The sequence below is a fragment of the Gossypium raimondii genome, chromosome 10 (genome assembly GCF_025698545.1).
Source record: "Gossypium raimondii isolate GPD5lz chromosome 10, ASM2569854v1, whole genome shotgun sequence".
Lineage (NCBI taxonomy): Eukaryota > Viridiplantae > Streptophyta > Magnoliopsida > Malvales > Malvaceae > Gossypium > Gossypium raimondii.
The window spans coordinates 49058701-49202879 of NC_068574.1; the positions used below are offsets into that span (position 1 = coordinate 49058701).

The window sequence follows — 144179 nt, forward strand, 5'->3', positions numbered from 1 at the left end:
AAATACCAAATTTTCATGCCATATATTAGTTGACCAATTCATACCAATATATATAACATATATGAACACATTAATTACATGATCTAAATTCAACCATTCAAGTCACAAGGATCAAGTTTATGCACTAATCTATTTACCAAATATATATAACATATATGAGCACATTAATTACATGATCTAAATTCAACCATTCAAGTCACAAGGATCAAGTTTATGCACTAATCTATTTACCAAACTGTATACACATATCAAGTCACGAATTATAATCACCTATCACATTCATTTCCATTTCATTTCATACTACTTGTTCATTTTAATCTCTCATTCTTTCTCGAATCTATTTATTCGCTTCATTACCATATCAGCCCTCAGGTATCGTATAAACCAATTCGCATGATCTTTTACATGCTATCTTTAATCACATTTCACATATGTGTACGTAGAGTATCGCTTCGTATCATCATTTCTATTCAATATTATTTACCAAGTTCACATTTTATAGTCTCTATTAACCGAACACGGACTCAAGATAGATTCACGGATCATCCGATCATCACACCAATTTGACACCTAGTGCCTCATCGAAACATATGAAGTATGACTTGTGCCCAACGCTTATCGGTATAACCAAAGTAAAATGTGTCTCTAGCACTCATCATAATGTTCAAATTAATATGTGCTGGATTTGATGCCTTAAGTGTGGTATATTCGTTTATACACTTGTAATTTTTTTCAAACAGATTGGTTAATAAAATTATTCATGAATTCCATTAATACCCTTTTTATGTTGTCCTCGCGTGCTTTTTGCATGTAAATCAAAATTGAAGCAAATATTAGCTCACTAGTTGTCTAATGTTAAACTAATACTAAGCGGTATTATGTGGTCGGATTGTAATACGAAAAGACAACTTATATTAGTAGATGAACCTAAACATATCCTTAGTCTAATCAGAAATGAGCAAACCGATTGAAAGACTAATATGTCATTTTGGGCATTGGAGCGGATGACTCCCAAAAGATAGAGACATCTGATTGAACCGACTGTACATTGAACTGGACCGAAGTAGAATAGATCCTAAATACGTTTATAGATTTATTCACTTATGATGTTCATAGTGTGACATACCTTAATCACTCATGGACTATGTATGCGTGAATCATATCCTTTGATGTAAGTAAAAGCCTGAGTTCGAATAGATAAGGAATTGAAAGCTGGTGCGTTGAGTATACGACTCCTACAGTATGCATCATTCACAATAGTGGAATTCATAGCCTAAGACATGGGTAAATGACATCCTCTCATTGGCATTACATGATAGATGAAAAGTAAACGTAGCCACGAGTCGTTTGTCTTTGTGATGAATGATTTAATTACTATTTGATAGAAATTGACTTTTTATTAAGGAAGATATAATGATTACCATGAGATAAAATAAGATCATATTAGGAGAAGGAATTTATCCCAAAGATATTAAAGATATCCTCTGAGGGTAACACACTTATGACAAGGTCATTGGACAAGTATTGATCGAGTAGCTTTCGTAATGGTATGTCATTAGGGAGAGCTCAGTCACGATACTATAGTGGAATGGCTTTCTGACTAAATGAGTTTATAATTAATAAGCGAAACGTTGAAACTTAATTATAAATCATTTGAACCTTAATCACATTTGTTCAATCGGTCCCTCCACTAGCTCATTGAAACCAAAAATGAATTGGATGTTAAATCAATTGAGCATAAATGGATAGAAATGATAAAGTTAGAGAAACTGGTAACATTTGAAAATAAATTTGGTTTTCTCACTAAGTATGGAAATAACTTTAGAATTAATTTATGATTCTTTGAATTCTTAATTAATTAATTAATTAGTTGAAGTTTGAAAATGAAATTAAATTAATTGGTCATTGTGAATCCATTGAATGTAGAAAAATTAAATATATTTTCGCATAAATTCTTTTACGGTAAAGTTTCATTCTAACGGAATCAAAATCGGGTTAAAAAATTATTTAATTAAAAATTAATTAATAATGTTTATTTTGGAAAATAGAAAAACATGTATTGGGTTTAATTCAATTATAAAGTGTTAGGTTAAAACTTTAGGAATCACATATAATTAGACCCAATATAGGAGTGACCCGAATCCCTATCATAATACATATTAGGGGAAGCACACCTTATTAGCCCCTATGTTTCCTAGTTCAACTAGGGGATTATTTTTCTATTAAATAGGCATTAAATGCATTCTACTAATTCAATTAGGGTTTCACTTCCTCTCCCTATAAATAGATGACATCGGTAGAAGTAAAGATACAATAAGTTACACAAAACTTGGAGATATTGTTATTCTAGCCGAAAATAGTGAGAATTTATTTCTAAGTATAAATTTTAATTTTCGGGAATAACAATTCTACCGGTTTCTATTAGAGAGAGTTTTACTTTCCCACTAAAAGTAAAGTACATAATTTTTTGTTTTGTGTTTGATTCGAATTTGTTCGAGCCCACACTCGAAGCATTTCGTGGTATGAGAATAGCGAAGAAGGTCGTTTGGTTGAAAGCTAGGAACGTCTAGGATCCATCTAGCCTAAAACACATATACTATTTTAGGAAAAAGCTTATTCTTATAACTATCACAAACAGACTCGATTTTCAAAATTTTATTTTTTGTTATGCAAGAAAATTATTTTCGAACTGAATTTTTCCAACAATATGCGCCTAATGCTCATAGACATATAACTCTACCAATCTAATCATATGGCATGTTGACTATATATGACTCTACCCGAGATAGTTAATAGGGTATACGCTGTCCAATTACATATCATTTAATATTCAATATCATAGTTTCATACCATTTCTATCATCAATCTATATTACGAATCATTTGACAAGTTATAACATGCTTGTTTTTTACTATATTCAATTCATATGTTTTGTTGAAACCTTAAGTTAGTGTTTCCAAATTAATTTTATTGTTTAAGGAAGTCTAAAAGAAAATATTGACTTAATCGAAACCTCAATTATTTTTCATGAACCTTCGGTTAAGGGATAAAATGAGTTCTTACAAGCTTCAAGACAAGTTCACGTGAGTTCATGATAGCACAATCTATATCTAAGGAAGTTCAAGATACAAAGCTAGCTTGTAAAACTTTGTAACCGAATTTCAAATTTTCTTTTCCTAGGGTGGAACCATGGAAAACTCTTCTAATTATTTCATTTATTAGTAATGATTAATGGATGGTAATTGAATAAGCATGCCATATATGTTTGATAACATGTCATGTAGACTAAGGAATATGCCATTCAAATTTATTTGCATTTGATTATACATGTAAACCTTTAATTAAAAATCTTGCATATTTTTGAAAGATTGAGTGGGAAAGAGTTACCAAACAAAACTCATAACCTTTATTGATGGTCTTTATATGAAAGCATGGTAACGAGCTAGTTTTGTTAGCCTTGGTTTTCAAATGTTTTGATATAACAAAATTAACTTAAAAATCTCCTTTAATCAAATTTGCAAAACTCATGGAAAAATATTAGAAAATTACATTAAAGTATTTCAAACTCATAAAATGATACAATTTGTCTTACAATATTTCTTATGAGTTAAAACTTTCAAAACACTTTGAAAAATATCCTCATAAAATATTTCTTATGTATCGACATAAGGAAGACAATAAACAACCTTATGATCTTAAGGGAGTTGTATCGCAACAAAGGGTTGGTTGTATCGGTATATTGGAGTTGTATAGATACCTAAGGAGAGTTAGAGGAGTTGTATTGCAACAAGTTCGATAGTAAGCTCTCTCAACTTTTCCTAGAACTTGTTGCGATACAAACCTAGTTGTGGCAATACTATAGGCTCCAACGGCTATACTTTTCAAGCATTTGTACCAATAGTAAAATAGTTGGATCAACACAAGTCCTTTGTAGTCTGTAATTAATGCACATATTCAATGTTTCAATGACTCCAATTTGTGTCTAACGACTCCAAACGTCCCCAAGCTTGTTATAGGGTATAAATATGGTTCAAGGACTCCCAAATGAACACAAGAAACTCTTGTACTTTTCTTATACACACTCGAGATTCTACTGTCTTTTAATTTTGAAGTATTGCAAATTTAATTGAGTGAGCTCGACTGTTGTAAATCAACCTTTTAAAAACAATTTTTCTTTGATTACTCAATTCTCAAAATTATGAGGGTTTACTTAAGGTTTTGTGTAGATAACCTTAAGGAAAGTGGTTTTAGGTTGCCTATTGAAAAGATAGTGTTGTAAAAGTTAAACCTTGTTCTTTAAAGGTTTCAAATTAGTGAATTTAAGAAATCCTTAGTTGTGGTAAGTTAAGGTAGTTGAGGTAGGGAATTAAGATTGAATCCCTATAAATCATTATGTCAATTTTAATTGTTATATTTTTTCCCCAAATTTTTAAACATCAATTAACCCCCTTTTAGAGTATATTGAACTTTACGTTGCACCCCACAATAGATGTTTACCAAAGCCAATTCACTAGGTGGGATTTTTTGGATAGGACAATAGATTTATGTATGTTTCAATTAGAAACTAAAAATTAAAATTAAACCACCATTGCTTTTAGAGAAAATAGAGTAGATAAAACAAAAATCACGATAATGTAGACTGAATTGAAAAACCAAAGAGAAAAAAAGAGAGAATACTATTAGAGAAGCCGTGACTAGTAACTAATCTGAAACTTGACTCCATCACTAACAAAGTTAAGATTTAGTTTGAGAAAATTTAGCGCCTAGGAAGTTTTTTAAAGAGAAAAAATTACAAAATTATTCTCGAGCCAAATACATCTCAAAGTCCCAACACATGATTTTTATACAAAAATTATTATATTTAGAATATATAAATATTTACATATTATATGCAAGACAATTAGAGAATAATAATGAAAATATAATTATTAAATATTGATGTTAATGATAAAGATTAATGAAAAATATTAAAATAAAACTAAGTTGATTAGTGATCTTGATATGATTAAAAAAGTGTTTAGTTAACCAAATAAATGAATATAATTTTCATCATATAATAATATTGTCATGAATCAAATTTTTCTTGGAAGAATCACGTTTGATTGAAAAACTAGACGGTGGCTTTCATGGGTTTTTGGACGTAGTGGGTGTCGACGTTGTACGATAACACCAGTACCTGTAGTAATCATTTTAATTTTAATTTTAATTTTTATTTAATGAAGTATTTGGTTTTAACTTTCCCACTCCACAGCCCAAAGAATCAAAAGATTTGCTTCCTTTCTTTCTTTCTCACTTTGTGTTTAATTCAGTTTCTCCACTTTTCTTTCCACCCAAACACCAAAAGTCTCTCTTTATTTTTAGTTATTACCTTCCCCATCCCTTATTTGAATTCCACACTGAGAACATTTTTAGGGCAACTCTTCATTGATCCAATCAAGGAAAAACCTTTGGAAGGGTATTGACTGGTTACCTGATTTAGGTTTTCTAGTGAAGGCGGTTAGGTTCGAGAATGTTCTTCACCGGTGATCCTTCCAGTCGGAAGCGAGTTGATTTGGGTGGTCGGAGCTCCAAGGAGAGAGATAGGCAGAAACTTCTAGAACAAACGCGATTGGAGCGGAATCGCCGCCTCTGGTTGCGTCGCCAGAATTCTGCAGCTCTCACGATTCAGGTTTGCTTTTATTCTCATTTTGAGTTAATCCGCTGCTTTGGCTTTTACAATTGAACAACTTTGTTTGCATTGAGTTATTTAATTTCTTGAAAACTTTTCCATGCGTGTTTAATTTTAACACAAGTAGCAATGAACAACTTCGAGTAACAATACTTCAAGTTTTTTATATAGATTTTGTAGTTTTGTTGGGTGTGGGAAAGAACTGGTTACATTGGATATGTTGCACTGCTTTACTATTATGCACAGGTTCTTCTGTCATGCTGTAGATAATGTAACTTTGGGGCTTAATTGTTGGTGGATCTAGCTCTAGAATGTAATGAGAAGGAAAGGCAAATAATAGAATTAACTCATATGATTCCACGGAAACGGATTCAATACCAAGGCATTGGATGTATGTTTGGAATTTGAATGGAAATAGGAACCTTAATTGATGTTGTTGGTTGTTGAAAGAAGGAATACGGTAATCATCAAGTTTTACTTGGGAAAATATGCGCTTTAACATGTACTAAAAATATTCTATAATATGTTGAAGAAAAATGGTTTTGTTATTTTGATTGACTAGAAGATGAATATCTAAAATTTGCTTTTGTTCCTTAATAGGTGGATGGTTTTCCTTCATTTTTGAACACCTCAAAGAACTTATACTCCAATATGATTTTATTTTTCTAAATTCAAACTTATTATACTCAAACATAAGTTTGAATTGTTTTAAGTCATCATGTTTAAATAGTCCAACTAAACCAAATGGTCTTTACATTATTAACTTGTTGAACTATCCTCCAATCTAGCAAGGTGATGCAATAAATAAGTTTTGTTTAAATCACAGCGGTACACTGTTTATTTTAAGCTTTTACTTTGCTGTGACCTTGTGTTTGGCATGTTGTTGGGTTTTCTTGCTAAGGTGGTATATGAGAATCTTTTAGCTATATCTTTCTATTAAGCAATTTCTGCGGAAAAATTGGTTACCTGGATTTATCTTTAAGAACTTGTTGGCCTTCATTTGCAAAGTGTTGACTAATTACTAGCTACAGAAATACTTCAGAGGGAGAAAGGTTGTGGAAGCTGAACATGCCAAGGTCCGAGAGCACTTCTACCAAACCTACAGAAAGCACTGCCAAAATGTAGATAGGTAAATCTGGACTCTTTAGGATTTGCTTGGTATGATGGAAAGAAGCGATGATGGAAAATTTGTTAATCTAATGGTTAAACTACATAGTAAACTGTTTATGAATATTAACCCTTTGATTAACAATTTTCCATCTTCACTCTTTTCCATCCTTAGTGCCTTTAAGCTCTTTCCAGGTTAATGAGAATTCTGTTTAACATATACGGTGAATTGATATACTATATTTTTAGCCTGTTTCAGTGCTTTCTAATTTACTTGGTCTATCATGTGATTTTCTGATTTAGTTCAGATTTTCTCTGTTAAACAGGCATTGTTTTGGTCCAGACTCAGAGTTTCTCCGCCAGCTAATTTTCTTCTTTGATGCCCACAATTTAAATGATTTTTCAGTTCTTGTTGAGACTTGCCGATTAATTCAGAATTTTGTTCGAGATAGCGGTATTCTTATCAGGATCCCTTCTTCCATATTGTATCATGTATAATTTTCAGTGTGTGAGTGTGTGTGTGTCTTTTTTGTGTTCTGTATATTATTGGTATTGTTATCCTTCTTTCTTTCCCTAACTTTTCAATATATATGCAAACAGGGGATACCGTTGGACTCTTTGCAGGTATGGACTATTCACCCAATCATTCTTTAGTTGCCTACAGACTGAAGCGGCTCTCATTTGCTTGTATTCAGGCTATACATCAGAACAGGTTAGTGCCTCAAATCTTTCTTTGTCTGCTGGTTTTGTTTTATATTTCATTTTTATTTTTGCATCACATTATGTAGCTTGTGCTCTTTATTTATGTAATTAGCTTTATATGTTCTGTAGAATCTCAGGTTTATAAAATAGAAACAGAAACAAGAAGAAAAAGTGAACACCTGATCTTGATGTTATGTATAGTCATACCTATCTCTTCTCCCCTTTCTCGTTGTTGGTGTCTTGTGCTCTTGTCTGGAATTTAATATACTCATATGTTCTCTGTATATCTCTTTGTTGTTTCTAAAGGTTATTTTACTTTAATTTTTATTGTACAGAAATCAATTGAAAGATCAACTGTTGATGGCTCCTGAGGAGGCCACTGCATCAACAACCATCTTGCTTCAAACATTGCTTTTGTTTTTAGATCCTAAACTGCCATGGGCATGTAAGGCAGTTGGTTATCTCATGCAAAGAAATGTATTCTCTCTGTTTAGAGAAGTTATTCTAATGGTAAAGGTACATTTTTCTGCCTCCCTGTTTTTAGGTTTTGTTTTCTTCCTTTTGGATGTATTATTTTTGTAGCCATTTTGATATACCTATCTCCATAGTTGCGCATCTTAAAATCTGTAATTAGTAATTGCCTTCTTCTTTCCTGATACCAGCTTAATTTTGTGGTGAAGGAAAATATAAGTGCTGGAGGTTCTTTTGGGAAAATATCTACATTGGAGCGTGTGCTTGCTCTTATGATTTCTCATGTTGGTCAGAGTACATGTGTTTGCTCAAATGTGGATTCACAATGGAGTTTCTCATCCCAAATTCTTACAATCCCTTTCATATGGCAACTTTTTCCATACTTAAAAGTGGTAAATTTCTTCTTACTTGTTTGGGGCTTTAGAAGTAGGTTTTTTGAGCCTAATTGAATCTTGGTATTGGTAGTATGTTGCATTGAAAACTTCGAAGCATATTCTCTGTATTCTACTTGGTTGTTTCTACTTTATCTTTTCAGAAACTACCTTTTTCTCCCTTTCCTTTTTAGTGTTGCAAAGCACCCAAATCTTTTTTCATAGCAATTTTTTTGTTGCAACATAATTTTTTGTTTTCATTTTATATTTGTTGCAGATTATAATTTTATGATGTTTCTCTATGTAGGTTTTTGCTTCTTGGAGATTGACTCTGCACTACACTAATAAGATGGTCTTGTGTGTGCAAAACCACGCTAATTTACTTCCCACTGATATATCAAATAAGTTTCCTGGTTATGCCTGCCTCCTTGGTAATATTTTAGAAACAGCAGGTGCTGCTTTATCTCAGCCTGACTGCTCATTTGAAATGGTAGGAAGATGACTTTTGTTAATGGTACTGTATGATTTTCTGCTACGAGCTTTTCTGTATATCATTAGCTAAATGTGGTCCTACATGCATTTCTCTAGAAAAATATTTTCCTTTTAATGTGATAGAAAGCAATGAATATGTGCAGCTGTAAATGCAAGTACATAGTTGAGATATTGTAGCCAAGTAGCTTCCATTCTAATAATTCTTTTAAATCTTTGTTTTAGTATTTCCACTAAAGCTGTGCTTATGCTTGCATTGAGTGTTGTTGTCTACTCTTATGCTTGCATCGAAACTGCTTCTTGTGTTAAAAAATTTCAGTTTTTAATGTAATTAGGTTTTGAAGGTAGTTTTTTTTTTTCATTATTTTTATATTTTTAATATTTCGAGCAGGCCATGGACCTTGCAGCTGTTACAACTTTCTTGTTGGATGCTCTTCCTCCTATAAAATCATCAAGCAGAGAAAGTATGCCTTGCCTCTTGATATGCTACCTTTCTCTCTCTTTCCTCCTCTTTGCCAATGTAGGCTTTTTGCAAGCATTCTTAGCATGGAAACTATAAATTTGGTTATAGTACAGAAACAATGACTGATTTTTTTGCGCATCAATTCTTCTTTTAATTGGTTCATCAAAATTCTCATGCATAAGTATTGGCTTCAGGTCCTACAGTTGCAGAGGATGGTATGATCATAGGTGATGAAATAGAGGAAATAGTTTTGGATAGTAATTTGGAGCAGCAGATAACTAATGCTATTGATTCACGCTTTCTGCTGCAATTGGTAAGCAGTCTTGACTCTTAGTATGAAAATGACTTTGGCTATCCTCATGAATTTAGTTTTTTATTTTCAATATCAAAGAAAGGGTTCAAAGTTTGATTCATCTGAGCAGACTAATGTGTTGTTTGGAGGGATTTCCGCTGCTTGTGATCCACATAATGAAGGACCAGATGATAAGGAGGTGGCAGCCGTTACTGCTGCTTGTGCTTTTCTGCATGTTACTTTCAATACTTTACCTCTAGAGAGAATCATGACTGTACTGGCCTATAGAACTGAACTTGTTCCAGTGCTTTGGAATTTTATTAAGCGATGTCATCATAATCAAAAGTGGTCACCCTTGCCTGAGCGTTTTTCATATCTCTTGGGAGATGCACCTGGTTGGCTGCTACCTCTGGCCGTTTTCTGTCCAGTGTATAAGTAAGATGATTGGTTGATTTCTGGCAGAAAGATGTTATGCACTTCCTGTTTCTTTTTCTTTTCAACCTTAACTCGTTTTTGTTTTTAAAATTTTGAATGGTGTTTTCAAATTGATGATTGAATAGTCTTGCTTCTTGGTGGTTGATGATTAGGCACATGCTTATGATAGTTGATAATGAGGAGTTTTATGAGCAGGAGAAGCCATTGTCTTTGAAGGATGTCAGATGCCTAATTGTCATTCTGAGACAGGTGTTTCATTTTGTAAAACTGTAGTTGATGAGACTGTTACTTAGACTGTGAAGCAGTTTTTACTTTTCATGCTGAAAAACATTTTGTATTTGCTGGACTTTCATTAGATTAAGGACATGACCTATTGATATGCTTCAATTCTTCTGTTTTATTATGTAAAGGCGTTATGGCAGCTCCTATGGGTGATTCCTTCTGTTCACCCTACCTGTGGGAAATCTATCTCCAATACTTCTTCTCATAAGAGGCAACTTGTTGAAACTATTCAAAATAGGGTTGGTACTGTGGTCTCAGAGCTCCTATCCCAGGTAGATGCCTGTGTGTGATATTACACACATATGTTGGCTATTTGTCTTGTGTGTGATATTACACTCTCTGGCTTGTGCTCTATAAATATAAAAACAATGTTTCTTGAGGATAATGGCATGCAGGAAAACATTATTCTCTTTTCGCCTTTCTGATTTTTTTCTTAAATGGGTCTTACAGTTGCAAGATTGGAATAACCGGCGGCAATTTACTCCGCCCAGTGACTTTCATGCTGATGGTGTAAATGACTTTTTTATTTCTCAGGTAATAGGAACTCCATTGCAGTTTTCCAAGTATTGATATTTTTCTATGCAGCATGTTTGTTCTGATCTCAATTATTCCTAGCAGGCTGCGGTGGAAGGCAGCAAAGCACATGACATATTGAAGCAAGCACCTTTTTTGATTCCATTCACCAGCAGAGCTAAAATATTCACTGTGAGTAACTAGCAAATTTTGCTTCTGATCCTTTAGTTGGAAACTGTTGGATCTTGAAGAACAAGCAGTTGACATGACTATCTTTATCTGAATTCATTGGATTGGGAGGTTGGGAGTTACCTGGAAAATTAGTCTAACATTTGGATTCTTTTTCACTGATATTTAATTTACCATTTGCCTTGCTTTATATCTTGATTCTATAACTCCACCTACCAGTCTCAACTAGCATCAGTTAGGCAGAGACATGGGGCTCATGGAGTTTTTACCAGGAACCGATTCAGAATACGAAGGGATCATATTTTAGAAGATGCTTATAATCAGATGAGTCAATTGTCCGAGGAGGATCTTAGAGGACTGGTATACGTTACGCAAGTCTTGTCTTCCCTCTTGACACTGTGAAGAATGATATAATCATTTTTATTTGCTTCCCTACAGATTCGAGTAACTTTTGTCAATGAGTTTGGGGTGGAGGAGGCTGGCATTGATGGTGGTGGAATTTTCAAAGATTTTATGGAGAATATTACTCGGGCTGCATTTGATGTGCAATATGGGTTATTTAAGGTTGTTAATCTCTGCTAATGCTTAATTGGTATCTTCTTTCCGTATGCGTGAGTGGTTTCTTAATAAGCTGGTTGGGAGTTAGGACGTTATCCATGTATTTTTTATTTTTAATTTCAATCATGGTAAAGATGCCAGCAGTGTCATCCTTACCTTTCTTCTATGATGGTATTGGTAGGATTTAAGATGGTATGCTTCTTTGGGGTTGAGCAGGTTGAGAGAGAACATCAGTATGCAATTCTTTCTGAACAAGGGAAAGATGAAGAATACTCAGATTTTCGTAATCGTTGTTTTTATTTATTTTCGAATAATAATGTGTTTGGTTTGATTTGTAGACCAAGAGAGTGATGCTCTCTCAATGGGATATTTCAATGATAAAGATGGATTTAACACTTACTGAAATCTGAAGTTGGTATAAAATGTAGGAGGAATCGTGGAATCCAAACAGACTAGTATGGCTGTTATGGAAAGTTCATAATCTTCTCTTTTTATTCATTTAAAGTCAAATTTGGTTCTCACTAGTAGAGATCCATTTTGTTGTATATGTTAATTTGTCTCGCTTGTTATGTATAATAACACATGTTTCTTGACATACTTGGCATTCTTACCTAGGAAACAGCTGATCACCTCCTATATCCAAATCCTGGATCTGGGATGATACATGAACAGCATCTCCAATTTTTCCATTTCTTGGGAACACTACTTGCAAAGGTATGTCATCATATTACACAGCCTAATCTGCATCTATAGGGTTTATTGATGAGGCTTAATGTCACCTTCCTTGTAGGCCATGTTTGAAGGGATTCTTGTGGATATACCATTTGCGACATTCTTATTGAGCAAATTGAAGCAAAAGTAATGCTTTGAATGGTTTCCTCCTCTCTGGATGGCATTTATTTCGATTGTATTCTAGAGATACTAATAAATGCATATTCTCCTATCGCTGATTAGGTACAATTATTTAAATGACTTGCCTTCTTTGGATCCAGAATTATATCGCCACCTTATTTTCTTAAAGGTGATTCTTTCTTCTCCATTTCCCTTTTTCTTTCTTTCATATTTAATGGAAAAATATTTGACTTTATTTCTCATAGTCATACTTTCACGTGGCCTACATGTAGCCTTCTTATTTATCCCACCTTCTTTGCTGTGACTTTCAGCATTATAAAGGGGACATATCAGAGTTGGAGCTCTACTTTGTAATTGTGAATAATGAATACGGCGAACAAACAGAAGAAGAGCTGCTTCCAGGAGGCAAAAACATACATGTTACAAATGAGAATGTCATCACATTTATTCACCTTGTATCTAACCACCGTTTGAATTTTCAGGTAGTGTGAACCTTCATTTCAAAATAGTTCAATGCATCTGTATTTTAATTTTCATGATGGTGACGCAATGAGATGGCATCGTTGCAGATACGTCAGCAAAGTTCTCATTTCCTTAGGGGATTTCAGCAGCTTATGCAGAAAGATTGGATTGATATGTTCAATGAACATGAATTGCAGGTATTATCTTCTACTTCAAATCTCACAGCTTGTGCTTACTTTGTGGTCAATATAGTATCCTAATCTTACTTGAGGTCTTTAATGCCTATCCTCTGGAATTCCTTCTCTTAAAAAAATTAAAGGTTATAAAGGGCAATTTTATCATTTTATAAGGTTGGGTTTTGCCAATGTACTCTTTATTCGTAATTTTTGGGCCAATTATATTTCATAGAATATTTTGTTAATATATATAAAATAAGTTTTGAATAGAAAAATACTATAATGTGGATATTCCACCTGTAACAGAAGTTTGTTCATGTGGATTGCCATGTTGGAATAAATTAATTTTTTTATGTAAGTTTATAATAAAATAAATAGTTTCCAAACATTAAATTTTAATTATTTATAGGAAAAAACTAATCTGAAGTTAGTTAGTCTTATGTCACTAATTCTCTTACTAAGCAAATGTACTATAATGAGTAAATAGTGCAAAAAAGAACAAAGAAAAAGAAAAAAGAAAAAAAGAGACTAAATTTCAAGTCACTTGAGCTTGTCTGACCTATTAGCTTAAAGTTTTTGTAAAAAATGAAATTCCATAAACCGTTTTTAGCAGGAAAAATGTTTTTGGGCTTAATAGAATAAATTAAAAATAAAAAAGCTAGAACGAGTTAATTAAACACAAAAATCATTAATCTCTCAAATGTCAAAAGGCTGATAGGCAATTACTTCTGTCTATTCTTTTCTTTGCTTAGGGAAAAAAAGCAGTGTGTTTTTGCTTATGTCTTCCTGATGATGAGCCTTCAAATTGTTATGCCTTGTGAACTGCAGTCTCTGGTTGAGATTTGTAATTATTTTGTGCCAAAATGCCTTTAAGCATTGTTCTAATTTCTTATGATTTAACATCTTTCGTGATGATTTAAGGTCTTGAAAGTATTTATCACTCGAGTGCGCAATCTTCATGTTGAGCTTTACATAAATCATTGAAATATGTTTTTGGTTTCAGCTTCTGATTTCAGGTTCACTTGATAGCTTGGATGTTGATGACCTTCGATGCCACACCAATTACGCTGGTGGCTATCATGGCGTAAGTTATTTACCCTCTCCTGATCTCTTTTTTGTTGGTTTAGAATGATTTATTATCCCACGAGCGTTCTTTGATTCCTAATTTTATTTCAGTTGAAAGGAGAGTGCAAATTGTTACTAAATTGACTTGTTCCCCTATCTGATATTATTATCAAGGGTTATTTGCTTTCAAAAGCTTATTTTTACTTCTTTATTTGACAGGAGCATTATGTCATTGATATGTTTTGGGAAGTCCTCAAAAGCTTTTCACTGGAAAATCAAAAGAAATTTTTGAAGTGAGTTGCATCATCCGTGATCTGTGCTTGTTCTCATGTTGGCTACTTCAATTGTTAGCTTCAAGAATAATGAACTTGAGAGAGGATTAAACTATACGAGGTTTTTTTTAGGTTTGTGACTGGTTGTTCTCGAGGACCTTTGCTGGGATTCAAATATCTCGAACCTCTATTTTGCATACAAAGGTAACAATCATACTAAATGTACTCTCCAAATATGATAAACTTATCAGTCAGGTGGTTAACAGGAACATGAGCGTCATAAGAGACTGCTTATTTCTCTTTTGTACACTATCTTTTTTTTTCTTTAAAACCTTTTCCAATCAGAAATTAATGATTTTGCTGTGGACTTATTTACAGAGCTGCTGGAAGTGCCTCTGAAGAAGCATTGGACCGATTACCAACATCAGCTACTTGTATGAACCTTCTAAAGCTTCCACCATATAGAAGGTTTGTCTCTTTGAATAGCTTACAATAGAGTAAGACTTTGAGATAAAAAGTTTAAGTCGATATCTTGGCATGAAAATAGCATTGCTATTTATGGTGATGGATAAATTAGCCTGCAAAAGAATGGGATTAGCCATTCTCTTGTGCACCATTTGTCATTTTGCCTGTACTAGCTTCATCTTGGCTGCTTACTACCTCCAGAAATCTGATTATAAAGCTGCTCATCATTATCATGTTAATATATATAGATAGATAGATAGATAGATAGATAGATAGATATTAATTATGGTTAACTTCCATATGATGTGTGCTTATGGTGCAGCAAAGAGCAACTGGAAGCCAAATTGGTGTATGCAATAAATGCAGATGCGGGTTTTGATTTGAGTTGATGTATCCTGTGGATTCCAGTCCGACACAATGCCAGGCTCTGCTGTTGCCTGGTTGGGAACACTCATTTTGCAGTTATATTAAAGGTTGGGAGGACATGCTATGATAATCTCCTAGTGGTTTCAGAGATGCAAGCAAGGAGCCTTAAGGAGAATCAATGAGTGCTGGGCCAAAGGGTGATGGCTAAGCATAACAGTGTATAGATAAATAGCTTGCTCCTTTAGTTGAAATGTACAAACGTGGAGACATCTGCATTTAGTATTCTCTCATCTCCTCTTTTGTGAAGGTTTAAGCAAACATATGAAAGAGGGAAGCGAACAGATATGGAATCTGCAATATTTATTAACTTCTGAAGATCACTCGTGCAGTGCAGCAGCAAGGCTCATCAAAACTACCAGGTTTGGTCTTTTGTCATTGTCAAGGTGTTCTTGATGCAAGTCAAATATATACATAAAAATAAATAAATAGATAAATTTCTTGTATAATCATTTGTATATGAATAAACATTTAACATAATTGTCTGTTCAAACTTATGAGTAATACCCCCCCTCTCTACGCCCCTGCCCCGCCCCTTATAGTTGAGCTTTATGCTATTTAAAATATTAAGCATTGCTTGGTTTGGGTACATTTTGTGATGGTTGCTAATGTTCTATCCTCCCTTGGCTTTTACGTAGTATGATTAGGTTTAGAGTAGGCGAGATAAGCCAAGTTTGAACAGAGAAGCTTGAGCTCCAGCTGGATTTGAAATTAGCTGTTCAAAACTTGGCTGGAGCTTAATCAAATATTGTTATAGAAGCTTGTGGATTTAGGATTATAAGTCTCAAATTTTAGGGTTTAGGGTTGTAAGTTTATATAAGTTAAGGGTAATAATTTAATATTAAAATCTCATAAATAAATAGTTTGATTAGAAACTGAGTTTTCTTTTTCAGTCGAAATCAATTAGACTGCAAGCCAAAGTGGTTGGCCACAAATCTTGTTTGTTGTAATGACTTTTTAGGCGTAAATATTTTACTCAATGAGCTTAAATGTTGAGTTATGCACAGGTGGTGATTCTTTTATGTTACTAATTTGCTTTATAAATATTTAATATTAAAAGATGAATAAATTTATTAAGATAAAGGTATTGTGAGAATAGTTTGTAGATTAAAAAATATTTTTATGTAATAAATGAAATAAACATGTTTGTTCGTGCGTGCTCTGTTATTAATAAAATTAAGTTTGCCTTGATCATTGCTTGTATATCTAAGAACTTTATTTGATATTATAATAAATTGCGCTGATATTTGTTTTGAAACAAAAAACTATTGAATAAATTGAAATATTTTGTTGTTAAAGAATTATTATCTTAGTAGATTCCTTTTGAGAAATCAAGAATATTTTATTAATTAACATATAGATTAAAACAACTGTTTTTGTGGTTTTGATTAAAAATAAATATGCATTTACATAGACACTGGGAAAAAGTGATCGTGTCTTGTATGTTTATAATTTAGTTTTTTAACTATTCAAGTTTAAAAGTGCAAGTTTTCTATTATGATGTTTTATTTTGTTATTACGAATCAAGTATTTCTTTAATTTTAAATGTCACTGTAGCAAACTTGAGAGATTAATTGTAAGGTACTTGAAATATAAATTTTAAAAATAAAATTTACGACGAGGAGAAGAATTTGTAGTTATTTTAATTATACTATAAAAAGTTGCCTAATCAATGAGACCATATATATATATATATATTTATTATCTTTATAAGGAATAAGCAACATTTTTGTGGTTGGGTTTTAAACTTTTATGGTTTACATTAATCTTAAAATTTAGTAATTTTTTCAAGTTGATCCATAAATATGGATTCGGTTAAGGTGATATTATATCCAAGGATTTTAAATTGGATGGATGGTTATGACTAGTTTAATTGTAAAGATTATATAAAAAATTAAAAATAAGAAAAAAAGAAGGTTCAATCATCTTTTCAACTGGTTTGATTGGTTAGTATAATTCTTTACTTTTGATTGGTATTTAAATCCGTTATTAATCTAACCGGGTAGTCCAATAGTGATTAAATCATCATCTAAAATTTAAAAAAATTATATATTGATTAACGGAAAGAAAAAAGAAAAAGGAAAGTATAAGTCCAAAGCGCTATAAATGTCATTCAATCTAGTCTTTGAAAAGAAAAAAGAAATATTTTCCAATTAACAGAACCCATTCGCATCACTGAGATGAGTATCGGTGTCCATTCAGAAGACGTCCCACAAAAAAACACAGATCAAATCTACTTTCATGCCATTGTTGTATTAAGCATCTGTCTACATTACTGGTAGAGTAATAAAAGGCTTGTATTCCCATTTTCAATTCCAAATTCTATCTTTTACCTCTTATCAAGATATATATGATGAATGGGTTGGGTATTTAAGTTTGATTCCAACTCTTTACAGTATGGAACACGTTCTTGCTTTGAATATTCTCCTTCCTCCCTTTACTTTCCATCTTTGCTTTGGTTTCTCTACCAAATTATAAATGGTATTATCCCCGCTTTTGGTAACGAATTTTGTCCCCTACTTGCATAATTATTGTCCTGGGGAAGTTGAGGCTGGTTAGATAGGCTCTTCCACTTGGTTTGGTTATTGAAATCAACGTGGATGGCGCCTATTTTGAGAGTGATTGTAACGGTAGATTAAGTGTTATGATAAAAGATTCCGAAAATTTTGTACTTGGAGGACTTGCACAATCTCTTCAAATTTGTTAGGGACAGAAACTATGTTAGTTGTTTGGATATTTTATTTTTGATTTTCATTATGATTCAAATGTACATGTTTAAAAATAAATAATTAAATACATTACTTTATTTTTATATTAGTTAAATTAAATTATTTATATGTGCAATATGTAAACACAAAATGACGCAATGTCGATAATCATGTTAGTGATTTGTGAAAATCATATCAAAATATATTTTCATGTATACAATTACATAAGTCATAATTGATATATATCATTACATATTTGACCAAAATTAATGTATAGTTTAAAGATTTATTCCATATAAAATTTCATAAAATAAATATAAGAATACCCTTAACTTGGATCTAAATATATGAACAAAAATTAGTATAAAAAGAGAAAATATATCATTTTGGCTAAATGCGTAACAATTTCAGTACTAAAAATAATGGTAAATTTGCACTTTGACCTTTTAAAATATAAAATTTGATTTAATTCTTTAAAAATTATAAAGATGTAAGCTATTAAAGTAATGAAACTACATTTTTGCTATCGCAAAAATTATAATTTAATTTTGATTTCCCCTAAAAAAGTTTTATGATTTCGCCCTTTGTTGTAGGGTTATATGCGCAATCATATCAACGACCACCCTCACTGCACAGACAAAAACCAAGATACTAGATGAACGAGACTCATCAAACAGATCATTAAAAACTAAACTGTCAACAATTAGTTGCAAATACTAGGATTTAAATTGAAACAGAAATTAACAAATCATTTATTCATAACATTGATTGAAAAAACAAAAAAAAAGAAACTTTGTAATAAGTCAAGTCTCGAGATAAGAAATAAAGTTATAAATATTAAAATTGAAATTTTTACATTTAATATAACTTTATATCTATACATATTGAGTCGAGTGATAAAGAATTCGATAATGATTGAATATATTAAGTTACATGGAATAATGAATGAGTATGAATGGATATCGTTTGAGCTTAAAAAGAAGAAGAAGAAGAAGGTGAAGTGATAATAAATGCAGTATGTAGTAGATGTGGTAGCTTTAAATCATAAGATTAGATATTTGAAAGATGAGTTAATTAATATATCTATAATTTATACATTACGTATTAAACAAATACAAATATACTACAATAGCAGCTAACCTTTTGATTCATTTTCAGACTTTTAAAATCATATTAATTTATTTAAATTTTTTTTAAAATTCTTGAACTTATGTTGATATGGAATTTTGATTTGATTTATTAGACTAAATGACTTGAAAAATAATGGATAAAAATATTTCAGACAATACTTTAAATTATATTTCAGTCTCTCTACTTAATAAACAAGTATATAAAAAGGAGCAAAAAGCTAACTAATTAAAACTTTGGTCTAATTATTTCATTAACTGCTGATGTGGAATTTAATTTTCTTTATTGGATTAAATGAGTTGGATTTATTTTTCCTTAGCCCATTTACCCAAATACTTCGATTCTTTCCTTAAAGTTTCTATTTTGAATCAACTTTAATTTTTAAATATGTTTCACAATTTAAATTTTAAAGAATATATATTTATATAAAAATTCATTTATCTATCAACTCTTTATTTACTAGCAAATAAATTATCTAAAAATTAAATTGTGAAACAAATTTAAAAAATTAAAATTGATTCCAAAATAGAAACGATCATAAAGTTAACTTCATTGAAAAGAAAATTATAGGTTTTTTAAAAAAATTATATAATAAACATGTATGCGTGTTCGTATTAGCACTCGTTAAAGCATTTTTAATTATATTGAAGTAAAAAAATTACAAAAAAATTCAAGTAAAGGCTAATTATTTTAATTTCTTAACATTATCTTAAAACTTTTAAATTGTTAAATATATATTTAACAACATTTTATTTTAAATTATTATTTAAAGAATTATAACTAACTATTTAGGTTTTATTTTAATTTTAAAACAATTATTTGAAAGAATAGCAATAACTTGTTTAATAATAATCATATTTTAAAATATGTTTTTCTTTGTTTTATAAAATATATATTTTTGGTATTTGAAATTTGAAATAAAAGGTTGGTTATATTTTAAGTTATAACCTAAATTTTAAATTCAAAATATAATTTTTAAATTTAAATTTAAATATATTAAAATATTTAAAGGTTAAATAAGAAGATGTGGATGTAAAACGTAAAATTTACTTTAAAAAAAAAACAAAAATCTCTACTTACCTGTTGTTTTAGAAAACACACAAAACAAAACAACAAATTTTTTATGGGGAAATTAAAGGAGGGCAGATAGGGGATTTGGCGGCTCCAAAAATAGAAAATTGTTAGCTTAATCCACTTTAAAATACGGTAAAACATATATTTTAATCCTTCATAAATAAATAAAATTCTTTCTAATCTCTTAAAATGATAGAATTTATAAATTATGTTTTGACCTATCAAAATTTTATAATTAAATTTCAACTCCTCTAAAATAATTTCTAGATTCACCTCAGAGCAACATCCATCATCATCCCGTTAGTTAAAAATCAAATTATGGGTTAACAAGTGTAAAACTCAACCAGCTCTTCCATGGAACCCAATTGAGCCCCATTGCTTTCAAGTACCCAGTGTTCGAACAAAACCACCTCGCAATACACCACAATTTTACCTTCGTTACTGGACCTATCGATCAACTCTTGAAATGGAAGATGGCAAATGATCTCCGACCGTACCAGGTATCTCTGTCGCGACTCCTCGATGTAAACCGCGTGAAGACCATATTTTACTGGTATCTCTTCTGGTCTTCAGAATCTAGAGCGGTCGCTATGACGCTGCTTTTATTGGTGAGTTTCATTAAAGACGACCATATTTTTATTGTAAAATTGAGCTTCGTTACCTTTCCAACTTATGCCATATATATAATGCTTGTTCTCTTAATTGCTAGGTAAAATAATTTTCTTAAAATTATCTTTTTCTTAAATGTGACAATTAAATTTTTTATGTTAAGATTAAAATTAAAAATAGATAATATCAAATATTTATCTAAAATTTAAAAATTCTAATTATTTAATTAAAATTATAACTTAATATTTATTGTCACCATAACTTAATATTTAAAATTATTATCATTATCTATTAAAAATAATATAATATAATATTATAGGATTGAGTATATTCATATTGTCTATACATAATGCACTAATTTTGTTCTGAAAGACAAAATGCATTAATATTAACACACCATTAAATATTTTATTTGATATATTTAATATAGGATTGAATGCACCCGCACATAATGTATTTAATTGAGTTAATGCATAATCAAATATTATTTAATTAATACTCCCATGTCAAAATCTTATTATTAATAATCACAATCATACCAAAGTTGTTTTAAACATATTATTAATTTAAATTTAACTCGATTGAGTCCTAATTTGATTGGTATCGACATTGTTGTTTATGTAGGAAGACATTAGCACATTTGTCCTTTTATTTAAGGGTTCTAGGCATTTTATTAAAAAAATAAATTAATTTGACATAATGACTTATTTGGCCTCCAACTTTACAAAAAGTCATTTTGGTCCTTCATTTTATTTTTCACATTTTAACCCTTAAACTTGCTTTTTTTGTCAAATCACCTTTAAATGGATGAAAAAATTAACATTTTTAATTATGTTGATGTCACATACACGTGGATTACCATGTGGATGACACTTTAACATTTTAAAAATTCACAGAAATTTATAATAACTATTTTTAATTAAAACTCATTAAAATTATTCAAAAGTATAAAAATTATAAAAAATATTTTTTAAAATTTAAAAATTAATTAAATGCTAACATGTCATTCACGTGGTAATCCACGTGTATGCCATGTCAGTGAAGTTTAACAAACGTCAACTTTTTCATCCATTTTGGGATGATTTGATAAAAAAAATGTAAGTTTAAGGGTTAAAAGAGGCAAAAGAAAATGGGCTAAAATGATTATTTTTTAAAGATGAAGGACCAAAAAAATTATTATGCCTTTAAATTTTAAGATATTTATTTACAACAAAAACATTACTCATTATTTATTAATACTTCAGATTATAAAACGCAATTATGTATTTAAATTGTTTAAAATATCTATTTTAATTAATTAAATAAAACTTTAATTAATTATAAAAATTTAACGCATAATTTATTATAAAACTTTAATTAATTATCAAAATTAAATTAAAAGATATTTTAATAATTATCAATAATAATATATTTTTATTTTATATAATTATTATAACAATAATAATTAACTTATCAATTTAATAGACACTTATCATGCTTTAAAATATCTTCATTATCTATTTAAAATATCTTATTTTATTTAATTATCATGGTTATTATTATTAAATAATTTTAAATTGTTTAAAATTGCGTTATTATTATTAATTTTAAGATTATTATTGCATTATATAAATAAGTTTTATTTATTTAATTAATGAATAATTGAAAATTAAAATAAATAGAAAAATTCGAGAAAACACCAGTTAACACAAATATAAGCTATGTAACTTGTTATATGATATATATATTAATCCTAAACAATTTTTTAAGGCATTTAATTCAACAAAGTAAATTAAGATTCCACATTAGTAGTTAATAAACGAAAATTTTTATAAATGATTTCTTTATAATATAGAGGAATTATTTTACTTATTTTCTAAATAGAGTGACTGATAGTAGACCTGTCCATGGCCAGGTCACCTGGTCCGGCTTGAAGGCTCGTCTGAAAAATGAGATGATTTGGGTAAAAACATATGCTCGAAAAATGAGTTTGGACAAAAAAAATAAACCCGTTTAGAAAATTGGTCGAGTCTCAGGTAAGACTTTTTTGCCCGACCCCGGCCTGAATATGCAAAAAGAAAGAAAGTTTTTTTTACTATTTTCTTGTTTTATTATTATTTATTATTATTATTTTCACTATTTTGCTACTATTTAACAATTATGTTGTTATTATTTGGAAATTATATAACTCTTGTTTTATTGTTAAATTTGTTACTATTTTAGAGGTATTTGCTTCTTAAGTTACACCTATCTTAGTATTATTTAAGTATGCATATTTTTTAATTTATTGGGAAATATTTATTTAAATATTTTTAGTATTTTTTATGTATTATATTATTAAAAAATTATATAAAAATAATAATATAAAAAAATAAAATGGACGGGCTAGGCCGAGCTTGGGTAAAATTTTAGGCCTATTTTTCGAGCCGAACCAAGCTTAAGCCTAACAAACGGGCCTAAAATTTTTGTTGGACCCAATCCAGCCATGAACACCTCTACCTGATACTAACTTGGACAATACTTTTATCCATTATTTTCAAGCTATTTAATCTAACAGAGCAAATTATGGACCATTTTATTCATTTTTCAAATCGAGAAACCGAGAATTCTATATTTTTACTGAAGGAAATTATATCTACCAAAATAGTATCTCGAAAAGTTATTACTGAAACATAATTAAGGGAATTCAAAATTTAATCACAGTTGAATTGCATAACCATAAATACAATTAAGAATAAATTTATTATATAACTACTTAATTATCCATTCCCTTCTAACTACTTATATTTAATTATATATATACACACTAAACTATGGTTTAATAGCAAAATTAGTAATAAGTTTTGCTGGCCTAGTTTTACTAAATCCTAACTATTATGTAGTATTCATGTTAGGGGTGAGTAAAACTCGATTCGACTCGAAAAAATCGAAAAAAATTCGAATTTCGAGTTAAACGAATCGAGTTATTCGAATCAACTCGAATTTTTTTTCGAATTTCAAGTTCGAATCGAGTTGAGTTTTCGAATTCGAATAACTCGAATAATTCGAATAATTCGAATATCAAACTATAATATTTTATATTTTTACCCCAAACTCCCAAACATTTTTACTTTTCCCTCAAAACTTTTACTCCTTCCCACTTTCCCCCAAAAACTTTTACTCCCCTCCCCTCCCCTCCCAACCCCCCAATTTACCCAAAATCCATTTCCCACCAAAATTTTATTCTCCCATTTATTTTTTCTCAAAATTTTACTCCCAAAAACCCTCAAAACCTTTTATTTTCCCTAAAAACTTTTATTCCCTTCCCATCCCACCTCTCATCTATTCCAAACCCTCCCCTCTCCAATTTTTTTTAAATATTTTCCCTCCAAAATTTTACTCTCCCTATTTACTTTCCTCAAACTTTTATTCCCAAAACTTTTATTTTTCCCTAAACTTTTACTTCTCACCCTTTACTCTCAAATAAAAATCAAAATTATCCAAAAAATCACTAAACATAAATAGTAATAATTTTATTTATATCTACTATTTATATTATTAAATTAAATTTCACATTTTATATTATTTATATTATTGAATTGTTTAGTCATATTGAATATTTATATTAAATTGAATTATTAATTATGCCATAAAATATTCGTGTTAAAATTTTATATTGGTATCAATTTCACATTTTATTTTTAAATTAATTTTATTAAAAATCATATTTTTACATTTAATATATTTTTAATTCTAAAATATATAGTGACAAGAATCAAGATAATTGAAATAACTAAGCAAGCAAAGAAGCTAACCAAGATATAAAAAATTAATAAATAAATTATGAAGTGATGAAAGTTAATAAAAAATTTGATTAAGGTGGACAAATTTTATTACGATGGGTGGCAACGGTTACAAGGACCCAAAATTATTTTTTAAAATTTAACTCGAACAAATATATTCGATTCGATTCGAATTCCATCTCACTCGACTCGATTTGAGAAAACTTCAAATAAAGTTAGGATGATAAAATGATATTCAAAAACTCGATTAACTCGAAAATTTTCGATTCGATTCGATTCGATTCGACCGAATGCTCACCCCTAATTCATGTTATGATTTCAATGAAATGTGATTATCAGGAAAGTTATTTTATATCGTTTGGTATATGTTGGATGGTATTAATTAAAATCTTGAGAAAGTTACGTTATCACGTTTGGTTCACTAAGTACCTTCCTAGGAATATAATGATAATTTACGAATTTGCTCTTATTAAATAAAATAAAATATTCATGTATTTAATTTTTTTTATAATAAGTTTCATTCTTAACAAATATGTGGATTAAATATTTAATATTGAAATTTAATTGATAGTTTTACAATTCTTTTAAAGCCCCAATGTAACATAATTTGCTTTGGATATTGAAAACAAACATAAGTTACATGAATATAATACATAACGCTTTGAAATTTGATTGGCCACTTGTCTTATCTATTCTATTTCTAAATGGGTTGCTAATCATTTGCCTATTCTCGAAAACCATTCCAATAAAGTTCTCAATTACATACTATAAACCATAATTCAAAGGTAAATCGTGCAAAAAGGTTATGATCAAATTAGTTTTAGAGCTAAACCTAAACCTTAATTTTTTTTCCTTTTGCTTGTAAATATTCATAAATTCTATAATAAAATTAAAATTTCAATTCATATAACGAAAAGAAAAGAGAAAAATAGAAAAAATATTACATGCAAACGATTTAATATATATGATTAAATATGCACATTATGGGGGCGTGCCTCACATTTATTGGACACGTTGCAGGCACCTTATAAGAGAATCGACAAGCAACCGAAGAAGGGCCAAAACAGGCCCGACATCGAGACAACACAATAGTTTTTAGCAATGGACGTGGCGGTGATGTCGTGATGAGGAAAGCTAGCACGTCACGATGATTCCTGATGTTATACAACCATATTTTGGACAACTCAACAAGACTTCTTCTCCCAGTTGGGTTCTGACTACTTCAAGGATATTTTAGTATGATTAAAAATTTAACCTTAGGCTATTTAAAGGGCCTTAGTAACCCTGATTTAGACATGCCAACCAACAAGGGCTTTTATTTGAGGGCGACAAGATGTAGTCGCATATGGAGTTTTTGTGAGAGTTTGAGAGAATTTTGTGAAACCCCTTTTGTGAGAGTTTCAGATGTAAGCTTTGTATTAGGGGTTTAAGTTTATTATATTCTCGTTGTACTCTTGTTTTGTTTGTTCCATTAATGTTAAGTCGATGCCTCCTTTTCCTGTGATTTTTATCCTCTTCGGAGGAGTTTTTCATGTAAAATATTTGTGTTTATTCTTCTACATTTTCTATTTCATTGTTTATACGGGTCGATCCCCAACACATATAAAAATAAAATAAATTAAAGAAAAAAATTACTTTTAAAAAATTCATTGAAGTAGTAGAGACAATCAAGTAGTAGGAAGGAGGAATGAGGTAATAACTGTAACACCCTATACCCGACCCGATCGTCAGGTCCAGGTATCGAATGTCACAATTAACTTCAAATTGGTAGTGTCTGACTTGTTCCCTTCACTCGATCCCCGAGTCTTCATCTATCTTGCATACAACCAGTAAATCTTATAAGCTCGAAATAACTTAGTGAGATCCTGTATAGGAGACTTCTTAAAATTTAGGGAAAATGAGACTTTATGCACAAATGTAAAACTCCCTGAAGTTCGTAGGAGAATTTGTAAATTCTGTCAGCGTAACAAATGCTTTGTGTACTTTAAGCTAACGGACAGTGGGCATAATCACCAACCATCACTATGTAGTATTAAGATTACTTCTCTATTTTATTTTGTTATGGGCCTTGACCCTGAATATCATTATTCTAGAATTTTTATACCTTTTGTGTTGTATCTCATCTCAGATACTCGTTTTTGCCATCATGAAACGGTAACAACTATTGGCACTGTAACTGATATTTTGCTATAACTGTGGATCCCTTTCTTGATCCTTTTAATCCACACTGAAATCCATATGCATTTGGTGTAGTATTTAGTCAGTAATCTGGTTTCTGTCTTAACCTATGTTAAAACCCTTTTCTTGAATAAGGTCTCATTCTATTATCCCAATTGGCGGACTCAAATTTGATACTTGGTTGACTGAATCAACACTCTCTTTTTTCCTGGCAGACTCACACCCGCAATGCAACCCTCAAGCACTTATTCACCTTAGTCCAATCTTTAAGGTGCTCTAATTAATGGATAGTTCCAGCTGATTATCTCCTACTTAGGCATCCCTTGGCAGTCTCCACCTTAGGTAGTCTTACATGGTCTATCTGTGTTATTAGCACTAATGGATTTCCTTTTTCTTCGTTATTTTCTGGTTTACTTTTCACCCAAGATAACAGACTTCTTCATTGGACAGTCCTTGTGGATTTTCTCGCACTCCGTAGCCCTATCCCGATGTCCCTTTTTCTCTATAGATCACCTTAACCATCATGTCGTTTGGATCAGAAGTTACTTCATTGACTTACTTTATTTCGCCCAATGCTAGTTTACCCACCAACCACTGGCGAACTTAAAATGGCAGATACTTCATAACCTGAAGAAGGTGTCCCTTCTATTTCCTCTACCCTATTAAGATCGTTTATACCAACTTCTTTCTTCATAGAAATTTGGTGGATTCCCTCATTAACAGACTTACCCGTAATCTCAAACACTTATACCAACTTTTCTTATATTCGTAGGTTGGTGGTTTCTTTTAATTTCTTGGTTTACACACGTTCTCATACGCACCAAGATCATTCTGTCTTATCAGTTGCTGCACAAGTCATTCCGGGGCTTCTCCTTTTTATGTCCTGGCTGGCTTCCAAGTTCTCCATCCTGGCGAACTTCTTATGTTGCCATAGCCTAGCTATGGTCTTACATAGTATTAACCGATGTTTACTGTCCTACTAGACTCCATATGTTATCATAGCCTAGTTATGGTATTACACAATATTAACCTATGTTTACTATCTTAGTGGACTCCATATGTTGCCATAGCCTAGTTATGGTCTTACATATTAGACCTCTTTCAAGATGTCACCCCGTAGGACCTATAAATAGTCGTCACGACATTGCTCCATAGAGTTGATAGACCGTCGCCACGGTGTCTCTTTAGCGAGCCAGTCGATACATTCCATAAGGCCTCCCAAACTCCCTTGAATACCCATTTCAAGCCACCCATTCATTCATTTCGCCAATTATTCCTATCTTCATCTACCCTGTCAAGGTAAATCCCTCCTTACTCCGCATCATATATGTCGAAACCTTTTTTGACACCGACTTTTTATTTAAAAAACATCCTTTTTTGTGAGGTGTGATCGGATCACCTTGTAATTTGATTGTTTTAATAAAAGGTTTGATTTACTAAAATGACGATTTTTGGTCTACAAAATTTAGAAAATGAGTTCGGGAGTCGGTTACGTACGAGGAAGGATTAGCACCCTCGTGACGCTCAAAATTGGTACCTAGTTGATTACTTGATATCTTTAGCGTTGAAAATTAAAAATTTCAAGAGAACTTAAAATACGATCCCTTATTAAAACATTACTTAACTAAATTAATTTTCACAAAAATGGTTTATTTCAAGTTAACCGAGAAGGGAGGATCATATCTCAGAAGTTAGGACACAATGCCTTAAATCCTCGAGAACGAGAATAAACGCCGATTGATCATTACTTAAATCTCATTTTTTTATTTTAAAATAAATATTCGGCTATCTCGGTTTTAGAAGGAAGCCATATTCCGTGAGTTAGGAATACGACTTTTCTAATTCCAAAATAATGAACATTTGCTTCGGTTTAAAAATTTCCCTTTTTTATGCATCGTGCAAAAATTAATGTAACACTTAAAATGGTATATATATAATTTATTTGGGCATCGATAAAAAACGAACAAATATTTTTAAACGTAATGTATAGTACGATGATAATGTAAAATAGCTATCTGGTAGAATATTAAAATGATAAAAATAAATAATAAATAATAGAATACTATAATAATGATGTAATTATAATAATGATAACAATATTAATAATCGATCACAATAATAAAATAAATAAGATAACTTAAAATAAATCAATTTAAAAAAGATAAATAAACACAACATGAAGATATTAAAATAGTAAAAGAAATAATAAAGCAACAAGAATAACAAAAACATTAAAAATAAAATCATAACGATAATAATAAAATGCACAATTTAAAAGTATGAATAATCTATTTTTAGTGTAAAAGGATGAAGAAATAATAAATAAATAAAATAAAAGTTTGTGGGAAGGTTGAAATAAAATAGGCTAGGATTAAATCGAAATCAGAATGAAATTGAGAGTCTAAATTGTAATAAATGAATAAATAGATAAGGACTAAATCGAAATTAAAATGAAATTTAAGGGGATAAATTGTAAATAAAAAAGTGTAGAATCAAGGACCAAGACCGAACGCGTGAAAAAGAGCAGGGATCAAATGGGAAATTATTCTTAGACCCCCTTAAACTCACCGTACCAAGGGACCAATCGACCAGACGACCAAAATAAAAAACAGATAAAATTAAGTGGATAAATTTAAAAAAGAAAAAAAAAGAAAAAAGGACCATATTGAAAAGCCTTTAAAAAGTGGAAGGACCGAATTCGCAAATAGCCTACTTTACAAAAACACGCGGATCCCAGGAATCTGGGTCGGGCAATCGGGTCTTGCTCCAAAACGACGCCGTTTTGGGGCTTCTGAGCACCAACCAAAACGACGTCATTTAATCATCTCTATATAAATCAAATTTCTTAAAAAAAAATCATTTTGCTTGGATTTAAAAAAAAAACCTTGAAGCCTCATCTTTTTCTCTCAAAGTCTCCCCATGTCTGGCGTAGGGGCAGTGGTCCTCTGCCGTGGACGTCGTTTATCGGCGACAGTGACCACCATCTCCGGTGGCTGAAAAATTTCCCAAAACTCCATTCAAATCCTATTTTTTGCATAGAACTCTGATTCGGAGTTGAAAACACTCGATTTAAACCAAAACTCGCAAAAAAAAAAAAAGAAAAAAGACCCTTCGACTATCGAAATTTTCCGCTGTGGCCTTGGCCAAATCCCCAAGGATTCGACAGCCGTCAGGCTAGAAAAGGGCATCGACAATGGTGCGGAGTTGAAAAGACAGGTAGAGGTTTTATTTTTTATTTCTTTTCAAATAAAAAAGATAAAAAAATCACCTTTTTTTGCTCTATATTTTGTATCCGATTTCCGTTTTTCAATTGCTTTTTTTTGTATATATCTTCTCCGTGTCAAAATACATTGATTGTTGAGGCTTTTAAAGTCGATTTACATACTATATTTTACTGTTTTTGCTACTGTTTAGCCATTGTTCTTTGCTATTTCTTTCTCTACTTCCGTAATCATTTTTCTTTCTTTTTTCTTGTAGGTGGCGGAGTCAATGACGACGGAGGGGTAGATCCCTTTGCTATTTTGGTGAAACGACGACAGAGAAGGTGTGCCAAGCCTCGGAACGAGGCACTTCGGGCGACGAGCGTGCAGAGGGAGGAGCGGCGCAGAGGGGCTTAGGGTTTTTTTTTTAGTTTCTGAAAATGTTTAAATTGTTGGGCCAACGGGCCGTTAGGGTTTTCTCTTATTTTGGGCCATTTAGGCCTCTTTTGTAATTAGACTTGTAATTATTATTTTTATTTGGTTTGGTTTGGGCCCGGGCAAAAATGACCTATTACAGCTACCCTTCTTTACTAGTTGACGTGTAACGGAAATAAAGTAAAGATCTTAAAAAGGGTCAATTTTGCCTGGTCTTGTCGAATCTCGACTTCTATGGTGTTTCTCTTTTCCAAGTAGCCTCGTTCCAACTTACTGCAACTTCAAGGGTATAGGAATTGTAGTTTCAATCTACTCCACTGCAACTTTAGGGAAAGAAAATTTGTAGCTTCAATATGCTCTACTGTAACTTCAGAGAAGTAAGATTCGCTATCTTCAATCTGCTCCACTGCAACTTCAGGGAGATAAGATTTGTAGCTTCAATCTGTTCCACTGTAACTTCGGGGAGGTAAGATTTGTGACTTGATTTAATCCGACCCACTGTAACTTCAAAGGTATAGGATTTAGTTTCAATCTACTCCACTGTAACTTCAAGGAGATAATATTTGCCACGATGACTTCAATCCGTCCCACTGCAACTTCAGGGGTATAGGATTTGTTATTTTCAATATGCTCTACTGTAACTTCAGGGAGATAAGATTTGTAACTTCAATCTATTCCACTGTAACTTTAGGGAAATAAGATTTATAGCTTGTAGCTTTAATCCCTTCCGACTTCAAAGAAATAAGACTCGCTACGGTAGATTTAATCTGACCCACTACAACTTCAGAGGTATAGGATTTGTCGCTTTAATATGCTCCACTACAACTTCAAGGAGATAAGATTTACTATATTCACTCTGCTCCACTACAACTTTAGGGAGATAAGATTTGCTATCTTCACTCTGTTCCACTACAACTTTAGGGAGATAAGATTTGTAGCTTTAATCTGCTCCATTGCAACTTCAGGGAGATAAGATTTACGGCTTTAATCTATTCCACTACAACTTCATGGAGATAAGATTTATGGTTTTAATCTGCTCTACTGCAACTTTAGAGAGATAAGATTTGATATCTTCAATCTGCTCTACTGCAACTTCAGGGAGATAAGATTTTCTATCTTCAATCTGCTCTACTGCAACTTTAAGGAGATAAGATTTGTGGCTTTAATCTTCTTCACTGCAACTTTAGGGAGATAAAATTCATGTTTTTAATCTGCTTCATCACAACTTCAGGGAGATAAGATTTGCCACGATGACTTCAATCTGTCCTACTGCAACTTAAGAGGTATAGGGTTTGCTATTTTCAATCTGCTCCACTGTAACTTCAGGAAGATAAGATTTGTAACTTTAATCTACTCTACTGCAACTTCAGAGAGATAAGATTTGTTATCTTCAATCTGATCCACTGCAACTTCAGGGAGATAAGATTTGTGGCTTTAATCTGCTCCACTACAACTTCAGGGAGATAAAATTTGCCACCATAACTTCAATCCATCCTACTGTAACTTCAGGGGTATAGGATTTGTTGTTTTATTGATCTGTTACACTGTTCTCTAGGAACATGACCTGTAGAATCCATTTCATGGGCCTATATTTATGCCAAACGATTAGGATGTTATGATCAGGATGAATCAAATGCTCCTAACTAGATGTGTGTTAATGATGTTTTCATGAATGTAGAATGTCATTTTTTGAGAATGATCCCCTTTTAATACTTAGGTTGACATTGCTCGTTGTTTATCAAGATTCTATCACTATCACATTACCCTGCCTTCTTGTTCAGCTGGTATCTTTGACAGGAAACTCGAGGAAATAATCACAATTTAAACTATCCATTCCCAAACATTTCCAACTCTTAGATTTGGTTAGTTCTGACTACTGGTCCTGTTTCAGGTCCTTGTACTATTTAGAAAACCTTTCAGAGCAATATGCAGAAATCCTTTTACTTGAATATTATTTGTCCATCAATCGTTATTTCAATGAAAAATGCTTGAAAAAGATTGTAACAACAGATAAGATTGAAATTTATTGGGAACAGAGCTCGAAATAAATAGATTAATCAAAGATAGAAAACGCTGCTAAAATACAGAATGAGTAAAATAAAAATAAGTGCCCCAAATATCGCAGTATGAGCTTCTTTGCACAAACTTCTCAAGGACCATTTTTGAGGTTGATATGTGTTTAGGAGATCTAGAGTACTTTGTTGATGCCTAAAGATGTAATGTTTCTCTTTCTGAGAAGACCTGACCATCACATGTTCAATCTTCAATCCAAATTTGAGTTTCCCTTTTTCGAGTTTTCAACTCAAAACCCCTTTGGTCTCAAGACGCCCTTTGCGGGTTTTCGCCTTGGCCTCTACTCCTCATTCTTCTTTTTTTTTAGGTGAAACATTTCTTGACTGAGTCTGAATTCACAAGATTAGGCAGGTTTTTTCCATCCATCTCGGTCAAAATAATCGTTCCTTTAGAAAAGGCCTTATTTACCACATAAGGTTCTTCCCAGTTTGGTATCAATTTTCCTCTAAAGTCATTTTTTATAGGAAGGATATTTTTCAATACCAGGTCTCTCGCATGAAATTCTCTGGGGGGAATATTTTTGTCATAAGTTTGCATCATTCGCTTTTGGTACATCTGACCATGACGAATAACTTTCATCTTTTTCTTCTCAATCAAATTTAGTTGATCATATTGGGATTGAATCCATTCTGCTTCGTCTAACTTCAACTCCGCTAAAACTCTGAGAGAATGAATCTCGACTTTAATGGCCAAAATTGCATTCATTCCAAAACAATGAGAAAGACATTTCCTTGGTAGATGTCCTAACAGACATTCGATAAGCGTAGAGGGCAAATGGTAATTTCTCATAACAATCTTTATAAGTCTCAGTTATTTTCCCCACGATCTTCTTAATGTTCTTATTGGCCGCCTCCACCATACCATTCATTTTTGGGCGATATGGTGACGAGTTATGATTTTTTATCTTGAATTGACTACAGACCTTCGCTATAGTGATGTTGTTCAAGTTCAATACATTGTCAGATATAATCTTTTATAGCATCCCATACCGACATATGATCTCTTTCTTCAAGAATTTACTGACTGCCGACTTCGTGACATTGGCGTAAGAAGTGGCCTCTACCCACTTGGTGAAGTAATCAATGACTACGAAGATGAATCGATGCTCATTGGAAGCTTTTGGCGAGATCGACCCAATTACATCCATGCCCCACATAAAGAAAGGCCATGGAGAAAACATAACATGAAGAGGTGAAGGAGGTACATGAATTTTGTTTCCATAAATTTGGCACTAATGGCATCTCTTGGCATAACTGATACAATCCCCTTCCTTGGTGGACCAATAATACCCGAATCTCATGATTTTCCTGACCATTGTAAAACCATTAGCACACATTCCACAAATGCTCTCATAGACTTCTTCCAAAATTTTTTTAGCCTCAACAGCGTCCTTACATCTTAGTAGCACCTGAACCTTTCTTCTTTTGTACAGGATTTCCCCATCTAAGACATAGTCACTAGCCAGTCTTCTCAACGTCCTTTTATCATTCTCAGTTGCTTGGTCAGGGTATTCACGATTTTTCACATATCGTAGTATATCGTGGTACCAAGGGTGATCATCTTTTTCTTCTTCTTCGATATTGTAACAATAAGCCAGAGTCTCATAAATACTCATCTGGATAGGTTTTACATCTTCTTGTTTGTTCACTTTGACCATGGAAGCTAATGTAGCCAGGACATCAGCCATTTGATTTTTGTCTCGCAGGGGTAACAGAAGGTGATGTCATCAAACTTTTCAATTAACTTAAGAACCAGCCTTCGATAATTGATCAATTTGGGGTCTCTCATCTCTCATTCACCTTTGAGTTGATAGATTACTAGTGCAGAATCTCCATATACCTCCAGTACTTTGATCTTACGTTCTATGGCTGTACAGATACCCATGATGCATGCTTCGTATTCTGCCATATTATTTGTACAATCAAAATCCAATTTACTAGTAAAGGGATAATGATCTCCGTTTGGGGATACCAAAACTTCCCCGATTCTATTACCTATAACGTTTGATGCTCCGTCAAAATTTAGTTTCTAAGGATGTCCTTCCTAAGCATCTTCTTTAGTGGTCGCAACATACATCAGATATTCATTTAGAAAATCAAAGTTCAAATGCTCGTAATTTTCTAGAGCTCTACTGACTAGAAAATATGCTATTGCACTCTCTTTTATTGCCTTCTGGTTCACATAAATTATATCAAATATAGAAAGTAGAATTTACCATCAGACCATTCTTTCATTCAGAGCAGTCGATTCCATCATGTACTTTAGAGGGTCTATTTTTGAGATTAGCCAAGTTGTATGGTACAACATATATTGTCTTAGTATTCGGGTTGTCCAGATTAAAGCACAACATAACTTTTCAATCGACGAGTATCGTGTTTCACATTTAGTGAACTTCTTGCTAATGTAGTATATCACTCTTTCTTTCTTTCCTTCATGACTCACCGTGTATGCCGAGAACGCATCCCATCAAATTCTCAAATATTGCCAAGTACAGTATCAGTGGCTTATCTAGGCTAGGTGGCATTAGCACTGGGGCATTAGATAGGTAATGTTTGACCTTGTTAAAAGCTTTCTAGCACTCTTCATCCCATACACCTGGATTTTATTTCTTAAGGAGACGGAATATGGGGTCGTATTTCTTAGTTAGTTGTGAAATGAATCAAGCGATGTAATTTAGTCTTCCTAAGAAACCTCGAACTTATTTTTGAGTGCACGGTAGAGGTAACTCTTGTATAGCCTTAACTTTATCTGGGTCGATCTCGATCATCTTTTCACTGACTACAAATCCTACCAATTTTCCCGACCTATCCTCGAAGGTACATTTTGTTGGATTGAGCTTCAGCTGGAATTTTCTCAATCTCAAGAACAATTTTCTCAAGACTTGTACATGCTCTTTTTCTGTTTGGGACTTTACAATCATATCGTCGACATAAACCTCGATTTCTTTGTGCATCATATCATGAAACAAAGTTACCATGGTTCTTTGATATGTCGCTTCCGCATTTTTTAGTCCAAATGACATAACTTTATAGCAAAATGTTCCCCACATGGTTACAAATGTGGTCTTTTCCATATCTTTAGGATGCATCTTAATTTGGTTGTATCCGGATAAGCCGTCCATAAAGGAGAAAATTGAATAACCTACCGTGTTGTCTATTAAGGTGTCGATGTGAGGCAGCGAGAAATTATCTTTCGGGCTGGCTTTGTTTAAACCCCTGTAGTCTACACACATTCGTACTTTCCCATCTTTCTTAGGGACAGAGACTATATTAACTACCCACTCCGAGTATTTGACCACTTGCAGGAAACCAACATCGAATTGTGATGTGAGCTTGCCTACGAACCTAGTAGAGAACGAACAAGAAGACATTAAGCTACCTATTGGTCCGATAACGCGAGCTAGAGCTAAACGATTCAAAGATGCTATTTCAGCACTTGTGGAACGAATTGAGGAAAAAGAAAACAAGGAGCTTAAAGATGAGCTGAACATTTTCAACTTCTTTGAAGTTGAATTTCGTTCCAGGTAGTTAATAATTGCTGGAATTTTTTTTGGACCATTTAAATAAGCTTTAATTTAGTTTTACTACAGCTTATAAATATGTCTTTAATTAATATAAATGTTTAATATGTCTTGATTTAGTCAAATTAAAGATGTCTTGATTACATTTAGTTTGTCTAAATTATTACATGTTTTAAATCATCAATTAATTTATGTGTTATGATTTGTTAATATTTAAGTTGTCTCAATGTTATTTAGGATGTTCACATTATACTTTAATTTAGTTCAAATTGAATTTGCTTGAAATTAATTAAGTTTATGTGTGTTTTAGGTGCAAATTAATTTGAAGGTGAATTGGATGATTCATGCATGAAGATTCAATGGATGTGAAGATGCATGCATATTGGGTTCATGCACCTAACGATACATGCATGGAATGCATTAAAATTGGTGTGCTGATTTTTAAGTTTTCTATGTGTCCATTCGGCCAAAAGAGATGATTGTTCATTATCCAAAGCGCCATTTATTTCCTTCACATTCTTTGGAAATCTTTTGGCCATTCGGTTCAAGGTGTTCACACTTTAAGGCTCTTCAAAACCGTCCATTCACACTTGATATGGCTGCTCAAGTACTCTCTTTATTATTGGTAATTTTTCAGCAAGAGTTGCCTCTTGAATGCTCATTTAAACCCATTAGCCGAATGTAGCTGCTACATGCATCTCCAAGATCCATTTGCTTAAGGTGGAAGCTTCATAGTTGGTCACAATTCAGCCGAATCTACATTGCCCCATATTCATGAAGTTAAGCTGAATTTTAATTGAATGTTTGCTTAGAAATTAAGTCTTGAACTTGTCTATTCGACTACTAGTTGAAAGTCTATAAATAGTTTCTTTTTTTCTTGTAAAAGGACTTTTGACGAATTTCTGAATGAAATATCATTTTAGTGAGGCAATTCACTCTCTTTATTCTTCAAAGCTCAATTAACTTATCTTTACGAGTGGCGTCAATCTGACTTTGTTTAGAACTTATCACCCTTGGTGTGGCGTTCACAAATATACCGAAGGTTCCTATTTTGCTAAATAGAGGGTCTCGATTTTATCTACCATCCTTTTTCTTTTTCTTTGAAACCTTTAAGCCCGGGTCCTTATTTGATAATAAGGGTTCGTTCTTGTTTCATTGGAAACCATTTATTCCCATTTTGCGTCCTAAGCCATTTAAAACCATTATAACTCATCTTATTGAATTCGAACTAAATCGACACTACCTAAATTCGATCGGGAACATAATATGACTCGTCACATCATCCGAAACGAGCTCGTATCAAATTGCTTCTTGACCTCTTCTTTAATTTTCAGTAAGACGTCGGGTCTCATTCTTCGGAGCTTCTGTTGAACTGGCTTGCACTATTCTTTTATGGGGAACCGGTGTACCATGTTATCAGTACTTAGCCTGGGCATATCTTGATATGACCATGCGAAGACATCTTTGAATTCTTGGAGTAACTCAATGATGTGTCGCTTTGTCTCTGCGGTGATGCAATCTCTGATCTTCATCTCTTTCTCTTCTCCTAAACTCACAATTTCTACTAACTCTTTGTAAGGTAGGATTTGTTTCTCATCTTGTTCTACCATTCTTAACAAGTCAGGAGATAGGTTACAATCTCGATCATCTTCAAAGTCTTGAGGTTCCTTTGGACACATATCTTGCTCAAACGGAGATTTTGAGTCAGTAGCAGTATCACTCATATTATTGATATCTAGAGACATTTTATATGAATAAAAGAAAAAACCAAAGAAAAAATGAATCTAAGAATAATTTTTTGTATGGTATGAGTATGAATAAAATGGAAGAAATAAAAGAATATTTGCCAAAATGAGACACAAATATGTATTTTATTGAAATAAATATATTGGACCTATGCCTATTTCACAAAAGGATTCTTATTGCTCCCAGGCAATAAGTGTGTTTTGAACATTACTCTGAATTAGTTCTAAAAATTACAGGGATCTCTTCCACAATCCAATTGTTCAGAACATTTCCAGGGATATAAGGGCGATTGCCTGACAGGTTTTCTTCCCTAATTCTTTTTTCGGATATGGCGTTGATGCTCAAATTTCCCAACATTCCTTCCAGGCCTTTGACCTCTTCAAACAATTCTAACTCTTTGTTATCCATTAGATTTTGTACCAAATTTTTGAATTCAGTGCACTATTGGATTTCATGACCTTCTTCAGCGTAGAACTTATAGTAATTTCTCACTTCTTTAGGTAACTCTTCCGAATCTTGAATGATTAATCCCACGTTTATCATCTTTTGCCAAACCCATTTTAGTGGGATTTCTACTTCCGCCATATTAGTTTTGGTCATCTTTTCTCCATTCTCAATTATCACGTCTACCCCTTGATCTGAATGACTGGGTAACGAATTTCTTGCCACATTAGGTCCTGGTGGATCATCGAACCTTACGATCCCCATCTTGATGAACCGTTCAATTAGCTTTTTGAATGCGGTACAGTTCTCAATTGAGTGTCACGTTATTCTTGCGCGGTACTTACATTGAGCATTCGCATCGTACCATTTTAGGAATGAAGGTTGCATGGGTTTTAAGTAAAACGGGATACCACATGCGCATTGAACAAGTTTTAATATAACTCCCTATATGTCATCGGGATAGGTGTGAACTGAATTTTTTCTGTGTTTGGTCTTGAGTTAGATTCTTGCCTCGAAGGGCCTTGGTGGCTCGTTGCCATGGTCCTTGATTGGCCCACAATAATCGATTTTGAATGGCCTTTATTGTACATGCTCACGGTGTTCACTTTATTTTCTTTCTTCCTTAGGGTTGATCTTTTGGCGTTTTTCGCTACGTCTATTTTTCCACTCCTTACTGCATTTTCAATCATTTTTCCAGACATTACTATATCTGAGAAGCTCTTAGTAATACTTTCCAATATATGATTAATGAACAGGGCTTTAAGACTATTTATGAAAAGCATTGTCATTTCTTTCTCCAAAAGAGGTGGCTAAACTTGCGTTGCCACCTCCCTCCATCTCTAAGTGTACTGCCTGAAGCTTTCACTTTATTTCTTTTCCATGTTTTGCAGCGTAATTCTGTCCGGTGTCATGTTGATTATATGATTGTATTGTTTCATGAAAGCTTGTGACAAATCTTTCCATGAACTGATTTTGGCACGGCTTAGTTGGTTGTACCACTTGGCAACCGACCCGATCAAACTATCCTGGAAGTAGCAGATTAACAGTTGTTTGTTATTGACATATCTCGTCATTCTTTGGCAAAACATTGTGATATGGGCTTTAGGACAACTAGTCTCATTATATTTTTCGAATTCTGGAGTTTTGAATTTTTGTGGGAGCACTAGATCAGGGACTAAGCTCAACTACTTAGCATCAACCTTACAAAGGTAATCGACATTCTCTATAGCTCTGAATTTCTCTTCCAACCACTTGCACCAATCTTCTAGTCGTTTTGGCAGTTCAATCTTTGCCCTATCCATTTCAGCCATGTCGTCCAAATTGGGAACAACTGGGTTGGTCAGATTATCCCCGGGGTTGGAGCCTAAACCCATTAGGTAATTAATCGGTGCTGAAGTACCAGCTTGATATGGTTGAGGTCTTATGGTAACGAGTACCCTTCGTGGATATATTTATGGTTGGGCTTCGACATTTACTGGGGTAAAGCATGGGGGTAGGTAGGGTCTTCATTATCATCCCCCGAGTTAACCACAATGTTTTTTCCTTTTTCAATCCCTCTGGTCAGCAACTGTGTCAACTAGCTGATCATGCTTCATTGAGATTCTTGTATTTGATCTCTCATGTCTTGCTGTACTTTAGCTAATTGTTCCTACAGCTGTGCTTGCAATTGATCTTGCATGTCCTCTTGAATCTGTTATAATCTCTCTAATCTTCGATCCATTACTTTGGTTTTGCTGCGAGTACCGTAACGATATTCAGTTGGTAGATTCTTGTTGGTTTCCATGGTAACTTTCATAATTTTTATTAATTAGGGTCTTTTTATGAAATTTAATGCATATGATGAAATGTAATGCTATGAATGAAATGAATGCAAAAAGGAGTTGATTCTAGTTCAATTTCATTAGAACAACTTTACTAGAAAATAAGTTTCTTTACATAAAGCTGATACATATACGACATCGCCTTCACATTCAAAACCTTAACTTTCTCGAGAAAGAAAGCTAATTCTCGGCCCCGATCTGACTCCGGTTCATATCTCAGGCTTTGAACGGCTGAGGTTTGCAAGTGGTCAACCACTTCTCGTACTCGGACCAAAGCTTTGCTCATAACGTGGTCCATATCTTTAACCTGCCCCTCTCACAGGCTGTTACCTTTCTCTTGTTGCCTTTTCTCGGGTCATATTCGCGCGACTATGTTGTCTTCCACTTTATTAAGAAACCATTTTTCTATGACAAGCTCTCTATTTAGCAACCGAACACGAATCAACACCTTTTTTTGATGAAAATGCAATGTAATCACAGCAAAAACAAAACGAAACAAGTCAGTACATTTCATATAAAGCTAGAATTTAAAGCAAGTAAGAAATAACACATAGAGCACCTATTCGGGTGACCACTAGAGGTTCGGTATGGTTCTATCTAGGGTAAGTTCTTAAGGCTCATTACATGTGGTTCGGTTCTAAAGTAAGGGTACCTGAACCAATATATTCCTCGATCCTCACCCATTATAGGCTCATATAGACCGAGTTCGGCTCAGTGGAATACATTCCCTTATGGCTGTACAGAGATGAAGATATCACGAAAACATAGGTACGGATGTATCTCGAAAGCGATCCACTATCTTATACGGAGGTGACCACTTCATGAAGGAATAGTTTCTGACTCCCACTTAAGAAGGGCAAAATCGAACGATTATGCAATGCAGAATGCAGAAACATACTAAGATACTCGAACCAATTAAAGCAAACATATCATTATGTAACAAAATGATGAAGACCATAAAAATGAATGATAAAATGCAATTAAGGGGTCATAAATTTAAACCAAATTATCAATTTTCAACAAAAATGACCAAAAGTAATTAACTCGTGGTTTGACTCTTTTATTTTGTCCCCAGTGGAGTCACCAAGTTGTCGAAACCTTTTTTGACATCGACTTTTTATTTAGAAAACAAAAATAAGAGTCGCCACCAATCTTTTTTTGTGAGGTGTGATCGAATTACCTCGCAATTTTACCATTTTAATAAAAACTTTGATTTACTAAAATGACAATTTTTGTTCTACAAAATTTAGAAAATGGGTTCGGGAGTTGGTTACACACGAGAAAGGATTAGCACCCTCGTGACGCCCAAAATTGGTACCTAGTTGATTACTTGATATCTTTAGTGTTGAAAATTGAAAATTTGAAGAGAATTTAAAATACAATCCCTTATTAAAACATTACTTAACTAAATTAATTTTCACGAAAATGACTTATTTCAAGTTAATCGAGAAGGAAGGATCATATCCCGTAAGTTAGGATACAATGCCTTAAATCCTCGAGAACGAGAATAAACGCCGATTGATCATTACTTAAATCTTATTTTTTTATTTTAAAATAAATATTCGACTATCTCGGTTTTAGAAGGAAGCCATATTCCGTGAGTTAGTAACAAAACTTTTCTAATTCCAAAATAATGAACATTTGCTTCAGTTTAAAATTTTCCCTTTTTTATGCGTCGTGCAAAAATTAATGTAACACTTAAAATGGTATATAGATAATTTATTTGGACATCGTAGAAAATACGAAAAAGTATTTTTAAACGTAATGTATAGTACGATGATAATAAAATAATGTAAAATAGCTATACGGGTAGAATATTAAAATGATAAATAATAAATAATAGAATACTATAATAATGATAATAATATTAATAATGTAAAATAGCCCACTTTACAAAAACACGCGGATCCCAAAGATCTGGGTCGGGCAATCGGATCCTACTTCGAAACAACGCCGTTTTGAGGATTCTAAGCACCAGCCAAAACAATGTCGTTTAATCATCTCTATATAAATCAATTTTTTTTTAAAAAAATTTCATTCTGCTTGGATTTAAAAAAAAACCTTGAAGCCTCATCTTTTTCTCTCAAAGTCTCCCCACGTCCGGCCTAGGGTCGGTGGTCCTTCGCCGTGGATGCCAGTCGCGGTGACGGTGACCACCGTCTCCGCTGGCTGAAAAATTGCCCAAAACTCCCTTTAAACCCTATTTTTGCATAGAACTTTGATTCGGAGTTGAAAATACTCGATTTAAACCAAAACTCCCCCCAAAAGAAAAAAGACCCTTCAACTACCGACGTTTTTTGTTGCGGCCTTGGCCGAATCCCCAAGAATTCGACAGCCATCAGGCCAGAAAAAGGGCGCCGACAATGGTGTAGAGACGAAAAGACAGGTAGATGTTTTATTTTTCTATTTCTTTTCAAATAAAAAAAGATAAAAAAATCACCTTTTTTTGCTCTATATTTTGTATTCGATTTCTGTTTTTCAATTTTTTTTGTATATATCTTCTCCGTGTCAAAATACATTGATTGTTGGGGCTTTTAAAGCCGATTTACATACTATATTTTACTGTTTTTGCTACTATTTAGCCACTAATTTTTTATGTTTCTTTCTCTACTTCCGTAGTCCTTTTTCTTTCTCTTTTCTTGCAGGTGGCGGAGTTAACGGCACGGAGGGGCAGATCACTTTGCTATTTTGGTGAAACAGAGACATAGAGGGTGTGTCAGGCCTCGGGACGAGGTGCCTCGGGCGGCACAAGCGACACAGAGGGGCTTAGGGTTTTTTTAGTTTCTGAAAATGTTTAAGTTGTTGGGCCAACGGGCCGTTAGGTTTTTCTCTTATTTTGGGCCATTTGGGCCTCTTTTGTAATTGGACTAGTAATTATTTTATTTTTATTTGGTTTGGTTTTGGCCTAGGCAAAAATGGCATATTACAATATACATACAAGCATTTTAAGAAATAGATTGTACTTATTTATTACTATAGCATACAGTATGCCACCCATTAATACTTCCATTCATAACTAATTAACATCCAACAAACATACATGCAAGCGTATTCAGTCACCATGTTCATACACAACCACGAATACAAACAACTTAGAACAAACAAAGACACATATCATTTCAGCAGTTCAATGTTATTGATCACCTAAAGGTGGGGCACTGAAACTTACCTGAGCTCTTTCATCCTTGTCAGCATAGCTTCTTTATGTCACATCCCTCCTTACTCTACTCCCTATAAATAGTTGGCACTGGTAGGGCTATTTACACAACTTAAAGATATTGTTACTCTGCTCGAAAATAAAGAGAATTTATTCTCAACTATTAAATTTATTTTCCAGAATAACAATTTCTACTGGTTTTTGTTTGAAAAGGGATTTTTTGTTTTCACACTTAAACAAAGAAAACTATTTCTAGTTCTGTGTTTTGATTCGAATTATTCGAGCCCACACTAGAAGCAGTTCGTGGTACGAGAATAGCGGAGAAGGCCGTTTAGTTGAAAGTTAGGAACGACAAGGATTCGTCTAACAAAAAATACAAATGCGAATTCAGTAATTGGTTTATTGTTATAAATATCACAAACCGACTTAGTTTTTAAAATTTTTATTTTCTACTATGCAATAAAACCGTTTTCGAATCAGATTTTTCCAATAGCTCATCGCCTACAATGAGTCCCTATTCGTTTGATGGTTTGACCTTATTTCAGTTTGAGTTATGAGTCTACTGTGCTTTTTTGGGTTTTGTTCAAAAATTTGAGATTACAAAAATTCCTAGTCTATTTTCGGTTCACATAATTTTCTAATTTTACAAAAAGTAAAATTAAAAAACCTGCGTAGAGATGATATTCCATGATCTAATTTCAAATTTAAAAATTTTAACAACCTAAATTACAATCGATCTAAAATTTAAGAACCACAAATTTTGGTGAAATTATTTTATAATAAATTAAAATAATTAATATCCATACATTCACATATGTAAATCCAAAACATGCTCATAATGCAATAATGACACTTGTCATCAATTTAATCAATCAAGAGAGAGAGAGAGGAGAAAATTCATTAAAACCAATTTACACTATTAACACGGTACAACTTGGCTCTAATACCAATTGTTGAAAAAATTCGATTTAGAAAATAATTTTGTTGTATAACAGAAAACTAAAAGTTTTCTAAAACTCAAGTAGTTGTGTTATTTATAGCAATAAACTTTTTACCAAATTTGTACTTGTGTTTTGGACTAGGTGGTTAAAGTCGATTCTCGACTTTTAACCAACACGATCTTCTCTGCTATTCTCGAACTTCAACTTGCTTAGAGAGTAGGCTCTAATTCAGAAATTGATTAACACAATAAAACCTTTCTATTGATATTCATTGAGAATAACAATAGCTCTCAAAGGTTAGAAACTAAAAAGTAATCTCTCTCAAAATTAGAATTTTATTAGAAGAATAGATCTCATTGAATTTTGACAGTGTCGATGCTTAGAATGATCTATGTTCAACCTAACCTATGGTCTCTATTTATAGAGAAAATCACAAGAGTCTTACTTGAATAAGGATAAACAAAATAATAATGTTTTGATAGAAAATACCACAATTTCTTACTAAGAATGGGGAGGGGCATTCTGGGAGCTAAGGTTGTTGCCCATCATGCTACAAGATGGGTCATTGGGTCGGTCTTGTATATTAGGTACAATTATATGTATTATATGGTCTTTTAACTAACTCATATAATTAACCAACTCAATAAACAAATTTCTATTTTCCAAGCATCATTTGTTTAATGGAAATAAATTGAATTAATTTTCCTAATTAAATTATTTTCATGATAATTTTTTTGTACTAAATCTATGAGTAAATATATTTAATTGTCTTGTTCAACAATCTATAATGACTAATTAATTTAATTTTTATTTTGAATTTCAACTATTTAATTATAATCAATTAAATAATGATTTGAAGGAATTAATTTAATCTCGTGCAAGAAGACATATTCATTGAGAATAGTGATACATGCGATCTATTTCTCTAATTCATCTCATCAATTCAAATGCAAACCGTCAAGGCTGTACTGCGTTAGTAGAGGGACCAATTGGACTTATATAATTAGCTCAATTAATTGTTTTAAGGTTTTAGTGTTTTAGGTATTTTTGTTGTTATTTAGTAAGTTTTTGAGGTGTATATGTTTAGTTTTATTTTAAGGGAAGGGATCCTTACAGTAGTATACAACTAAAGTTGTTTTACTCATCCTGTAACTTTTTATACGATTCATATTTTAGCAATTCAACTATCATGTTTTATGTTCCAATCATTTAAATCATGCACATTAAGTTTGGCGTAAATTAGAAAACTCTAACAATTCATTTTATGCAAAAACTTTCAATCGTTCAACATATATTTATATAGATGATATTTTCGATTCGACATGATAGAGATACCGAATCGATTTAAAATTTACATGCATAACAAATACAATTATATTGATAAATTCAAAAGTTGAATTGTTAAAATATCAATTGTACAAAAAATTATAGAAGTGTATAAAATTAAATAATTTTACGCCAATATAAATGAATACCTCCCTTATTTTAATACTTTTAGTAGCCTACTTTTTCTGTTTAAATGTTCTGCTTGTAGGTAAAACCCGTAGAAGATTGAGTGAGCAATCAAGCGAAACAAGTTGGTAGAAATGGCTCAAGCCATGGCGTTGGGACGCTATCATCAACGTTGGGACACGAAGCTACCGGGAGGAATTTGATGCACCATGCGCGAGAGCATAGGGTCGAGACGCAAACCTCCTAGCCGAAGCACCACTTGCCACTTGTGCCTATCATCAGGAAGCCATGTGCCACCACGAGCACCGCTCGGCATCTTGTGATTTTAGACTTTCTAGTGGCAGTTGATCTTTTCACCAAGTCTGAGATTCCCACCTGCAAATAGCCATGTATTTAACTGAATTTGTACCAGATTTTAGAATGAGATTTTACGAAGAAATTAGATTTCATTTTAAAATTTTAGGCTATCTTTGGATTTAAAATTATCATCAGTGCGGTATGTATTGAAAAAATTATTGCCCAAACGTTTAAAACAAGCTATTTGATTGATAAGCTTCAATTCAGTTGAAACGTCACACGGACATCCAATTTTTTAATTGGTATACTCCAACAAAAGATAAATTCAGTTTTTGGGCTGGTATGCTCCAATAGCTTTTTAAATATTTAATCGTTTTGTAGCTCTATGTCTTTTCAACCATTAAATTTTAATTTAATTCATTTTATTACTTTTGAGCTAATTATTATTTTTTATGTTAAATTATAAAAGAGTATTAAACATCATCTTTATTTTACTGCCATACTAGGTTTGAATCCAAGATAATTTTAATCTCTATCAAAACTAATTGCACTACCCATCAATAGAGCCCTTGATTTATTTTTGACTTTCGAACTTCTGTTAGTCTCTATTAACCGGATCTCTAGATCTTATAAACACGTAATTCTCTCATTTGTTAGATTAAATTTCTAGTTGATTTTGAGTTTCTCTTTCATTTGTTAGATTAAATTTCTCATTTGAATGGAAGATCAATCAAGCTTGGACCTTGGAGACTATGAGCGAAATTATTGGATGAAGATTTGACATGATTGCATGGTGGATCTAATACCGAATTGTGTTTAATCAATTATGCTTAATAATCTAAAGATTTGACTATATAATATTATATAATATATACTAACATATGCTATGTATAAAGAAATATCTATTGAATTTATATTCAAGCAGAACGATCACCTAATATTTGTAATGGGCTTTGCAAATATATACTACTCCACTAACCGTTTTCCTTTAATGCCATTTACAGCTCCAACAATGCAAGCATGCAAAATTTGTAGCACTCAGCCAACGCTGATTCAATGATCCAAGATGGATGCTGAAAATGATGTTAGTGTCTGTTGGCACTCATTCCCAAGTTAGTTGTTGCTGCTGCTGCCAAAAGTTGGTCTCGATGTAGGCACCTGTTGAGGAGACCAGGTGGGACCCCCTTCTTTCAGACTCATTTCAACGGCAGTGCTATCAGTAACTGGTGAATATGGTTTAGTAACATTCTTCTTCAGCAACTCCTGTTTCATTGAAAGAAGCTTTTACTACCAGGAATAAAACTTTAATCTTAATAAGGATGATCCAAGGCCATGCTTAGAGATATTCCAATCTATGTTGCACCCATTTCAAGTTTTCAATATCCAAACCTTAAAAATAGCAAAAGAAGTCCAAATATGATATGGTGCAAAAAACCAAATGGTGTATCTAAACAAAATGAAGGGAAAAAAATCATCTGGAAACTAACCTTTGAAATGTTTTGTCCATATGTCTTCATTGCTCGTTCTATTGAAGTGTAAACTTCACGAGCCTGATGAGTATCTCGGCTGCATTTTACGACACGAGCTTGTTCTTTTGTATCTGATGGTCTAGTCCTTAGGTAGAGTATGAGCTGTGAAGGTGGCGCTTTGAATTGGTCTTTCTTTCCCTGAGTCAATTCCATTGTTGCCAGATCATTCCATGGTACATCCCACAATACTAAACATGGATCCCTCATCGGATTGAATTTCCTCTGAGTTATGTTAGAGCTTTGCTGAGAAAGACAAAATAGAATATGATCCTTTAGTTTGATCTCCAGCTTCAATAATAAGAAGAAAAAAGGCACCAGTCAACCATAAAGTCTTTCCGACAACGTTAGTTGACCTACTTGCAATAATATTACTCTTTGATGAGTAACTATAATAATTTTTCCCTTTGGTAGCATGAAATGATCTTCATATGCATCTGATAATGCAAATTTCCCGCGTACTTTGAATAGATCAACCTGGCCCAAGAAAGAAGTTGACTGCGCCAATTGCAATATTACCTTCAAAACAGGCCAGCAGGTTAGAAGAGTTGTACTTATAACGTAAGCACGTGATCATCAACAGAATTTTCACATTTAAATACAACACATAAAAGGTAAATACAAAACCATAACAGAAATGGAAGGACAAAATTATATTAGAAAAAGGGTCTTTTCCACTTGCCCTTAATTAATGTACTCAGAACCAACTATACCCCTGAGATGAGGGGACACAAAAAATAAAGTACCTGTCCTTGTGCTTTATACTCATCATATGGTCGAAGCAAATTATCACCACTAACTACACGAGGCAGTCTCCTGCGGAGGAGTTGGTCATCTGAAGCTATAGCTGATGCTATCTTCATTCTCATTGCATTTGCACCTTCAGTAGTTTTTGACAAAAGATCTAGAACCCCACTCACAGGCTGTGCAGCTGCGCCAATTATTCCCTTTCCAACACCCTGAACAAAGCCCTCAACACCTGAAGTTTTTGCACCTTCAAGAGGCTTCGTTAATATGCCAGTAACTCCTCTAAAGAGGCCTTTTGCTAGTGCTCCACCCCCTTCTCTAATGACACCACCTAAGTCCTCTACACCCTTGCTCTCCTGCCAGAAAAAAAACAAATGGAAAAGAAAATGTGAATGTTCCGGGACAAGTATTACCCAAGAAGAGGTCCATTGGATGACAATTGACTTTAATAGACAGAAGATTATTAGCAACAGCATGAGTAGAAAAAGAAAAAAGTTGACAGTCAACTAATTGGATGATCATATATTGTCTTAGGGAGAAATCTACAAGGGAAAGTCACCCCATTCAAAATTGACATAGACACATCCCTTTTCCCAGTTATTCAACAGTTATTACACACGTCATACACATCATCTTTCAAGGTTTAGGGCTATTACACACACCTTTCAAATTAGATCAAGCAACTAAGTAGTAAACAAGGCTCACAATAGCTTTATACAGTTTGCAAATAATTACAGCTGTTTAGACAAAAGAGCACAATCTAGAACAATGAATAGTCATCCAAAATTAGGGTTTGTGAAGCACCTGTCTCTGTCGGCTTTGAATGAATTTCTTATCCATTGATAAAGCAGCAACTCCTTTACTCATATGACCAAGAGCACTACTTGCGTTCCCCAATATATCAAGGCCTGAGAGCAATTGAAGTGGTTGACCAAGAAGATCCTTTTTGATGTTTGAAACAGCATTACTAATCATAGTACTCTGCCTCATGCACACATTCTCATGAAATCTTTGATTTATCTTGACCTGTTTATTCAAACGGTTGTTATCACAACATGCATAACTAACCACAAATAGCTCATTAAAATTTAGAAAATCTCGAGATAGGCATAGCTCAAAGAGTTGCCAGTGCTACTTCATCCATAAAATATTACTTAATTAATTGAAACATAGCAGTTAATAGAGTCACAGTTCAGTGTTACGCAACCAAACCCTTGTAATTACCAGAGTAAGTTCTATCAACAAATTTACTGCAACTTAGAGATATGCATTTGGAGGCCATGACTCATAAGAGATATTTATACAGCAAATTATTTTCTAGCTTCCATATACTTAAATAAGTGGCTTCTCAGATCCAGCCAGGGAATTGAAGGTCAAACTACTGAGAGATATAGAAATGAGGAAACAAAAGGGGATTGAATGTAAAACTTACAGTCATATTCTCAGTGTTCCCTAGTGCAGTCATTAGGGATGCCCAGAAGCCAAGTACTCCCCTAGGCCTTTGACTAGGTGACATAGTCATTGACACTTTAAGTCGAACTTCTGATATGTTGAGAACCCTGCATTTCCAGTTAAATACAGGTAGTAAGCGCCAAGTAATCATGTACAGAGCAAAGCACATTTTTTAAAACGTAGATTGAAGAAAGGTCCTCGCATACCCAATTTGAATAATTGGATCAACTGATACAGCTGTAGCTTTAGCATCATATAACCTACTGAAATTGACCTTCTGCATCATCTCATGTATGCGCCATATAATTGGTTCATGTATGTTTATCAAAAATGCAGAATTATCCGGCCCCTGGTCAAAAGCCAATAAAAATGAATATGACGGTACAAGAGACAGAGATGGCAAAAACTAATACAGTCTACTCATGATATTGAGATTTACCATGCCCACATCAAAAACTATATATGGATAGACACAGAGATCCAGTGATCCATTTGTCTGCAGAGTCACAGAAATTTTCATAATATAATCAGTTTCCTGCCCAATTTTCTGTGGTCTGAAGAGAACTGGAGTTGGGGTTAACGGCAACTGGTTATCCATTTGAATTCCTCTCATTCTTAATTTGAACCTGAAATAGCGAAATTCCATAAACATTGACAAATAGTTAGAAAACAGAGAAAGGTTTTGGTATAAGAAATTACAATTTTGGACATCTGTTCTGCCTACATAATAAGTAGACGATTTATTAGGTTGTCTGCAGAACAGTGTGCAAAAAAGAAGAGTTCTGCTAAATCTAAGGTTTCAACTAAAAACTTCAGAGCCTTCTTTGAGGTTGAGGTGTGAAAGGTGAAACAAGGTGTGGTATCCCCAATTATTTAATGTACACAAGCAAGCTTAGAAATTCTTAACGCTCAACATGAAGATAAATAAATTTATGCTTAAAAGAACTTATTTAACTGTGTAATTTATACATAATTGTACTAGAAATAAGTATCCTATAAGAATTGAATGGATCAAGGAAAATCCACAATGAGTCAATAGACAATTTATCACTTGAAATAGAATTCCCAATAAAAACAGAGCATCATTAACTCAATGATACACAATAATTTCAAGAATAAAACCAAGTTGAAATTTTTATATAGAGCATATAATGAATGGTTCAAATAAAAAATTTACAGTTTTTCTTTTTCTAAGAGAGCAATTCTTTGAGGTACAAGCAAATTTGAGTTGTGATTACATAAATCTCTCTATTGCAGCATTGCAGAATTTATTAAAGCAGACATACCTGCTACAACCAGATCCCAAGCCAGTTGAATATGCCAAATGAAGATTTTGCAGTGAAAGGTATAATAATTCCTCAGGTGTATGGTCAATAATGGACACCCCAAGCTCAGAAAGTTCGACAATAAAATGAATCTCACATTCTGACGCAGGCTGCAATTGTTGTTGCCAGGACTCATTTCTAGAGAAATCTGATAATGAGGACGAAATCCTTTGTCCAGTGATTGCTGACTCATTTTCAGGCATCCAGTCACTGATCTTAACAACATTTAGTTTTTCTTCTTTTAGGATGGTAACCCTTAAAGCTCTGGCAGGGCCAGTCACATCAACTGGTAGGTGATCAGCAATCTCATCAATGTCATACTTTTCTGACCTTGATGGGTCAGTCCCATCTGCAAGGATTTCCATCAAATGCTGTCGACCAAGATCTTCCCATAAGAAAGAAACAGCAGTGTTGGGAAGAAGAAAGTGCCATGAATCACTGGTACCATCAACTTGCCGGCAGCGAATTGGTAAAAAGATGGAACGATTTTCAATCCTGTCCCAAGACGATAAATTACAAATGAATATAAAAGAAACACAAGAATTTGAGAAAGTGGATTAAGCATGCAGAACACGAAAATCCGACCCAAGCTGAAATTTATGCTGGAACACATCCAAAAGGCCTGATCCAACCTTATTTGATTTGGTATTCATGACCTAAACTTGAACACGAGTTTGACGCAAATGGACCTGAATAATCCAAAACTTCAATTGAGCATAACTTTTATTCTTTTCTCTTTCTAAACTTCAACTTAAGAAATAATATATATGTCAAATGGTGCTATCACACATTTTTAAGTCTTGGGTTTCTCGTGATCTTATATCCAAGTTGAGTATAGTGTGTTTTGCTCTTACTACCTATTAACCCAGGTGAGGCTGTCCAAATGCTTGTTGAACTACATGTGATGGGGGTTTTAACCCGCATCTGTTAAGTCTTGAGTTTTCTATGATCTTATATTCAAGTTGGGCTTATTGCCAATTGCTTTTGCATTGGAAGATCAATACTAAAATATAAATAATCTAAAAAATGACAAGGTGGTGTGGTTTAGGGGAGAAAACATTATTAACTAAACGAATTAGGGCTGAACAAATGAATAGGAAAGAAGATGAAACCCTAGAAAACTTAGGGTTATAGAAAGCCTCTAGTTTTTCTATTAATTCAATAATAATGATGATAATTATTATGGCTGTAAAGCCTACAACTTATTTATATAGACTTTCTTTCTTGCAAGTAAAGTTACTAGGCTTTCATGTAAACAAAATTTTATCCCTAGCCCTAGGTTTAAATCCTAATGATATTTAATAACCCTAGCCCTCTATAATATATATCCCATGCTTAAATAAAATATAATAAGATAAAACTGACATAATAAAATATTATAATAAAAAGAAAAGCTCCTGCGTCACTAGGACTTGAGCACTGTTTGAAATCAGTTAATTGATGTTATCCCACACCCATTAAGTATTAGGTTTCCAATGGTCATATATGAAAATTTATCCCCTTAACCTATTACCAATTAGTTTTAGGTTGGATGCTTAACATGGTAGCAGAGCCCATGTTTGTTTTGTTCTTCCTACCTAATCCTATGTAAAGTTGATGACCCTTGGTGAGGTTCTTCACATGTAGGCCTTGAGAGATACACCTGGGGAGAAGTGTTAATTGGTGTTATCCCATACCTGTTAAACATTAGGTTTCCTATTGCCTTACATTAAGTTCAGCCCCACCACCTATCACCAATTGGTTTTTAGTTAGATGCTTAACAAAATCATTTTAAAAAGTCACAACCCAGAACCGAGCAGTTTGAAACCCAAAGATAAGATGATCATACCATAACCAAACCCCAAAATGACTCAACTTGCTGCTCCAACTAGAACTCAACTCAACCACCAAATTGCCAGCCTTATAAGCTTGGTAATTAAGAGTAGTAAATGGGAAAAAGTAAAGAGAATACAATGGGAAACATAAAATCCTCTACCCCATCAACCATTCTGTGAGTATTTAAGTAAATTTTAAAAGTATGTAACATAGGTGTATCATGTAACCTGTAAGGACTGGATGAGGAATTATGGCGGAAAATAACTTCGTAGCGTGAGCTTTTTGTTCCACTCCTAACTTCAACCTTAAAAAATAACTGATCACTTCCATTGCCATTTTTCAAAGAAACACGCATCACGCCTTCATTAGAAACACTGAACGGTGTACTCCAGTCATATCCATCTACACGCAACTGAAAAAAAAAAAAAAAAAAAGAAAAAGTCCATTCAGTTAAAGTGGATACAATGACGACGATGATGATGATGATGATGATGAAGAATGACTGATTTACACAACCTTCAAAAGCTCAAGTTTTGAAGAACCCTGCCACCCAATTGGTTTTGGAGGATCAGTGGGATGGATCCATTCCACTGTATGAGAATCACACTGTCGCAGGCAAAGGCTTAAACCTATCCTGTTGATAAACAGCATGTATGGCTGAAGATGAATGACCTGAACATCAACCATTTTTAGTAGTTATTCACCAAACAGTATATCCATAAATAAACATAACTATTTTTAAAGCTGTTTCAAAATCTAAATCAATATAAACTTACAAATCTATTATAACATCCTTTATATTCTAATTCAATACTAGTAGAAGCACGCTTAATAGTGATGATTTATAAAACTATAGGTTACTCAGATAATCTACAGTAAAGAACATAGTCTGACCCAGAATTTCCGGGTCAGTAAATGCCAACACAGGGATAAAGTAAGTAATACACAAGGCAAGAACTGTTTCTGAGATCGAGGCTGCAATGATCTTAATGCCTATCGGCAATTATATCTAGGCCAGAAGAGGGAAAAGGAAAGATAGCATAGATTATAAAAATCTCAATTAAGCATGAAACAAATGAAGGTCAAAGTTTATACGGGTGGCTACAACTTTCAGAAGTAGAAACACTATTACACTATTATTATTATTTTGGAGTGAGAGACAGAGATGCAAAAGAAGAAGCCAAAATGAGGGAAAAAATGTGTTAAGAAATAAAATAATAAAACTACTATAGTATTGCCAGAGAATGGAACCAAGAACCACAATAAAATCCAGCAACAGCAATTTTTTAAAGACAGGTTTCCACCTTTGTTCTGTCTGAGGTCATATTCACTATAGCTGAAAGCTTATAGTACGACCCATCTGAACCGAATGCTTTTACAGCAACACGTTCCTGGAATAGAAGTTACATATCAGTCAGCAACACCAATATCTGAAACACCACAAAACAATTTAACAGAAGCAGTACCCCTCTCCACCAACCCCACAAAAGAGAGGAAACAAGATTCTTAAGTACTTGAGCATTTTGATTCTTGACCTACCTTCTTTTCAAGCTCAAGAAGAGAAATACCAGGACTGTAAATTTCAGAATCACGAATAGCCACAGAAATGCCAACCCGTGGGGACACATATGTATCTTTCTGTGATGGAAACAACATAACACCACTACGACCAGCAGAATCTTGTGGGGAAAGCATACTTGCTATTGGACTGGTGTCCTCGATAGCTTCAAGTACTTGGATGTTTCTCCTCAGACCAGAGTTTCTCCTTTCCATCGAGTAAGAAGGGGTCCTCAAAACTGTTCTTGCAGATTTAACTGCTCTAGAGAGTGAGTGTGAATCAGTGTCTGCACTATCTGAACCTTCAATTTCTACCACTTGATAAGCTAGAGGCAGAGATGAATCATTGATGATCCAATATGGAACAAAAAACCTTATTGTTTTTGGCGCAGCATTGGTACCCCCCATATCACTTTCAATGCTCACACGCAATCTCCTGTAAAACCATGTGATGAGATCACGCGTACTGCATAAGTCTGAGGGTTTTTTTACTAGGAAAGAAAAAACACTTAAAAGAGAATTTACAGCCTACCATTCACACAATTAGTGACTAATTTATCCCTTTACCGTGCAAATTTCATCAAAGTGCCTTTCTTTCAGTAAATAAATTCCAACAAAGTTGATCATGAACATGCATGATCAAGAATCATATATATATATATATATATATATATATATATATATTCCTTTCACTTATCTCATGACTCCAATGTCAGTAAAAGATATAGAGAAACATGGCATCAAATTTGACACCATTTGCTCAGGTTTCTGTACACTTTGAACTAACCATTATCAAGGAGCAAACATACATGAGTTAAATATAGTTTACTTCCATTGCTTTTCATAAGTAGCGAACTACACCTAGTGAAGAAAGGGGGCACCAGAAAATATCATGCATAAACAATCAGACAAGGATTCTTACATATTTAAGATCACAACAAATTTACGTCTGACAAAAACCTATAACTAATTTAGCAGGGGGATATATATATATAAGTAGAAAGCAACAAACACATTATGCAAAATTTCTATACCAATATCGAATTAGGGTTCTTTATATATATAAAGGATGTAGTGAAAACCAAATGTCGATCTAAATATCAAAGTAGAAACTAAAATGAAACCATAGTATCCTTTCTGATACCTTGTGCATTGAAATAGGTGTACATAAAATCTAAACTGCTTAAATATGCATTTGTTCTGAGGGAAAAAATCTGTCAAACCAAAATAAAATTTCTGAAAGAAGGTTAAGTCCAGTTTGTATTAAACCTCATTCATAACAATTAGTATTTGAATTAAGGAAAAAAGGACCCAAATATTGCAAGTAAGCAGCATAGGAAAAGAATGTAGCAATTTATGCAGTATCCTCCCATACTGACAAATCAATAAGAGATGTAGGAAGGAAAACTTTTAGGAGCTCCCATCCATGAAAAGAAAAAGAGACAAACCTTTTACTTCGCTGGTGGAACATCCAGAAAGATGAAATGTGAGCACTGGAAGAAAGATCCAGAATAAGAACTGGGTCCTGCAAATAATAATGCATTGACCACAAGCTTTAATACACATTGGCATGCATATGAGCAAACACAATGCACTGTCCAAACAAAGTAAAACTCATTACCTTTTCCAAAACCCAACCACCCTGTACACGAAATGTAAGATATACAGGTCTTCTGATGTCCACTGAATATATTTGAGCACTATTGCGTGAAAAAATCATACCATGCTCTCGCTCAATATAGTTCCCTTCTTTTTCCTTTTCCCATATTGTGAATGCAGCAGGACAAGGAAGTCGATTTTCCAACTTCAATGGAGAATTGACAGATATCTTCCAGTCATAAACAGGTTGATTAAGCTCTGTAGGCAGGGCTGATGCATCTGCACCTACACTGAGCCATATCTGTTTACTCCCAACAGTAGGGCAACAACAAAGAAGTACATCCTTCTTCTCAAGTTGACTCAAATGGAGAGCAAAATTGGGCATTTTGCTTCCTTGTGGAAAAGAATCTTGTCTATATAGTGAACCTAGATCCAAGAAAGGCTGGTCCTTTCCACTAACGAAACTAGAACTGACACCAGCAACAATGGCACGACCCCAAGTGTACGGGGGCTGAGGATGATCAACACAAGGACGAATGCGTAAACATTGATCAGATGCTTTAGATGTACTTCTCCATGGTAAAACAGTAGAACATCCAGGACTTATGCAAGTGAAGTCACTCTTTATGCAACTTTTTCCGCGCTCAGCAATTTGTTGCCTTCTTCTGATCCAACGCCTCCTGCGCACACCATGACTAGATTTAACATGTGACTTCGAAGAAGTTGGGGGCCATCTCAAATTTTGATAGTCAGGACCATAAGCCCAGCCGTCTTCATCAACAAATTGGGATTTATCAATACTCCATGTTGATATCCATTCCCACCCACTGGGAAGGGGAGGTTCAAAGAAATCCTTCAAGATAAAGGAGGATATAAGAAACAAATACATATCGACAGTTACACAAGAAATAAATCCCAAGAATGTGACAACTGTTAGCACGCAAAATCACTCACCTTTGAAGAATATGAGAAGTCTTTGGTGCTCCAGAGCGGGGGATCATTGCCCTGACCAGAATTTGGTTGATAGCGTTGATTCTCAAAGATTTCTTCCACCACAATGTTATGACTGCTTGATCCTGAATCCTGAATGATTGATGCATGACTTACTGAAATATCCAAATTAATATCAGAATCATTTACAACTGTTGCAAGGCCCCTGAAAATAGCATGCTTCTTTCCATTTTTCATGACAACTTCCATTGCAATAAATTCACTTTGTAATGATTTGGGAACTACTGACAACGGAAGCAGCGAACGAATGCTCTCCCATGAACCCTCTTTTCCAAACCTAATCCAGAAACCAATATCCTTAGGAGAAGCATCCTTGCTTTCTGCATCTCTTTGAAAATTTGCAGTTGTGTTCCTCTCAAAATAAGATGTCGAAATAGAGAGGTATCCATGGTCATGAGTATCTTCAGTATTGTTGGACTGAACCAGTAACAGAGGGACAATAAATATATGTCAGATACTAAAATACATTGAAACAAAGAAATATAGAACCTTTTAGACCAAAGATGCAGAAAAGAGGGGCTCACCTTTCTCCTCAAGGGATATGATTCAACATTCTGAATATCATTTATTTGAGACAGAATCCTTGATGAAGATACCTTCTTTAAAATACTGGCACCATGTCCAACAGGAAAAGAAAGTGCACCAACAACTTCACCTGCTTTATTAAATTACAAGATCAAGAGAACAAACGTATACATGTTCAAGTTTGAGTAAAGAGGATGACCGACTATTTGATGTATTATAAAAAAAAAAAATTATAAACCTACAAGAAATTATAAACCTACAAAGATCATGAGACAGAACTAAATAAAACACAAATTAATACATAGAAGAGAACAAAGGAAGAGAAGAATAACAAGTGAACCACACTATAATGAATAGAAAAAATCATCATACAAATTTCTATGGCTATATAAATAGTGTTCTTGTTACCAAAATATACATGAAAATAAATGCAACAGGCATCAACTCATAAAAGTATAAGAGTCACGCAGATTTAGCATCACAAGCAACAAAAACCAGAAGAAAAAATTCAATATCTAGTTTTACGTCAATTCCATTTTAACTCAAGTTCATGCACCAATAAAACATACCTTTACCAGCTTTTGCTGAAAGGTTTGTTACCTCCACCTCCAATTTTGCAACCCCCTACAACAGCACATGCAAAAATACCTTAGCAATTGGGAAATTAACAGCTAGTGCTTACCAGCTCTCGCGAAACAGAACCACATTGCAGATTTCCCTTAATTGTGCCTATCATAACGTGATATTTTACTATGATGGAATATTTTACTACTTTTAATTAGCTAACATACCTTAATTCCAGAACAATATGAATATATTAGCAATTTTTACTGAAGACCACAAACTAAACCATGCCTACTGTAACAGTCAATAAGCAAAAACAACAAAAACAAAACAGACCTTTCGAGGAACTTCGAATATGAAAATTTCGTTCCACTTTGCAATGCCTTTATTTTGATGCTCCATGTCTGAAACTAAGGGCTTCACACATCTTGTCCTCGCACTCTGAGGGAAAAGTTTTTGCTGATCTGTTGCTTGACCATCAACGACAAGGCGCAAAACACAAAAGAAGTTATGGCTATTACCATCATTGATTAAAGGTAAATCCTGCCAAATACACCGGGTCATATTTCTGTTTACAAGTAATTAGGCTACAAAGAAAAAAGAAGAGAACTTATGTTGCAAAAGCATCAATTATAATAGAACCTTGGCAAAAAGAATCTGCACAGCAACAGAATAGCGTGCTTCCCTAGATTCCTCCGCAACATTTAACCTGTCTGAGAACCTTGGAGGAGGAATCCAAACTGAAGCACAGTCACCATGATGAAGTTGGTCAACCACATTTGAATCTTGCTCAATTCTTTTCAGGAACAGGTCATCACCAAGCTTATTCTCTACTGTCAATGTTTGTAAATCCTCTTCATCCAGGGCAGAAAAGGCCATATCTTCATGTCCAGAATGAGCACGAGCCTCCTGAAAAAGAATAACTAGTCAGATGTTTGAAAGTGCAGTATAGAAATCAGCTCAGCATCTTCTTAAACCAAAATCAAGATGCAAGTTCCAATTGACCTCAATCAGCTTGGTCGTTTTTTGTTCAAGCTCTAACTGTCGTCTCCATGATAGAATGGTCCCTACTAAAGTTTCAAGATTTGCAGCACTGACATTTACATTCACAATGTTGGTGGCAGCAATGCGCATCCTCTTCCCAAGTCTTGATGGTGAATTCACATCCGCATCATATGTTTCGAACCTTAAAAAGGAAAAAGAGAAATAATTATTACAAAGAACACCAAACTCATTAAAAGCTTGTGCACTTTTGCCACTCTCATTAGGGAAAAAATAGTAACTAGAACGAGGAAGAAACGAACTTGAATATGCCATCAAATGGCTCCACCAAGGGCTCCCATGCTTCTAGTTGCGTATTAAAGGTTGAAGCAGCAATAGAAGCAACGAGGACTGCATTCATAGCCTCCAACCGACCATGTGTCGCCAACTTGATATTAGCAATAGTCACATCAAATAGTGGTGTCATCTGAAACAGTACAAATACATCATAAAAATAAGGCAAATCATGTCAAAAGGTCCAGGTCATTAGTTTAGAAAACATACCATTCCATGTAGGCTGTCTAAAACAGTTAGAGAGAAGTATCTTAGTTTAATCTCAGCAGTAACGTTTTCCCGTGTCTTCGGCTTCACATAATCACCAATAGTGTAAGCCAACCGTGTTGATGGCTTTTTTGTATCAGAGCATGCAAGAAAAGTACAAGCCTACAAAGAAACAGGAAGCAAAACATCATTATTATTTTTTTCTTCCAAGTAAAATTCAGACAATAAACAGGCATAGACTAAGATTATATCAGATATGAGCTTCAATAAAAAAGCGTACTTTTTAATAGACATTTGTTTCATTTTTAAAAATGATAGACAATCACGGACTGAGTTTAACGAGCATTCTATTTACCTGATTTTCAACTTTCCAAAGGCTCCAGCACTGGTGTGCCTTTGAGGTTGAAGATTTTGAAATTGGCATTTCAAGAATGTTGGCTGGGTTAACAAGATCCATCCTTGGGCAGCACAAAGAATCCACGCATGGGGTTTCATCTGTTCTGGAAACCACACACCCCAAAGAAGCATAACCAGGGGGAGCAATTGGGTACCAGAAGAAAACTTCATCAAGACCTTTCCCTGTAATTTGGGCCACTTTTATAAATTTTACCGGCTTTGCAGAGATTTCTGGATCATCAGACTTAAAGATCAAACCCTGAGCAGGGGGTTCTAAGCTGGAAAAGGGGGATAAAATACAATGGCAAATGTCAACAGAAACTCATAAAGAGACCAAAAGATATCTATGATAAAGAGCTTAACAAAGAAACGTTCCAATATAAAGAGAACTAACCCTTCCACAATGCAATCACCCACTGTGGCATAACCACGGCGAGATATAGGCCGCCAAATTGACACCGGTCTACGATGTTCACTGCCTACATCCCACCACATTCTCTCAAAGTGACGGGTTGACACATAACAACTACTTGCTTTTGATATTGACCTGAGAATGTTCCATCCAGATGAACTAGCGCTCTGGTCACCTTTTTTCTGACTAGCACGATCATTATCCACAGCAAACCCAGGAATAGATTCCTTAATAGATGCATAGGACAAAACTGAATTCCATAGTAGTAGATGACTCAGGTCAGTACTATTTTCTCTGGACGGGCATGTGGTTGAAGAATGGGCAGAAAATGATCCAATAACATTGTCCAAACGCCAGATGCTAAATCCAGAAGCAAAATGCTGATTTGATGGTATGATCATCATGCATTCTGAATAAGTTGTAGATGTTACAAGGTCAGAGCGCAGGCAATATACAGCATGATTTGGTGGTGGATGTTTGCCTATATTTGCTATGCAACCCATTGAAGTATACCCTAGGGGCGGAACTGGCATCCAAAGGCAACAGTCACTGTCAACATCAGAATGGCCATCCTCTCCTTCCAATCCAAGGACACGAGAGAGAGAGCCAATAAGATTAAAACCCACTGGCTTCCGCACACGGCCATATGTATTACTTACTGCTAGTACAACCTGTGAAGGAGGAATTGGCCTAGAGAACAATAGAAGGAAAACCATATTAATAGTAAAAGCTTAAGATATTAATGAAAAAAATATAAATGTAGCAGATACAAGTAATTACATTAAAAACACCATTTACATTCAGGAAAGCTGGATAATATCTTTCTTCAAAAAGTAAACTCAGTGAAAGAAGCAATAGCCAGAACAAAGTGCAGAAATAAAAAGAGCCATTAAATATTAAAGAAAAAGAAAAGAAGAGTCAATAGAAACATGGAAGAGCATTAATGTCAAAGAGACGACTAATATTAGTTCCAAATCTTGAAATTTTACTAAACCTAAGGCTCGTAGTAAATAATACTAAAACTGTCAAGCATTTCCATCTTAAAATATCAAAAAGAAAAATAAATACTCTCTTCAAAGACATCTTCCTAGCCCCACTTCCCAGTCATAATCTATCTCAGCCAAAAAACATTTCCCCAGAAATCAAAAAAGACCCAAAGACAGATATTCATACTAAAAACAAAAACACGGCCCATTAAACACCCAACTCATCCTCAGAAAAAAGCCCGTACATCATTCCCATAAAGGTAGGAGTTAACAGCATAGACCAGGATTTCGTTTTAATTTGGATATATGCCATGGTTGAAACATGGAAAATCATATTTTACCTAGATGTCACACAATCCCCCAATATAACATAGTTTGCTGGAGCCTGTGGCCTCCAAATAGTAAGATTGTTATGAGATCCGTTTTCTGCAGACATATTAAAACAAGACAGAAAGAGAAAACCAAAAAGAAACAGAATGTTAAAAAAAAATAATTAAGATAAAGCATCATACTATTTCAACTAAATTGAAGAAAACCTTTAGGCGACACCCAAATTCTGTCAAAATTGATGCAAGGAGCTAGAGGAATTGAATTTCCAAACTGTAATGCTGCAGCTGCTTGGTTCAGTAGGTTAAGTATAAGAGAAATTGCACCTAATGAAAGATGAATACAAATATCAGTTAACATCAAAGACATGTTTGTTTTGTCTTTGATGGAAGTATATCCCCCAGAGATATCCAGTGGATCCAAAATGATAAGACCAGAACCAGCCTCAACAGTCAGATCCTTCACCAAAGCACGAATCCAGGTATCATTCTCCTTTGATGCATACCTATTCATAAGATAAATATACAAGAGAAAACATTTACATTATTCTGACCAAAAGCTTGATTTTCATTAAAATGCCAAAAAGGATATTGTTCAAAAACCATGTATGGAAATAAACATGAACATTCAGAAAAATAGAAGGGAAAAATATAAAGAGAGACAGAGAGAGAATGTTTACACTAATATAGAGACTAACAAAAACCAACAGAGAGAAGTTACTGAATAGCATAACAACATTAAAGTCAATAGGACCTATCATTAGTCATGTATATTAATAGTTCCACACAAGATATTGCAGACAACTTACATGTTATGTTCTGTTAAGGAAAAATAAATAAGATTGTAATACAGTTAGTTATAGTTACTTCTCTTTTAAGTTAGCATAAAACTCAAACTGACCAAATAAATGTCAACATAAAGAATAATTACATCGATGTGTACTAGTTTGATTTCCATATTAACATTCCACAAACAGTAAGGAATCAATACATACACAGACATAAGATATAAGATTGCATGGATTCCATCCATACGTGGGTAAATCAAGACAAGCATACACAGATTATGGGCTAGTCATATACACATATCCTTATCTACCTATCTGACGTCACAGAAGTGTACATGTTAAGAGAGAGAGAGGGAGGGAGGGAGGGAGAGAGAGAGAGCAAATTTTCTGTGGCTTAGATCATGTTGCAACCATATATCAAATCTTCACTGCAACTATATTTTATGTCAATTTTATTTGTAACTTAAAAACCAAACGCTCCTACTTTATTTTTCTCGTACCAGTTTTCACACTAAACAGCAGAAAGAAAAAATCCTCTGAGAAATCATTTGCTGCCTCTTATCACACACCAGCGAAATGAAAATAACCATGAGAATATGCAAAAATATAGAAACCAGATCGGGTGCAGCTCTTACATGAAGTTCAAGTCCATTTTTGCACGTAAAAGCTTTTCACCGTAAGACGAATCATCCAAGTAAGACTTTGTACCATCAAAAAAGGTAAACTCGGGAGAAACAACCTAACAACAGATGAGAAAGTTTAATCAGGTATTGTCAAATCAGAAAAAAAATCGATTTCAGGAATGATGAGAGATGGATCCCAATTAGCCAAGTAATATAAATGTTTTCCAAAGTTTCAAACCAATGAATGAATCACTTCTAGATCCCTATTTGTCAACTCTTGATAATACAATGCTTATATGATGCAAGAATCATTGTGCTGAGAACTACAGCAACAGCAAGGACAATTAAGAAAGGTCTTAAATAAAGCCCGATGTTAAAACTAGGTAGACAGCAAGCCTATACTGCCAGTGGACTATAAATGCAACCTTTCACAGATACAGGCATGCTAACATTTGGTCAAACTCAGCTCCATATGCATAAGCAAGCAAGGAGCTTTCTGTAAACCACTGCCACTCTTACTGAGGAGGTGCAATTTACATAATTATTAAGAAATGCATATCTCATTCCAAGGCATATTTTATCAAGTTAGTATTTGTTTCATTTAGTTTCCTAACAATCTTATTCATTTTGCAGCACCAGAGACAGGATTCAGGAACGGAGCACGTTCAAACTTTGAAGCGACAGTTGAAAAAGTTGATAGAATAATGATTGCAGCAGAGAGTAGACAAAACAATATAAGATGTATGCAGATGCTAATTATTGGAAATCTTTCCCATTAACTGCCTCATTTCAGCATAGCAAGAAATATTAATAAGATACAACAATGTTCCAAAACCATGTCCCAAAAAAAGAGGCAATGTCAAACCGATATTTTAGTAACATTCAATTTACAGAGTGAAACCAAGATGAGCACAAACATTCATATGCTAATACATTACAAAACGTTCAACAGCTTGAAATTTAGACTGCCACAATCCCTTCAGAATATTCAAGAGAAAAACTTATCTATTTTAATTATTGACTTCAAAGAACACAAAATCTAGCATAAAACCAAATAAAAGGATCATAAAATCCATTGTTTTAGAAGAGGGTTAGGGTGGAAAGTACATGCTGGCAGCAAAGTGAAACCAGAGTTGTCAGCAGGAAAATCTCAATAACAATATAGGCTTTAATGTGAAAAGCCAACAACTACAGGTTTTTCACTTTAAAAAAGTCCACCTTGAAGGATTATCTAAAATATGCAACTTTTGAAGGAATTATACATACCTGAGCTTCAAAAGTGAAACTCTCCACAGAATTCTGGTTGTCTTCTAAATCTGAAGAAGCCTTTGAAGCGTTTATTAGCTCCATACTATCTACATTCTTCTTGTCTCCATCAGAACTTAAATTATCCATCAACAATATATCAACATCATCTTCTGGTGAGACTGAATAGCTGCTATCATTGCCCAAGTATGTATGCTTTCTCAAAAGTGAACCATTCTGATGGAGATATTTTTAAAAATACAATCAAGAAGTTTATAAAATAAAGACAATTCTGATAAAAGTTACATGAAAGAAATTCTCGATCATGACCATCAAATACTCGATAACAAAAACATAACATATAAGCTTTGCTCTTTATAGAGAGTATGAATATGAATAACTCAACCATAAGACAAGCCATAATAACCTCTCATTATACAGGGAACAGTATTCCACATTATAACACTTTTAGAACAACATATTCTTGAAGCCAAACTATATTTTCCAGTATGTAAAATTCACCAATTTCATACTTAATAGGTATGCCAAGCAAATAACCAAATGAGAAGTGACAGCTAAGATCACTTTGCCAATGCCCACAAATATCCTGGTCACGCAGGTGTTGACCATTAGCTGGAACTATTACCATTTTAGTGTGATCATTTAGAATTAGTTGTGAAATGCAATGGACTTTATTCATAATGATTATGTGGTTGGCTATTTTATATGATGACAAAAAATGCAATACAAAACAGACATTCGAACACTTGTACTCAGAAATATTTCCAGTTCATGTCTGACATTCTCATTGGCATATTCATTTATGCAAAGTAGCTGAACAATATCAAACAAAGCACAAAAGTTTAGAAGCACAAATACCTCAATTTTCACGTTGACAAATCGCAACCTCTTACCACATCCAATGATAACAATAGGACGAAAACTTGTAGAGTGAGACTCCTTAGCATCATTCTCTTCACTTAAAATGATAGTCTTTCCACAACCATCATACGTATACTCATAAATGCCATGGGAATCGGCAACCAACTGTCTACTCGGTGACAAGTGCACAACATCATCTTCCTGTTTATAAATACTATCAGAAAGCACGATGCTATTATTTTTACTTATTGGATCGTTCTTTGGGTCCATTGTTTCTTCCCTTCCAGTTATTGCCCCCAATGCTGGTACAAAAAACTCACCCAAAGCAAGAAGGAAATCCGGCACAACAAGTACTCGAGGCTGCTGAACCCGAAGCACAAATGATTGGGAGGATAGTCGCCATCTGTAATCCATTAAGAACATCGTTGAAATGGGTACATTTTCAAAACAGGCTTCAGAATTCACTCTGCTCGAGCTACGCTTGTTTAATAAATGTGGAAAGTTTCCATTGGAAGCTTGTTTCGAAGCATCAGCAGAAGATCCAAGCATGAGTCTCATTTCAGGCTTTGTATTGGAGCGGATATCCAGAACAGAAAAGGTCGGAATAGTCAGATACAAATCTGTTTCTGATAATGAAGTCATTCGGTATGATACCCAAAGACCTTCTAGCTGAAAAAAGCAAGAGTATGTGTAAGTGAAGGCATAAAACTTCAAACTAATTCAAAAATATCCAATCAAGGCTATTTTCTTTTTACTTATTACAAACAATACATGCTTAGTCAAGAGCAAAACATTAAACAAAGAAAATAAAATATCTATCCTCAAAACAAACAATAGCAATAACAATAGTAAATAAATATCAATACTCACAGCTATACGAGCTAAAGGTGATTCCTCATGAATGCCATTACACAATTCCAACAATGCATAATTGACTTCAACTGCCACAGTAGTTACACTACGTGATAGAAGCATCTGACTATTCATGTTGACCTTATCAACCAGTAGCCTCATTGTATCTTTAGAACCAGATTTGCCGCCACGGAAACTTGGAGGCAGATTTGGGGTTTCATTGAAATTCATAGTTGTACAATTCAGAATAACATCATATTCTTTATCAGACATTACACCATGCAAAAAATCAACCTGCAGAGAATAGCATCAAAAGGAATTAACTGAAGAATTTTATTGTAAAAAGGAATCACTAGCAAGGTACTCCAATCCAACAAAGCCAGATTTCATATAATATGAATTATGAAATGAAACTAAATACTATTAAGAGTTAAAAATTAAGAAAAAGAGAGCAAGGGATACAACCCCTGATATATGACAAGAAATAATGAAAAAAAATTATATTTGGAAACAATGCAGCCACCATTATTGCAAGGCTGGCCATCAGATCTAGTCAGCATTACAAAGTATAGGAAAATGAGAGTTCTTAAAGAAAACAACTGAGAAATGTCCATGTTCAGTCATAGTGCTTAATAGTGCTAAAACTGAAACCAGTTAGGCAGTGTAAGACAGTCTATTATGTATTCATATAATCGCTAAACAAAAGATTAATTTTTGGGTTGCCAACTTCAATTTGAAGGACTCAGATGCCACCAACGTGTTTTTGATAGGGTAACTGTGCACAAGTATCAACAGCAAGAACTTGAATCTAGCCCAGTACAAAGGTTTGCAGCCATTATTAAGGGGAAAAAAGATAAAAGGGGAAAAGACTTAAATGCAAGATGTAGTTTCCACAGTTTTCAGTATGAAGGAACAACTAACTAGCATGCACACAATATTACCCACTATATCAACCTAACAAAATGGAGCAGCCACTATAGTACTTTAACAATTATAGAACACCAAAATTTCAAGTTCAAAGATTACCTTAACTTCCAAAGCAAATGATGGGACTTTTCTGAAAACATCCCTCAAACTCCGTCTAACATAAACATCGAGCCCTCGGCCTTCACGAATCAGTGGTTTACCAATACAACCATCAATTCCCACGTACATGTTTACTCCAAGAATCTGCAAATTTAACACAATTTCAACCATAACTTAATACTAAGTTGAGACACTGCATAAACATAAGCAATATACCTCAGCATGAAGAACATCAAGATGAACAGCTGAAGGGTCTTTTTCAGGAAATCCATGCCAAGTTATTTCATTAGTGACCTTTAGCAGACCCACATCAAGTTGAATGAAGCTGCAAAAGGAAAATATATTAATAATATTCACCCAATTCAGTAATATAAACATCTTGGGAAGTTCAATTTCTAATTAAAAATTATCCTATTCCAGCATTTGCTAGGAAGTCCCATATCTACATTTATTGGCAGGAACAGAACTTTTGGTTACATGGGAAGCAAGGAAGGCAGTTTCCAGATATTCATTCAGATCAAAATTAAAGTTCAATACGGATTCTCAGCTCAGTGCAAATTCAGACTTGTTCCTAATAAGATTTTTGTTAATTGGGGATCGGATAATTAACGTAATGTGCAGGTTTTTGACAGCATATTGGGTGATTCTGTAACCATTTCATAGTGTTTTTTTTCCCAGTTCATAAATGTAGCAAACAGTTTTGCTTATACTTAGATAAACAAAGCATCTTATCCCAAATACAAGGTCTATGAAGAATAAGTAGAGGAAACAGGAGCAAGGCTAATGACATTCAAAAAGAAACAAACAGAAAGAACTTTGCAAACAGATGCAAACCTAGAAATGTGCTACTTATTTTAACTGTGCTAATTGAAAGTTGAAACATTTTTCAGAAGTTACAGTTCAAGAAAACATTGATCATATTGACAGAAATAGTTAGCTATATGCCATGTAAATTTACACTCATGTGATTTGCTAACATTCAAGCATAAACTAAATGAATACAAGGAAAGCAGTTCTCGATCTTCCGAGTTTTTACCATACAATCTCAAAATTGTTTAATGCAAAATTTTAGAGAAATTGGCTAACCAAATGAGTACTAAATAATAACAAGGGATAACGGAGTATAAACTTACTCTCTGCTCAGTGAATTCCTTGGAACTATAATTATAGGAGTGTCAAGTGTGAGATCCAGCTTCAAAGCAGTAGTCCCATCAATTTCGGATTTCTGAATTAACCACTCGAAATCGCCAACTTTATCAACAAGTTTTATTACTTCTTCAGTATGTGGGGTGGCAAGCTCCATAAAATAAACTGTTATCTGCAGAACCGAGTTTCCAGTCATTTTTAGATACAAAATAACAAACACTGTGATAAGAACAAGAAAGGTGGGAATAGTCTAAGAATAAGTGAACAACTAGACTTAGTGCAACACAAAAATGATCAAATGTTGGCTATTTGTGAATACGAGAACTTCAAATGTTAAAATGTTAACCATAACTTAATGTGCGAATGCTAAAACTGAACACAATTCAAACTGTATCCCAGCATACCTCCTGAATAAACCTATAGAGGAAAACAACTCGAACGGCAGAAAGTCGCCCAAACAAGCTGTAATCATACCCTTCATAATCATCATCTCCAGCACTGAACGAATTGAATTTGAACTGAAAAAAGGAAAATGTGAAACCAACAAACATGTATACAATCAAAAGTAATCTAAATGCCTCATATGCCAGCAAACGTATATCAGCTTAAACATTGATGTACCTTTATAAGGGATTCAACCCCTGGATTACGTATATCACATAACCAACCTAAGCAGTTATCTGTTCCAAGTGACATATCACGAAGTCTCAAATTTCCCAATGTACCTTCAATAGAAAGGGATGCCGGATGGACCTTAGTAGGAAAAGTTTTTAAAAAATCGTCAGAAAGTAGAAAATTATGAAACCAAATCCTAAGTCACATATGCACAAGAAATTTAAAACCACAGTTGAGCTGACCTGGAGTTTATAGATGTAACAAAATCAAAATAAAATATGAGAATCAAATTCAAATTGCAAAAGAGAAACCATAAGAGACAAACATTATTAGGTGATTAGCAAGATGTTTATCTTCACCTTAAGATCTAACAGGAAACTTTCTTGCACAAACATTGCCAACTGAGATCCATCCTCCTTGTTAAGAAACACAGTGACACTACCAACATTCATGTTCAAATAGAATACAACACGAGCTTTACCATGCCCCAGCAACCCATCAACACGACCACTTTCTTCAGCCTTTTCTTTATTCATCAAAGATTTATCATCCAATGTTTCATGTACATCCATAACACTTGCTGGATAACTCATAGAGCCTAAATCCAAGCCAAACCCAATCAAAGCAACTAGAGTTGGTCTGTTGCAAAAAAACTCCAGCTTGGACATGCGAATGCTCATCTGATAATTTCAATTGAACCAATTAGCTGTGTAATTCAGTCAAGTGAAGGAATTTTAATGGATGTCAATGATGCATATTCTAAATACCTGTGTGTCTATGCCATCATAAAAAGGTGAACCAGAACCCCTCTTTGAGAAAGTAACACATACAAAATCCAAATCATCACCACCTTGAGCTTCATAAAATATCTCTCCAGAAAGTCTCTTTCCTTGTAACAAACTGTTTTGATGATTTAACACTTCAGAAGACTCAAACCCAGAAGCATCCTGCATATCCATATATTGTGAGAGAGCACCAGGATCAGTCAGAGACATAAATTCAGGCAGAGCATCCTTGAAAGTATCATCGTCATCTAGGTGCAACTCAGACATCTGGTTTCCATGTGAACCACAAATTTGATGGGATTGAAGTGAAGTGTCATTTTTCAGCACAGAGCAGGCCAAGTACTGTGGATCGCCTGACAGACGACCTTGAAGCTCATCCTTTATTTTCAAAGAATGCAGCTTTGTCTTCAACAATAGGTCACTCCCCAAACTAATCATTGTCACCTGTAAAAAGATATTAATAGCAACAAATAGACAAATAGGTAACTCAATGGAATTAAATATAGTTACTTGGGGTTGAAATAAAAAAATAAATAAAAGATTTAATGAGAGAAGACGATATACAGTAGTAAAAAATCTAAATAAGAAGCTAGCAGAATGGTAATTCTGCTGGAGATTCCAAAAGGCAAGCAGACATACCCACCCTCAATAAAATAAATCATATAGAAAGCACAGGCACGATATCTTCTATTTGTTTGAGAACATTGAAATATATTTATTTTTACAGAATAAAAGAAATACACAAGAATATTTATTTGAGAATGTTGAAAGAAATAACCAGTCACTTAATCTATTTTTGGAGAATACAGAAAGCTAACTCCCTATATGGAGATTACTGGTATTTCATTTACTAAAAACATCTAGTTTTAATGTTATAGTGCTTTCTCACAAGACTAGATTTGTATACAAGTAATCATATGGAAATATCTCTTTCCAATCCCATGAGTGGAATTTGACAACCCATATAAGCACCTCATTCATGACAATCTTCAAAAAGTTTTTGTCTCTTTGTGTGCGATCAATAAGGGTAAGAGAAGACTGATGCCAAGGTGAGACTGAACTGGCAAGCCCAATTTGCACAATACCACAAGCAAAGCTGATGTACTGAACTCTAGGATGATTGGCTGAGACAGAATTTACAGTTATATTGCCTAAATGGTACGTTCAAATCTTTAACCTAGAAACCATGTTCTATGTACAAGATAAATATCCCTACTCCATGACATAAAAGAGAGAACCAGAAGAGCATATTCCAGATTAGAAATTTGTAGAGAGAGACAAATAGAACCCCTTTTCAAGTATGATGGTAAGCTATAAGTCACCAATGAAACATACAAAATATCCACGTCAGAGTTTGAAATGAAAAACAAATGGTTCCACTGCAATTCTACCACGGGGTAACAGCAGCACTATGACTGAGATTCTCAGAACAATAGGGTTCAGATATAGATGTCATTGGCACCTCTCATCTCAGTAAGAGTTACTTGCAAGCAAGATGACAGGATGTTTACTGCTACTGTTTCCAGTTTTACATTACCAAAAGAAGAGATCTCCTCCAAATTATTGTAAATAAATTTGCAGGAAGTTTTACTAAATTAAGCTTCATCTTTATCATATCCGAAGGGATGGTAGGAATAGGCTGTGTTCTTCAATCATCAGTACAGTTCAAAGATGCAGCAACCCAGAAAATAAATAAAATAAACCTAATTTTCTCAAATATTTTAATGCTACACATGCATGCCATGATGAAGAACTGGAAAACGGAAAGAAACAGATTTTTAAAATAAAGTACAAAATTTAAAAAATTTGTGTTGCTTTCCAGCATAAAATATCACAGCAACTGTTCATATTAACATTTCCAAATTGGTTTAGCACCAAATAGCAACAGAAAGTAGCAAACCTTTCCACCACTAGCAAGAACCTCAAGAATAAGTTGCTCTTCTAGTTTCTCAGCAACACCCTCTCCTGTCTGCAAAATGGTGTAAAATTTGATTGCTCAATAAGTAAATATTTTAAGAGACATTAAAACGAAGAATTGTATAAGAATTGAAGTAAGTTCTAGCCAGAAATCCATCAAGTTTTTAAGAATTGTATAACCATAACCTTTCCATATATGTATAACTTTGTCTCCACAACTGCCCCATTAATAACAAGGTCTGCCGCTTTTGAATTTCTTGTTTGAGGATCATCAGATTCACTTATACCATCACTTGTTTCTCCAAGTATATCAACAGATGGAGGAGCCTACAGCAATATGAAGTAATCAAAACCAAATGAAAATATATAAATGAAAAGAAGGAAAAGGAAATTTTATATCATTGCCATACAGAAGCTTGATACGTGGCTCGTATAAGTCCTCTCAACCAAGTTATCTTTTCTTCCTCCCCTCGGAATTCAATAACCCAGGTACCTGAAGACTCTAAAGCCTGGAAAAGACACTCATTTGAAACAAGGAAAGAAATAATTATTCAAGCCCATGCAAAAGTATAATAACATAAAGTATAATTTAACAGTTTGCTTTATATAAAATCAAGAGTGTTTGTTTTACCTAATCAAACTTAAGAAAAAAAACATAATGCTTTTCCTTATAGATAAATAAATACCAATTCCATCTGGTTTGTAAAAGCATCATAATTATTAAGCTTACCTTAGATAATGAATAAATATTTTTACCCGATATAATGGCAATATTTAATATAAGAATCCCCTCCTATAATGAGAGAAACCAGTACACACCAGAAAGTCTCCTTTTACGAAGCACTTATGAATGTATAGTAATCTTATGACCTAAGCCGGTGCTTCCTGTGGCCTTGACTTTTGATTGTTTAATACTTCTTAAATACTCCCTTTTTTTACCATCTTTAATAGTCAAATTAGACCATCTATTTTCTGTAGATACTGATTATGAATTAATCTTTACTACCAAAAGACATGCTAGTTATTGAGGAAACTCTTTAGTGACAACCAAAAAGAAATGAAATGTACCACAAATTCTTTAGTGTAAAATAGCGGCAACATACAATGAACTTTTTCCAAGAAAAGACAGTAGAATTGAACTTCATACCTCCTCATTTCCTTGTATATCATTTCCAATCAAAATTGATCACTTGTTCTGAACTGGAAATTGATACATAATTCGTTAATCATCTATGTTAACATACTCGGGACACGGGTGTCGCACACGGGTAAGGATCTAAGGGTCAGATTCGTGAAGTGGTAAAATTTCTGACATGGGGACACTGTCCAAAATTTGGACGCAGATACTTAGAGCGGATTTTTTATAATACCCATTTTTAATTAAAAAAAAAACCAAATTAATGATTTTAATGTTGAATTTTTAAAATATCAAATCTCTTTTTAATGCTTTTAAAGGTTTTTATGATATTATATATGGTCTAACTGGTTTAATACTATACCCATATGCTTTTACTTTCTTTTTTATTTTACTTTTTTTCCCTGCCAGACTCTCCACCTTCCTACTTTCCTTTTTACTTTTTTTCTCGCTGACCTTCACCAAAAATTGTGCCTGACATTATTTTTATATATTATTCTCTGTTATAAAGGCAAAAAGTCATATGGCATTTATTATCCCTATTATTTATTGATTTATTTCAAACGTTTTCTTCTCTCTTTCTTCTATCCTCGTCATCTTCTACCCTGTTTATCTTTTCCTTTCATTTCAGCAAATCTAAGTTTTTTTCCTCTTCTCAGTAATAACCCACAGCCGTGTCCACCTTTTTTCGACGGATCTGATCCGTACCCCATGTCAAATCGTGTCAACACAGGTACGGCACCCCAAAAAGCCAAGTCCGGGTAACGAAGTTCATCATTACCAATTCTCGCTATCAAGTTAAATACTTGAGGTTTAAGGTTTAAAGAAATGGTATCATGAAAACTGATAAATGCCAGGGAGATAACTGAGAATCTGTGAGTTTTAATAACTAGTGACTAGAATGTTTTTTAACGAAGTTCATCATTACCAATTCTCGCTATCAAGTTAAATACTTGAGGTTTAAGGTTTAAAGAAATGGTAGAATTTCATGAAAACTGATAAATGCCAGGGAGATAACTGAGAATCTGTGAGTTTTAATAACTAGTGACTAGAGTGTTGTTTTGCAGGTTACCATGAATGAACAGGCTAGCAGATATTCAAAGCAATCACAACTTAACATGAGTGTGTTAAGGATACCATTCTAGGCAAGACAAGAAGTCAAAAGCACCAAAGATGGAAAGAAGATAAACAACTTTATTTTAGCAATGTTCCTAATTAGAATAATTCATTAAGTACTTTACTGCATTAGAAGTACATAATTTTAGTTGCTTATTCTACAAGTTAATTTTAGCTTTTTAGTCTACAAGAATAAAGCCCTATACTCTCTCTTTCTAACAAGTCTAAGGTTAGCAGCTCTCTTTGATGAGTTCTAAGGTTAGGATCTCCCTTCAACAAGTTCTATATCTTAATAATCATAGGCTCTTCACGAGATAGGAACTGAAACAAGGCTAAAGCTTTATAAATCCAAGATGGTTTTCCCATGAATTGCCTGGTGACTCGATCCTTAACCCATGAACTTAAAAATCTAGAAGAATTAGAATAAAACACCATACTAGCAATGAAAGATCACTTTGGTTGCAAGATTAAATGGCTCACCTTCTTAGTGTCCATCCCTCTAGGACCCACAGCAATACATAATGGAGACCCACCAATATTTGTTGATGGAACCTCATGCACCTGTCTTCCAGCCATGCTGCAGGGTTCCAAAAATTAAATATAGATTAGATTTCCTAAAAATACCATAGGGACTATCAAATAGAAAAGGGAAATCAGTGAAAATTCAAGAAGACAGAGGCTGCAAAACTACTATCCTACGTATTAACCACCAATTAGGCAATGAACAAAGGCAAAGAGATAAGGAAGGCCCCACACCTCAAGTACCGCGAGTAGTTCTGAGATTTTTCAGATTCCAAGACATAAAGATAGAATCCAGATAACACAATAAAACAGGGCTGCCATGAAGCAACAGAGTTTCCAATACCCTGAACCAACAAAGTTAATCATGGTTAAAATCAGGTGCATATAGACAAAGTACCAATTCTAGAACTCGCTTTTACAATGGAGTTAAAACCAAACCCGCCAAACTAGGATTTTGGCATCAGTAGCAAGATCTGCAGCACTCCAAGGAGTCACCCCAGCTTGGAAATCAACACCACCAGGCTGACCACAAGGATCCATAGCAACATATAATATGTCTAACAGTTCCATAAGTCTGCAGTATCTTTCTGGTGAAAAGTGAATGCCAAGATTCGGCACTTGAACAGACACATGGGTCGACGGGTAATTTAGGCGAGGAACTTTAATCTGCAGTTCCAATACACAAGTAGAAATTATGTGAGTAATTCAAGAGAATTCAAAATGAAAATGATCTAGTGATAGGTTTTACTTGCTGCAACCAAAAATAGATAAATCATACCTGATCAACAACTACTGCCATCCCGCACTTATCAATGAGAGAATAGAAATTGCCGAACTTCTCCAACCCAGGAGACATCACCATTGATCGATTGCTAGAATTCGGTTCAACAGAAGTGCAGCTCTGGCAATCAGAACCACAATCTATAAAAAAAGCAGTAATATCCCTTCCAGATATGTACACACGAGAATAGATATTCTGCCTCTGTTCATCAGACTGACTCTCCTGCCATAATGATTAACTGTTTAGGCAAATAAATTTAATTAATGGCAATTTGAGAGGTCAATAATTAATACACGTACCATGGTATGCAATGTAAAATGACCAAAATCCAAAAGAAAATGGCTCTGACATTTGGAAGAACCACGTGTCCTTAGAGGAATCCTAACTTTTGGAGCATCAAGATCGATGTCCAGAGCAAATCTGAGAAACAAAGCAGAAAAGTAAATAACCATAAAAAAGTTATCATGCTTTTTCTCTTAAGCTGAAACTAGGAAGAAGAAATAAAATCCAGCATTGCAATAGTTACTCTTAAGTTATTTCCCAAGAAAACAACTTGAATTCTACCATACAGAAAATTTTCTCCTGTGTAATCCAAGCTTAAAATCAAGAAAACAAGACGTAACAAACTAATAAACCAAGCATTGGTCCAAAACATAAACTCAATTATTTACCCTTCATGACAATAAATAATGAACAGAAATTAAGAATGAACCATCCTGCATCTCAAAGTTTGCAGAAAAAAAAATTCAAATGTCAACCCAAGCTTATCAAGGAGAGAGAGAGAGAGAGAGAGAGAGAGAGAGAGAGAAGGTATGCATAAAAAGGACATGGCGATACTCCACTTTTGGGGGGATTTTAAAAGACCATTCTGTTTTAGAGTAATAATTATAACTGCACAAAACCTAGTTACCTTCCTTTTCATTGTTTGGCTAGTTTAATACTGTTTTATATTTACATATCTTTTTTACCAAACTACACTGACGTTGACTTCATGTCATTTTGAATGCCCAAAATATTTCAATAGATACAGGGTCAATACAAGACAACAATACCAAACCATGCATCAATTTAGTTTTCACTTCAATCATATAAACCTTAGCCTCACTTGCATCAAGTTTATTTAATGGCATAGCAACCTCCAAGCAACATGACCTGTACTGACATGAATAACATAGCCAACCCTTAATAAACAATCATTTCATAGACATGTTCCTCAACTTCAAGCCCTTTTCACCAGAATGTATCACCTGCCTTCTGCCCATTGTAGATCTTCCAATTGGTATATCAAATAAGATAACACAGCTTAAAACATAATATCAAGTAAAAAAAGGCACCAACAAAATGATCAAACAAATGAGATATGAAGAACACAATTGAAAGTAGAAACAAGAATTTAACCTGCTTTGTTCCTCTAACACTGTTTGAAGCTGCTCCTGTGCTCGACGAGTTACTTTTTCAATCTTCGTCTACCATTGGTTTTAAATAATTATCAGCACAAAGGATAAAAGAAGTTGTTTCTATGCTCATTATTCTACAAAGTGACCAAGACTGACTGAGTTTGGTATCATTTAGTCAAGTGACGCCATGCATTGACACAAAATCCAACTTATATCGTAATATATAATAAAAGATATAATATCAAACTTAAGCATATTTTGAATAATTTGTTTTGAGAAAACAACCCCTTATTTTTACAGTTATCATAAATTCCTGTTCTTAAACTATTTTTCTCAGTTCTTTTAACTTTTATCTTTTTTTCACCCACATAGTGGATCTGTAAAATTCTAGTTCTATTAATGTCATTACCTGCAATGCAGTGGCAGTTTCCAAAGCAACAGTTGGACTAACTGCATTACTCCTCTTCACAAACTCAAAAAATCGATCACAACTTTCCTTCAAAATCTGCAAAAAGCCATAAGAATTTATCCAGCCTCATCTGCTAAGAGGTGATAAAACTAACTAAATGAGAGCAGAGAAAGTAAATAAAGGATCACTTGCCGAATGTTAACAGATGAAGTGCAAATGATGGATTTGAACAAGGCAAAATACTACAGTATAAAACATCCGGGGGAGCAAAATAGTTGACAACAAAGACCAGGAACTTGATACTTTCAACCAGAATTAGAATGACATTTTCATAGCTTGGAAGGTTAAGGGCCTCCAGAGAAGGCCTCACAAAATCTAGTGGGGTTACCAAGTTTGCTCCATTACCCCCAATGGGATTTGAACACAAACCATGTCACTCAGCCTGCATTCAGCTAGACCTTTCATATCAGTCAGGCACTACCCTTTTCATTGCAACATTTTGTCCTTCCTCAATGCAAGATGAGAGATTCTATAAATCTATGGGATTATTCCTACCTTATACTAGTTGTTGTCCTCCTAAGCAAAAAGGCTTGGAGCCAATTTTGGAGATAATTGAAAAGCATTATCATAGTTAACAGATCTACAAGATACTATCTATAGTACACGATGCAAAACACAAGTCAGGATGAGATTCCATTTGTAAATTGATGCTGACCAAGCCATCCTCTTTTCCTTCTAGGATCAAAGAAATTACCGTAACATGACAGGGGGAAATTGTAGCTGACAACCTCCAATCAACATTCTCTCCCACTGGTGAGTGGACAAAACTAGCAGTTAACGCATTCACCTTTTTCTCACTGCAGACACTCTGCAGAAAAACCCAACATAAGGCAATGCACATCATTATATCATCATCCAATCTGGCAATAGCATAGAGTTTGAATCTATTAAAGCCATATTTACAAAAAAAGGTTAGTATAAACTTCTCCCTGGTATTCATTTTAAATCTTTGGTTATCATCAACTAAGTATCTTTTAGAAAGAAACAGCTCAAACATGCTAAGCAAACAAACCTGAGCAATCGAACCTTCAGGGGATGACAAACCATAGAATCTTAACCTTACATCACAATGGGTACTGCGATGTTTAAACTTCGCAGACACATGAAGTTGTTCAAATCTACCACAAATAATCTCTGTCTGATTTATATTGATGATCCTCGCAGCAGCTTGACTAATAGATACAGTAGCCATAAACCGGATCATACTTTGCAAGTCCTTCCCTGAATGTGACATCAAATCCTCAGCTGGCTGGTAACTGAGTAACTTATTGATTGCCTCCCACTCTTCTTTACTCAGTCCTTCATCTGTTAACTGCGATCCATCCAAAGCCTCCCCATCAGATGCATCTTCAGATTGTGTGCGCCTGAGATTATAGGTGAATACAATTTGTAGAAGTTAATGTTTAGGGGAAAAACTAAAAACAAGATCATAACCAAAACCAAGTTAATCTTTTCATATTTCCACATACCATATTGATGAGTACCAACTTTTCTTCTTAAGCCTTCTCCGTTCAGCTGCTTCCTTTGACTTTACAGATTCAACCTTTGCATGTGCAAGTAACCTAATTGGTCCAAGAAGAAATGGAAAATGTTAAACATTTGACCAGTGAAGAAGCAACATCGTTGAACTATGTTGTACATTAATATCCTCGATCACTTTTAAAAACAGATTCGCATACATATACATACATATATGCATCTATTACCTAGAGCAGTCTATTCAATATTTGAATAATAATTCATCATATAAATGGAACAAATATGGTACTCCAACAACTTCTAATCCTAGCAAGTATTTGAACATAATGAAAAATTATGGCCAAGAGAAGACACTCATAATAGTGCACCTCTCTCTCCTTAGTAAGCCATGATAGGTTCTGTATCTTGACTGACCATATCTGTCCATAGTCTAATATCATTTGTTAACAACTTTGCTGGTGGATCTGGAGGCATCTAATACATGTCCATCCATTCCAAATGCATATCCATACTATAGTAGGACATGTACTGGTACATAGCAAGTGGAGCCAAGTCCAACTTTCAAAGCAGAAAACATGACTCTGGTTTCACTATCATCTAATTTCTTTAAATTATTAAGCTAGAATTCTTTTCATTTTCAAAGAGATACAGAAACATAAATACGGCTAAATGGCAAGAACATGACCGCTAGTTTATCATCTAATTCCTTAAAATCATTAAGCTAAAAATCTTTCCATTGTCAACGAGATAAAGATGTTTAAATACGGCTAAATGACAAGAATGTTCATGTAGCAATCACAAAAGCAGTCAGAATCTATGGATGTTTCATCCTTAGCAGTGGAGGTTACTACTGACATCATACACCAAATAGCAAGTTGAAATCAATACAGGACTTTGAAAACTAATTACCTAAAACAAACCTAAAGTTATCAGCCTGCAAGACTATAACTTCATGCACTAACAACTAAAATTATGCATGATCATGATGGCTAACAATAAGCAAACCTATCTAGTTTCCCCTTGAGCTTAAGTAAATTTGTGCAGTAGTTACCAAACAATACCTCAACTAAACTAAACCATGTCTTCCCAGAACTAGTAAAAGATTGGGACGTCCAGCATGCAGCTCATTTGTCCAAGCAATGACCAAGTTGTGCTTTATTTCAAAGAGGGGGAGCAGAGAGTTTAGGCAAAGCTAAACATTCTTACCTCCATAGAAGAATTACTTTTGAGTCAAGATCTTTCTCAATGTCTCTAACTTCTGACTTGTCAACATTTGATGACTGTTGTAGCAAACTGGCATACAAGTGAACATAACGCCGACGAAGCTTGCACATATGTGAAATTCGATCCCACGAGAACCGAATACTGAAATAAAGATATATTTTAATGGGGGGATACATTTATTCACACAGATGATGGAAAAGAGACAACTAATCCCGAAGAAAAAGGTTGAACTCAAATGTAAATCTTCAGATTATCAGACAAGGTACTCTTCAGAGTAATTATCAAATGCAAATATTTATATAAGGATTACTCCATACCACATTTTCCTCTGCTGCAATGCAGCCTGAGCTGCATATCGCCACCACAAGAAATAAGACTCCTTTGAAACTGGCACCATGGGTCTTAAATGGGAAATTTCAACATATGTCTTATATCTTGAAATAACTTCTACAAGTTTTATCCAATCATGATATTGTGCCTGTAGAAAGGGAAAAAAGGTTCATTTCAAGACTTGATTAGAAGAAGCATTTCCCTTATTGTTTCTTGGTTGGAGATGCAAAGAAGACTGAACTTTAGATCTATCTTATTCTCTAGAGAAAAATGAAATGGAGATATTAAATAAATACATACTATATATATGGAAAAAGAATAAGTATAAGACCTCAGTGATGGTTAAGGAGACATCACTTAGGAGAAGAGAAGCCTTCTCAAAAGGAATATTTGGATCATTTCTTTCTTGATTGCCAAGCCTGTGATACTTAAGTACTCCATTGATTGGTGACACCAAGTAATTGCGATTCATAGCCCATTTCGACACCACTTCACATCCAGTAGCAGGTTCATTAATACCATCTTCAAATACCTATATATACAACAATTTAGCAAGATGAGACATTTAAAATTTAGTGAATGTTTCAGTTAATCATCATCACGCTAACACAACGAAAATTATGGAACTATGGGAATGAATGTGATTATAATGCAACATAAGAGCCAAACCTCAATCCACTCTTTGGGACTAAGATCTTCCCATTTCTTATCCATCTTCCAAGGCAGGTTATCTGAATCATGATACATAGCAAGCCTCTCCAGTTGCAAAGACTGAGCACAAATTTCACAGGCATTAGCAAGAATATTTTGCATGTCATTCAAAAACAAAAGGCAGCAGTAGCAATTATTGACAAATCAACAAAAGAAACCTAAAAGGGAAAGCATAAAAAACTCAAAAGTTCAAAAGGAGCATGGACCCATCTTCTCTCATTCAATTAAATATGAAATTTTTAAAATAAAATCTTCAGTTTGGCATGTAAGTCCACAACCTAGATTCACAAATTGTCCTCTCCAATATGGTATGACATCCAACTCACAAATCATGGTTTTGAATTCAGTTGCAAGTTATGTTGCTCAACCTCAGGAACAGGTGTTGGATACAAGTACGTGTCTAAGGGTTTGACTCGTCAATCGAGTTAAACTCAAGACTCAGGGATATGGCACAAAAGGATCCAAGTAGAAAATACAGATACGGGGACTCATTTTATATGTATTTAAATATATAATATTTAATTAAACAATTTTTTCAACCATTATCAATTATAAATAATTTTGGAAAAATATAATATTATTTACAGTATAATAATATATTATTTGGAATTAATTTATACATTCAATTAAAAATATTTTGGGCTTTCATATCCAAAATAAATAAAGACCCAAAATCAATATATAGGTTTTTCAACATTTTACCTTTTCTTTTTTAACTTTACTTTTTTACCTTTTGTTTAATTATCTTTTTACTTTTCCAGCCTTTTTTAAAGGTTATTTTTTCGGTTTTCATGTTCTTTCTTGGATTCCAAGATTCCAATCTTCTTTTTTCTCTTTCAGCCTCCCCAGTTCTTCTACTTTTTTTCTTTTCTTCTTGTTCTTTGCTTCTCACCCAGTCACAAGAGTCTGACAGATCCGACCCATATCCCGTGTTGTGTCGTGTCGACATGAGTATGGCTGTCATTTTGCCGAGTCCCGAGCATCAGAGGTTGCAAGAACTCAAAGAAAAGACAAACAAATTTCTCATCAACTCAATGTTTTTCTAACCCCAAAATTTACTGATAAAATTCAGTTCCAATGAGGGTTAACGAAAGTTCCTAATTCAAGAAGACTCGTATCATCATCATGAAAGCTATATTCTCTAATGTTGAATAATAATAATGCATTTAACTTCACAACTTCAAGGAGCCCCAATCATAGATTAATTGATTCATATACTTGTTTCGAATTCAAGTGAAAGTTCTATGCATGCATACAACACAAAATTTGAAACATCAGAATTAATCTTTTACGATCAGACTTGAAAAGCAGATAGCCATTTATCAAACTGGAATTTTGTTTATTCAAATACACGTCATCCTCTCTTGAGAAATCCAAGAATAATTATTAGCTTCAAAGCAAGGAGAAATTGAGAAGCATCTAGATGCCACACTCTATTTTGACGCAATACCCTCTATATCAAGAAACAACCATAGTGTTTAACCATTAACGTCTTTTATCAATTACTTATACCCATCTCAAGTCTCAACTGTTTCAAAAGGACAGTAGCATAATCTAATATGGTAGGAAACAAAACAGAGCTAACCTTACGCAACTTATCCAGAGCACCACTGGTATCAAAGGTCTCATTTCCTTGCTCATCCATCGTAACAGCAGCAAGCTTAGCCAGTGTAACACCAGAAGCAAATGGATGGCCCGGATTGCTACAAGATTACAGTCCATTTATAAAAAAGTAAACCGGTTAGTAAAGACAAAGACAAATATGGAACTGAGAGATTAGAAGGAAAAAAACTATCTTAGCGTACAAAGGTTAAGAAAACTACAAACTGAAAACAGACAGAAAAAAAAAAGCACATGATCACCACCTGATGCAATCCTCATATCTGATATGTACATTGCTAATAGTTATCTTCAGGTTTCCAATAATTGTAGCAATCAGAGAACCAAGCCATGAATTCCCAGAAGAAGGCTGCATATACAAACAGAAAGGGGAAGAAAAAAAGCTACCAATGAGTGACTATTATTAGCAAAAAGCAACACATTTTCTCCAAGATACATAAGCTGATATGCAAAAACAAAGAGCATTATCAAAATACTCAAACTAACATAAGCTGCATAAATTAACTATGAAAGATACAAAGTAAAACAATTAGCATATCAAGAGCCATCCATCAAGATTTTACCAGGAAGAACATATTAGCAAGAAGTGAACTAGGCAATCGGCAGATAAAAAAAATGTATTTCAGAGTATCTTAGTTAATCGATAAAAACAGAACAAAACAGTATCGAGAGAAAGTAAAACATTTTTAGCATCCATAGACATACATTTCCTAGCTTTGACCCAGCTATTGCTTCAAGAGTTGCAGATTCTGCCTCCTGCAGACAATAGAATAAGTGTAAAATAATTATGTCCTCATGCATGACCAGAAATGAAAACTCTCATACAGCAAGCCATCAAATTACAAAAATGCTTATATGATATGGCATCTTGTGTGCACAATTCTACATGACTGCACGACCATGTAAGCTTAGGATAATTAGTTCATGTTGCCTTCAGTTATTGAAAATGTTATGTTGAGCATCTGTTTTTACCCTTCCATATATGGGGGGGTGTAAGAAGAGGAAGAGAGAAATAAGAATAAAGTAATAACAATCTATAGAAATCATTATTGATCTTAAAGAACAAAAGGATTATAGATCTTTCAACTCAACAACACAGCAAAAACCTGTAACGAAAAATACAATATTCTCAAACTGTTGTCAATAAAGTTGATGTTAAGGAATATCTAATGTGCTACAAATAATAGCTCCTGTAACATATCTCTATACAGAAATGTAATATTAAAAGAACGAAACGTAACAAAATCATGAATGTGTTAAGCATTAGATAAAAAATCCAGATCTTTAAGGACTCCATTTGATGACAAATATTTAGTCATGAACTTGATAACAGAAGAATGTTATTGTCTTACTGGTAAATTTTTAAGAATAACATAGTTGGAGGAATCACAATAATATTCTGCACACATGCTTTAAGCGTACTAAATCATATATGAATGCAAAAGTTTACCTCAATTTGTTGAATTTTAGCCTTGAAAAGTTTTTCCCTATCATCCTCCTATACACAATTGAAATAAGATCTCAAATCAAAATAGAAGAACCTTATAACGAATTCAATCCTAGCAAACAAAATATCATCCTACCTTAAGAGCCTGGCCATAAAGAGCTGGGTGAGCAAGAAGAAATACACGATCAATAAGAACTATCACAGGTTCTTTACCTAAACTTTTCCAAGGAACCTACAATGTAAATTACAAAAATGAATAAGAACATAAATAATTAGAACAAAAATTTATATGTCCAAGCATATTTAAAAACTAATATATAAGAAGGATTTGTTTTTCCAAGACCATTCAATGGCTGAAGTGCCAGAAGATAAACCTAGTAGAAAATAAAACGAACACTAATGATGAACATAGTTACCTTCAGAGTTATGGTGCCCACAAAACCAGCTTTGACAGTAACTGGAAGATTTAAAGAGTTTAGTGCCTCTGCCTTCAATTTCAAATCTTTGAGAACAACATCACCTGTAGAAAGAAAGAAATTTTGTAAAAAAGATGCCATCATGTTTACATCCCAGATCGCTTTCATAAGAAACCGCCATTTAACAGTTGTAGCTCAAACAGATGGTAAAAAGATCAGTAAGAAAAGAACAGAAGAACAAAGAATATTTCCTATGAAGAAAAAAGAATAGTTCTGAAGAAACCTTTCCAAACACTGATCTTTAAAGTCTCTAATGAGAGATCATGAACATACTCCCCCAAATATCTTCGAAGCAAATGCAAAACCTATAAACATAGAACAATATGCACAAATTCAGTAGCCTGTAGCCCCGAAAGAAACGTGCAAACAAGTTATATTTGCACAAATGATCAATTGTCTAAAAGCCACGATAATAAGTAATAACATGAGAAAAGTAAAAATATAATAAGCTCAAAGGTTCAACGGTTAATAAATAAAAATCTCAAGGAAATATGATGATTGAATGAATGAATGAATGAATGAATGAATGCAGACATCGAATTGAAACCAAACATCCACGTATCACTAACCATGTTAGCTGGTTCACATACCTCGATATCATTTAGAAACGAATCTCCCCACTAAAAAACGTGTATAAATTTATGCCTAATATAAGTATGTTTGGTCGCTCCTCTCTTATCATCTAACACTGCTGTTTTTTATGCTCTATGTGATGATAACCACGTAACTCATTTTGCATTCTAATTTACAACGGGTACAAACCCTTTTTTTTCTAAGAAAAAACCCTTAAATTAGGCTCCTCCGATATAAATCGTTAAACAAATACTCACCGAACAATAACAATTTAATTGACAAAATTTATAACCTTCCAAAATATTGCGAAGCTATATAGACTCAGTACATGAATTACTGATTCTGTCAAGCAAGAAAAAGAAGCTTACATGAGCTTCAAACATGGCGATGATCGAAAGAGTGCCTCACTCACTCCAGCTTAATGATTCGGTTCGAGTAATTCAAAATGAGATTGACGGAGAACGTCCAATAAAAGCCATATTTCAGGGTATTTGATTTGGAAGTATGTGATGGAATTAGGGTTTTCGGAGAGCGGTGAAAGCTTTTGAGTGATTGCACCGTATACAGCAGAAGAAGCGGACGGTTCTTTCCAAGAGAATAGAGAAATGTAGAAATAAAGCTGTTATATTATCATCACATTACATTGAGAAATTAAAATTACTAATATCGTTTAGGATGCTTGCTAATAAAAAGAATAGGGCATAATCAGAAACTTAGTACTCAATCTTTATATCTTTTATCAAATTGGTCATTTTTAGCTAAATTTGACCATTAATTTTTCAAATGGAGTTAAAAAAAATTTTCTCAAAGTATCCACGAGAGCGAGTCTAGTACAACTCATTCATGTTCTGCAAGCTCAATAAAGGGTAGACATTGGCCTCGAGTTTTAAAGTTGTTTCATAAAAAATTTATAAAAAGTTCATAAAATTTTAAAAGAAAAAAGAAAAGAATAGTATGGAGTATAGTGAATTGCTATGCGGTTGTCATCTTTAAATTTTTAATATTTTATTCATTAGAAAATAGTAATTCAATTCTTTTAAAATATTAATAATCAAATTTAACTCTTTTAAAAGGTTAAGGGTCAAATTTAACTAAAAATCAATTTAATAAAAGAAATAAAATTTATAATTATATTTCATATTAAGACTCAATGTATCATATTTCATATTTTTCATATCATTGTCTTTTTTATAATTATATTTTAATTCATTAAACTCTAATATCTTAAATTTAAAAAATTTATTTATCGAAACAAAACAATAACAGCACGTTTGGTTCGCTGTAATGGAATAGAGGCGTAATAGAATAAAGGCTTAATGGAATAAAGATATAATGGAATAGAGGCGTAATAGTATTCTTGTGTTTGGTTGAATGGAATGGAGGTGTAATAGCATAAGGGAAAAAACTAAAATGACTAGAATACCCTTAGCAGAATTTTTTTTAAGTTGATGATTATTGTTTTGTTATAAAATTTTAATAAGATTATTAAAATAATATAATATAAATATTTTAATCATATTTTAACATAATTATTATTAAATATAATTTAATAAAAATATATAATTTAATAAAATTCTTAATATAATTATTATTATATGAATTTACTAAAATTATGATATATAATAATATAAAAATATATAACTTACTTTATTAATTTTAAACCATAATACATATTTAATGTGCTAAAATATCATTAATGAAACAAATAATTTAATTATTCTACAATTAAAAAATATTAGAAGTAATAAATAACTTAAGAATTAAATTTTGCATAAACATAAATATTCATATATTTAAGAATTAAAGCGAGAGGTTCGTCCATGCGAAATGGCTATGACGGAGGATCTAATAGATCTTGCATTAATTTGAAAGAGGACATTAATATACATGGTTACGTAGCTTGTTTATTTGCTCATCTTTGTTGCCCAGTGAAATCTTAAACTATCACCTCTGACTAGATTCGGATCATCCATAATTTCAACTATCAAACCATCACATTATGCGAGATGAAAGTGACATGACTTAATACTAGCTTGAGAAGTCGATTCATTCATTATTTGCAAATTACTCGAAGTGGTTCAATAGTTTAGTTTATATATAGATACGAGTCTCCACAGCATAAACAAGAATAATACCTAAAGTTGAAATGCAAATCTTAGCACAAACTCTTGGCCAACAGATCAAGAAAACATTTAACAAAAAGGTACATGCTTTATTAGGCAAACAAAGACGAGAAAAACACATTGCAATGTTGGAATTGAAAAGAGAAATGAAACAAACATTGAGATTTCGAAAAAGTACTTTACTCCAGAGGTGTCAAGCAAATATACCAAAAATAATATAAGCCAGAAAGTTTAGAAGATAATACTCAAGAGGTTTATACAAAAGTTAACAAGTGGAAAAAAACAGAAGGATTCAAATCATACCCGATGCCCCTACTACTACCTCCCCAATCAAAATCAAACACAAGAAAAGAAAAGAAAATCAAAATCAAAAACTAGAATTGGTTCACTAGAAAAATGTTGGTTTTGCTGCTGCTCGGGGTATGAGGATGTCCTGCAGAGATGCTTTGAGTCCAAATTGGGTGACAGTTGTGATGGCCAGTGCTTGTCTCTGGGAACACTTTCAGTTTCAAGAGCCTGCTGACCAAGCCAATAAGGTACTTCCTCCCCATGTGGCCATTTAGCAACAGATGAACCTTGAAGGAGAAAACCAAGCTCGGGGTATGATGATTGTTAAAAGATATTAAAGGAAACCTTGAAAAGTGTCAGATGGTGATTATTGATCATGATAGTAATGTGTCATCGTGGAACACATTAAGCAAAGGAAGGGACCGAATTCTTTAGCATTTGTTAAAGCATTTAAAATTTAAGCTTCTTGATATAATAAAAAGTTCTTCAGCATACACATTAAGGTTGTTCAGTTCCAACGTTTGGATATTCAATGATGTTCAGACTTTAGATGCTTAAGATACTTGAATATATGCAAAAATTCATGATTTATTTAACACAAGAAACAAGTGGGGGTGGGGATAAAGCCAATTGAACTAAAATTCTACTTTGTAATAACCCAACCTACTCAATAGGCAACCTCTTAACCACCAAAGGAATCCATCCCAGAATTTTTGTAAAACTATCTATCATCTTATCTTCTACTCAACTATATTACAGAAAGCATATCCATTGCACCTAAGGATTTATATGCATAGTACAAACTGTATAGGAGTCTTATCAAATGTTACAAGCAATGACCTTACACCAAATAAATTGATCATAATCCGGATATAACCAACCCATATTTTTCCATTTATTTTATCTAGATATGAAATCAACAACCTAAAACACTCCGAAAATAGTTATCTTGATCTATTTTCTTGATATTTATTCAACTTCATCCCCTGATATCTTATTTTATCAGCATTGATACCAAGTATAACATATAAAGAGCTATAAGAAACAAAACCAAAAATGATTGGACCTCAAAAACATAAATTAAGTAATGAGATAAACAAATTCACCTTCTCTAGATCCCCAATCCCTGACCATCTTGGTCCATTGATGGTTGTGTTCAACTGTAACAAAATCACAAGGTAACATAAGCAAACTCTTAATCATCAATGCTAGACCAGAATTAACCACCAAGAATCATGCATCTCCATACTTGCCAGAGGTGAACTGTGATTTCCAGAAATGTCAAGGAAAAAAATAGGAACTTTATCCTATTATGGCTTTTTAATAGTACAAAAGATTTTATCTAGAGACTAGCAAACAAGAAGATATAAATTAAAAGGAAATTATCTTTTTGAAGAACTATAAGAAAATTAACCCAAATTATAAAGCAAAGTTAAGGTTCATCATAAAAACAGCTTAATGCTAATGCCAATGCTCTTACTTGACAGCTATAATAGAAGTTTGGAGGATCAATCTCGTTACAACACTGTTGGTAGGGTTTGGAAAGGAGTTGGTGAAACATTTTTTTTGTCAATCTTAAGAATCTGAACAAGCTTAAAAGTAAGGTGGGGCTTCAGTTAAATACCGAGATTTCATCCTTAAATTCAGTCAGCATGGAAATAAGGCCTAAAGCTAACAGTAAATTTGGTTCTAGAGGCATCTGCACCAACTATTGCATGATTGAACTCTCAACAGATACAATTCTAGCATAGTTGAGAGGATTAAACTGATTTAGCCCCACATATAAGAAGACAATACATTATTAGTTAACAAATGAAATTAGAAGCTAACCCTTAGGACAGGAAAAGATCTTTTGAGTATACCACTATTTCTAAAATATAGTAAATCATGTAGTGGACTTACCTTTGAAAATGTACTGGAAAGATCATCAATTTCTGATAAGGGTCTCAAAACTTCACCCTGCAAATATGAAGAGAAATTAGACCAAGCATCAAGCATATGAAATATTCTACTAAAATCAAATATAAGATGAATGATCTTGAAAATTAGTTAGTTACATGTGCCAGAAGGATAACCTAAAGTGATGAACTCTTGATTAGAACAAGAAATTTTAACTGCATTAGAAACCATTTTAAGTTTTCTATTCCAGGGATACAAGGAAGAACAACTCCTCAAGAAGAAAGGGACAGTCTTCTATATATTGCAACAGGGGTTGAGTTTTTGTCTAAAACTTCTGCACGATGGGTATAAAACATCCCACAAACTTATTCCATCAAGGAGGCTTCATATATAACTAGAATTTGTAAACTCAAATATCCTTATCCTTCTGAGGAAAAAGGTGTTGTGAGAAAATTTTCAGGTTGAAGGTGCAAGGGAATTCACATAATTCCATGTCTTTCCCTCAACAAAAGGAACAGATAAATAAAGCACATGAGAAATCCTTGAGAAAAGCTCCCTAATACCTTCTCAACATATTTTATCTGGGAAGCGATAGCATATGAGAAACAACAAATGTTACTTCAAGAAGCACCTAAGTACAAGTAACACAATTTCCAAAACAGATGCAGGATAGCCACTACATCACGGCAGCTTGTACAATATAACTTTCTCAGAAAGAAGTACACAAGAGCTAATTTCTCATTGTGAAGAGTCACAAAGAGAAGTAAATTAGTTTCGAAAATGACCCAACCAAGATGCTTACATGTCAACTTATAAATAACATTGCCTCAAGGTTTGTAAAGTCTTGCAGAGATGTTTAGGACAATGTATAATATGAGCTACTGCAAAGTTTATAAATAAAATCAAAATCAAAATCGATTCTACAGAAAAGAAAAGAAAAATAGGGAAAAAATTTGGAAGAAAAGTAGAAATCTAGAGAAAAAAAATGGAGAAAAGAAAAGAAATGTGAGAAGAAAAGAAGCGTACCGTACCAGAAGAAGAAGTAGAAATCTGGAAAGGAAAAAATTGAGAAACGTCGGGAGAGGATGAGGGAAAAGAAATTACCTGTGCAAGGAAGCGTGGGAGAATTAGAACGTTGAGGACGAGGGCAGAAAACGGAAGAGAAAAAAGGGAAAGACGCGGAATGGGTAATCGGCGCTGAGGGGGCGTAATGCCTATTACGCGCAATCAATGTAATGGGGGAGTAACCGATTCGGCGCGGAATGGGAAAACAGCAAACCAAACGCCGGAATAGGTGGGTAATGTAATAGGCGCGTAATCGGGGCGTAATGGTATACCTATTGCAGTGAACCAAACACGCTGTAAGATGATGCAATCTAAAATATTAGTATTTTAAAACTCACAAATTTTTAAAAAGTTATTGAGTCACACGTTTAAGAAACTTTTAGATAAAATTTATGTCATTTTTTATAAAAAGAAAAATCTATTAGATCTAGATATTATGCAAATCAAATTCTTAATATTGCATAATAATGATTTTAAGATCTTTAGAATGATATGGTTTTCACAAGTTTAAGAAATATATGATGCGATATTAGAATTGACCATTAGACTTGATGAAAAAGAACACTCAATAAATTGATTTCTCTCTCTTGACTTTTTCCCCTTAATTACACAAACCTTAAGCGATGGAGACTATAATTTTGTATGTGTGTAACCCAATTTATAATGATCGACTTTTACCCCAATACGTCCACCAAGTAATTCGAATGAACAGATAGACTCTAATTTCTATTAAAAGTAAAACTCTTATCCCCTTTAGCTTGGACCATATTATGTTAAACTTAATTGATTAACATAATTGGGCTAAAAAATCTTACATTCTTCCACTTGGCCCAATGCAATAAAACAAAAAACTTTACTAGCACAAGTATTGAGAGCGCATAAAATAACACTCATCATAATTACCACATTATAGTGAATTGCAAATGTGAGTTATGTTGGAAAAAATCTTGTTCGAAAATGGTTTTCTTGCACAGTAAAAAAATACAAATTTTAAAAATTGAGTCGGTTTGTAATATTTATAGTAATAAACTTTTTCCATAAATAGTACATGTGCTTTGAGCGAGATGGATCTTAGACGTTCCCGACTTTATCTGAACAACATTCTTTGTTATTCTCGTACCACGAACTGCTTCGAGTGTGGGATCAAACAATTTCGAATCAAACACAAAATCATAAATAATTTTTCTTACTTTGAATAGGAAAATAAATTATGACTATTTTCTAGCAGAATAACAATATCTCAAAGTTGTGTATAACTTGTTTTCTTTTTTAGCCCTACCAATGCCATCTATTTATAAGAGAGAAAGCGGAACACTAATTGAATTAATAGAATACAAATAATATTTATATAATAGAAAAAAAAACTCATCCCCTAGTTGAACTAGGAGAGAAGAGCGACCAATAGGGTGTGTCTCCCCTCATATGTATTATGATGGGGATTCGTGTATCTCCTATATTGGGTCAAATTATATGAGCTTCATGGACTTTCATTAATTGCTAAAACAACATTTATGGTAGTTGTAGATAAAGGAACATTTATAGGTGTAGGAAATTCTACTTTAATTTCTTTTATATCCATAACTTGTTTTGAAACACTCCTACTAACTTCGCCATTTTCAAAAAATCGAACATTACCACTTTCTACAATTCTCAAACTATGATTTGGTATTTAAAACCTATATCATTTATATTTCTTTGGATAACCAATAAATATTCACTTTTCATATGAGAATCTAATTTTCTTTCATAGGGATTATGCATTCTTACTTCCGCTTGATAACCCTAAACATGTAGGTGCCTTAGGTTAGGTTCCCTTTCGGTCCACAACTCAAAAAGAGTTCTTGGAACTGCCTTATTGGGAACCTTATTTAATAAGTATATAACGATTTTAAGTGCATGCATCCACAATGGTATAGGTAAGAAGGAGTTACTCATCATACTCCTAACCATATCTAATAAAGCTTTATTACATCTTTCTACAACACCATTTTTTCGAGGTGTGCTTGGCACAATATACTATGCGCATATGTCACGACTTTTAAGGAATTTTGCAAATGAACTAGGACATTATCCCAATTCAATAATTTTTTCATAAAATTCACCACCTTTATCAATTCTTACTATTTACACCTTTCTATCTAATTACCTTTCAACGTCATTAATGTTCTCAAAGACATTTACTAATTGAGATTTTCATCAAGCAAATAGATATAACAATACCGTGAAAAATCATTAATAAATGTGATAAAAATAATTTTTACATTAAAAGATAGAACATCAAAAGGTCCACATATATCGGTGTGTATTATCTCAAGAAATTGGGTAATTCTTATGGCAACTTTCTTAGTATATTTGGTTTGTTTTTCCTTAATGCAATCAACACATACATCAAGATCAGTAAAATCTAGATTCAGTAAAGTTTCATTCTTTACTAATATTTCAAGCCTTTCTTTGGATACATAACCCAAACATTTATGTCACAAGTGAGCATAATTTTCATTTAGCATATTGCACTTAATTCCAACATTTCGATGATCAACAAGTAAGGATTTTGCAAAAATATTATCAATTTTCAATTTATATAAACCATCAATAAAGTTTCATGAAACTAAAACAATATTATTCTTAAATAAATTGAAACAACCATGTCCAAACTTAACATTAAACCTAGAAACATCTAGTTTTGAAATAAATATAAGGTTTTTAGAAATTGAAAGTACATAAAAAGTTTGGAATAGGTCTAAGTGAAGACCAATATCTAATACCAAATGATAAGTCCCTATGCCTTTAATCGATGTTTCCCCATATATAGGAAATCTTCAATTGGATTTGTAGTTTGGATTAAAAGGAATACTTGCATCATATTGGATACATGAGTAGTAGCACTAGAATTAAACCAACAAATATTATTTGGAACTTCAGTTAAGTTTGATTAAAAACATACAGAAAAATAAAAATTACCTTTCTTTTTTAAACTAAACTTTGTGTTTTTGGTAATCTTTCTGATAGTGTCCCCATTTCTTATAGAAGTGATGCCTATATGCCATTCGTTCCTTTTTCTCACCATTAGAGACATTGACAATCGAGTTTTTCTTCTTTTTAAACTTGTTGGTTTTTGCCTTGAGTCCTTTGCCAGCTCCTTACCCGCAAGGTTGATGGAATTACTTCATTGACTCTTTAATCTTACTTCCTACTCAATGAGCTTACTAGCCAATTCATTAACATTCGACTTATCTTTAATAGTGTTACAACTAATTTGAAATGACCCATAATTTGAAGGTAGTGAGTTCAATATGAACTACACTAAAAATGAGTCATACACCATCATCTCTAAAGTCTTTAGCCTTGTCGCAATATTAATCATCTCAATTATATGTTCTTGCCTTCCTCTTGATCCGTGATACTTTATGGTCGTGAGTTCTGTCATTAAAATACTAGCGAGTGACTTATCCGTAGAACGGAAACATTCTTCCACAAGCATAAGATATTTTTTCACACTTTCTATTTGTGGAATTGTGATATTAATGTTGCTGACAATAGTCATTCGCAAAAACACAAGGCTCAATATGTTTGATTGTTCCCATTTTTATGGTATAACATCTCTTTCTCACTACTTGAGTCAGTAATAGAAGCGTGTTTATCTTTTAAAAATGCCAAGCCACGATCCAAAACACCTAAATGTTACTTTACTTGTTCACTCCATTCAGAGAAGTTTAACCGATTAAATAAAGTAACAGATGAAGCTTGCGAATAAAGAGAAATAGCTGAAAACAATACATAAATTCTCAAATATTGAATTAAGATATGTAAACAATCCAATTATATCCTAGTTCTTCTTTAGTAGATACTACAATATACTATCATAAATAAATGTTAATAACCTTAATGGACAAATAAATATTTTTCACCAAATATACATGTAGCCTTTGGACATTCATATATATATAGCAAAAATATTAATTTGTCACCATAATTTTCACTATTCATAGAACAAATGATTTACCTTTAGGCAAATTTCAAAGTTCTAATGAGTAGTGAAAATCAACTATCCACTTTTTCATCATAAGCATTTAATTAATTAATTAATTAATTACATGAATATTGATAATTTACATATACATAACTTAATTGGCATCTATAAAAGTTTCTAATTTGACCACTTTGGTGACTAACAAATTATATACATCGTATAGACATCAAATTAAAAATATTCAACTTTAGGGATAAAACTTTTAATACCCATTTATATAAAATACTCATGATATGTTATATCCTCAAATTTATATATCAAAATATAATTCATTAATTATATAAAATGCTTAAAAGCCACATAATATAATATACTTAATTTTTTAAACAAAATTAAACACACTGATGCTATCAATGTAAAATAGTTATATTAGTATTCAATTTCATAAAACATACTAAAAATTCTTTCATATGTGTATTTGTGTAGAAACCACAAATATAAAACATAAATGCGTGTCTAAAAATAGCAAACAATAAATAATGAAAAATATGGCTTGAATCTAATTAATAATAACATATGAAATATGTATGACATTAAAATTAAGAAATTAGATTAAATTGTTTATCAATGTGTTGTCATCAATCTTGAGTCGATGTCGAGTTAACTTGTGACACTGACTCAATTAAATACATTATTAATATATATACAATTGTTGGAAGTAATAAAATGTACATAATAAAATTAAAATATATGAAAATATTAAAATAAAGCTTTAGTGAGTGGTAAATTAAATGTGTTACTAATGCAATTAGTTTTGTTCAAATATCATCATATGCATATTTTTATTATTTTTAAGTAAGACTAAAATACCCTCGAATAATATAACTTATTTTAATTATGAAAGAAAATTTATGGAATTTCTCTAACCGAATTGGTGACCGATTAAGGGTACTCAATTAGGAGCTTAAATAGTAGTATAGATAAAAATAGTCATGCTATTGCCTTTCATAAACTAAAACCAAAAGTTGTGAGGGTAAGGTATGTATATTTATATTGGTCATCAATCTCGACGCTCTTTATGTATACTAAAATTTTTATCAAACATGTATGCATATAGAAACCACAAATTTAAAGTACAAATGCATGTTTAAAAGTAACATTATTAATATATACAATTGATGGAGATAATAAAATGTTTATATTAAAACAAAATTGTATTAAATAAATTAAAATGAAGTTTTGGTTGATTGGTAAATCTAAAATTTTTAATAATTCAATTGGTGTGGGTTCAAATCCAACCATATATATATATATTAATTGGCTTCATTAAAATGAAAAGACTAAAATACCCTCAAATAATATAACTTTTTTAATTACAAAATGACATTTATGTAATTTTCTAACCAAGTTAGTGATCCGGTTAAGAGTGACACTAACTCAGGTCAATGGCTTAGTTAATAGTATAGATATACAATTGATGAAAGTAATAGAGTGCACATAATTAAAATTAAAATATATAAATATATTAAAATAAAGTATTAATTGAGTGGTAAATTAAATGTTTTACTAATAAAATTAGTTTAGATTTAAACCCTATCATTTACATATTTTTATTTGATTTTTAAATTGATAAAACTAAATTACCTTTGAATAATATAATTTAATTTCATTACGAAAAATATTTTCATAATTTAACAATTGAATTGATGAACCGATTAACGATTACACTAATTCAATAAAATATTTAAATAATAGTATAAATATATATCCATCAAATTCAAAATTTATACTTAGAAAGCTCAAACATAAATTGTGCAAATCATAATGATAGATGGAACACATCAAGAAATCAAAATGTAAATCTTTAAAAGCAAAATAACGCAATTCTTTAGAAATAAAGTAAATTCACTTTCTTAAACAATTGATGTGAGGTTATTTCTATCATATACCATAAATACTTATTTTAACCACATGAAACTTTGAAATTAATAAAACTTGACAGCTCTTATCGCATCGATTTATGTTAAACACAATACGAAAAATCATATGTTATTCAATTAGGCTCATAATACCACAAATACCTCATGAAATTTTTATTTTGGTAAATATGAAAAATTAGCCAAGATTAATTATATTAAACTTAATCTTTAGCAGGTAGAATTTTCATCGCACGACAGATATCGTCTTCAAGTAAGTTCCTTACATATATTAGTAGATTCACATGAATGAATAATTCCTTCATGCCGCCTTGAGCTTCTCTAGCAAGATAGTTTGCCACCCTATTGTTGTCTCGCACAATCTGACTGAAAGTCACATTCCAATATTTAAACCACCAATCATGTATAAGTCGAACTCATTATAAATGTTGCTTGCTACTAACCCATTCTATATGACGGAAATCAATATAGCATTATCGCTCTTAATCTCCACTTAGCAATATCCTTTTGCCCAAGCTTACTTTAAGCCCTAGAGTAGTGCTTGAGCTTCAACCTGAAAAATATCAGACAATCCTATTACCATCTTAAAACCCCCCATCCATCCTCTATTCGCTCCTCTCACTACTCCCCCTATGGTTGTCCTTGGCCTAGTACTTGACACAGAACCATCCACATTCACCTTAATCCATCCATGACGCGGAAGCTACCACCAACCTTTAGTTATTGAAGTACAACTCCAATTATGAGGCCCACCTGTATCAAATAAAGATCTCGTCCAAGCTTCCGCAGAAGTTAGCAGAGACTGACTACTACTAATCTGTGTAAAAATGAAATCATTTTGGTTCTTCCAAAGAAACCAACATACAATGGAAAAGCAGTTAAGCCATTCACCATTTTTTAACATTATTTTACCTTCATTCCTAATGTTCAAAATAATCCATTGGACAACAAGTAAACTAAAGAAACCATTCTAGAGTCGTCTAGGTACGATAAAATGCCAAATTACTTTTGAGAAGACACAATCCCTAACTACATGCATTATAGATTCAATGTCCAAACCACAATAATCGTAGAAAGGAAAAGTCGTCATACCTTGCCTAGTTCATTCTTCGTTAAAAGTCTACCACGAGCCAATAGCCAGAGAAAGGTTCGAACCCTTTGCGGTGCCCTAACTTTCCATGTCATTTCATCATTGACAATACTAACTGATACGTTTTCAACAAATATATGTTTATAGGATTTCGAAATGAAGAAATTACCCTCTAAAAACCATCTCCAACTTCAGTGATCCATGCCTGCATTCGCCAATGAAGGTATATAAGATAAAATATGCTCAACAATCACTCGTGGAAGAACCGTAGCTAGCCAATGAACATTCCACTCCTCTTCTGTCACTATATCACAATCATGAAGTGAGTCTTGAAGGGCCTCATGACCAATGTAATAGTGTCATAGAATACCCAAGTTCCGTAACCAATCATCATTCTAAAAATTCACTAGCCTATCATCACCAACAACCCAATATATACCCTTTTTCACCACACTCCACATATTGGCTATAAAACGCCATATATAGGAGCAGCCGGTACGACTAATGTCTATTGGCAGTAATCCATGCACTTTGTACTTATTTCTCAAGATCTAAACCCACAACTGCTCTATACTAGTAACTAGTTTAAACCCCAACTTCATGAGAAAAAAGTTTGTTTTGGTCTTGTAATCTCTGAATACCTATCCCTCTTTACGCTTGAGGTTTGCAGCAATCCTCCCAACTCACAAGTGACAGTTTCCGCATAGAAGAAGTTAAACCCCATAAAAATCTACTAGCTAGTTTCTCAATTTCATTACAAACTGAGCTAGGAATTCTGGTCCTTGACAAGAAATAATTTGGAATAGCAAGTAACATTGACTTAACCAATCTTAGACGATCCGTTAGAGATAATTTCCTTGATTCCCATCCATTAAGTCGAGTGTAAACTTTATCCAAAATGAATTGAAACGTCCCAATACCAACTCAATTGTGAAAGAAAGGAACATCCAAATACATACCTAGATCCTTTACCTTTGTAAATCCAAGATTGTTACATAAATTAGTTGATAACACCTAAATACATACCTAGATCCCTTACCTTTGTAAATCCAAGACTGTTACATAAATTAGTTGATTCTTCCTATGTAACATTGTTTGAGAAAAAAACCTGGGTCTTTTGGCAATTAACCTGAACATGTTGGAGGCATTCTACATTTTTCAAATCAGCTTTGCTAAAGAGAACCAGATCATCTGCAAAGAAAAGATGTGAGATAGCTGGTCCCAGTCGAGAGAGAAAAAGAGGTTCGCAGCATCAATCAGATATCCTTGATGCTCTATTCCCAAAATGAACGACTGCTTCCTGATTTCTAAGCCTTGTTGTATTCTGCCTTTCTAAAGCTCCTTATACCCTTTCTAATTCTCATATAGCTCATATTTTTCTAGAAAAAATATTCCCAAACACCATTTTATTCCAATTTTAGACTGATTGGATAAAATTCTCCAAATTACCAAAAACTCCATTTTTTGACCATAACTATTTCATCATATCCTTGAACTCTAGGTGTATCAGCCAGTTAGTGAGGAAACGAAACGGTCTATCTTCTCTCCCCATTTTCACCTTATCAATCGATAAAGTATTGGACGATGATCCAATTTAAGCTTATGCAAGTGTCACACCTCTAAATTTTGTGTGAAGGATTGCCACTGATCTTTACAAAAGCCTCGATCCAAATGTTGAAAAAGGTTCCATCTATTCCATGTGAAACACGGTCCATAAAAACCCATATCATAAAAACCATATCCAAAATAAAGAAATTGAAATTATTACAGTTTGCTCTGCGGGATTTTGAACCCCCTCTTCATTCCTCACTACACAAAATTGCATTGAAATCCCCTACCAACATCCATGGCTCATTCACTTCTTCCGCAACTCGACCCATGCTTCCTATAATTGCATCCTCAAAGCTTGTTGTAGACTTGCATAAATAATAGAGCAAAGAAAAGAAACATAACCACTCAATTTCGAACACGTAAATGAATGAACTAAGCATGGGCTTTTAAAACTTCAATACTGATATTATTACAAGTTTAAAAAATATCTTATTTGGAATTAGAAGTGACCATTAGACTTCACGAAGAAGAACACTCGATAAATTGATTTTTTTCTATTAACAATTTCCTCCTTTAATCACACAAGCCGTAAGTGGTAGAGGCTATAATCTTGTGTGTGTGACCCTAATAGGTAGAAAGATGATCAAATTATAATGATCTAACTTTTAATCAGGCACGTCCATCAAGTAACTAAATGAATAGATAAAATTTCACTTCTATTAAAAGTAAAACTCTTATCTTGCTCATATAATTTCATACTTAATTGAGTTTTCATAATTGGACTAAAAAAATCTTACATTTTAGCTTGTCAGTAAAATTATTGTCACTATAGATACTTTCTACAATACATTTCTTTTTATCAAGTAGTTAATATTTAATCAATTATTACTCATTACATTTGCAATCACTAAAACAATTGGCGGTATAGATATTTCCAAAACAATTTATTTTCGTCACTATATACATCACTATTATATACATTTTCAACAATAAAATATTAAAACATCCATCCTGTAGATATTTTTAGCAACAAATTATCTTCACCACATTCATATTCTTTTTAGTAATGAAGGCAAATTGTCACTAAGACTTTCCACAGAAACATCAAGCTTGATGCTACAAAATTTTACAAACCATCATTAAGAATACACAACCAATTAGCTAAAGGACAATGCCTCAAGTATTGTTGGTTGTTTTAAGATTGATAAGATTCCAAGGCATATAGATAGGATCCAGATAACAAAACTAAGCTTTTAATCTCAGTAGCAATATTTTTAGTAATACCTAAACACTCAACCCAACTTGGGAATTCAACTGTACCAAGCTGAAAAATTCATAGCAACGTGTAATATGTACAACAATTCATAAGTCTACAATATCTTACTGGTGAACAATTCCACAAATCTGCAACTATTTTCCTTGCAAAACTACCCACCATCTTTTTTTCCCATGTGATGTAGAGGACTAAACATTATAGTTTGTGCTCATGTACATCATCCTCAGTATATGATTTTATTTTTAAAACCAAAACTTAGCATCATAGTCAATTAGAAAATCATCCTTGTTATGTTGGTTAATAAACATATTTCCGTTAGCATCATTATTTCTTGCTTTACTTGTTTTAGGGCCTCCACTTTGTTCACCCAATGTATTTGAGAATACATTCAAAACCATGCCAAACATGAACCTTTGGTTGAAACTTATCTAGTACACTATGCCAAGGAGAATATAATCTACAGTAAAAAAAGGCACCACCAATAAGATGGGCCATTTTCAATTAATTATGATGAAATGCAAGTTCCCCACCTAGAATGTTATAAATAGGCAAAATAGAACTAGAGACAAAGCTAATTAGCATATGGGAAGCTTCAAATATGATATTTGGTGCCAACTTATAGCATTTCAATCAAACAAAAAAAAAAAGGTCTAATTAATGACCAAATAAATATATCTAATGTGAGTGTGTTGAAGCATGGGTAAAACTATCAATAATGCTTTCCAATGACATACTTGCATTGTCCATCAGACACTAGTCAAGGCTCTAAAAGAGGCTGAAGATGTAGAAACCAAGTTGTTTTTAACTTCTCTTCCATTAGGTTTATTAGTAATTTATTCTTGAGTATCTAACAAAAAGTCTTGTAAACAATTTGGAATGCCACTTGTTGAATAACAACAAGTAAATACATAATTGGAGATATTGGGTTTTGATAAGTAGGAATAGTACAAAATTGTTATGTCCTTATAAATGTGTTGTGATGTTGGATCTAGTATCATAAGTGTAGTATATTCGTTTTATATATTTGTATTTTTCGAATAAATTGGTTTAATAATATCCATTAATTATATTAATACCCTTTGTATATTATCTTCAATATTTTTACACGTAAAGCAAAATGGAAGCAAATATCGATTCACTAGTTATCTAATGTTTAACTAATACTAAGCAGTATTGCATGGTCTGATTGTAATATGGAAAGACAATTTGTATTAGTAGATAAACTGAAATATGTCCTTAGTCTAATAAAAAAAATAACCAAACCAATTGAAAGATTAATATGTCTTCTATCAAGTCGAATTGGTAAGATGTTTTGTCTTGGGCATCAGCGGATGGCTCTCAGAAGACAGAGACATAAATGTGACTAACTAGACTAATAGTATATCGGACAATACCCAAGTAGAATAGATCTTAGATCTGTTTATGGATTTATTTATTTGTTATGTTCACAGTGTGACATACCTAATCCTGAGTTGATGATAGACCATGTATGTGTGACTTATATACTTTGCTATACGTAAAAGCCTAAGCTCAAATTGATAAGGAACAAAAAGTTGGAGTGTTGGGTATACGACTTTTACAATATGTAGTATCATTCCAAAATAGTGGAATTCATAGCCCAATTGAAGGGTAAATGATATCATCTTATCGACATTACATGATAAGTGAAAAAGAAATACGACCACGAGTCATTTATCTTTGTGATAAATGACTAGATTACTATTTGGTAGTAATTGAATTATTATGAAGGAAGATGTAATGGTTAGCATGAGATAAAAGATGATCATATTGGTGTAATAGGCCAATTTAGCCTGGGCTCACAAAAAAATAATAAACCCAAAATAATAAAACAAAGTCCAAGTCCAGTCCAAAATTATATCATTTGGCCTGATCGAAATGGCCTATTACTTGAAAAGGTTGAAGGTCCATCTACAAGCTTGACGCATATGGAAACATAATCTTCAAGTATATGCAATCTTAGATATGATATGCAATCTTAGAAGATATGATTTTGTAATCTTAGAGATTTAAGTTGTAGATACCCTTTAATCTTAGCCGTTGATGTATTGATCTGTACCATTGGATTTGGGGAGGCTCAACTATAAATAGAGGCCTCTCCCTTCATTGTAAAACACTTGAGTTGGGAGCAATAATAATTCTTAAGAGCATTCACTCAAATTTCTCCCTCTCTTGCATTCTTATTTTCTGTGGCTTGTTCTTATTTTGTTTTCGTTAATCTTCGTTTCTTTTTAAGTTGCTTTCATTTGAGTTGGATTTTGGTGGAGGAATTTCGTTGAATTTTCATATTTTGAGAGCTAGGCTGACTTACGCATTTTTTTAACCTTTTTTTATTTATCCATTTAATTGTTTAATCATTAAATATTCTTTTACTTTTATTCGTTTATTTATCCATCAACTTTCTTATTTACATATTGTTCATTCATTTAACCATTCTTATCATTATTTTATTTTCTTCCATTAATTATATACTTTATTTGTTTTTAATATTATGTCACACATGTTGTTTATTTTTAAAACTCATGTTATAAATCATCCATTTTAAATTGTTTTATTATTTGCTTTAAATTTTTTCCATATATTATCGGTTGCAATTTTTTTATACTATCTATTTTATATACCATTTATTTTTAAGATGTTTTGTGTATAACTTGTTCTAAATTCCTTATTACACAATATTTATTTTAAACTCATTTATATATTATTACTTTATATATTACCTATTTTCATTTTTTATATATTATTTATTCCAAACTTATACATATATTACCCACTTTTTTATATATAATTTATTTATTGATTTGTATATTGTTGATTTCAAATTTCTTTCTCCTTATTATTCATTTTCAAATTCATTATTTTTAAATTTGTTTACATTTTATTTTTCCTTATATATTTTTTATTTTATACCCTTTGTTTTAAATTCATTGGTATTTAATTATTGATGCTAGTATTTAAATAATTACTATTATGTGTTTTATAAATTGTTTTTTTGTATTTTCATGTTGCCGTTTTTTATCAAAGTTTTTACGCATCGTTTTAATATTGCGTCAATTTTCCCCAATTTTAAAAAAGAAAACTTTAAAAAATAAGGCAATATTCGGTACTTTGGAGCTTTGAGAAAATCGTGCCCTAACTAACTGGGTTTCGATTTTTTTATCCAAATAACCGAATATCCTTTTTAAACTTTAATGCATGAGACAAGCTTAGTTTCGAGGGTTAAAATGTCGTATCCTAACTTACTGGATGTGACATCTTATTACTTCGCGACAAGGAGGTCTTAACATCAAATTTGATTTATTCAGGTTTTTAAAGAGGATCGTATTTTAAAATATTTTTAAATTTTTGACATTAGGACGTTAATTAATCAATTAGGTACCAATTTTTGGGAGTTACAAGGGTGCTAATCCTTCCTCGTGCGTAATCGACTCCCGAGCCCGTTTTCTCAAATTTTGTAGACGAAAATCATTATTTTAATAAATCAAAATGTTTTATTAAAATGATTAATCTCAAGGTGACCCGATTACACTTCGAAAAAAGATTTGTGGCAACTCCATTTTCGTTTTAAAAGTCGACCCCGTTTTTCAAAATAAAAATGGTTTCGACAATTGGGAGAACGAATTCATCCTAAAAAGATTAAGAATATCCTATGAGAGTAACACACTGATGACAAGGTCATTAAACGAGCACTGATTAAGTATCTTTCGTAATGGTATGTAATTGGAGAGAACCTAATCACGATACTACAATGGAATAGCTTCGTGACTAAATAAGTTTATAATTAGTAAGCCAAAAACTGAAACTTAGGCTCCGTTTGATTGCCAGTAAAATGTTTTCCGTAAAATGATTTCTGGAAAATGTTTTACTTTTCTGTAAAATGATTTACTGGAAAATATTTTCGGTGTTTGATTGAATCTGTAAAATATTTTCTCTTGTTTGGTGATTTCTGAAAATATTTTCCGGAAAAGTTGTTTTACATATATTAATATATATTAATAAATTTTTATATTTTAAATTATTTTTACATATATTGCAATGATTTATTTATATATAAATAAATCAAATTAAATATATAATAATACTCAATTATTAAAATATAAAAGCATTGCAAACTACTTCCGAAATTTACTGATTAGTAGTGAGTCAATTGTAGTGATCTCTTGATGAAATTACGCTCAGCATAAAAGCAATTTTTTTGTTGTCTTACAAACAACACAGATAGCATCATTATCAAATTTCAGCCACTCTCAAGTATAACCAATTCCTTGGCCAACCAATCTACATTGTAACACAAAGCTATCTTCTATAAAATTTATCCCAATGCACACATTTACAGACATAAATATGTATATATGTATGCATTCAATAAATACATAACCATATGCATGCAATCAGCTATTTTCTAGGATAGAATTGTGGGTGTGATAGGACCCACAAACTTCTTCCCATACAAAAACGACATTGGCAGATACACCATTCGACAAAGACACCACATTCTTCCTACAGAATTATACAAAATTATTGTCTAGAGTAGAATAATGTAGAACCTTTGGAACATACATAAGACCTGTAAAAGGGAGACTATTTACTAACAAACTTTTGAAAGGAACCATGTTCTAGGATCCACTCACGTGCTTTCTCAATTGCTCCTTCTCCACCTTCAAAGACCTTCACCAAGCGACCTCAAGCTAACATAATTTAACACAAGTACCAAACATGGTGCTTGGACCTTCAATGTGAAGACCCCAACCACCATATCTATTCTGCAAGAAAACAAACAACTCTCAGAACAGAGCAATTTTCTTCATTTGTTTATATGGTAATGACAATGCCAACTGACATCGAATAGTTAGTAAAAGGCAGTTGACTTAAGTGGGTTGGTTTTCCTTTCATCCAGATAGCACTATGCTTACTTAGAACAAGTTCAACTAATGTGAGAAACATTCCAGAGAGCTAGAAGACAATAATAACATAATTATGTCATAATTAGTTCATAACAAAATATCTACTCAACAAGTGGAAATCATAAAATCTTAAACACACACAGGCACATTGCTTGCACGATGATTGTACTGATATATCGCATATCTCATATTGATGCTCCTTTGATAGGATAGTATTCAAGGCTCCAGTAACATATAATGTAATAACACATTGCGGTTTATAAACAAAGCTTAAATTACATATCATCCAATTATTAGTTGTTGAGAGATGCAACAATGTTAAGGTAATTAGAAAGCTATTGAAATGTAATTATCGGGGATCTCGAGTTAAAAAAGATGACATAATGACAAAATAAATGATTGGTTCTTCCACTACACATACAAATGTGAAATGTCAAAATATTTTGAGAAGCGACAATTTAATTTCTTTGTAGATTAAGCCACGAAAAGACATTAGTAATTTCCACATTAATGAATGATTAGAATCGAGATATAGCTTTGTTAAGCCTTACCAAACCGGAAGTAGAGACATAGGGCCCCATAATCTCGGCCAATGACCATCATCTGCTTGTATTGTTGAATAAAAATCAAGGGCCTTTGCAATGTTGTCAATCTGACCTCTTCCTTGACATCTTCAAACTCTTCCAGTTTGGTTTGTGGTAAATTAGTGACAGATTTTTTCTCCTCTGCAAACTACATCTAGAAAGAACTATAATGACCTTCAAAATGCAAAATGGCTAAAACAAACAACAATGGTTTAGACGACGTGTCAAAAACAAGAAATCTTTTCTCCACTCTTAACTGTTTCCATATAATCTGGATATGAAGTTTACCACAGCAGAAGAGAAAAGTTTTAAGGTTTTTCTTTTTCTTTTTTTGAAGTTTTTTGTCAAATCATGAAATCAATCATAGAAGTAAAATTTCCCTGCAATGGAAAGACTAAAGAGAACTATATGGAAATCCCAACAGCAGAGAACCAATTCTTCCAAAATTGGAAAACAAATTACATGAACAACTAATTAACAAAAACCCCAAATCCCAATTTCAAGACCAGATTAACTCAATTCTCATGAGAAGATCGAGCTGTGTTTTTGTGGAAACAGTTATCCCGAAAACTCTGGCGAGCCATTTCCACCTTAGAAAGCTCTTAGGGTTCCTCATTCAGAGCGTAATTCCAGACTTGATGAATGCTGGGGTGTGCGTGTTAAGAATCGGTGTTGGTGACGGCAAGCGAAGATCAGTGTCAAGGATAAGGGAAGGGAAGGGAAAGGGAAGGGAAGGGAAGGGAAAGGAAAGGAAAATTTTCTGAAAATGTCTTACCGAATTAGAAACGGTAAGACATTTTCCAAAATTAAAGGCTTCTTTTTCCCGTGTTTGTAATTGATTTTACGTGAGGAAAATATTTTCAGCCAAACAAACACTGGAAAAGGAGGAAAACCTTTTTCGAAAAATGTTTTACTACAATCAAACAAACCCTTAATTATAAATTATTTGAGCCCTAATTACATATGTCCAATTGATCCCTTCGTTAGCTTGTTGAAACCAGAAATGAATTGCATGTAGAACTAAATGAACAAAAATGGATGGAAATGATGAAGTTTGAGAAATGAGTTACATTCACAAATAAATGTTTTTTTCTCACTAAGTATAGAGTGACTTAAGAATTAATTTAAGTTTTAAAATTATTATTTAATTAAAAATTGAAATTTGAAAATAGAATTAAATTAATTAGTTATTGTGAATTCGTTGAATATGAAAGTTAAATAAATTTCCTCATAAATTGTTTTACGATAAAGTTGTCATGATTTTAATGAAATTAGAATTAGATTGAGAAAAATATTTAATTAGAAAATTAATTTATCTAATTAAATTGATTAATTAATATTTATTTTAGAAAATAGAAAACATATGTTTGGTTGAATTAAAATTTAAAGTGTTGGGTTAAAAGTAAAAAAACACACACATATAATTGGAACAAATACAAGAGAGATCCAAATCCTCTAATCATAAAAGGGACGGGCGGCATCCTTAGTATTATTTACTAGGGTGTGCCACCCACCCCATCTACTTAGAGTAGAATGTTATTTTCTATTAAATAAACATTATTTATGTTTTACTAATTAAACCAGGATTCTCATATCTCTCCCTATAAATAGGTGACATTGGTAGAGTTATTTACACAAGTTTTATATAAGTTTGATATATTGTTATTCTGCCAGAAAGTAGTGATAATTTACTTTTTAAGAATAAATTCTATTTTTCGGGAATTAAAATTCTACTAGTTCTATATTTGGTTCATGATTATTCGAGTCCACACTCGAAGTAATTCGTAGTACAAAAATAGTGAAAAAGATCATTTGGTTGAAAGTCAAGAATGCTTAAGATTGGTCTTGCTCAAAGTACATGTATTTTTCGAAAAAAAATATTACTATAAATGTTACAAATTGACTTAATTTCAAAATTTTAGTTTTTGGATGTGAATGAAAATTATTTTTTAAATCGAATTTTTTAACACGTGATATATCATAACATGTATGCGAGGATTGCATGGGTTGTATAAAGACTCGCATATCCATCCGGTCAAGTAGTCTTTCATGATTTAAAATGTTTATTAGATTGTTGTTAGGAGTTATGTTATTTGAAAGTCTATGAATATGGTTAAAAATTTTAAATCTCTTTTATATATTTAACATAATTTTAAAGGTGTTGAATAAGTTATAACTTGATTGGCAAGAGTATTGTTGTCAATATAGGAGAATATAGGTTTGAGCGCGCTGAAGCGCATTATTCTTCTATTTATGAGTTGAGTAGGAGTTATAAGTAGTTCTAAATATTATATAAAAAAGAGAGATATAATCATAACTTGAAATTATTTTAAAAAATTAAAGTTCATATTACGTAATTAAATATCAAAACATACTTTTAAAACAAAAATAAAGAGTTAAATACATTCGTGATCAATATCAAACTCATGGGCTCATCTTTCCCATGTCATTGTTTCTACTTATTCGAGATATGGACTTGTTGCAAATATCTTTAGATCCCTAAAATTCAATACACCAAATGTCACAAAAGATAAAGATATCAACAATTATTTAAATAATTCTAAAAGTGTACCAAATATTTATTTATGAAAACAATATTTTATAAAAACTAAATATTTAATTCATACCTTATTAATTAGTAGATTTCATAAATAATTTACTTTTGTAAATAATTAATTTTCTTATGAACTTTTAAGTTATTGTCTATTGACCTGATGTTTATCTTCTTCCAAAATAATTTAAGTCGCAATCATAGTTGTATAAAAAAACATTAATTTTCTTATGTTTGAAAGTTAAATGTGGCCAAATATATTTATCTATTTTTCATGATTTTCAGAATCGGACCGATGATCAAATCAATTAAACCACCGATTTCCAATTCAACCGACCAACCTAATGTTAAAAAAAAATCATGGTTTAGTTTGAATTTATAAAACTTGATTTTCGCATTTTGCAAGAGTTTTTTTTTTAAATTTAGTTGGATATCATTATTAAACACAATTAATATCATCATCATGAAAGCATCAAAAGGCACAGTCACATTAACATCTCATTTGCCCATTCATTTTCATTAGGCCTTTCTTCTCTCCATACCCATTCAACATCATCTACATAATTTTTTCCCAAGACTTTTTTTGCAAGAGTTATAAGAAAAAGAATGTTGGAATGAACATTATTATGTGTTTAGTGTTGTGTTGGACCGTAGATAAATGATGCCTCAAAGTAGAAAAGAGTTCAGATATGAAAGGTTTTAGAAAAAGGATGACGAGTCTTATAAAATTATTTGTGAGACATGATGTTGCGGTCATGGAGAGAGTCTCAATTCCGCAGTATTTAAAAGGACATTGTTTCTTACGCCCAAAATTTGAAGTGGTGGAACATAAATACTCGTAATATTAGAAGAAAATTCAATCTAACCAATATTGGCCAGATAACTTGTACAGCTTCATATCGTATAAAGATCGTGATGTCAAGATTAAGAAGTTGGAAGTGAGCATCAACCCTCTACTGGAAGATAAAGAGATCCTCTGGAAACAGCGGTTCAGGGTTGGCTTCAAAATAGGGATCATAATAAATCCAATTTTCATAGGATGGCATTGGGCAGAAAAAAAAAGTTTTTCATTGAGACAATGAAGGATGTTAGGTGTAACACCTTTTATCTATCCCAATGATCAGTATAGATATAAGATGCTATAATAACACATGCAAAAAACATTCATAACTTGCGAACCTCAAAAGATTATTCTTTAGAACAATTTAAAAAAACCACTAAATCAAGTTTGAGACTATTTAGAAGGTTTTGAAAATATTTTGAAATTATTTAGAATCAATTTGTACATGATTGAAGGTGTTTGAGATCAAATATGAGCTTCGAAGTTCTCAAAACGACCAAAACAGTGCAGTGACGTCTATCTAGGGGAAAGATGTCGATACTTTAGCCTGGAACTATAGCTTTTTAGCTACTGACTTGAATGTTCTAAAACTTAAGTTACCTGAAGCAAAAAATTGCTCTCTGACTACCACGTATCGATATGTAAAAGCAAGGTTTTAAAACCTTGATGCTGGGAATGAAAATTTAAGTTAAAAACACTCTAAAACCACTCCAACACACGTCATACTCAAGTGGATGCATAGAATACTTAAAAGATCATTTAGAGCCATGCAATTTCATACTTGAAATACATCTTAGTTTAGGTTATACTCACATAACATCAAGGCAACCCTTAGAAACAATTTATAGCTTTCTAAATACATCCAAGTCAAGTCAAAGCCCAATCCAATCCAAACAAAAACACAAAATCAATATGTGCATAAATCACCTATGCTCAAGGCTAATCTAACAATGCCTCAAAATATGACAAAAAATAATATCCATTTACAAGACCAAGAGTAGTATGTGTTGAAAAATTCAGTTTGAAAACAATGATTGCAAGTACAATGGAACTTTTTTTTTTTGAAATCGACTAATTGTGATATTTATAACCATAAATTCTTTACCCAAATTATACATGTGTTTCTAAATTTGGAGGATTTTATGATTCTTAGCTTTCTACCACTCGATTTTCTCCTCTAATCTCAACCTTGGTTTGCAAAAGTATGGGCTCTAATCACAAATCAATGAAAACAATACGAGCTTTGTAAGGGTTAGAAACGAAGACTAACTCTATAAAAATATAAAATTTATTTTGGGTAAATAACGCTACTATATTTTGACAAAATATCGGCACAAGTGATATGTGTTTTTTGTCTCTATTTATAGAGAAGATAACAAGAGTCTCAATAGAGTACATTCTAAGGGCGATGTCACCCCTTTTGGGACTAAGATTTGCTACCCATACCTCCAAAGTCGGTCCTAATTGGGTTTCATTGTGTATTGGGTCAATTTTATATGTTACCAGGTCTTTAAACCAACTTATATAATTTATCCAACCTAAAAAATATATTTCCTAGAACACCCTATTACTCGACCCAATTGTCGGGTCCAAGTTACGAGGTGTCACATTCGTTGCCAGAACAACTATGATCAAGTTACATTTAATTCATACCGTTGTTGTAATGTCCTCACCCGACCCATTCGTCGAATCCGGGTGCAGGTGTCACAACAGAATCAGGTTATTGTACGTATCCAGAATTCACTAAATTTAAAAGTCAAACTACCTTTCCTATTTATTTATAAATTGTACAATAGATCCTATAAAATTTAAAATAAGGATTTACTATCTCAGCTCTAGTCTCTATATAAGATATCTGATTAGAACATATTCGCCCCATTGGTAAAGTCTCTAAAGGTATCCCCTTCCTATGTGCATGACTCTATTCTAACGATAAGTCATTGATTCCATACGATCTTGCTCAGTCCTTCCTTAAATTCTTTGTTTCTCGTATCTTGCATCCATAGGTCAATCCATTTGTAAGTTCGAATGAACTTAGTGAGTTTCAACATTACACAAAACATACCCCACCTTGTTGGGGTTGTAATAAATAATAATACTATTAATATATAACAAATTCCCTACTCTTTGGGAACATTTCTCTTAAGTTTTCGTAGTGGACTCTTCCCTATTTCCGATCCTATCCACTGGCAGATAGATTATTGAGTGATTCCTACATGTCTATTCTATCAGCCTTTAAGCCATTCTAACAACTTCTCTGAATACCTCAACGCTCCCGTGAACTTCTTCTTTTCTTTTACTTATCTCTAATATCGGTTTCTTCTTTCCACCATTTATTTACAAAGTACCTCCTTAGGCTTACCATCTTAAGGTACTAAGGTATTTTCCCTTTGGTGATCATTCTCAAATATGTTTGTTCCATGACAGACTTTTTTCCTATATTAACCCCGTCTAATTTGCTCGTATTCATCTGTTAGTATGACTAACAATATCACATGCCAGTCTGGTGGAACAAGTCTCGCTTGTTCTATATAGTAGCCAGATTACTTCTTTGTAATCCGCCTTATTCCCTTTACTTTTAAGCGTACTACATTTTTCTGCTATAGACCACTATGGCCAATAATACTCAGTCGCCGTCACTGAGTGACTATTTGAGCTCACGATTTTTTTTTCTTATCGCATTCTCACCTAGTTAGCCTTTTTTGGTTGACGCTGCATTTTTGTTATCCTCCATACGAGGAATAGTTTGGAAAGTCATACCTGTCACTTGTATCTTCCCACATAATACATTTATATATCAAGTCCTAACTAACCCCTCTATTCCAAGTCTCTTTTTGCGATGCTAATGATCTTAACTTTATTTTCCTGTATCGTTGAACGTGTTTCGTCAGTTCTTAACAGGGGATCTCTTTTGGAATCCCTTATTTACAATTCTCGTTTAAACCGTTTCTCATTCTCCCATACATTAGACTCCACTAGTACGTCAATTCTAGTGATTTTTTCATACTGGCTAACGTCCTTATGCCCTTCTAAATTTCACGACTACTATTCCAGTAGCCCTTTCTCTGGTCCATTATATTCCCTTTCATTTTTGGATTCCTTCTATCCGCTACTCGACTATTGCATGTCCATACTTTTATTTTCCTTCTAACCCTTTTTCCTTATTCGGAGGTTATCCCATGAATTCTGTTATGATTTTCCACTTGTGTTTACTATCTCGGCGGACTCTCTTTTTATGCTGCCATGATCGAGCTATAGGCTTACACAGAACACCCCATATTTAATGTCCTGACGAACTCTATTTGTTGCCATAGCCTAACTATGGTCCTTCACTTCAAAATCTTCGTGTTTAACGTCTCATCAGACTATACCGTATTTAGTGTCCCATCATAATATCTCGTGTTTAGCATCCGTCAGACTATCAACTATGCCATAGTGTCTTTCAGCATGGTCTTACTCATTCTACCGTCAAATCATCTATTGATTCCATAAAATCTTTCATCTATGGTCTTGCACAATATAACCTCGTATTTACTATCCCAACAGACTAAATTGGTGGCCATAGTCCAACTATGGTGTTACACCTCATATTCCCCGTGTTTAATGTCCCGACAGACTGTCAAAGGATGCCATAGCATTTTTTAGCAATGGTCTTACTCATTTATTTCATGATGCCATAGCATCTTTTAGCTACGGTCTTACTCATTTTTAGGTGTATAGCCTCCAATCGGTTCTAGGGCCTAGCTATAATCCTTTACTCGCTATCCCCATCATATTCCATCCATTCTTTCATTTTTCTTCCTATACATTGATGCTCGAACACCACATTTTCCCCTCTACAAGGCCTGGAGGTTTACTCATCACGACTTGCACTTAGCAATACAATCTGGCGATATCTAATAGAATTTTTCTTCCCTTTCCTAACTTCGTCTAACCCACAACTAGCTTACCTATTTTCAGTGTATGCATACACTATACATACCATTTAAAATGGAGGATACTAAACAACTCAGGCAATTATGCATTATGCTTTAACAATTTAAGGTTTGAGTACATAAACTCACTTGGTACACTTAGTCTCTTCAGTATAGCTTTTCTAGATGCCAGAGCTCCCATTCTCTTGGCAGCTAAGCATGACAACCAAATCATGGGTTAAACATAGCAAACCAACTTTAAAATTTAGTTTCAAGAAACATGCAAAACCCTTAAAAATGGTTTCTGGAAACTCTTAACTTTGTTTTTAAATCTTACATAACATGAAGGACTCAGAACCTTGCCGGCTTACCGGCTTAATGGTTTCTCTATTTTACCAACTTACCCCTCACGATTACCCCTCTATGAAGAGCTTTCCAATACCATTGCTTTCTAAAAGTAACCATGTAGGTGGAAGAAGAAAAAAATAAATTAGATTGGAGAAGAAGTCTCATTGAAAGTCGTTTCTCAGCAATTTATAGCCTTTCCTGCATGATCTTTAATCATGTAGAATCCACACATTAACCATTATTGTATCTCCCACTAAGAGACTGAACCAACATTGTTTTTCAAGCATACCCCATTTTGTTCCTAAATTTTCCTATTTTTCCGATAGAGACTACCAACTTTTGGCCTTTTTCTCAACCCCCCTAAAGCTCCTAATTTCAGCTTTAAAAGATTTTAGGTGTGACAATTGTACATGTAAGTAAGAGTATTATAGGCAAAAAATACGACATACAATCATTCCCAGGTCTTACATGAGCTTACAACTCTAATGCTAACCCATGGTTGAATTAGGACTAAAATACAATATTTCTAAAATTTAGGTTGACGTCGTGACGTAATATACTATTTAGGCCTCGTTGCAACAACCATACTCGACATCCTATCGTGGCATGGTGACCTGATCTCGTCGCGACGAGCTCGCTAGACGTTATGACGTCATATACTGTTTTTGCACTTTCTAAATAAACATCAACCTTTAATTTTTTTCTTATCAATAACTATGCACATTCAAATCATAAACAACCAATACATATACCCCTCAAGAATCAATTTAAGCACGTTAATACCTTATTCAACAATATGCCAATACCTTAATATCTATAAGCTAACTATCTAGTATAATTAATTGAAATCATATACATACATGTTATCTATAAGAACCAATTGCAAATACATCTTTTATAGATTACAAAACCATATGATAAACTCATACACAAAATTTTCATTCATATGATTAAGACCATTTATCAACTTTCAATTCAATATTCTCAAAACATAACAAAATACCAAACCGACTCAACCTAGGTACATGCTGTATAAGCAGCAAAAGAAAACTATACAAACATTGTTGAGTTTGGGATCTTTATCTCGATCTTGAAGTTGATGCTCGAGACCTCAATATGAACTTAACCTGCGCACGAAAAATAAAACTGTATGTTGATGATCTGTTATAATTAGATACGTCAAATTAGGCTCCCCGTTGTACTTAATGAGCTTGTTTTTGAGTAATTTTAATGATTTTTCATAGTTTTCGTTGAATTTTTGTTCTTTAGCTTTAATAAGCTTTCTATGCCTTTTATGCTTATTTTGTGATATTTTGATACCCAAATTGGCCAAGAGTTTCATTTGGACCCTAATGAGTGATTGAGTGTTGTAAAAGCATGTTAGTGGACCAAAATTGAGTGGAAACCATACCACAAGCAGAGGTATCGTGGCATCGGAGCTTGGATATCGAAACACATTCGTCAGACCTAAAATGAAGAAAAGAAGGAGCCATCTACAGTGGTATCGCGATACCCACCATCGGGTATCGTGATATCCACCCCCAATGACACCTATTGAGTAGATTGATGGGGATATCGCGATACCCTTCCTTGGGTATTGCGATAACCTTATTGTATAAGGATAAAAATGATATTGTGGATAGTCTTTGTCCACCCGAAGCACTAATCAAATAAAAGATTGAGAGGGATATTTTAGGAAACTTTTTGGGGTCAGAATCAACTTTAAAAAGCCAAAAATTGGTTGGAGAAAAGGAAGTTGTAGTTAGAGGTGCTCATGGGCCCTGAGAAAAAATTCGGCCGGGTCCTAGGTCGAGCACCGACCGAAATATGGGCCTAGAATTTTACCCAGGCCAGCCAGAAAAATTCATAAGCCGGGCCTGACCGCTTTTTAAATAAATACCAAAATTTATTTTAAAAATTAAAACAAAAATTAAAAAGTATTTTAAAAATATTTTAAAATTAAAAAAATTAAAAAAATATTTTAAAAAGTATTTTAAAAAAAGTTTAAAATTTAAAAAATTTAAAAAAAGTATTTTAAAATTGAAAAAATTAAAAATAATAAAATATTTATTATATTGGTAGGTAAGTGCCCTAAAAACCAAAAAGTTGTGCCCGAGGCCCAACCCGTTTTTTAATCGGGCCTCGTTTTTTTGCCCAAGCCCATATTTCGGGCCTATATTTTTACCCAAACCCTCCCATATTTCGGGCGGGCCGTCGGGCCGGGCCGGGCCGCCCGGCCCATGAGCACCTCTAGTTGTAGTTTTAGGGTTAGATTTTTAGTTTAGGTTTTCTTTCATCTTTTAGATTATGAGTAGAGTAGTTTTCTTCTACATAGTTTAAGGTTTACTTTTCCTACACATTTTCTTGTTTTTCTTTGTATTAATGGTAGTTAGTTAATTTAGTTATCATTGTAGCTAGGGTTTATTTGCATGTTTAGGACCTTTACTTACTTGTAATGACACTTTCAACTTTGGGTTAATGTATTTCAATTTTCTTTCTTTTTATCTATTAAAGATCTCATCTTTATTGCTCTCGTTTCTTTATCTTTGTGTTAGTTTCTTTTCATTTAAGTTTATTAAGTTAAAAACCAAAACTTTCATTTTTTTGTTCAAGTTTATGTTAATGGCTCCCATTGTTGTTTTTTTCATGTTTGTTAGCTTTAATATGATAATGAGTAACTAAACCCTAGGTGGTTGGTTGATGGAAATGCCGAGTAGTTCATTCTAGTGTTTAGGGATTAAATCGTAAAATTGGACTAAATCAAATAAACATCAAAACTTAGGATTGACGCCCCTAAGGGAACATCAAGATAAGTGAGATAGATAAGTAATCTTATTGGGCACCAATTCATTAGTTCCAAGTTTATCGATGAGATCGAGAGATAAACTGGACTGATTTGTCTAATTTGGTAAAGTTGAGACCGAAAGGTACAATGGAGCCAATTTAGGAGTGTTAATGATTTAGATCCCTATTTCGAGGGTTAATTAACAACATGGAAATCAACCAACCGTTGTCTATTTTTGTATTTGGTAGTTTCATATTTTACTTTATTTATAATTTAGTCCTTTTCTATTTTAGTTAATTAATTAGGTTAATTAACCTTTAACTTATGTTTTGTTGTAATATAGACATTAGTGAGTAGCTAGCTAGATTCCTTTCTTGCATGCTTGATTGAATAGAAAACATTAAATCGCTGACTCATTTGGGTTCAACCCTTTGGAATACTTCGTGTTCCATCGGATTATAAATATTACAACTGACATTGTACGATTGCAGTTAAAACTGTTCTTTAAAATAGTTTTTTTTATAAAATCAGTTACTTTTACGTGCATGCGATATAGCGGTCAACTGAGCAATAGAGCTCAATGTTATTTCCATGATTCAAATTATTATAATACGAAATCCAAATCAATTGCATATAACTAATTTCAAATGCAAATATTAACTAATTCACATATAAATTATGCAAATCTTCAAATCATACAACAATATACATATGTAAAAAATACACTAGTTATGTCAATTGATTCAACTAAGCATATTGTCTTAATTAATAACTAAATGAACATACTATACCGATTTGATTTAAATTCACATTTCTTTCACTTTTATGCATTCAATAAAGTTTACATATCATTTCTGAACTGAAAACAATTCAAACATTGTCTTTAAATTAGCTTAATTAACCTTTAATTTAGTCCTTTTCTGTTTCAGTTAATTAATTACCTTAATTAACCTTTAAATTATGTTTTGTCGTAATATAGACGTCAGTGAGTAGCTAGCTAGACTCCTTTCTTGCATGTTTAATTGAATACAAATCATTAAACCGCTAACTCCTTTGGGTTTGACCCCTTGAAATACTTCGTGTTCCATCAGAATTATAAATATTACAACTAAAACTGTACGCTTGCAGTTAAAATTGCTCCTTAAAATAGTTTTTTTTATAAAAGCAATCGGTTTTACGTGCACACGCGATAGCTTTCAGTTAAGTAATAGAGCTTAATGGTATTTCCATGATTCAAATCATTATAATACAAAATCTGAATCAATTGTATATAACTAATTTCAAATGGAACTAATTCACATACAAATTATGCAAATCTTCAAATCATACAACAATATGCAAATGTAAAAATACACTAGTTATGCTAATTGATTCAACTAAGCATATTGTTTTAATTAACAACTAAATGAACATACTATACCGATTTGATTTACATTCACATTTCTTTCACTTTTATGCATTTAATAATGTTTACATATAATTTTCAAACCGAAAACAATTAAACCATTATCTTTCCATATCGGTCTTCAAGTTCATTTAACCAATTAGCATGCTCTTTCACATGCTTTGATATTCAAATATTGTAAATAAGTACATGTAGTACAAATTTTTAACATTTGATCAAATACCAATAAACCAATTAATACATTATATACTCTATTAACATGACTCAGATTAAAATAGATACACGGATCTCAACCAACACATCAATTTGACACTCAGTGCCTCATCGGAATATCCGAAGTAAATAAATTACGCTCAGCGCTCATTGGTATAATCGAAATAAAAGTTGTGCCCTGTACTCATCGAAATGTCTAAAGGAAAATGTGCCTAACGCTAATTGACATATAATCGAAGTAACCCTTACTTAATTTATCCTATGGCATGCCAACTATATCCAACTCTACCCAAACTATCAATAGGGTTACCAATTATCCAATTCATCATATAGCTCAAATCACATTACATTTCATCATTTTCAGTTCATCAACCAGTTCATCATTTCACTACATAACATAACATGATTCAACCCAATTCAAAGGCAATTTCATAAATTCATCAAGTTACACTATTTTCAATTCTATTCAATTTAGTCCTCTATCTTGATAATCAATAATAATCATACCAATTCAATTCAATTAACCATTTTCAACTCACCTCAATATCATTACATGCAAAACAATATAAAAATGTAACAATTAAAGCGATTCGAATCATAGAAATACAAATCGAAGACTCGAGTTACTCGTCGTCGTTCTCGCATTTCCTTTCCCTCTCGACGGCCCTACGCCGTTTTTAGCTATGAATAATAATCCAAAAATACATCACATTAAAAAGTCACACATATTTTTCAATTTATTCAATTTAGTCCATAAACTTGAGACAAGCATAACTTTCGATTTAGACCTTCGTATTAAAATATGGTTTTACATATATTCATTATGGACATTATATTTTCTTTACAACCAAAATTTTCTAAAAAAATTACATTTTATTCAACTTGCTCCCTAATGTCATTTTTATAGTTGGATTAAGATTAAATTAACTTTAATTAATCATATGCTAATTATAATTAACATTATTTTGCTTAATTAAACCAATATCATCATATTGTCCACTAATCCTTATTTAAATATGGTCTAATTTCTATTTTGGACCTTTGGTTAATTTTTCTTTAACTCCCCAAGCCTTAATCTAATTAAAAATCTATAGCAATTAATTTTTTACAATTTAGTCCCTGAGCCATAATTTCTCATAATTTTGGTTAAATCACTTAACTAAATTTCAATTCATCAATAAAATAACTCCGTAAATATCTCTATTAAATATTTACAGACTCGATTTACGAGAACGAGGTCTCAAAATCGTCTTTTCTAACATTACTGGAAATCGGGTCGTTACATTCCCTATACCCAAAATATTATTTATTCAATTTAATTAATTAATTAAACTAATAAAATTATTTTATTAACCCAATTCTAATTCCTTTAGAGTCATGAAGACTTTACCGTACCATAATTTATGGGTAAATTAATTTAATTAATCTTGTTCTCACAAAACTATGATGACCTGATTAATTTAATTTCTACTTCAAACTTCAATTATTTAATTATTTTCTCAAATAACTTAATTTAATTCCAAGTCATCTCTTATTCATAATTAGAAAACACATTCACTACAAATAGTGATACATGTGGTCTATTTTTCTAGTTTGTTATTTCACATTTTCATATCATCGATTCTATTGCAAACCATCAAGGTTATGCCAAGCTAGCGAGGACCAATTGAACATATATAATTAGGGCTCAAATAATTAGTAATTAAGTTCCATCTCCCCGTCCATTAATTACAAAATTACTTAGTTATGGAGTCATTCCACTAAAGTACCATGACTGAGCTCTCCCTATTATATACTATTATGAAAGCTACTATATCAAGTGTTTGTCTAATGACCTTGTCATATGTGTGTTACACTCATAGGACATCCTTAATTTTTTTGGGATAAAATATGTTCTCCCAATATGAATTTAGTTTATCTAATGGTATTCATTACATATTTCTTCATGAAAAAGTCAATTACTAGCAGATAGTAATTAAATCATTCATCTTATGAGAAATAAACTGTGATCATATTAGTTTTCCATATATCATATAACACCAATGAAAGAATATCATTTATCTTTTATTGGACTATGAATTCCACAACTGTAAGTGAATTATTCCATGCAAAAGTCGTATACCCAATGTACCAACTTTCGACTCTATTACCAATTGAACTCAAGCTTTTAATACATCAAAGTATACGAGTCATGCGCATATAGACTGTCACTTACTTTGGATTAGGTAAGCCACACCATAAATGTCACAAGTGAAAAAAAGTTCCATAAACGGATCTAGAATTTATTTTACTTGGGTCCTGCCCGATGTACTACCAGTCCAATCAGTCACATCTATGACTTTATCTTTTGGAAGTCATTCACTCCGATAACCAAGACAAGGTAACTCTCCAATTAGACTCGATAGATGATATAATAGTCTTTTTATCGACTTGCTCAATTTTGATTAACTCTACTAACACAAGTTGTTTTCTCGCATTATGATCCAACCACATGATGCAACTTAGTATTAGTTAAACATTAGATAATCAATGAGCTAATATTTGCTTTCATTTTTCTTTGCGTACAAAAACCAATGAGGACATTATAAAATAGACATTAATGTTAAATATAGAATTCATTAAACTAATTTGTTTGATACAATTTCACATTTTATTCACTTTAGTCTCTATGTACAAAACTAACAATTCAACTTTACAATCTAGTCCCTTTTAATAATCTAAGCTTAAAATCTATCAATTTAATACCAAATTCTTCAAGAAATCAACAATGACAACTTTTAAAAACTTTAAAAATTTTACAAATTGGTACATGGGCTAGCTAAATCAAGCTCTCATGACCTCAAAAAAAATATAGATTACAAGAAAATGACTTAATTTGCTTACCAATTGAAGGACCGAATGTTTGACCTTTTTCCTTAGGTTTTCTTCTTCAAGCTATGACAAGGAGGAGAAAATGAAGTAATAGCTTTCATGCTTTCCACTAACTTATTATATATATAGTGTAATTAGGATTTAATTAACCTTAATTTATTAACTTAATTAATTACTAATCACATTTTAGTGCATAAACCATCATCATCCACTAACACATATTCCAAAATGGTTTAATTTCCACTTTTTACCTTTGGCTAATTGCAATGTAAGTCCTTAAGCCTTTGACCAATTAAAAATCTGTAAAGATTGGACTTTTACAATTTAGTCCCTACACCTAAATTAACTATTAATTCAACAAAATTATTAGACCAAACTTTAATATAATTTTATACCAACCCTCTAAATATTCATATTTAATATTTATGGACCCGGTTTATGAAAATGGGGTTCCGAAATCACCTTTTTCGACACCACTGAAAATCAGACTGTTATAGGCCTAATTTGTCAAAATTTTAATTTTTCTATCTAATTTTATTTAATAAGTGGATCGACGTGTAAAAACTTGGCTCAATGAGCTCGTTTAGACCCTTGGACAAATGCCCTATCATATTTCCACAGTTAGACATCTTTTCATGTTAATTAGTTAGTTAGTTAGTTAGTTACTTAGTTAGTTAGTTAGTTGATAAGTTGTCATACTTAGTCGATATAATTATCGCATTACTTAAATTTAGGAGATTCGTTAGGGGTTGAGAGGCTATGAATAGGGTGTGGCTCCTACTTATTCATTCATTCATTCATTATTCACATTGAGTTAATAAAATTTTCTTTGAGTTTTCTTTTGAAGAATTTCTCTTAAGTTTTCTTTTAAAAGAGTTTTAACAATCTTTTTAGTTTGAGTGAATTATCTTCAAGCTTTTTCTGCCAAAGATTCTTTCTTGGAAAGGAAAATAGAACCTTTTGAAGGGGGTTGTGCATTCATCTTGTTTTTAAGGCTCATTAGGAATTTTCACATGCCATCTTCATCTTTTCCATCACTCTTTTTTTCTTTTATTTGTTTTTTCTATTTTTTTCTTGTTACTTTGAATTTAATATTTGATTTTACTTAATTATAGGTCTTCTTTCAATCAAGAGTGGTGTTCTCCTATTTTCTCTCATTAAGGATCATCTAAAAATAGGATTTCTTTGCTTTTCTTATTGTTTGAAATCTTTTGTTACAAAACAATTTGCTTTTGGCTTAATTCTTCATTCTACTAAATTGTTTTTGTTATTTTCATTTTAGATCTGATTGGAGGCTTCTTTAGAGTTCAAGAATGGTTTCTTCTCTTCCAAGAAATCTTATTCTACTCATTCTTGGGCTCCTTTTGGTCGACCCTACCTTTGTTTGTTGTTTGTTTCTTTTTTCATTTATTTTCATTCAATTTCTAATTTGTTTTGGTTCTTTTGTTTAGATCTCAATTCGACAACTTCTTCTTTATCAAGGAGGACCCAAATCACTTCAAATATTGGGTTCTTGATTGTTCTTGGCTTGCCAAACCTTATTTTTGATATGTTCTTTTAATTTCATTCGATTTTAGTCTTTATTCTTCAAATTTGTTCAAATTGTTTGTTTTCACTTAATTGGCAGCCTTATTTCGTTTAAAATTCATTAAGAACAAATGTTTCCTTGATTGGTTTACTTTCTTTTAAGAACCCTAATTCTTAATTCGGCCTCCTTATTCTTTTATTACTTGATTTTGTTGCTATCCTTGGATTGTTTGTGTTTCAGGTTGAGTCGAACTTTAAATTTCTTTCTGATCGTCTAGATCCCTAAGTCAAATCTGCAACTTGGATAAACTTGCAATCCTGTTCCACACACGTCCTTATCATTTAGTATTAGTTTCTTGGGTGTTTTTATGTTTTCATAAACTGATTTCCAACAAAACAACCTCAAAACAATTTTTTATATTATTACTTTGAAATTTAAAATATACAAAACTGTTTTAAAATATAAATATATATATAAATTCTTCCACCCCTAAAATGAGCTTGGACAAAGGAGACAAACTGGCGATCTTGTGCCGCAGGCGTCCTAAAATGTTTGATACAAGACTATCATGTGCCGTATTTTTATTGCCTAACATTTTTTCTTAAAAAATGGCATTATAAAATTGGACCAATATTTATTTATTTATTTTTATCCTCCATAGTTTGTTTTAAGATTTATGTTCGGGGTTTATGACTACTCTTCTCAACAATGTCGTCTCTAAGATTCGTGTTCTACTCTTGGGAGTGCAATGTTTCTTACTACTACACCCAATAGTTGTAGGTGGACCAAAACCTATAATAGAGGAAATGAGTATTTTGATACCAAAGTGAGAAAATGAGTATATTTTTAAACGTTAAATCATGAATTAAATCTTGTAAACAATATTTGTGATAGAAAGTGTTGGGTATAATGGTAAAATACATTATATTTTCAAATAAAGAATACAGGTTTGAGTCTTGAACACAATATTATTGAGAGAGATAACCACGAACCCCAAATATAAATAATAAAATTGATATAAAAATTTTAAAAGAAAACACCTTACTTAAGCCTGTCAATTTTAAAATAAAATAACACATTTTGGTTGATTATTCTAATCCATGTAAAAGTTCGAATATGTTTGAATTTGCTAATGATTGTTTTTAAAATAAGTCAACTATCGCGTATGAGTTTTTTTTAAAAAAAAAAAACAGAGATTTACAATATTGTCTTTAAAAGTAATCTATAAAAATTGGAGAAATCATGGTGGCATTAAAATTATTATAAGATGAGAAAATGTTATGAAATCTGTGTACCATCTGCCCACAGACTGAAATTCTCGATTCGATGGATAAAGATAAAATAACTGAGTGGGAGATATTATGAACAGCTTAACTTACACCATTTTCTTTTAAGCTCTTACACAAATGTTTATTATAAAACTTAATTGTTTGGTTTTGTAAATCATTAGTTTGGATTTCCTTTTGCTTACATCAAACATAATCACTTATTATTAAATTGTTAATAACTACGTTTTCATCATTTAATTTTAAATATTTTAGTTATTATTTTATTACTTTTTGAAGTTGAGTAACGTAACGTAAATTTGTTAATAGTTTAATGATTTTGGGGTTTAGTTTCCCTAAATTAAAAAATAATCTTTTTTAAATGTCAAATTTTTATTAAATCGAATGACAAATGATTTTGTTAAACATGAATTCCTTTAGATCAAATTATGATTATAGTCCTCTACTCTATGTTCATATGTAAGATTTAGTATTTATACTTTAATTTGATATGGTTTAGTTCATTTACATAATATCATTCGTAAGTCGAAATAGTTGATACTCTTAATTCGATCCCAACTTCATGCAAGAAATATATTTATTTGTGTTAATTAGAAAGGTGTTTATAAGAGAAATTCACGTTATTATTTTAATCACAACAATTAAAGATGTTAATTATGTGGACTAACTAATGTCATTGTAAAAGTATACGATCAAATTATGTCAAATTAAAATATAAAGACTGAATCTCAAACGTGAGCATAGTAGAAAGATTAAAGCAACAAACTTACCATCATTGTATAATGATATAAAAACCGTGTCATTAGTTAATCCAAATAATCATCCTCCTTAATCTAGTGGACTTAAAATTTATCACTTTTATTGATATGAAAATTATTTCTTTTATTGTTAATTTAATTAATGAACAATAAAAATAATTTTATCGAGTTTTGCATAACTAAGTGATTTTATATATGTTATAGATTATTACTTTATAAAAATAATATTTGTGGTTGGTTATTCTCATCCATGTAAAAGTTCAATGATACTTTTTATACACAATGTTTTAAAAGAAAATCACATGCATCATATGATTTTTCTTTTTAAATTTCTAAAAAGATTCACAGGTATTATCTTTCAAATTGAGAATATCCTCTAAACAAATTGGAGAACATATTGACATTAAAAATTATTTTAAGATGAGGAAATGTTATGAAATCTTTGTGCCATCCACCCATAGATTAGACATTCAAAAGATATAAGATTAAGAATATTTGAAAATAAGTAAGAGAGGAGAGATTTTATCGATAGTTGGGTATAGCTACAAAATCTTTTAGGTACAACTTAAAATTGTAATTTTATAATAGTAAAATATAATTTCATCATTTTAATAGTAGTTTTAAAGGATTAAATCAAACTTTTATTATTTTTAGAGAGGCCAAAGTATAATTTTACCTTTATTGATTTAAAATTTTAAAAATTTTACCCTTGCCACCCCCTTAATTATGCCCTTGATCGAGAGGTCAGTCCAATTCCAATGGTCACGTTACACTACTTTTGATCAGTGTTACAGGAAGACAAAAATAATGATTTATTTATAAGATAATGTAATATTTAATCCTTCAATTTTAATTCATGTAATAACATGACACTTTAATATTGTGTCATATCATTACCTAATTTTTTAAATATATATTTTGAAAATGGATACTTTGAATTTAAATTAATGATTCCATCAACTATGCATTTTTTTAAATTTGTAAGGGTTATATTTATATGCGATTTTAATAGGTAAAATATGATTTATATATTCAAATAAAATTTTACAATAATTTATATTAATTATTTGAAATTAATTTTATCTATCAAAATATTAATAAAATTGAATATAATTTAACCTAGAAATCAACTTGTAACACTTAATAGCATATCTAAAATCAACCTTTTAACTCTTAATAGCACTTTTGTTGGCAAAATAACTTTTTAGCTCTCTAACTTTAAAAAAAATGTCATTTTAGCTTTTCATTTAATTTTTCTCTTTTTATGAAAAAGTTAATGTTTGTTAACTTTTTGACATGGCATACATGTGGATTGCCACATGAATGTCAAGTTAGCAATTCATTTATTTTTAAAATTTAAAAATTAAAAAATATTTTTAAAAATTAAAAAATATTTTTAAAAGTATAAAATTAGTTGAAATAAAGAACATTATACATAAAAGTTTTAATAAAACCAATACCTTCATGTCAATTGATTAAATCTAACAAAAATAATTAAATTATATATAAATTATTTAATAATAACTTAGTTCAATTAACACCAACAATGAGATAATAAGAAGGATGTGAATTTAAATATGTTAAAACACATATTATCTCCTCTAATTTAAAGACTTAAAATTTATGGATAGTAATAGAATTTATATCAAAACTTAATAATTAATATAATTAGAGGTACTTTATTGATAAAAATAATAATATGAACAAATGAGCTCCAAACAAAAAATTCCTATAAAAAAAAGACCAAAAGTATTACCAAATTTATAATTTGAAACTAAATAATTCACTAATGAGAAAAAATATTGATGGATAAACATCAATATATCTAGGCTAAATTAGCTAAAAATGCCAAAAAAAAATTTAAAATAGGCCAATTTTTTAAATTAGAGAAATAAATTGATTTTGGAGAGAGTGTGTGAAAACGTGTCCAGTTAAACGTATTTTCTGAGCAGTTGGCAAGAAAGCGCGCCTAGTTAGACAAAATTTCCTCTTAGTTGGCAGGAAAACGTGTCCAGTTTCTCTTTCCTTGGTCAATTTTTTCCTTTAAGGTTTGTTAGGTTTAGGTATTTGAAAGGTTATGATTTTAAGGTTTAGACATTTTTAAGGTTTGGGGGTTGGGATTAAAGGTTTGGGGGTTTTAAGGTTTTGAATATTTTTGTTTTATAAGTTTTAGGGGTTCTTACGAGTTTAGGGCTTTTTATGGTTCATGGTTTTTTACAATTTTGGGATTTGAGGTAGACATTTTGAAAGCTTAATGGTAGGTTTGAGTTGCTACAGATGCAATAACACTCAAAGACACACATATTTCATATGCCATGTCAAGATGGGACCATTACCTTAGAAGCTCATCTTATGGAAGTCAGGTTTTAGGGTTGTGATGCTTTATATGGTCACAAGTTGAAGTGTATGTAAAGGTCTCAGTTGGCGGTTGTTAGACGGTCACGGGTTGGAGTATAACTTGGGGCCAATTGCCAGTCGTTATGTGGTCATGAGTTCAAGCTTTTTGGATACCCAAACATGGTGGCTTATAAATACCATATATAAGATTGAGGTCATAATCATAGGAAAAAACGAAGGGCTTTCTGGTGTAATCAACGTAATTTTTTTCTCACATCTCCACAAAAGAGAGTATCTTTAACCTTCCTTCCTATCTGAAGCCTGAGACCGAGTTGGATGCAAGAGGACTCTAGAGGGGAGAGTGGATGTTTCGACGAAGTAGAGGTAAAACTCGAGTTGGCACGATAGTGGCTGTAGTTATTAATGAGTTTTTTAATAATGACAAATGTTGTCACACTGAAAAGAGCTTCACCTTTACTCCACCATCACAACTGCTTCCCTTCTGAGAGTCCTATTGCCTTGAACTCAATCTCGAGTTTCGGATAAGACGAAGGTTAATGACACCGCCTTTAGTGGAGATGGGGAAAAATAATAAGCTGATTATATCAAGAAGCCCCTCAGCTTTTCCCTCTGATTATGCCCTCAAACTTATGTATGGTATTTTTAAGGCATCATCTTCGAGTATCTAAAAAGCTTGAACTCGTAACCCCATCTTCATCTTCTTCTCCTTCCTCCATGGTTAAGCGCGGTGTCATCCTAGCCTCCCATCCTGTCTCCTCTATTTTATGAGAAGGTGGTTGTGAATATGAGGCACTTGGTAAAAAAATGACGCAGAGGGTGTTTGCGACACTACCGACGGATAAGTGTACGATGTCGCATAAGCCAGTTGCGGATAATATCCCAAAATTATATTTATTAGCGGATACATCGACATCGGTGTTGGTATCGACATCGTCATCGGGGCGTAATGTGTTGGGGATGGAGGTGCCACGAAAAACACACCTAGAAGAGGTGTAGATGCAGGGTGTTGCGGTAGTGCATAATTTAGTGCTTGTGTAAAATACATGGGCTAGTGAAAAGATTAGGAAAATATGAAGGGAATTTCACCGGGATGTGGTGCAAACATCGGTGCCCCTTGTTGGGTTGAAGTCGATGACGAACCTGTCACGCCACGTGGTCTGAACCTAGGATTCTATGGTGGTCATCGTGACCTCTTTGGATGAATTTTCCTACTCCTCGCCTCCACCGATAGTAGATATGGCTTCTTGTGAAGTCTAAACCATGGCATGTACTCTGTAGAAGTCTCCATTTTCGGTGCGAAAAAATATTTGCAATGGGTATGAAATCGTTCCTCCCAAATGTCGATATATTCCTTGTGGAATTCCGCCAATCTTTATCAGTTTTCCTCTACAAATCAAGCTTGTGCAATGCTTCAATGTCTTGCGGTGGCGGCGAAATATTTTGCCTCCATCCAAACTATCGCATCACTCGATCAGATTCGTGCATCTCCATCGTTGTGTAAACTACCAATGACACCTTTGCGTCTTACATACTCCAATTGACCAAATTTTCGGGGGGGATGCATTCAACGATTGTCAGATTGGCATATGACATCCATTCAAATTATAGTACACAATTATATATTTTGCTATCCACAAAATTTTAAATTTTAAATTTCAAATCATTATGTAATTATTATATGTTTGGAAAATTCAATAACTAACCTCGACTTTCGAGCATTGATCTAATAGTAGCCGGATATCTTCGAGTTGTTCTGGTAATCTTACATAACTCGGCCTAAAGTTCCACCTACTCAAACATTATGTTAATTCAAACATATAAAAAAAATAAACAACATTTACTATGATAACTATATTATTATCAAATGAATTTTACCTTGTCACTAGTGTGAATGTATAAGGCGCGTCGACTCAGGGATGTAAAAATGGTATCCGCCACCATGCCAATGACTGCAACAGGAGTAGGCAACCACCGATTGATATCTTATCTAGTTCTGTTGCCTGGCACAACTCCCGGTACTATGTGGCCAACACGACTGATCCCCAACTGAGTTGACCACAATTTTTAAAGTCGACCAGATATAGTAGTCACCTTATAATGTGTACCAAAATTTGAGATTTATCAGGCATTAGAAGGCCTCAGATTAACCTCAGGATGAATGCTTGGGCGTATTGTTCTTTTTCAAGGGCAATCGTGTACTCATTAAGTTCATCAAAATTATCTTCCAACCATTTGATCTCTATTCGGCCACTTTGAAACTTGTTCGACACATTCCCTAATAGTGTTTCGTAAAGGTCCTCCTTACCAACAACGATAACTCACCCCATAACGACTCGTCCATCCATCGATAAGCCCAGTTGTAAAGTCATATCTTCCAGTGTGATCGTACAATCATCATATGGAAGATGGAATATGTGTGTCTCAGGTCTCCATCTTTTCACCAATGCGCTGATAAGTGTGGAATCCAATTTACAACCCCCGAGCATATGATATGCATATAAGAATCTCGCATGTTGCAAATGAAGACAAATTGCATTGGGTGTGCTCTTTGATAGATTGTGTATGAACCCCTCCAAAACCCGATCATCAGCCTATTTATATCAATAAAAATAAATTATAAATTAAAAAAATTTAAAAACTTTAAAATTAACTTAATTAAAATTAATAAAAATAAAAATTTTTCCTTATCATTGCCAATTGTGTGGTGAAAATATGATTGTTGTTAAAGGTGTTCAAATTTCGGTTTAAACTAAATTAATTGACCGCACTGATCTAATTTGGTCGGAGTTCGGTTATTGATTTTTGGAAGTTCAATTATCAGTTAATTCAGTTCGAAATCGGGTAATTAATCGAATTAACCGAACTTAATAATTAATAATACAAATTATATGCAATTTTAATTCGGATAATTCAGTCAAATGAACATTACCAATTTATTTTTTTTGATATGTTTTATACTTGTTTCAACTAAAAAAACCAGAAACATAAAAATTTCGATTAACTGGCCGAATTAACCGAAATATTTTAGTTTGATTAACGGTTAAAGGATTAAAAAGTTCTGTTAATTCGGTTAATACTAATTCGGTTTGGTTAATCGTTTAAATACCCTTACTTGTCGTCGAAACGAATAAGAGAACTTGTCATTCGTGAGAAATTAATTAAAATGAACCATTTAGGAAATAATAAAGTAAAACTAGAATATTTTTATAGAAATTTATTAGAAAATTTGGACTAATCATGAGAGAATTGAGAGAACGGAAAGAATGGAGAGAATTGGATTTGAGTGAAAATAATGGAAAATGGCTTGGGTTTATATAGGAAAAAAGTTACCGTTGGGCCATTTATAATTTTACCGTTGGCCGAATTTGAAATTTGACCGTTGAGAATTTATCGTTAGAAGAAAACGTGCCCAGTTGGGCGTGCTTTCCTGCCAACTGAGAGGAAAACGCGTCTAGCTGGATGCGTTTTCGCACACTCACTCAAAATCAACCTATTTCCTTAATTTTTCAAAAAAAAAAAAGGAATATTTTGAAAAAGAAAAACTGCATATTTGACAAATTTAGCCGTATATCTATACTTTAAGATAGTAGAAAAAAGAAAAAAGAAAGAAACCAGACTATGGAAATCAATAGCATACTAAGATACGTAATTTTTTTTACTAAAACTAAAACATAGTAGTATTGGTTTGTTTTGATAAAGTGTTTAAAATTTAAAGATACTTTTTAAATATTTAATATATATATAAAATATTTACAATTATATGATAAATGAAATTAAATAAATTTTAGATATTTATCAATCAATTTCATAAATAAAATTTCATTATTCACAAATATAAAATATACTCATCAATTATATAATTTTTCCATATATAATTTTTATTATGTGTTACTTTTTTTATCTTTAAAGTTTAAATGACAATAATATAGGGTTAAATCACAATTTTGGGACTTAAATTTAACAAGTTTTCTCACATTGAGGCTTGAGTTTTTTTTATCAAAGTTAAGTCTTGAACTTGTCAATTGTTCCCACATTGAGATCTAAAACTTTTTTTATCCAAGTTAAGTCCTGAACTTGACAAATGTTCCCATGTTGAGCCTTCAACTTTTTTTATTATTATCTAAGTTGGTCTTTAAAAATCCTAAAGCTCAAGTCTTAATGTAGGAACAATTACTAAGTTCAAACCCAAATGTGAAAACAATTGCCAATTTTAAAACTTAGCTTTGACCAAAAAAATTCAGGCCTCGATATAGAAAAAGTTGTCAAGCCTATATCCTAATATGAGAATAATTACCAAATTTAATACTTAACTTAAAAAAAACCCTCAAATCCCAATGTGAAAAAAATTGACTGACCCAAAAATATTTCTAGTTTTTCTTTTGAACTTTATTAATGCATCTTTTAGGCGATACATTTAAAATTGGATAGAATTAGATCTATATAAATTCAAATTTTCAATTGGTATAAAAAATTAATATTTCGATTTATTAAAGGGTTGATTTGATAAAACCAAATATAAAAGGAATAATTCTTAAAATTATATATGAATTATGGTTTAATGTACAATTTTATATATAAAATTGTTATTTGATCCATTCATATAAATTATTAATACAATTATTGATATAACATCATTTTATGTTTATATATTGCATACATAAGTAATTATATTTATTTTAATATAAAAATAAATTGATGTATTTATTTCTTTAAATGTGTATGATTAAATCAATATTAAAGTTTTAAATATATATATTTGAACTACGATTAGATTTTTACGTATATAATTGTATCATATTAAATTTTATGTATATAATTACACGTTAAATTAAAATTAATGTATAATTTTAAGATTTATATCAATATAAAATTAATTACATTAAATCAATGAAAATATATTTTATTTAAATTAACAGTAAGAAAATTTAAAAAATAAAATAAAAAAATTGGGTCCATGATTCCTTTCAAACTTTGTCCTGGCCTCTGGTGGGACAAATTTTACAAGATGAATGTACGGAGCCATTGAAGTGAAATAATAAAATCTGTATTTAGAGTGACTTTAGATACGCGGTGCGTTTACCTGCGATTAGTGTAAAAACAACGGTGGGATGAGATTAGATACTATAGTGATACTGTAACCCAAAAGAGAAATAGTACAAATATATATAAATAAAATATATGTCAACAAATCATAATGAAAACAAAAAACTTTAACAGACAGAAAAAGAAAAGCAGACGTGGGAGAAGGACAATGAAGTGAATTTCAATAGGGTGTATACACTGTCGCCACGTAATCTTCATGCAGCAGCCCTTGACTTTCTATAAATACTCATTTCTCCTCCTCCCATTTTCCACACCAACAGTTGCAGCAGTCTTCATTTTGTCTAAAAAAGGAAAATGCCAGGCCTCACCATTGGAGACACAGTGCCCAACCTTGAAGTTGAAACCACCCACGGGACATTCAAGCTTCATGACTACTTCAACAATGGGTGGACCATCATTTTCTCTCATCCTTGTAACTGCACCTATATATGCTTCTTCTTTTTTATTTTTATATTTGTCTTGAAATTTCATTTCATTAATTTATGGGTTTTTTTTTTTTTGCATGCAGCTGATTTCACGCCTGTGTGTACGACGGAACTGGGGAAGATGGCGGCTTACCTGCCGGAGTTTGAAAAACGAGGGGTTAAGCTTCTAGGTTTCTCTTGCGATGATGTGCAGTCACACAAGGAGTGGATCAAAGATGTTGAAGCCTACACGGTAACCTTTTCTTTCTTTATTTATTTATTTATTTTAAATTTGAAGCTAGGAAGTGTAAGAAGGTTGTAAAAATGGAAGCTGTTTGTTTGTTTGTTTGCTTCTGGCATGGCAGCCTGGGTGCAAGGTGGCATACCCAATCGTGGCAGATCCCAAGAGAGAGATCATTAAGCAACTTAACATGGTGGACCCAAATGAAAAAGACTCTTCAGGGAACGAGCTCCCATCTAGAGCTCTGCATATCGTGGGCTCTGATAACAAGGTGAAGTCATCTTCAAACTAAATATGGTCAATTACATCGAAGGTCCCAAACTTGGTCTGGTTTTCATCTTGAATTGGTCTTAATTTCAAAACAGTCTAATTTTTCTGAAAGTATCAATATTTTATTAATCAAAGGGTTTCGTCCAATTAACTGTCAGTTTAAACTTTAAATGTTACAAATTTGGTGCCACATATTTTTAAAATATGTGGATTATACATCTTCATTTGAGGACTAAATTAGAATTTTAATTATAGTTTCAGGACTTATAATGAAATTAACCAAATAAATAATGGTGGTGTTGATGTAGATAAAGCTGAGCTTTCTGTATCCAGCAACCACAGGGCGAAACATGGATGAAGTGATGCGGGCAGTGGACTCACTGCAGAAGACATCGCAGTACAAAGTGGCGACACCGGCGAACTGGAAACAAGGGGAGCCGGTAGTGATTTCGCCATCGGTGCCCAACGAGGAAGCCAAAAAAATGTTCCCTCAAGGTTTTGAGACCAAAAACCTCCCATCAGGGAAGGATTACCTGCGCTTTACTAACGTCTGAATTACATATATGATGGCTAAGAACTTTTGTACTGCAACAATTGTCTTTCAAGTTTTACTATGTAAGCACCGCTTGCAATTTCGGTTAAATAATAATAAAAAAGTTGTACTTGGATAAAATCTATTTTTCACTGCGTTTGCCGGGAGTCGAACCCGGGTCTATTGCTTGGAAGGCAATTATCCTAACCGTTGGACTACAAACGCTTATTGATTAAATTATTAATAATTTAATTTGATAATGGAATTAATAAGCGAAAATGTAACAATAACAATCAAGCTCTCTGCTTTAAAAATAGTGAATCATCCTTCAACACAAACCCACCCCAATTTTTAACATGGCTTATCATATATATAGCTTACATAAGATATGCAGCCTGCACCAAAACGTCACCTCATCTTTGCACTTCGTAGCACTACTCCCTGCATTTTTCAGTTCTTTTACTAATCCATTGAAATAGAACTACCCATTTGGCGCCCGATACCAGAAAATGCTCGACTGTTCTTTTTTTTTTAGCCACTTGTGGCCGTATAGAACAATGCTGACAGTATAGACCAACGGTTCATTAATTGTGCTTGCTCCTTTTCTTGCTTGTATTTTTCATATCCAACTTAAGTCATTGCAACAGAAATGTCACTATATTCTTTACATCTGCTAATCCGGTATTCGAGTAGAAATAATTTCTTTTTAATAAAAGAAAAATCCTGATACACTTTGCTTTAGTTAAAAGTAAGATATACAATTCCCATCTATATAAGATGAAGACCAAGAGTAGCTATGCTATGCTATGCTAATGCTAATTCTATGCTATCTCTTCGACTTGACAATCGCATTGCTGCTATCACTGCTTCCTCAGTCACTATCCTGTTCAGTGTTCACCATTACAACAAATACAGTCAAACTTCAAACCACCCTTATTTTGTTACAACAAAAGCTGAAAATTTACCTTTGATTCCCCAAATTTTGTAGTTAGCCTCATGTATTGCTCACGCGCTTCTTGATCACGAGCCATGGACTTCACTCTTGCTAGAGCTTTCTCAATCCCATCAACTTTTTGTTGTTGACCAACTTGTAAAAATTCGTATTCGTCATCTATCTCAATCCCTGCTACTGTCTTATTGGTTGCAGTTTGCACCCGAAATCCTCGTAGACCAGCACCTTTACGCCTCCATCGTAGGATTATCTTTTCAACTAAACCGACAGACCAAACAAGCTTTGTGTATTGTCTGCGAACTTGATGTCCCCTCACATGGGCCTGAAATTAAGGATAACCAGAATGAACTTACCAAAAGAAAGGAAAACACAAAAAGCAGCTTGGAAAACTTATTCAAGAGACATCATTAACAACCTCACTGAGTAAAAGAATATTTCTTGAAACTTTCCATAACCCTACCTAATATGAAAAAGAAAAGGTTGATGTGAAGTACCTGGATTTTCACAATCCGATTTCGTATCTTCAAAAATTCCTTCCTTCCTTTCCAGCCACGATACTTCTGTTGGATCTTTGAAGCTGCAGTGTGCAAATAGTCTCCAAAATGACATGTCTTCTGAAGCCTGTTCAAAGACCCAAGAATACCTAATTCAAGTGATATTTCGGACATATCATCATTGCCTTTAGTTAATTGTCTGAAATGGGCTGAGCGAGTGCGAAAAGCAGCTTGGATCAGAGCAGCTGCATGAGCTGATTTTCTAACAGCAGCAAGGGACCCTTTCAATGAGCAATTGTCATCTAATGTCCTATTAGACGGAGCAACTTCAGAAGGAGTCTCAATGGCCTCTTGTGCTGGTTTAGTTGCAGCATCATTGCCTACCACATTTTGGTTAACGGTCAATGAAGAAAGATGGGTGGTCAAATTAGCTTCAGCCAGGTATCCTGCTATTCCTTTGTGCCCTCTACTTGATGCTAAGTCAGCAGCCGTTCTTCCACCAGGGAAATTTGGTGTAGGATCATCAACAGCACCAGGAGAAGCACCTAGCTTAATAAGTGCAATGACAGTCTCTTCTCTGGAGAAAGGGTTTTAAAAGAAATGACAATCAATACAAAGCCACCAAAACCATTATTTGCTTTATCCTGATTATATATGTAATTGAATATACAGGGACATATAACATGAATTAGATATATGAAAGATATTGCACAAGTCTTGACCTTCCAAAATATGATGCCCAGTGAAGCGCCGTTCTACCTTTTGCATCTCTAAAATTAGGACTTATGCCTGCAGCAACTATAGGGTTCATTGCCCACTCATAACCAAGAGAAGCAGCCAAATGTATAACTCCATGACCTTTGTCATCCAGAATCAGTGGACCTTTGCCATCTTCATGGACTTTCTGTATCAGCCACTGAGAAAGTTTTTGTTTTAGCAAATTCAGAATCAAACCCTCTTTAGATTGTATACAATCATTTGCACTTGCTTCTCCCATCGAACATATGCTACTTTTCAGCTTACATTTATCACACTCCTCAACAGAACAATCCAACCACTTTCTCCCTGGGCCAGTATGTAACAATTTTGCCAAACAAACTTGCAAGTGCATTTCCTCTTGTGCTGTACATTTAACAGCTGTAAAAAATGAAAATCCAGGTGGCTTTTCACGATATTCAAACTCTCTTACCTCACTGCACGCCAATCTGTTGCTGCAGGTGATATAAAATGGAACACGTCCAGGCACATGAGAAGGAACTTGACAACGGATAACATTTTTAGTCAAAACCTCAGCAGAAACTTCAATTTCACCAAACATACAGCCCCATTTGGCAGCACTAGGAAGCTCCTTGTTTTTCAAGAAATTTCCGACAAGTAAAACCTAAAACATAAGAAGCATTCACGGATAAATATGATTTCCTGAAAACAAATGATGCTTTCACAAAACATGCATATCATATTTCTGTACCTTTGTTCCAACACCTGAATATGCCCAGTCAGGTGAGAAATCAACAATGCTAAATAACTGTTCCTGAGAAAGAGAAGGACCCAAGGAATCAATATCCAACTGCATATGGCGTGATAAACTGGATACTTCCTTGTCATCAGTCTCAGTGTTAAGTGTACTCCAATAATTGGCAGAGTCAGAAGCCATCAAGGAATCATCACAATCTCCACCAATTTCTTTATCCATCCATCTTCCAAAGCTATCAAGTTTTTTCAGCTCTCCTGGTTCATCATTATTTTTATCAATGCCTTTGGGTTCCTTCTCATTTTGCATGGAAGTGGAGACTACCTTTTGAGGACCAGAATAATTCTGAGACTGCAAACCTATGAAATTGAAATCATGCCCCTGTAGCTCCTGCAGGAGGTCAACTATCAATTGATAAATTTTCAACATACCTGGAAAAACATACAACGGAAATTGGATTGATTCTAGACATCATCTCAATATCATAGCTGATAAGATGATGGCTTATGTTAATAGACACAGAAGAACAGTATTATACTAGTCATTTGTGTTTACTTCAAAACTGAAGCTACAAAAAGTTACAAAAGGCATGATTTGCATTTACATGCTATACAACTCCAAGCACAAATTGCATACTTCTCTAAAGCATTTGTCATACATAGGTCTAAGTTCTAAGACCCAATGCTATAATGCAGATGTCCTATATACTAAGCATAACAGACCTGGATTAGTTTCTCCGGATATTCTCCAACTGCTTGGACATCTCCATCATTGATTAACTTATCTCCACATGTTACAGCATCTGAGACATCATGCAGTCTCACCTGTGCTTCCTTAATTATAAAGTCAGATGTCGTAGGCTGTTCAACATAGAGCTTATGATCTAGCATACTAATGTTATTGGTGGCCAAGTGATGGCTGCCAGGCCAGAAAGATGACCCATACACAGTGTTGTGATTAAAATTAGATTCTCCAAGCCATGAACCAGGAGGATTCCTCCCTGATTCTGGAAAACCTGAAAAATGGTGGGTGATCAGCAAAGATTTTACATGATTTTAAAGATTGCTAAAATAAAGTACTAAAGACCCGTGTTTTAGGGTGCTTGATTATTATTTTAAAGTTGATAACGACATATCATGGGTTTCAATGTGGAATTGACCTTACCAGCAACTTCAGGCTCCACTGAAGCAGTACAAGACTTGGAACCATATATGGGTTGGTCAGGAGCATCGGAACTTGGATCATCCCCAGAGTCAACATCCTCAAATTCGGAAGATAATGTTTTCCTGTTCCAACCAATTTTGCTGGTTGATGCGGGAGATACCTGAATAGTAGCAGCAGGTGAATTTTCATGTGCTGGGGAAGGAGTTGAACCAGTTTGCAGGCTTTCACTCAGTGATCCTGGATCCGCTAGTAAACAGGAGATTCCAGACCTGTACCCCTGCAGAGAAGGAATCCATCATATTATATAATAATAAATTGTCACGAGCAAAAAAAAAAAAGAATCAAACCAATAACAGTTCAAATTCACGAGGTAAAACACAGACACTCCGAGATATTTGCAACCTAAAGAGCATTTCTCATGGACAAGGACAAAAATTCTTTGCAAAGTCTTTATCTTAACTTAATTCCTAAGAAGACAGAGAGAGAGTATGTGGATACCTCTTTTACTTCTCTGTAATGAACAAAAACAATATGCTCGAACTGCCTGAAAAGAGAATGATAACAATGAATATTTAAAACATTGAATACCAGAGGAAGTAATTACTGCAAAAGAAGGGTTACTGAAATATATATTCTAAAGGAATAAATCGAAATAATGCTACCCTCTACAAGAGCTACAAAAAAAGAGAACATGAATGGAACATAACAAGAGAATCCAATAATAATTCCAGAAAAACTATTTTGGTGTATATAGTCAGAAAACTGGTTACCCATCAAGCATCCAGTAGCAACGTCGCTGAAAATTCTCATTAAACTGACCATGTGCATAGTAACAGTGAAGAACATCCACACTTCCAATCTACAAAAGTCCATTAGAAAGCAAGTCACTTAAAAAGTTACACGAACAAGTTTTATGGAAAAATACGGAAATCAAGTTTGATATAATAGATGCCCTTAGAAATTAATGTATATAGGCTCAGGGATGTGAAGGCTCGATTTGATAAACTTTTAAGGAATTAGGTTTTTCATAGAAACTGCTTACCTCTTAATACCATAATATAAGGTTAAAGAGTTGGAGCTTGTAAAAGATCATCTAATTATCAACAGCAAACACTTAACAAAGGTGACTTCAGGGGAATTTTTATTCATAAGTTAAAAGGTTAGAGTTATGGATAGGAATTAGAATATCCAATTTTTTCTTTCTGTTCTTCACATTCATTTAGTTTCTGTCATAGCGCATGCAACCAAAGGGTAACATCTTAGATGGTCCAGCAAAAGTGAACCATATAGCCTTTCACATTCTAGTTGCACCGCTTAGGACCAATCATGGAAAAGAAAAAAAAGTTACCTTCAACTTTTCATGAGCTTCTCTGACAGTTTTTCCATCCTTCTTTTTCCTCCAATCATGACCATCTTTACGAAAGTACCGAATTGTTTTCCGGTCAAACAGGTACAAAGATCCAGCTGAAAATGAGTTTTCACTTTTTGGTCACTACTTGCATATGGCATCACAAAGTTCATGAAAAAATGGCAGTACTTTAACAAGACATAACTTTGCAAGTTGATGAAAAGACTAAACTAAAATTACACAAAGCATAGAAACAAATGTAGCAGAACATTACTTGCATGTGGGGTTAAACAAAGCTAGTGAAGACCTTACCTGAAGGCCTAGAAGGTGGCTTGTCTGATAAACGAAACTTGGTGTAGTTGCCAAGTATTTCACAAACTTCAACAGGACGAAGCCAACGATGTTGTGCTTCCTGCAATATCTGTTGAAGGTCTGCCACAAACAAATTATTAAGTATTTAAAACATGCAAAACAGTCACATAAATCGGAATGAATGAATTAGTAGAAACTAAAGACAACCAATTGAAGGAAATAAAGAAATAGCTGAGAAGTTAAAAAAGAAGCATGTAAAGCACAAATAACATCGATTATGATGATTCGTTCAGCCTTACAAACCAAATTCCATAAAGTCAGGCAAGTTGGTTTTGTTTCAGTCAAAAGAAGCTTTCTTTAGGGGAAAAAGAAGGAACTTGAATGATTAAGATGGCATTGTAAGACATATTTTGATAGAGAAACCGGGAAAATGAAAAAGAGAGACCTAATTGCTGATTGGGGAGATATCTTCTGCCTTGAGCCATTATTGATCAGCGAACAAAAGTCTCCAAATAAAACCAGATTTCATCGCCCAACCTCTCCTCAGGTATACCATTGCCAAAGAACCAAGAAAGCAAAGGAAAAGAGGGATTCTTCAAGAGATTTCAACAACCACCCAAAGCCGAAAGGGGATAGTTTTATTAACAAAGAAACGACATAAATTTCAACAATAAATCGACAAATAGAGATGCCTTGTGTTCAATGAAGATGGCAGAAATGGAAACACGGGAAAGAAAGAATCAAAATAACAAGAGGAAGCGGAGGAGCAGCGCGTGAATTCCACAGTTGACAAAAAGCGTAAAAGAGGATTGTCAGTCAACATGTTCCATTATATTTGTTAACAAATAATCATTTAAATCAATAAATTATTCCTAACGAATATACCACAATACTGATATACTATCATGAATTAGGCCCAATTTAGAATGTTTCATAAAACTGTTTTTGGGATAAAAATATTTTTAAAATAACATTATTTCTAAATAAATTACTTTTTGGAATAAAATTGGTAGAAAATTACTTTTTCAGAAGCTGAAAAACTATTTTTAAAAACGTTTCTAAATTAAGCCTTAGAAAATGATTATTTTATGTTAAGAGCGATAAATAATTTGAATTAAAATAAAGCTAATATTTATTATCTTAAAAGATATTAAATAGTTTTATAAATGAAAATTTTATTTAGAATTAAACTGCAATTAAAAATTTATTTCTCAAGACATTTTGTATAGAAAATATTAATTTCAATATTATTTGAACTTATTTAATTATTTTAATAATATATGGACTAAATCGATTCATTTAATAATATAGAGACTAATATGATCCAGTCTCTTTAGTACAGTATCTCCTAAGTACTCTAATCCATTTTTAAGTGAGGTGTTGAGTTTAGTAAGAGTTATATATATATATATATAAAAGATAGTGTTTAAAGGGTCCTCGTTTAGGATTTCAATTTAACTCAACTTCAAATTTAAATTTAGTTGGGGCTCAATAAATCTATCAAATAGCAAAGGGTCTCAAATAAAAAGAGGTTGTGGGTGAAAAAATATGTAATAAAATCAAATAAAATTTTGGTTGAAATAATAAAATTAAATGATTCAAAATTTATTGTGTCATGGTTCAACTCTTTTATGGTTGAGTTTTTATTTATTTTATATAAAATGTAAAAAGCTTAAATACTTTCATAATAATAGCATTTTAATAATATTCCCACCAAATTAAAGTTGGATCAACTCATGACATTAATTTAATTAAAGGTTTAATATAACAATAGATTTAAATTCAAGATTAAGGGTTAATTTACTTAAATCAACGCAAGTATATTTTCACACACCAAATACTTTATCAAATTTACTTTAAAATTTAATGAAATGAGATTAGTTTGAAAATAATAATTCAATTTGTTTGCTGGATTATTTAAGAAATTAATTAGAACTCAATTTAAGATATTTTATAATTAACAATTTAATATATTTTAATATAATTTTATTTATTTACATTATTTAATTTTTATTTATTGCTTAGAAAAGAATGATTAAACACATATTTTAATGTATAATAAATAATTAATTGAAAAGAAGAGAGAAAAGATTTCCCGACTTTTATTGGTTTGTGTTGATGAATAATTTTATGAATAAAAACAAATTATATAATTTAATCATTGAATCCAACTTTAACTTTTAATGAATATAAATAACCCCACCTAACTAATCGTTTAAATTTGTTTCCTTTTTAAAACACCCAATAAAATAAAGTAGTCAAATGAGTTCTGGCTTGAGTTCACACGGGAGGTTGTAGGGGATAGGGACGAAAATGTATTGAATATTGAGAAAAAAAAAAAGAAAGAGAGAGTAGCAAATGAGTATGAAATTTTGAAACTAGTACTAGATGTATGCCAAAAGACGTGGATACAAATCCAAAAAGAATAAAAGAATAATGTATATAATAGTTGTTAACAACTAAGAGTTAATTTACATGGTACTCAGAAATAAATTCTGTTAAGGGAATTTACAAGAAGTGTCAAGGAATAATGTTCATTGGTGCTTGATACTACTTAAACTTATAATAGGTTGTGTAAAAGAGTCTGCGATCAAGGCACATCTTGATAATTCATCTTGTTTATTGGGGATTATTTGGCCTGACAAGATCGGCCTATTGCTTGGAAGAGACTTAAGGTCTATCTACATGGATCCTGGTTAATTTGTAAACACTTCAATAACTTGTATTATTATCAAGATAATTATTGTAAGTCCTAAAGGATAAGAATGTATAGGGTTTAAATCCCTTAGGATTCTCATCTTGTAAATAGGCATTAACCTCAGTTATTGATGTAATTTGATTTGATGTAATTATTGTGAATTCTTATTTTCAAGAGTAAGCCTGACTTAGGCAGATTTGAAACAAAGAAATCGTCCAAGACCGGCGGTTTGCGAGACTTAAGCGGTTTGTGAGACTTAAGCTCTAGCCCTGTGACAGTTGGAATTCAAGCTAAGGTTCGAAGGTGTCAGTTGAGATAACGAAAAGAGTAGACGAGTAGAATGTTTCGATGGAGACCTGTGGGAGGTTCAGAAAAAAATAGCAATCGAGGGTTATGCTATCGGCTTTAGAAAGTCGAGTAGTCAATGTCAAGGAATCCATGGGCGAAGTGATGGAAATACTCGAAATAGTTGAGGGACATACTGATGAGCTGGACCTGATGAAAAAGCAGCTTAAGGAATATGCGGCGGAGGCCCTTAGTTCCAATATGAACGCGTTACAAGTGCTCATCAATGCCGTTGTGGGTAAGCTGACAAAAAAGAATGAGGCTCTCAAAGCTGAGATGATAGCTATGAAGGAAGAAAACAAAGCTACAATGACGACTTTGAACACAAAAATTAAGGAGCTCGAGGCAGAGCTCATTATGTGCAAAGTTGTGGGTAAATAGGTGTTGGGTGCAACACCAATCCGTAAGATTGATGTCGCCAAACCGAAAAATTTTAAGGGGAAAAGTCCACAATGGATGTGGACAACTTCTTGTGGGAAATAGAGTAATGCTTCTGTATCGTAGGCATCAAGGATGATGATGCTAAGGTAAATAGTACTTCTATTTATTTTACTGATGTCGTTTTTTTATGGTGGCGTCGTAGGTCCACAGATGAAAAGCGATATGGGATCAAAATTGGAACTTGGGAAGAGTTCCAAAAAGAGTTCAACGAGCAATTTTACCCCCAATATGTCGAGAATGAGACTCGAGCTAAGTTGCATCGGTTCTCACAATAAGGCACAATTAGGGAGTATGTGAAAGAGTTCAGTAAATTGATGCTCCAAATCACTTATCTAAGCGAAAAGAAGCATTCTTCTTCTTTATGGATAGGTTGAAGTCGTGGGTTAAGTAAGAATTGGAAGACCGTGGGGTCGAAGAACTTACTTAAGCCATGATCATGGCAGAGTCGTTTCTTGAGCTGATTGCTAAAAAGTCAAAAAATATGAGTCTTCCAAGCCCAAATTCAAGCTAAAAGGCAATGGTGGGGGAGATAAAAACAAGTTAACAAAGAATGGTGATGGTAAGAACCAAATTGCTCAGAAATCTAAGCCCGAAAAACCATAGGAGAAAAAGAATGGGCTAATGAAATGCTTCCTTTGCGAGGGTCTACATATGGTAAAGGACTGTCTAAAATGATCTGTGTTTTATGCCATCAAAGAGGATGATGAGCTAGATAAAGCACTAATGAAGCTTGGTTCAATCTTGAGTTGTATCAAAGTCAAGAAGGTTCGTAAGCAAAAGGGGTTAACTTTTGTAGACATCACTATGTTAGGCAGAGGATTGAATACCCTTGTTGAATGCTCTCAAGGTCGTGATAGCCTTGAAAGTGTTAAAGTGAAGAAATTGGAGTCATCGCTAGTGATGTCGTAACACCGACCAGGGGATGTCGTGATACTGAGACCCCCCACAACCACGAGTTCACTACTATCTAAGATGCCGCAACACCGAAGCCGAGATGTTGCGCCACCATTGCTTGATGGGGACAAAATTTCTGCAAAGGTAGTCTTTTGTCCAACACCATCTCCAATCAAAACGCAGCATCTAGGGCATTTTTATCCAAAATTTGGGATTGTATTCAGCTGTTAAAAATAAATTTTGGCTAAACACTCGAATGAGCTAACTTTATTTTTTACTATCTATAATCTTTTTAGCTAAGTAGTTAGTATCATTCATCTTTTTAGGGTTTAGTTCTTAGCTTTTTGTGGTTTTTAGTTGGTTTAGTTGGTAGTTTAGTTTGTTTCTACTATAGCTTTTGTACTAATTGCATTTTGGTACTCCAAACTTACCTTGTATTTTCATTTTCATCCAAAGCCTTTAATACATTTCAGCTCTATTTTCTTTTCAAAGTATAAAAACATGATCTTTACTAGTATTTTCACCTCCATTACTATTGCCATCATCTTCTTCAAGCAACCATCAAGAAATTTCTAAGCTTTCTTTAACTCTACTCTTGTGTCTATTTTAATGTATGGTTTAAGTATGTGTTGGGTTGTTGTTTGCATGAAAATGATGTTAGGTAACTAAATCTATGGGGGTTGGTTGATGGAAATGTTGTTTGGTTAATTTTTGGTACAGGGACTAAATTGTAAAAATTAGACTAAATCGAATAGACTTCAAAACTTAGAGTTGACGTCTTTGGGTAAATATTTAGATATGTGAGACCGAGAGGAGATCCTATTTTGCACCAATTTGGTTGCCTTGAGTTAGTTTGGTAAGGTCGAGAGATAAACCAGACAAAACCGTCTAATTTGGTAAAATGGTGTCCAAGAGGTAAAATTGAGCCAATTACAAGTTTAAGCCATTTTAGATCCCTAATCCAAAGACTAATCAATAACATGGAAGTCAACCAACCACTTGTGTGTCTTGAATTGTTAATCACGTAATTTTGAATGTTTTAATATTTGCTAATTCTCAATGTTAATTAGTTAATTTAGTGTATTTACCCTTGATTATGAATTGTCGTAATATAGTACTTTGCAAGTAGTTAGCTAAACTTCCTATTTGCATGCTTATTGCATATTGATCACTTTGTCCCTGAATTCTCTTGGGTTTGATCCTTGGA

General features: G+C 32.9%; 4 protein-coding genes, 1 long non-coding RNA gene and 1 other non-coding gene across 11 annotated transcripts; 2 read left to right on the forward strand and 4 right to left on the reverse strand.

The window, feature by feature from the left end:
• The first annotated feature begins 5107 nt into the window (after positions 1-5107).
• On the forward strand, positions 5108-15759 carry LOC105776977 (E3 ubiquitin-protein ligase UPL6). Of its 4 annotated transcripts, XM_052622039.1 has the most exons (27): positions 5108-5178; positions 5480-5668; positions 6700-6797; positions 7102-7229; positions 7376-7487; positions 7813-7993; positions 8140-8340; positions 8627-8809; positions 9200-9272; positions 9466-9584; positions 9694-9998; positions 10151-10247; positions 10409-10552; positions 10731-10814; positions 10899-10985; positions 11202-11342; positions 11421-11546; positions 12156-12254; positions 12331-12398; positions 12495-12561; positions 12704-12874; positions 12962-13051; positions 14034-14114; positions 14315-14388; positions 14500-14571; positions 14746-14835; positions 15155-15759. In XM_052622039.1, exons 2-27 carry the CDS (start codon positions 5510-5512, stop codon positions 15219-15221), a joined length of 3117 nt encoding a protein of 1038 aa, XP_052477999.1. In that variant the 5' UTR covers positions 5108-5178; positions 5480-5509; the 3' UTR covers positions 15222-15759. The 4 variants fall into 4 exon arrangements, with proteins under 4 accessions (XP_052477999.1, XP_012455427.1, XP_012455430.1 ...); XM_012599973.2 differs by lacking the exon at positions 5108-5178 and having other exon boundaries at positions 5223-5668; positions 8158-8340; XM_012599976.2 differs by lacking the exon at positions 5108-5178 and having other exon boundaries at positions 5523-5668; positions 6711-6797; positions 7102-7267.
• Positions 15760-46687: 30928 nt separating this feature from the next.
• LOC105776291 (uncharacterized) lies at positions 46688-85356 on the reverse strand. Of its 2 annotated transcripts, none has more exons than XM_012598860.2 (63): positions 85109-85356; positions 84391-84472; positions 84108-84211; positions 83828-83923; positions 83695-83742; positions 82950-83000; positions 82490-82593; positions 82210-82327; positions 80583-80684; positions 80245-80445; positions 79901-80061; positions 79566-79724; positions 78350-78442; positions 77893-78244; positions 77575-77688; positions 76821-76916; positions 76413-76480; positions 75314-75434; positions 75012-75236; positions 74672-74899; positions 74468-74577; positions 74192-74288; positions 71871-71969; positions 71647-71787; positions 71444-71512; positions 69526-69987; positions 69118-69438; positions 68765-68896; positions 68548-68661; positions 68131-68315; positions 67214-67322; positions 66998-67141; positions 65990-66265; positions 65117-65788; positions 64259-64474; positions 63005-63108; positions 61792-62087; positions 61597-61681; positions 60252-60959; positions 59817-60135; positions 59465-59623; positions 59224-59387; positions 58925-59105; positions 58562-58828; positions 58256-58462; positions 57925-57979; positions 57355-57485; positions 56774-57247; positions 55842-56672; positions 55669-55745; positions 54203-54656; positions 53968-54054; positions 53180-53335; positions 52891-53075; positions 50810-51343; positions 49963-50149; positions 49730-49872; positions 49504-49630; positions 48876-49097; positions 48071-48427; positions 47685-47843; positions 47286-47570; positions 46688-47061 (listed from the first exon to the last, which is right to left on the reverse strand). In XM_012598860.2, exons 1-63 carry the CDS (start codon positions 85121-85123, stop codon positions 46912-46914), a joined length of 12789 nt encoding a protein of 4262 aa, XP_012454314.2. In that variant the 5' UTR covers positions 85124-85356; the 3' UTR covers positions 46688-46911. The 2 variants fall into 2 exon arrangements, with proteins under 2 accessions (XP_012454314.2, XP_012454313.2); XM_012598859.2 differs by having other exon boundaries at positions 57355-57488.
• A 2915-nt stretch (positions 85357-88271) lies between these two features.
• On the reverse strand, positions 88272-90336 carry LOC105778461 (uncharacterized). Its single transcript, XR_001128740.2, has 3 exons — positions 90155-90336; positions 89054-89110; positions 88272-88311 (listed from the first exon to the last, which is right to left on the reverse strand). It is a non-coding gene; the product is annotated as an uncharacterized LOC105778461 (long non-coding RNA).
• Positions 90337-131641: 41305 nt separating this feature from the next.
• LOC105778178 (1-Cys peroxiredoxin) lies at positions 131642-132994 on the forward strand. The gene is made up of 4 exons (XM_012601824.2): positions 131642-131818; positions 131915-132063; positions 132176-132322; positions 132630-132994. Exons 1-4 carry the CDS (start codon positions 131701-131703, stop codon positions 132873-132875), a joined length of 660 nt encoding a protein of 219 aa, XP_012457278.1. The 5' UTR covers positions 131642-131700; the 3' UTR covers positions 132876-132994.
• A 12-nt stretch (positions 132995-133006) lies between these two features.
• On the reverse strand, positions 133007-133078 carry TRNAG-UCC (transfer RNA glycine (anticodon UCC)). The gene has a single exon. It is a non-coding gene; the product is annotated as a tRNA-Gly (tRNA).
• Positions 133079-133537: 459 nt separating this feature from the next.
• LOC105777170 (calmodulin-binding transcription activator 2) lies at positions 133538-139403 on the reverse strand. 2 transcript variants are annotated; one of them, XM_012600278.2, is made up of 12 exons: positions 139040-139402; positions 138595-138714; positions 138283-138398; positions 137705-137793; positions 137433-137478; positions 136935-137211; positions 136493-136785; positions 135768-136160; positions 135022-135680; positions 134300-134876; positions 133819-134127; positions 133538-133736 (listed from the first exon to the last, which is right to left on the reverse strand). In XM_012600278.2, exons 1-12 carry the CDS (start codon positions 139077-139079, stop codon positions 133725-133727), a joined length of 2931 nt encoding a protein of 976 aa, XP_012455732.2. In that variant the 5' UTR covers positions 139080-139402; the 3' UTR covers positions 133538-133724. The 2 variants fall into 2 exon arrangements, with proteins under 2 accessions (XP_012455732.2, XP_012455731.2); XM_012600277.2 differs by lacking the exon at positions 133538-133736 and having other exon boundaries at positions 133743-134127; positions 139040-139403.
• Between the last annotated feature and the right edge of the window lie 4776 nt (positions 139404-144179).

Coding starts and splice junctions, on each gene's coding strand:
- LOC105776977 (XM_052622039.1), top strand. CDS start 5,510: ATGTTCTTCACCGGTGATCCTTCCAGTCGGAAGCGAGTTGATTTGGGT. Junction 9,999..10,150: donor GTTTTCTGTCCAGTGTATAA/GTAAGATGATTG, acceptor GTTGATGATTAG/GCACATGCTTATGATAGTTG. Junction 14,836..15,154: donor AAGCTTCCACCATATAGAAG/GTTTGTCTCTTT, acceptor CTTATGGTGCAG/CAAAGAGCAACTGGAAGCCA.
- LOC105776291 (XM_012598859.2), bottom strand. Junction 69,439..69,525: donor ATGATGGCATAGACACACAG/GTATTTAGAATA, acceptor TGAAATTATCAG/ATGAGCATTCGCATGTCCAA. Junction 68,897..69,117: donor GTTTCCTGTTAGATCTTAAG/GTGAAGATAAAC, acceptor TTTCCTACTAAG/GTCCATCCGGCATCCCTTTC.
- LOC105778178 (XM_012601824.2), top strand. CDS start 131,701: ATGCCAGGCCTCACCATTGGAGACACAGTGCCCAACCTTGAAGTTGAA. Junction 131,819..131,914: donor CATCATTTTCTCTCATCCTT/GTAACTGCACCT, acceptor TTTTGCATGCAG/CTGATTTCACGCCTGTGTGT. Junction 132,323..132,629: donor TCGTGGGCTCTGATAACAAG/GTGAAGTCATCT, acceptor GTGTTGATGTAG/ATAAAGCTGAGCTTTCTGTA.
- LOC105777170 (XM_012600277.2), bottom strand. CDS start 139,079: ATGGCTCAAGGCAGAAGATATCTCCCCAATCAGCAATTAG. Junction 136,786..136,934: donor AGTGGAGCCTGAAGTTGCTG/GTAAGGTCAATT, acceptor ACCATTTTTCAG/GTTTTCCAGAATCAGGGAGG. Junction 134,128..134,299: donor ATCGGATTGTGAAAATCCAG/GTACTTCACATC, acceptor CCTTAATTTCAG/GCCCATGTGAGGGGACATCA.